The sequence below is a fragment of the Trichomycterus rosablanca genome, chromosome 20 (assembly GCF_030014385.1).
Source record: "Trichomycterus rosablanca isolate fTriRos1 chromosome 20, fTriRos1.hap1, whole genome shotgun sequence".
NCBI lineage: Eukaryota > Metazoa > Chordata > Actinopteri > Siluriformes > Trichomycteridae > Trichomycterus > Trichomycterus rosablanca.
The window spans coordinates 9,648,857-9,793,035 of record NC_086007.1 but is presented as its reverse complement, the minus strand read 5'-3'; the positions used below and the strand labels follow the sequence as shown (position 1 = coordinate 9,793,035).

At 39.7% G+C, this 144,179-nt stretch overlaps 3 protein-coding genes across 13 annotated transcripts; all 3 read right to left on the bottom strand.

The window, feature by feature from the left end:
- Positions 1–179: 179 nt before the first annotated feature.
- On the bottom strand, positions 180–11,825 carry LOC134334492 (TPA-induced transmembrane protein). Of its 5 annotated transcripts, none has more exons than XM_063016820.1 (7): positions 11,722–11,825; positions 10,997–11,074; positions 9,514–9,582; positions 8,850–8,982; positions 6,232–6,380; positions 5,862–5,932; positions 180–1,911 (listed from the first exon to the last, which is right to left on the bottom strand). In XM_063016820.1, exons 1-7 carry the CDS (start codon positions 11,803–11,805, stop codon positions 1,728–1,730), a joined length of 768 nt encoding a protein of 255 aa, XP_062872890.1. In that variant the 5' UTR covers positions 11,806–11,825; the 3' UTR covers positions 180–1,727. The 5 variants fall into 5 exon arrangements, with proteins under 5 accessions (XP_062872890.1, XP_062872891.1, XP_062872892.1 ...); XM_063016821.1 differs by having other exon boundaries at positions 11,003–11,074; XM_063016822.1 differs by having other exon boundaries at positions 11,009–11,074.
- A 4,628-nt stretch (positions 11,826–16,453) lies between these two features.
- On the bottom strand, positions 16,454–45,867 carry zgc:153184 (uncharacterized protein LOC751652 homolog). 4 transcript variants are annotated; one of them, XM_063016727.1, is made up of 6 exons: positions 45,736–45,867; positions 24,529–24,612; positions 22,950–23,021; positions 19,852–20,055; positions 19,231–19,668; positions 16,454–17,163 (listed from the first exon to the last, which is right to left on the bottom strand). In XM_063016727.1, the coding sequence occupies exons 1-6, from the start codon at positions 45,763–45,765 to the stop codon at positions 17,143–17,145; spliced, it is 849 nt and encodes a 282-aa protein (XP_062872797.1). In that variant the 5' UTR covers positions 45,766–45,867; the 3' UTR covers positions 16,454–17,142. The 4 variants fall into 4 exon arrangements, with proteins under 4 accessions (XP_062872797.1, XP_062872795.1, XP_062872796.1 ...); XM_063016725.1 differs by lacking the exon at positions 45,736–45,867 and adding an exon at positions 40,161–40,254; XM_063016726.1 differs by lacking the exon at positions 45,736–45,867 and adding an exon at positions 40,161–40,254 and having other exon boundaries at positions 19,237–19,668.
- A 3,514-nt stretch (positions 45,868–49,381) lies between these two features.
- fndc3a (fibronectin type III domain containing 3A) lies at positions 49,382–143,550 on the bottom strand. 4 transcript variants are annotated; one of them, XM_063016291.1, is made up of 26 exons: positions 143,479–143,550; positions 132,945–133,074; positions 103,193–103,268; positions 83,156–83,232; positions 82,811–83,063; positions 78,309–78,611; positions 74,890–74,948; positions 69,702–69,871; positions 68,309–68,368; positions 68,066–68,204; positions 64,856–64,909; positions 64,578–64,702; positions 64,281–64,455; positions 63,956–64,042; positions 62,649–62,787; positions 62,492–62,560; positions 61,242–61,360; positions 58,821–58,926; positions 58,550–58,725; positions 56,939–57,052; positions 56,198–56,347; positions 54,860–55,209; positions 53,761–53,973; positions 52,833–52,999; positions 52,606–52,727; positions 49,382–51,717 (listed from the first exon to the last, which is right to left on the bottom strand). In XM_063016291.1, the coding sequence occupies exons 2-26, from the start codon at positions 133,056–133,058 to the stop codon at positions 51,403–51,405; spliced, it is 3,732 nt and encodes a 1,243-aa protein (XP_062872361.1). In that variant the 5' UTR covers positions 133,059–133,074; positions 143,479–143,550; the 3' UTR covers positions 49,382–51,402. The 4 variants fall into 4 exon arrangements, with proteins under 4 accessions (XP_062872361.1, XP_062872360.1, XP_062872362.1 ...); XM_063016290.1 differs by having other exon boundaries at positions 143,190–143,547; XM_063016292.1 differs by lacking the exons at positions 132,945–133,074; positions 143,479–143,550 and adding an exon at positions 109,315–109,394.
- Between the last annotated feature and the right edge of the window lie 629 nt (positions 143,551–144,179).

The following is a 144,179-nucleotide window of genomic DNA, read 5'->3' as shown; positions in this document are numbered from 1 at the left end:
CCAGTTAATGAAACTCAACTGGGTCACTATCCACACCTAGGCATGATTACTGCTAAACACTTAAATAGAACCTGTCTGACCATGTAAAGTGGGCAAAAGGTCTTAAAAAAGGCACATGATGCCACATTTTACTGAAAGTTAGCTATATGTTGTTGTAAATAAGCTAGCATTATACAAAGTAAGAAACATGGTAATTTATTTATTACAAAGCAAACAACTTAAAACCTTATATAGAAACAGAAATGCTTATAATAAACTACATCCCAAACCACATACAATTCCACTAAACAATTCATTAGATTAGTTCCCCAACAATGGTGTCATTCACTTCCTATGCAGTAAGTAGTACAAGTACTTGGCTCAAGTTAGTTACCTAACTATTCATAAACATGTTCACAGGTACAGTGGATTTTAAATAAGTGTCTCATTTTAAAATATAATATTTGGCCATTATTTTAAAACTAGAATCTGTCAACCACTGTTTTATGCACCAACATTAACAGTCAGCTAGCTTAGCATACAGGTTCAGCAGCTAATTTTCTCTAAAATTCATGAAATTGTTTAAATGTCTGTCACTGTAACCCTTGATAGCAAATTGAATAATAAATATATCTTATAAAAACCACAATAAAGCATATAAATAGAAAGAAACATAAAACTTACATCCTATGAAATGTGGTGTGTGCACCGGTAATTAATTACTTGGTTCAATGTTTAGGGTTTCTATATGTAACCAATGCATTTCCTGTATTTTTCTGGTATGTCCTATATCAGGAGACCAAACCCACCAAACACATACTTTGTTGAGGCTTATTTGGTGACATCTCTGAAGCATAAATCATCAGGTCTTTTAAAACTGCATCTTTTTGACGAACAGGGTAGACATAACAGACATAAAAGTAAAAGTTTAAACCTGTTTAACAGGTCTGTGTTTGAGAGAGGTTCATTTTAAATGACCAAGTACTGTAGATGCAGACAAACCAACGATATAAACAAAGGAAATAAAGCCATGTGAAGCAACAGCACCACCCTGTGACTTGGTAAAAAGATATTACTGTATTTGGTACAAGTCCTTAAAAGTTGATATGCACTGACTAGAAAAAGTCCAAGAAAATTCCTCAAAATATACCAATACTGTCTGTAAACAATGAAAGTCAAGACTGGCTTCAAGGGCAATGTCCCCTGGTTAATATACTGCCAACCTCCCAACTTTCTCAATTAAATATTTAGAGTTGAGTTTTCCTACACAGCCTTTAAAAATCCAATTTTCTCCCTACTGACAAAAGTAGGTAGGATTATTACCTGACTTGAGTTATGTACACCTGAAAAGTACATAAACAGCTCACATGGGTGATAAGCCTTAATGTGCTTAAGTTGGCACTGAGGTTCAAAGTGTGTAAAGGCTAGGAACAGCAGATGAAGCGAAAGTTAAAGATAAACTTGATCCTTTTAAAAGACTGTCTGAACACGTTCAGTAAAAGTAGACATCGTAGTCAAGGTCCATAAAGTCCATGAAATAATGTGGAACAAATAAAGCAATGCAGCAAAAGGCACCTATCACATGACCATATCTGTTGAAGTCAAATGCTCTCCTTAAACAGATTTGATAAGAAGAATTGTCACTTTAAATGTATTTCACTATTTCAGTTCCCAACTGCAAAGAAGAAGAAATCAAACAATATGTATGTAACAATCACAGGTAATTTGCTTTTTCCTTGTTATTGACTTTACAAAGGTTTACAGTCCATGTGGAGCGATGTAATGTAAAATGCGTCCTCTGTGTCCTGGTCAACCAGGTTTTGTAGAAACACATGGTACACCACCTCTCTGCTCAGAGTGAAGCGCACTAGCTGCGTATGCTCTTCAGGCATCCGAAATGTCAGCTCATACTCAACAGTAGTACTGTCAGTTCTAAAAAATAGTAAGGAAAGCTTGTTAATTATACTTTTTGAGCCATTGTCCGGCAAAACTAAGACATAGATAATTTAACATTATTTAAAAAAATGTTACATAGTACAACAATGACATTTTCTTGATTGCATTTTACTTCTTATGTCCAAGCAACCAAAGGCTTTTAGGTGGTGCAGTGGTTTGAATCCCCAGTGGTGCTAGTGACCAGCTGGGCGTCTACAAACAGACATGACTGGTTATGTTGGAGAAGTGTGTAAGGTCCCACATAGCGCTTTTCCACCAAAAGAACCATGGTTCTTGAACCGGTTCTGTTCAGGTTTCTTTGATCCTTGGTGTTTTGTAGAGAACCGACCCGCGTTTCCACCAGTTTTTGGGAACCAAGCCTGCGTCATCAACGGTGGGCGTTACACAACGAAAGTAAAGAGTAGTATCATTATGGTGGAGCGTGTAGATTACCTGCAAGCATTTGTGCTGTTGTTACAGATGTTCGTTTTTATGCAAAAAGCATCGCTCAACTATTGGTGATAAGAAGATTTAGAGGTGTTTGTCGCAGTTGTTGTTTTCTTTAGTTCATTGACGTGAGAAGAGTTTTGCGCAAAAAGCTTCACCTAAAAAAAGCATAACGTGGCTGAATGTACTAAAAGTACGACACAGAAACACTAAATTTCTCTCCGTTATTACTGGTTATAAGTAATATAACGTATGTACTGCCCAAATTAATCGGTCATTGTTTTAGTACAACAAGCCACGTTACGCATTATTTTTCACGTTACGCGTTTATATTGTCCGGGTCACTTTTACCACATCATATCACACAGTTCATTGCTTTGAAAATATCAGCGGCAAACTGGCTCAAAATTTAATCAGGTTAACTTTAAAAGATGAAAGTGGTTTAAATTCTATATAATGTTATAATGTCTTGTGAAAGCGTCCAAACCTCCACACTGTGACACGCCCACAGATGACGTCACGGTTCGCGCTGAAAAACCAAATATTCTGTGGTGCCAGATTAGAACGCTAGTTCGCGGAACTGGTTCGAAATCAAGTCCGCGTCGGTGAAAAAGGGGTAAGAGTGGATTTAAGTCATGTCAGGGCTGTATAACTAATGAATTGCACCCACTAATTCTATGGAAAGTCAAACCCACAGCATACCTGACCTAGATACAGCTTGGGTAAAACATGAAAATAAAGTGAATTAAAAATGTCCAGGCAAACACCAAATAACCTAGAACTGTACATCTTTACCCTTTCTTAAAATAGCAGTACCTATTAATATACATAAATGAGCAAATTGGAAACACTTCAGAATGCAGGTTGTCTTAGCATTTCTGTTCTGACGTGATTCAAATCTTAGTGAATAAATGGTGTTTAAGCATAAGCATCATGCTCTTATAAGGTCATTTTATTTCAATGAATTGTATTTATAGTTTACAGAGTTTTACAAAGCAGCTTTATGAAGATATGAGCAAGCCAAATGCAAGAGTCTTTCTGCTGCAACATCCTTAAAAGAAAATGGTCCATGCCAGAGCCGTAGAGAGAGAGAGTTGCGACACTCCTTGATCTCGCCGCTACGCGGTCACGTGGTTCATGTAACCCTCCAATAGTTCCAAACAAACCCGGCGCTGTCATGTTCTCATATGGGACAGGCAGCAGTAAATGAAATATTAAACGGCAAATAATAAACATTTGTACAATTTCTGGGTATTTTTAACTGCGTTTACATTTACTGCATCTGCTTTAATGTCAATTTGGTATATAAAGTGGAAGATTGATGTATATAATGACTTGTTAATAGGTCGTTCTTGTTAACACACAGTACATTATATTAGCATACATTACATAATGCGATATCATTAAGTAGTAGAGACAATATACAGTACAGAGATTAAAGTTTTTTTATGTTTTGTTTTTTACATAAACTAATCTCCCTTCACTTTCCTGAGGATTCATAATAATAATCATTTTGGCTAAACACTAAGCCATGTGGCTGGATTCATAAGGTTTACCTGCACTGAATGAACAGATTGATAAACACACTACCGTACCTTTAACATTATAGTGCAGGTACAGGAAATAGCATTCATTCATCTCTTATTTCATGAGTGATTAATAATTGATTCCTACATGTAATACATTAATGAATTCATTATGAATATGCACTAGTTCATTTTGTCTAATGTAAGTGGTGGACAAGGTACACAAACCATGCAGTTGAGTTAAAGTAGAGATATCCAAGGTAACATATTACTCCAGTAAAAGTAGTAGTAAAAGTAAAAATACTCTTTACCTCCACTAAAGTACTAAACTAAATTTACCTTCAAATGTACTTAAGTATGAAAGTAAAAGTATAATGATTTATTGTGGTTCTAATGTTTTATGATCATTTCTGTAACAAGACTCTTGATTAATCACCTCATTTTAGGTGAAAAGACTCGTGTGTCATTAATTAAGCTTAACTGACTGAGCTAAATTCAGTTATACCTATTAATTAAGATAAACATGTAACATTTAGTGCTGAGCAAATGCTAAACAATAACAGTATTAAGTATATTAATGACATTAAATTCATTATTTTTTTTAAAACAAAGCAACATACAGCTAAAAATGCTTGATAAGTAGTGGAAATGAATGGGGCTCTATGGGTTGTTTGGAACTATACAGAGCTCCACAACCCGGAAGCTGCGCAGAAAAAATGTCCCGCCCCCTTTCCAACGGTTTTCAATGGGAGTGTCGCCACTCTGTTCTCTCTACCGCTCTGGTCCTTGCTATCCCTACAGCAGATAACCCAAGTGCTTAAAATATCAACATTCATTATTTTAGCCCACTTTTAAAAAACATACAACTGTACTAAACAATACTTCAAATAAGCACACTAGCCAAAATGTTTTGAGTAGCAATTCACAATGCAGTCAGATAAAGGCTTTTAGCCTTACTTTACAACTTAGTCTTAGTCTGTAGTACCATAATAACTGTGTGTTTTATGTAGATAACATAGGCAAACAGTAGAGACTGAAAGCTTTATGTCCTTAATATAGCACACCCAAGCAAAAAAGGAAGTTACATTTTCAGTATAACTTTAATAGTACCCAATCATTTTATAAGACACCATATTTGTTGTAGATGTTGTTAGCACACAGCTGTCAATCTAAAATCTATTTGCATGTTTTTGCAGCTTCCACAGGGCATAATCATTTTTCTTTAATGATTAGCCTGTAAGATAAGACACAGATACAGCTACGTACCTCAAGATGTTTTAGCTCTCTGATTTGGTTTAAGTTAAAAGCTCTCATAAGACTATGAATTATTACAAATATTATTACAGCCTAATAGAAATAATACATGATACATCTGCGGTGATGTGATGGTTCATTTGATTGTTTAGTAAAGGGGTTCTTTGATGGGGAAAATTGATTTCATCCAGACCTGTAAGGCCTGTTTTTTAAAAGCACCTGTTTTTTAAACACACATTAAGATTAAGACAATTATCTACATGCAATGTTCTTTATATATTTTTTTAATGAGGCCCATACCACAATTTAAAAACAAGCACTTGACTTCATGGCCAAAAAGGGAACAATAAACTGACAAAGCAGAATATAATTTATTGGTGTTAAGTTAAATGTACAGTAAGTATGAGGTGCCATAACACTACAGATGACAGGAAGCATACAGCAAGTGCAAGAGCTGTAGTTTCAGGTCAGTGACTCAGTAGTTCATGTTTTCCAGTAATAACTTGTGCCTTATGGGTAAAAAAAAAAATTTCAAAAGAAATGATGAAATGTTTTTAGATTTCTATATACAATACTCAGTGAGATATTACATGAATTACTTGCATAGCTTTGCCATGAACTGCTGTTTTCAGATTTTATGTACCCTGTATTTGCACTACTATATAATCCTGAGAAAACTACATACATCAAATAAAAGCTGAATAAAAGGCTTTTGGTTACCTTGCTGGTTGTATTTTGACAGCAGAAAAATATCTCTCCAAAGCGTAGGAGGATCTGTAGATGTTGGACAGCTTGAAAGGAAGAGAAAGCAAAAGTAAAAAAAAAAACACACACATTACAAAGAGCAGCATCAAGTCTGACTCGCCCGAAGTGTAAATAATCCAAAACACTTAAAGTATGTCCTTGTTAGAACACAGCTTTCATTAAACACACTTACTAAAACTTAGTTTATAAATACAAACACAGAAAACCATTATTTCTGTGCAGTGTTTAAAACAGCAGATTATGCAACACTCAAATCAGCCTACTGCTATCCAAAATGGCTAGATGCAAATCAAAACCCTTGGATAAAAGGGAACAGTATCTGTACCTTTTGTTGAAGATGACTCAGCAGATCTGAGGAGTTTGAATGAGGGTCTGGTGTTAAGTTGAAGTTTTTAAGTGTAAAATTTCCCCTGAACAGACGTAGCACACCAAATTCTTCAACATTGTACTGCTCATCCACATCCACTCTTGGAACTGAATTAACAAAATGCACAAAAGTAATGTTAATAAGCAGCAGAGGGCAGTTCAGCTACATTCAGTCAGGTCCATAGTTGGACATTGTTTTGACAGGTTTGGGTTTTTGCAAGTGTGAGGCATTCGGTCAAAACACACAGCAAAGGCTACCACACTTTTCTAAAATCAAAGAAGTGTGTTTTTTATGACCAAGTTAATCTCATGACCTGAATGCAATTGAATTTCACCTGGTGAAGACAAATGAAAGTAGAGAACCTCAAAAACCAGCAGAAATTGATGGCTACAGTAAAGGCCTGACAGGGCATCAGCAAGGAGCATCAGCATATTCCAACATAATTTGTACAATATTTTTCATATTTCATATTCATTATTTTATTTTTCCACTAGCATATGATAGCTTACATTCCAACAACATAACATAAATAAGTCCAAATATTTACAGACCTGAATGTATAAGCATGTGATAAAATTATATTGCTGTTTATTACACATATAGACAAAACAGCAAGTCATATGGTGTTAAGAGTAATTAGGAACTTGTGGCAATGTTCTGTGAAGTCAGAAAACATTTATTCATTAATTTATATTCATTAACAGTTTGATCCAAATCAATATCGCTATGGAGTAGCAGCACCTGAACACAAGGTAGAAATATACCCTGGACAGAGTATCAATCAATAAAATGGTCAACCTGCTGACAAGGAGAAAATGCAAAACTCGTCATCAAGACCCATGTTGCTGTTCGGCACCTACTTCACCATAAATATAACATGACAGCAATATCATACGAAAAGCATGCACTTCTATTTAGATGTCTTTAAAATGTACAGTGTATCACAAAAGTGAGTACACCCCTCACATTTCTGCAGATATTTAAGTATATCTTTTCATGGGACAACACTGACAAAATGACACTTTGACACAATGAAAAGTAGTCTGTGTGCAGCTTATATAACAGTGTAAATTTATTCTTCCCTCAAAATAACTCAATATACAGCCATTAATGTCTAAACCACCGGCAGCAAAAGTGAGTACACCCCTTAGTGAAAGTTCCTGAAGTGTCAATATTTTGTGTGGCCACCATTATTTCCCAGAACTGCCTTAACTCTCCTGGGCATGGAGTTTACCAGAGCTTCACAGGTTGCCACTGGAATGCTTTTCCACTCCTCCATGACGACATCACGGAGCTGGCGGATATTCGAGACTTTGCGCTCCTCCACCTTCCGCTTGAGGATGCCCCAAAGATGTTCTATTGGGTTTAGGTCTGGAGACATGCTTGGCCAGTCCATCACCTTTACCCTCAGCCTCTTCAATAAAGCAGTGGTCGTCTTAGAGGTGTGTTTGGGGTCATTATCATGCTGGAACACTGCCCTGCGACCCAGTTTCCGGAGGGAGGGGATCATGCTCTGCTTCAGTATTTCACAGTACATATTGGAGTTCATGTGTCCCTCAATGAAATGTAACTCCCCAACACCTGCTGCACTCATGCAGCCCCAGACCATGGCATTCCCACCACCATGCTTGACTGTAGGCATGACACACTTATCTTTGTACTCCTCACCTGATTGCCGCCACACATGCTTGAGACCATCTGAACCAAACAAATTAATCTTGGTCTCATCAGACCATAGGACATGGTTCCAGTAATCCATGTCCTTTGTTGACATGTCTTCAGCAAACTGTTTGCGGGCTTTCTTGTGTAGAGACTTCTGAAGAGGCTTCCTTCTGGGGTGACAGCCATGCAGACCAATTTGATGTAGTGTGCGGCGTATGGTCTGAGCACTGACAGGCTGACCCCACACCTTTTCAATCTCTGCAGCAATGCTGACAGCACTCCTGCGCCTATCTTTCAAAGACAGCAGTTGGATGTGACGCTGAGCACGTGCACTCAGCTTCTTTGGACGACCAACGCGAGGTCTGTTCTGAGTGGACCCTGCTCTTTTAAAACGCTGGATGATCTTGGCCACTGTGCTGCAGCTCAGTTTCAGGGTGTTGGCAATCTTCTTGTAGCGCAACAATTCGTCTTTTAAGATCCTCAGAGAGTTCTTTGCCATGAGGTGCCATGTTGGAACTTTCAGTGACCAGTATGAGAGAGTGTGAGAGCTGTACTACTAAATTGAACACACCTGCTCCCTATGCACACCTGAGACCTAGTAACACTAACAAATCACATGACATTTTGGAGGGAAAATGACAAGCAGTGCTCAATTTGGACATTTAGGGGTGTAGTCTCTTAGGGGTGTACTCACTTTTGTTGCCGGTGGTTTAGACATTAATGGCTGTATATTGAGTTATTTTGAGGGAAGAATAAATTTACACTGTTATATAAGCTGCACACAGACTACTTTTCATTGTGTCAAAGTGTCATTTTGTCAGTGTTGTCCCATGAAAAGATATACTTAAATATCTGCAGAAATGTGAGGGGTGTACTCACTTTTGTGATACACTGTATGTTTTGTAGGTATGTACCTCTGCAGACCAAAACAGAGATTAAGATGATAAGTGCGATGAGAGCCAAGATGAGAAGAATGATCATCCATAGTCTGAGCTTGCCAACTGGTTCATTCAGCTTATTTTTGATGGTGTCACATGTCCTCCTTGTCTGCACACAAGAGTTATATGGATATAATATTTCAGGATCAGTACAGCATAGGAAGAAGCTCTCAGAAAAAAAAGCATTTCATTTAAGAATCAGTTGAACATTAAAGTGAGTATTATCTGGGCTACAATTTGTAAGATATATTTAATACATTTTTGTGAGGGGTTTCATAAGGCTTTGTAATCCTTAAAGGTCATGCCAAACTTAATTTTTAGATCTAGTTTTGATGCTATGATTATCTCACAATGTTTTATCATTCTTTTAAAAAGAACTAATGGGGAGTGTCCCTTCTGTCACACAATGTGGTTCTAACAAAAAATTAGAAAAATCAATAATTTAATACAATGGGTGTTTTTATTTACCATGAACCTTCAGTGTTTACACCCACTATCATTAGGTCCCCTTTGGTAGTCCACATTTGTGGTTTGCTTTAGCATAATTACATAACTTAATCAGGCTGAGAATGGCTGTTGAACACTGGGGCCTAAGTTCTAAAAGATTATGACCAAACACATTTGTTGTTGTTATTTATACCGTATTATTTCTTCTCGCCGATGTGTCACTGTGGCTCCTGTTATGGTGTTCACCATTGCTCTCTGGCACCTTAATATGCAAATAGGAATCCACAACACACCATTAAACACACACGAAATACATTTAATTACACAATGAATGACAAGAAATGTACTAGGTAAGTGAAAACCATGTTAAATACACTTGAAGTATGTGCAAATATATGAACCCTATAAACTAGGAAGACATTCATCAATTGTGAAAGTAACCCAGCAATACACACAGTGTTCACTGGTGTGTTATTTAATCCAGGATGCCATGAGGCCATTGGGAAAAGTTTCTGTTATGCAGCTATGCAAACACTCATGCTGTCAGACCTGTTTTTCTTTTACAGAGAATTGTGTGCTGCTATGTAAAACATCACACCGTTGCATAAACTGAGTGGCATAAAACAGTCAAAGTGAAAGAACTACAAGTGTCCGTACAAAAACTTTCATTTAACTACATAATGTGTCTGAATTTTAGCTGTAATGCCATACCATCAAAAAAAATTCTTATATTATTATATAACCTACAATGTAATAATATACTACTTCAGATAAAATAAAATAAAAAATAATAATGTCAGACTATCAAACAGGTCATTTTAAGGGCAGGAAGGGTGAAGATGAGAAAAACTTTATCAGGAACACTATACTAAAACTAGGTAGATGATTACATGCTTTGTAATATGACACATTATTATGCACTAGCCATTATACACTAATAATCTGAAACCACCCACCTAGTACGCTGTCCAAACAGCTCTGACCTGCCTGGAGTCCATCGGAACATATCGGAAAGAATACTATGGTATTTGTTACCAGGACATTACCAGCAGGTTCTACAACTTATGTACCTTGCAGGGTGGATCGCCCAACAGTACATCCTGGGATTTCTTCCATGGGTAAACTATGTACACACACCTGGCCATTCATGTGGTGAGACCTTTAAACCCAACACCGCTGTGACTACTACCAAGCATTGTGCAGGTGGTATTATACAGTGAAGCTATTTTGGTTCCAGTAGAACTGTTGAATTGCAGAAAGCAGACAGAATAATAAAGAGAAGTGATTCTTGACCTTTTTACCCCTTACATGGTGTTTCAGTAGTACAATGACCTAAAACGTGTCGAAACTGCTTTTGAAATAGCTCATTTATACTTTTGGAATGAATGTGAAATGTACAGAGAAGTTAAATCTACACCAGAAAACAACAAATATGATTGAACTAACTGACAAGCTAAGTTGTCGAAGATCCAACCAGTTTTGCTATTAGCTTGTTGCTATTTACGCAAGATGCAAAAAGCGAAACAACAAAACAAAATATATAAACTTTAAATGAAAAGAAAATAGGGATGTTTGGGTGTGGACAAAAAGCGTGTTTTAATTATTTTCACAGAATATGAAAATTCTTACAAATATATGTAAACTGACTGTAACTGTATTATATAGCTGTAGCTTACCTGTACCTGTACCTGTATGAAAGGGGTCTGTTCACTAGCGCTTCGTGTTTTGTGGTTGGAACAGTTTCCTGCGCTCGCCTGTAAAAAAAAAAACGTCGATAAATTGCAACAATAACAATGCTATTTGATCTTATATGTCCCCAAAAATACAACTTTAAACTATGTACACATCCTCCTGGCGTCCTGTTTACTTACAACTACTATATACAATCACTATAAGTCTGTGACTAGTAAACACTGTGAGACGCAAAGTCAATCTTACCTACCTTTACAACCTTAGCAAAGTACAATAAACCTAAGATGTTAAACGCAGTTTACTAATAATTGTGTGATTAGGAAACACTTCGGGGACTAAATACCTATTACGACTGAATATTATTTTTTAAAACACACGAATAACCTGCTAATTAGAAATACAAGACTGAAATTGACAGATAAATAAATACTTTAAATGAGAAGACAGCGCTCCATACCAGACGTGTGTGCACTTGCCCACGAATACACGTAGCTACAATATTCATTTTACCCCAAATATCTGTCGGTAATACTTCTCCTTTAATAAAACACTGTTTTATGTTTCAAAATAAGCACATCGTAATAAATATTTGTTACATAATTAACACCGTCATTTGTAGTTTTGTACGTATAGATGACGCCAAGTTTCAAGTATCAAAGCCTAAAGTTCCAACTCAACTCAAACTAATACCAACATGGTAAAATCTTACCCCGTCTTTTCTGTCTCCTCCGTCGTTATTATTATCCAAAACCGGGTTTAGTGTGTCTAATTCCAGGCCCGCCTCGCTATCCATGTTTACAACTTTATTCAGGTATTTCTTACCCGGAAATTAAAGACATGTCTCCCGACTAGCGCAAGAATCCTGCAAAGCCACTTTATTAAAAGCGACAACAATACAGCACCTCACCCACCAGCCACTATGACTTCAGATCATGATCATACATCCAGGCTGAATGTGCTCTCACATGGGTGGTGGCGTTCTAGTGTAAAGTCAGAAACGGTACAGAGTGAGTGACTAGTGTTTTCCATTTTGCGGTTTGCTTTGACATTTATACTCAACAAAGTCTCATGTCAATATGTATAATAAAAATTATATACATGTATTTTTTTTCTTTTTTGATCCTGGTTAAAGTCGCAGTGGGTCTGGTTTCCTGGGGCTCATGTTTTAACAGAAATGTATCCTGGTCAGGATCGTGGTGGGGTAGGTTTCCCTAGAATCATTGGGCTCAATGTAGTATCACACTGGACAGAACATTAATCCATCGCAGGGCTTTGGCCATCCCTCCTCAGACATAGCCACCCGTACACCCGGGGGTGTAACTAGGAGGAAAAAAACAATTATGGGCCCCTCAACAAATGTCATATATATATATTATTCAACAAATATCGGTGTTTGCTACATATTTTCTGTTTGGCTTGTCATAATACATGCCTAATACGTGCAGCCAATGGGGGGGGGGGGATCATCTGTTATTATTATTATTAAAAAAAAAAAAAAAAAACAGTGGCAACATGGCAGTGGTGGGACTTGAACCAGTGACCTTTTGATTACTAGTCCAGTACCTTACTACATTACTCACTGCAGTGGTTACTGAACCGTGTTTACTCCATTACTCAGTGCAGTAACACACCAGACAGAACATCAATCCATAACAGGGCTCTGGCCATCCCTCCTCAGACATAGCCACTCATGTCTGTATTTAGACACCCAACCCTGGATCATCTGTTATTATTATTATTATTATAATTTTTTTTAAACAGTGGCAACATGGCAGTGGTGGGACTTGAACCTGTGACCTTTTGATTACTAGTCCAGTACCTTACTACATTACTCACTGCAGTGGTTACTGAACCATGGTTACTCCATTACTCAATGCAGTAACACACCACACAGAACATCAATCCATCGCAGGGCTTTGGCCATCGCCACTCATGTCTGTATTTAGACATCCGACCCTGGATCATCTGTTATTATTATTATTGATAATATAACAGTGGCAACCTGGCAGTAGTGGGGCTTGAACCAGCAACCTTTTGAGGCGGTTAAGGTACTGGACTAGTAATCAAAAGGTTGCTGGTTCAAGCCGCACCACTGCCATTACTAGTCCAGGCGGTTAAGGTACTGGACTAGTAATCCTAGCGGTTAAGGTCCTGGACTAGTAATCAAAAGGTTGTTGGTTCAAGCCCCACCACTGCCATTACTAATCCAGGCGGTTAAGGCACTGGACTAGTAATCAAAAGGTCACTGGTTCAAGCCCCACCACTGCCATTACTATTCCAGGCGGTTAAGGCACTGGACTAGTAATCAAAAGGTCACTGGTTCAAGCCCCACCACTGCCATTACTAGTCCATGCGGTTAAGGTACTGGACTAGTAATCAAAAGGTTGCTGGTTCAAGCCCCACCACTGCCAGGTTGCCACTTTTGGGCCCTTTAGAAAGGCCCTTAACCCTCAATTGCTTAGACAGTACACTGCCATAGCACTTTGTCACTTTGGATAAAAGCGACTGCTAAATGCTGTAAATGTAAATTATTATTAATATTAGTATTAGTAGTATTTACAATAAATAAAATAAATAAATAATCATTGATGCTTCATTTACAGGTCAGTAATGTGCATTTAGCTGTGCCCAAATGCTGGTAAAGTAATTGCGGAGCTTTTTTGCTGCCACTTATTACAGAGTTGTCACACAGCTGGCCCGTATATTACAACTGGTTTTCATTTTCTCTCTACTTGAATGGCACAGTGGTAAATCACATTAGCCCACTACTGCTGGAATCCAAGTTTCAAATCCCCAGTGGTGCCAGACATGATTGGATGGCGATCCCCTGCAATGGATTGGCGTCTTGTCCAGGGTGTGATACTGCATTGTGCCCAGTGATTCCAGGGAAGACAGACCCACTGTGACCCTGACCAGAATAAAGTGGTGTTAAAAGGTAAAAATGAATAAATGAATACTTTTTAAATACTTTGACCATTTTGTATTTTGTTATTAGGTCTTATTTTGGGGCTGCAATGGTTAAGCATCTTGCAAACTGGGTTCATGTTCAGAATCTCACTGTAAACAGTGAGAGTGAAAAATATTTATTTTGAAAACTGGAATGTTAAAGGTTTTGGGCTACTATCGCCACTCTGTAGATCCCCGGCCTTACCACACCCACAGTGACTCATTGTTAGTCACCACAGAGTAAAATAATTGTGTCCTAAGAAAGAAGTGAAGCATTTCAGTTCTTTTTGTGAAAGAATTTAACACTGTTTTTCCATTTGAGCATTATTACACATATTAATCATATGTTAAGTATGTAGTAGACCTCCCTCATGGACTAGGACTTATGATTGTAAGAAATTGAAATCAGATAAGCGTCAGATGAAGGAAATCTGAGAGAGGTGCAGTAACGTTTTTGAGAAACCGGTGACATTTAAAACCACCAAAACACTATTATGCAGAGTTTAGTACAGACAGTCAAGCTGCTTATTTTGTAAACATTCAAATTATTAGGTGTCTGAGCTTTGAAAATGAATGCCAGCACCTAATGCTTGACAAGTGGCATATGGTGTGTTAGATTAGGCTCATAGTTTTGATTTGCAGGTAGGTAGGTCTTCAGGAGCAGTCTTACACAGTTACTTAAAGCAACAATGATAGGATCCAAAACAACTGATCTCATATACTCTCCAAGGAGAAATATAAAAACATATCAAGGCATTTGGCATACCAGTAGCAACCGTGAAGACCGTAACCCAGAAATGCAAAAAAACATGGACACATAAATGGAACAACATGAACTCCCAGGAAAATTGTTCAAGAACTTTGCAAGAATCCCAAGCAAACAGCAGGCCTCGAGTGCTATAAAGATCCCCATCTCCACAGTCTACACCAGTCTGGAGTGTTTGAGGGGGAAAAGCACACAAGAAGTCATTTTCTTCTTTGTTTGGTGATAAAAGTAACATGGATATACTACAAACCGGTTAAAGTCCAACTGTAAAAGGGAATCAATCATGTTAGAAGTTTCATTTACATTTTTTTACATTTACAGCATTTAGCAGACGCCTTTATCCAAAGCGACTTACAGTACTATTACAGTATACAATCTGAGCAATTGAGGGTTAAGGGCCTTGCTCAAGGGCCCAACAGCAGCAATCTGGCAGTGGTGGGGCTTGAACCAGCAACCTTCTGATTACTAGTCCTGTACCTTAACCACTAGGCTACTGCTTGCCTTTCAAAAGTTTCAAAAGTCAAACTGGTGTTTGATTAATTCAGAGCTGTTAAAACACTTATTATTTATCCTGAATCTATTATTATTATTGTCTATTACTATTTTGTTTCTGATTATTTGGCAATGCTGTATTATATACAGGCATGATAATAAGGCTTGCTGACTGATTATTTGACTGTCATTGTGTCTGTATTTGCAACAAAAAAGAAAAAACTCCAAAGAACGAAGATGGCTAAATAATTTAGGAGTTCATCGGTGCAAGAGCGCTATGGGAAATCACAAGACTTCTTGTATGACCGCTCCTCTTTAATTATGTACGAGTCAAATTATCACCATGCCCCTCTGTGCGGAAACTCGTTTTACAGCCCTAGAGAATCTCCTAATTGTATCACTTACCACAATTATAAAAGACAGCAATCTTCCAGTAAGCATTGAAGCCGAGAACACACCAGTTACTGAACGTGCAGGCTGGGGCTGAAAACATGTTTTGCCAGAGATGGTCTGTCATTGTGGTTTACTTAGCAGTTTAGCTATGATTTAGCATTTGAGCTATGGCTAACTTGCAATCTAAGAATTCATTCTGGTTTTGCAAGCCACATGTATGCGAGCCAATGTTCTAAAATTAATTTGAGGGAACAAATCAGGTCCTACATGAACACCAAGTCCTTATACATTGGGATGTTTGTTAGCAATCTGTGTTGTATAGGAAAGAAATAAAAAAACACAACCATTAAAGACATTTACGAGTTGTGGTTGGTTAGGTAATATTGTATATTATTAATTGGTTGCGAATGTGAATTTGTGGGTCAAAGTTTAACACATTTGTCCTTTGTTTCCCTTGCCAACATATATACACCAGAAGTAGATGTGAAATCATTGATTGCAATAAATCCCAAATTGAATGAATCTGATTTAGCATGCAGAATTCAATATACATTTTACATTTTCAGCATTTAGCAGACGCCTTTATCCAAAGCGACTTACATTACAGTTACAGTATACAGTCTGAGCAATTGTGGGTTACAGGCCTTGCTCAAGGGCCCAACAGCAGCAACCTGGCAGTGGTGGGGCTTGAACCAGCAACCTTCTGGTTACTTTGTCCAGTACCTTAACCACTAGGCTACGGCTAGCCTAAAGTAAGGGTGTAGCAGACTATGATTAAAAATAACGAACTGGCATTAATTTTTGCATAGGTTTTTATTCAGGGACAAGAATTCATTGAGCTAAGTAGTTGAGCAGGGCTTTAACTTTATTTCTGGGATCTTTTGCACAGAAACATCAACTTTCATTTCTAAGCCATAATACAAATATATAATAGCTAAATATATAATTCAATCCAAAACATCCCAATTTCCCCAAGTTAAATATATATTTGTAATAAATTTGTCTTTAAATGAAATCAAGCTTCAGTATATAATCAATCATCTACAGCAAGTTATCAATTATAGCATGTTAGCTATAAAAAAAAAAAAAAAAATAATAATAATAATCATAATAATAATGAATTTACTCTATTACAGTGGCACAGTTGAGGACTCTCCGTAACAGTATCAGCACCACGCTGATGCCACACAAAAACCTGATTGCATTATTTGAACAGCACAAACATGACAGTGGCAAGTTATGCAAGTTCAGAATTTGACATTTGATTAAAAAAAACTCTATTTATAATCATTTATGTGAAAATATTCCTAGATCATGTGGCTCTATGGTCAGTCATGTATGTCATGTGATGGTTGCAGCTACATGGTGGACTTTATTTTGTAGATTTATTGGTATGATTGTTCTGGTCATCTCATCAGAGCAGATATGCAGGTCCATCCTGACAAAACAAGTCTCTGTATTCAGCCAGTGTTATTCATCTGGAGAGTGTCCTGCACCAACTGTCCACCTTTTGCAGCAATAATTTAATCCTTTTCAGTCTTCAGGCGCTTCCTCCTAAAAAACAAATTAAAAATAAGTTAAAATCATATTTTATCACATTATAACCATAATTTAATTAGAATTAATATAATTAAGAAAATAATGGCACTCAGATTGCCTTCCAATTATACAGCATTAGCTAGGATTAAGTGTAGTAAAGCACAGCCACATGATCCAAACCCAAAAAAAACTTTTTGTTGTGAGTTTTATTAAGCTGGATTTTAATGGAAAGGGTGCTAAATAAAACCTTGGATGACAAACAGTGGCATGGTACACTGAACAAATTTAAAATGTGAGAGCAGACTTTAACAAGCGCTTTCAAGACTTTAGTTTGCTTGAGCTGATTGTAACATTCATGTGCTTTCCATTTGGTGGTACAGCTAAAGCTGATGTGCTGGCTTTAAAAAACTGTATATTTGCCGCTCAGGTGGCGCAGCGGTAAAGTACGCTAGCTCACCAGAGTTGGGGTTTCGAATACATCGTATCGAATCTCAGCTCTGCCTTTCCGACTAGGCTGGGCGGCAGCATGAACAACGATTGGCTGTTGTTCAGGGTTAGAGGGTAAGAAAGTCGGATCATGGGTCCTCATAACTGGTGCGACTGTGGCCCCTGCTGGCTGACTGATGGCGCCTGTACAGGGCTGAGGAATAATGCTGATGGGGGTGTGGCCCTCCGTACACAGTGCCCGTTAAGTATATGAACTCGACTCATGCAGGTGAAAAATGCACTATCTGTACTGACTGTGTGTACCGGAGGGGGCGTATGTCACCTTGAGAGGTGTCCTCAGTCAGCGGTGAAGAGTCGAATCGGTATAGAGGACGCAATCAGGGTAATTGGACACGACTAGACTGGGGGATAAAAATTGGGGGAAAAATATAAATAATTAAATTATAAAAATAATAATAAAAAAAAAAACTGCATCGTTGTTCCACATGCACCCATCTGCTCTTAAAGATTACATTTTAACCCTACAATCTGACATTCATATGAAGTTAAGGACTTCTGCTGGACAATTTTGGAACTCGCGGGCATCCAAACATAAAATGTGCCACATATTTGACAGCATTTTTGGATCAACCTACTTGTGTGAATCAGCCTTTTCCCACATTAAAATAATTAAGTCTAAATATCAGTCCACCCTCACTGATGAACACTTTGAAGCCTGCTTGAGAATTGGCATCAGCAGCTACTATATATGTACTCCTGACTACATAAACCTGGCTGACACCATTCAGAGCAAATCATTAGAATAAGGTTAGTGTGATTCTTCAGTTACCTGCCCTGTAAAGCTGAATATCAATATAGGTAACTACAGGGCATTTAAAAATGCTTTAAAGCTTTTTTAAAAAATGATAAGGCCAACCTTTTTAAAAAGTAGATTGAGATGACCTGTCGACAGAAAATAGTAGATCTCAAGCCACAAAAGTATGGGCACCCCTGATCTAGACCTTCTCATCCAACATTAAATTCTGACCTTTCCAGTGCTCTTTTAGCTGAACGGGAGCAGACACACAGTAAAATCTTTTAAAAGCCTTTGCAAAAAAATAGAGGCTGATATAGCTGTTGGAAAGACTCCATATTAATGCTGATGGTTTTTGAAAATGTGAAGTCTAACAAGCTCATGATCCACATAGTATAGTGTATGTTATACATACACAAAAGTACCCATATTAAAGTTGGGGAGTTAAAAAAGTTTGCAAATTGTTTTACGAAAAAAAGGAGGCAGAAGTATTTACTCTAATGCAAAACCTGTAAATTCACCCGTTCAAATCTGTTCTACATTTAGGTTACAGTACAAGGCTTTACAGGCATCTTAACATTGACTTTTTGTGTTTTTCTTGTCCAGAGCATGCTTACATTTGCATTTTCGGCATTTAGAAGATGCCTTAATCCAAAGTGACTTACAGTACTGTGACAGTATACAGTCTAAGCAATTAAGGCAAAGGGTCTTGCACAAGGGCCCAACAGCAGCAACCTGGCAGTGGTGGGGCTTGAACCAGCGATGTTCTGATGACTAGTTCAGTACCTTAACCGCTAGGCTACAACGTCCCCTACAATGTGTTGTATGTGTAAAATATTTACCTGTACCTCCCCATTCTCCTCCGTTGGTGTTTCTTCTCCTTGTTCTTCTAATCCCTCCATTTCCTCCGAGCTCTCATCATCCTCATCTGCTTTTTCCTCTAGTGTTTTCACAGTTTCAGATCCCTCTTCAGTTACCTTTTCATTTATTTTGCTGTCTTTACTCCCCCCATTGTCCTGAATCACATCCTTGTGGGCATTTTGCTGTTCTGTTTCTTGTTCAGTGACGGGGTCAGTGGGGTCTGTCAGGCGCTCCTTTGTTTCGTTCAGTGGGGTACTCAACACCTCCTCTATATGACAGTCCTTGTCAGGACTGTTATCTACACTGTGCTGATCACATGGGGACGAGTTTCCCTCCGTGTCTGAGAGCACCTCCTCGCCCGCGGACTTCCTGTGTTGCCGAGTTGGTGGTCGGCGGTTGAAGGAAAGACGGACTCGACTCTGAAAGGAATGAGCAAAAAGGACCCAGATTACACTCAGTTGATAGTTTAGTGGTTACACACTTCCTGTGCTTATACTTAGTGGCCAGTTTATCAGACACTCCTGCACACTGTATGGCCAAAAGTAAAATCTTGATTTTATTTTATTCTAAAGCCATGGACATTAGAGTAGAGGTAATCAAACCTTGTTAAAGCTGGGCAGTAGGGTGCCTTCAGCTGGTTGCTCGAAGCTGATGGGCACCTCATCGGTACCAGACTGCTGAAGAGGCCGCAGGGTGGGACTCTGGGTTTGACAGGGGCTGACTAGACAGAATGGCACAGCCTGTTGTCTCACTTCTGGACTTTTAGTTGAGGTAAGCAGCACTGTGGGTGTCAAAGTGAGGTTGGCCTACAAGGAACATAATCAGATGATCAGTTGTATAACTCAAGATTAAACATGTATCAGGTGACTGTATGTTGTAAATGCGGGTCTGCTTCAGCAAGCAGAGAGTATAAACAGCTTTGCAAGTAGAGCGCCACTATATGGCCTAAAGTGTACACCTTCCCAGTAGCTTGTTGAGCACCCTATTCCAAAACCATTGTATTACCTCCCGGGTTATTACAGCCCAAGTATAATTTCCATAAAATTTGTTGTGTGTTGGTTAGATTTTTTACCAATTCAGTCAAAAGAATGGTTGTGTAGACAAGCACTAATATTGGACGAGAAGGTCTAGCTTCTCAATTGCAATTAATGTTCCAACTGAGGTTGAGGTCAGGCCAGTGTTGTTCCTTCAGACCAAAATGCCACAAAGCTAGAACTCTGGAACTAACCCTAGATATCATTTATTTTATATAATTGCTTTTACACACTAGATTTCATTACATGTGGCTTTAACATCCAAACTTATATTCCAAACATCCAAAATCATTAGGATGGGTATCCACACACTAGGCAACATCTCATACCAACTTTACATTAAGTGAGTAACTACTAATACCATTGTTTTCCTAGTTTCAATATCAGATTCCATACAGTGTGTCCAAATACACTGCTGTGAAGAATAACTGCCCCTTTGGTGTGATATAACGCCTGATATAAGATCTTGGGTAAGTAGGGCAGTTGTAGCCTGGTGGTTAAGGTACTGGACTAGTAATCAAAAGGTCGCTGGTTCAAGCCCCACCTCGGCCAGGTTGCTGCTGCTGGGCCCTTGAGCAAGGCCCTTAACCCTCAATTGCTCAGACTGTATACTGTCGCTTTGTATAAAGGCGTCTGCTAAATGCTGAAAATGTAAATGGGTAAAAACAAACCATTTTCTATATCAGCAGTAAGCAGTGGTTTCCTCTTTGCTACCCTCCCATGAATCCAATTTTTGCCTTATCTTGTTCATAAGTCATAAACACTGACCTTAGCTGATGCCACAGATGTCTACATATTATGTAATGTCTTTTCTGTGATAGTTTTGTAAGTGTCACTTGTAATAGATTGATCACTGAGTCAAGTTTACTTCTTCTAAAGATAATGGGTCTCATTGTGGTACGATAGATTGAATGGGTAAATGAGTACGTTTTGAGAACTTTATAAATGTTAATAAATCTCAGCTGTTCTGGGGTTTTCTTGACCGTGGCATTGTGTTACTATTGAAACAACTTGATATTGATGGTACGGTCTCATATTAATAAGAATTATATTTAACTCAAGTCTGGCTCTATTAACTAAACAAGCTTATGAATTTAATTTGTTGAACTGGTTGATTAACCAAGAGGGAGATATATTTGAAATTTAATGATCCAAAGCTGTCCAATATATATCCAGTACATCTCGAGTATTTGTTAAAAACTTATACTATTACTATTACTATTAGGATTTTGTTGTTGCTGTTTTTAATACAGAGAAATACTTAAAGTCCTTCCTCATTTACAATAATGCTGAGTCACAAAATACTGAATATCCAACCTAAACCAAGTCAAGATTATCATATAAAATAATAGTAACTGGATAAACTAATAAGGTTTTACCTGAAGAGGAGAAAGAGGAGTAGAGGAAAGTGACATCCTTTCTGTCCCATGACTGCTAAATTGAGAACAGGACGACTCAGCACCTGGGGGGTATGGCTAAGACCTGATCTGATTATCACACAAACCTGTTCTAACCCAGGCTAAAGGAGCAGCCCTTCCCCCATTAATTACACTGCTACATCTGCCTACTTTAACACTGTCTTTACAAAACCTAAAACATAAAGGCTTAAGTTCATCCTCAAACACCAAATTGTATATTTACTAATTACTTTAGGTTCAGGATAAAATGCCCGTATTGAACACTATGTGGCAGCAAAGCTCCATAAAGTGAAACCAATGTGGGTGTAAAATCATTTTGAAACGTTTGGGGGAATCTGTTGTAAATCCCCAAATACTCCTACATAAGCACTCATTAACTGTCCATCCTATCAAGAACGACATAATAATATTGGGTACAACCCTTCTTAGCACTTAGATTTCAGATCATTGTGGTATGAATTCTACAAATTGTTAGAAATATTTCTTTATTACTTGACGTAACTGCTTAACAGATTTGTCAGCTGCACGTACATGTTGTGAATCTTATATTCTATCACATCCCAAAAGTATGTGGTGACTGGGGGCTACACTGAAGTACACTACAGCCATTGTCATGATTATAAACCAGATTTATAGAGTTACACCATTGCACCAACAGTAGCCTGAACTGCTAACACAGGACAGAATGGATCGGATCCATGGCCAGATTTCATTCCTACCAACCGCCCGTCGCACCTGAAATCAATATTTATCAGAACCAGAAATAAGTAAACCTGGGCCCACTGTAGTCTCAAGAGTCCTATTCTTACTTAACAAGAATGTATTAAATACCTTTATTTGTCATATATAAATATATGTGTGTAGAGTACAATTAAATTATTTGCTTGTGCATCCCAGCTTGCTTGGAAACTGGGGACAGAGCGCAGAGCCATTTTACGCTGCCCCTGGAGCCGAGAGCATTAAGGGCCTTGCTCAAGGGCCCAACAGTGGCTGCATGGCAAAGCCAAGATTTGAACCCACCATCTTCTGATTGATAGCGTAAAGCTCTATGTACTAGGCTACCACTTTTTTGGTTAAGGCCATGTTACAACCCTTACTCATTTTTACCAACTGCTTTACTCTGTACAAGGTAGCTGAAAGTCTGGTGCCAAAGAGATAACAAAGGCCTTAAATGCAAGTGTCATTTGTCTTAAATTAGTAGTAGTTTGGTGGTTTAGTAGAATAAAGAAATAACAAAAGAGGGCTTACCTGAAGCTTTTCTATTAAGGGAGAATTCTTCAGCTTAGGTTTGGGTGCAGGTGGAGGTGCAATAACCGGTTTCTTTAACAGAAAGCAAACAAGTAAACACAATACCAAGTGAATGAATTATTTTAGAATCAGTGCAAAAGCAAAAAACATTTGTTACTTGTAGTATTTCTGTAAATCAGTTCTCAGCTTAGTATACACATTATAGTATATTACATCAGTGGTGTTCACACTTTACCGCTATATGTTAAAAAAAATTCCATTATCACCTCCTTTTCACAATCATATTCCATCAGATTATGTAATTGAGAAAAGGGAGAGCTACATCAAAAAGATTTTCTCTCAGACAGTAACAGATGGAGTAAAGCTGATGAATTTGCATTACCCATTTAGACAGCATATGCAAACCACTATGCTGATAAACCCCATGATCATTTTTTTATATTGTTGGTAAACAAATGTATTGTGCACAAGAGTGATTTGGAATTATGCAAATTCATGCTCTGAAAAATAATCTTTTAAGGTTTTAATAATTCTGGTCAATTTAGATGTCTAGAAGTAGACATTATAAACACCAATAGTGGCTTTATATGCTGCATTAGTATTGGACCAGTTTTTATTTTGTTCTTTGATCTTGGTGGACATCCTATTCTAAAATTATGGGCAATAATATAAAGCTGGCCCTCCTTTAGCTATAACAGCCTCCACTCTTTGAAAAGGCTTGCCAGGACTTTGGTGTGTGTTTGTAGAGATTTGTGCAAATTCGATCACAGGAACATTGTTAGACCAGTAATTGATGTTGGATGAGAAGGTCTGGCTTGCTAAAACTGCTCCAATTAATCCCAAAGGGGTTCAACAGGTCAAGGCTCTGTGTAGACAATTGGTGTTGCTCCACCACAAACTCATATCATTACGTCTCTATGGACATCAAAATCCTTCCAAAAAAGATCTAGATTCTACTTCAAATCTTCAAACCAGTTTTACTTGGACCTCAAGTTAGAGCTTTGGTATTAGTATGATTAGGAAAATAAAAAGAATTAGTGCATCTCTAATTAAAAATAAGAAAGCTCTGGCGCTCAGGGAGCACAGCGGTAAAACACCCTAGCCCACCAGTGCTGAGATCTCGAATCTCGATTTGAGAGTTCGAATCTCAGTTTTGCTATCATCCGATGGGGTGCCTACACAGACACACGGATGGCTTTGTGTCTGTAGGGAAGGGACAATGGCTGAAACAGGATTCCTTGGCACTGGTGTAAGTGTGGCCTATGCTGACTATGATCATGTATGGCAATGTGTGGCTCTCCGCACATGATACTGCTCTTTGTGAGACCCCGCTCCTGGCAGTTAAAAAGAAGCATGTGACAGCTGCCAGGCTCTCCTCGATCGGTGGTAAAGGTGGCAACAGAGACGAGAGAGAGATAAAGTTCCAATTGACCACAACTGAATTGAGTGCAAAAAGGGGAAAAAAACTAGAAAACTCTAAAGACAAGTGGATGAAATGTCTTTTACATGTATTGAATTGAAAACAATACAAAGAAGTGTGAAAAGAGGGAGAATAGTGTAAAATACCCTAAAGTTTTACCTCCTCGTTCCTTGGCATTGGTTGTGCATGATCTTTCAACTTCCCAGCCAGTTCCGCCACTATGGATTTGACTGGAGATGCTTCCTAAAATGATAAATGTGATAATAAAACTAATGAATACACACAGGTTTGTAATGCAAATGTTTGTAATGTGAAGTACATGTGTTGAATGCAGCAGACAAGGGACAAGACCTGAGATTTGATATAGGCTAATTCTGTTCATTTCACTGTACGCAGAAATAAACCAGCAAATGTGTTTACAAAAATTCACTTCTAATAGAAAAATGGTTATGGAGTAATCAGTAAACAGTTGTGTTTATGTTAGATGACAAACCCATAATACAAAATGACTTGATGTAGTGCCTTTACATTTATTCAGCTGTATTATAAAGTGCAAGGCAAAAATCCAGAATGATCTAACTTTAAGCTAATCAAGTCTGTAATGCCTATAGCTAAATTGCTAAATATAGCACAGTGAAATAATTATTTCTGTTGCCAATCGTTCTGTCTAAACATGAACATTCTGCAAGCACCTACGTTTCTGATGTGAGCACAGATTTAAATTTGACTTTTTGTACAGTAATATAAGTAATAAAATAAATATTTATACTTTTCATGTAGCCATAGTTTACTAAATGCAGACATAATATACAACTACACATAATATACAAAACTACTTTTTTGGAAAGCCACAGTTACATCCATTAACACATCGATAGATAGATAGATAGATACTTTATTGATCCCGAAGGAAATTAAAGTAAGTAAATCAACTCTATATATGTACACATTTACATTTCTGCCATTTAGCAGACACCTTTATCCAAAGTGACTTGTATAACAGTTACAGTATACAGTTTAAGCAACTGAGAGTTAAGGGCCCTGTTTAAGGGCCCAACAGCAGCAGTGGTGGGGCTTGAAAAAGCAAACTTCTGATTACTAGTCCAGTACCTTAACCACTAGGCTATGGCTTGCCCTGTAAAATGTATAAAACAATAAAAGGATGGCACAATAGCACAGTATATAGCACTGTCACCTCACAGCAAAAATGCCCTGGGTTCGATTACCTGGCTCGAACATGCATGTTCTCCGTGTCCATGTGGGTTTCCTCCGGGTGCTCCGGTTTCCTCCCACAAGTCCAAAGACTAATTTGATCAACTAAAATTGCTGTGTGTGTCTGTGATGTAATAGTCACCTGCCTTATTTAAAGACCTCATTTTTTGAAATAATTACATTTTAAACATCAAACAAAAAAATAAATAGAATGTTATTGTAAAGCACTCAACATTAAAAAAAAAAGAAAACATTCTTTATGTAAGCTTTGAAGTTTTACCTCCTTGTTCCTTGGCATTAGTAGTGCATGATCCTTCAACTTTTAGTCTATAAAGTAAGCTTACTTTTAATGCCAGACAGTTTTTCTATTGTAATTTTGGGAGGTTTACAATAACATTCCATTACAACATTCTATTATATTTCATTTGTTTCCTATTAGAACGTGTTAAGATTTGTTTATCCAGTTTCAGGTGGAAAAAGAAGTTAAATTCTTACTTTAATTTGTACATTTTTTTAATTCCACAAATGCCTGGATGTTTTAAAAACTGACAAAATCCCCCTGCAAGTGAAGTTGATTTGATTTATAAGCTTTAGCCACAAGTCCTACTGCTGGGCGGCACAGTGGCTAAGTGGGTAGCACTGTCGCCTCACAGCAAGAAGGTCCTGGGTTCGATCCCTCTGTGCGGAGTTTGCATGTTCTCCCTGTGTCCTCCGGGTGCTCCGATTTCCAGATTTAGTGAGAGTGCAGACAGTTGCTGCTGGATGTTCCCTGACCCATGTATTTCTGAAGCAGTTCAGACTTATATATCTAATTCTTCTGTTGACACAGGGTTTCCACAGACCACCAAAAGAGCACAAGAATTACAAGCCTACAAGAGAGAGAACATGCCCGCCTGGTAGTTTAACACACCTTGTGTTTTTTCTGCCTCACTGCATAAACCATCATGCAAAAATTAGCCTAATTCTTAACCAACATTTGCTTTATGAGGACGATCGGAGGGGCTTTTATGAAAATTGTGTAGATACTAGTTCAGGGAAATGGTGACATCAGGCCTGGAAATTACCAGCAACGGAGAGCGAGGCTGAGAAAGGTGGGTGTTTCCTAGAACATTTAAACACAGCTGACTAACATCACACAAAGCGCCTGGGGGATTCGAGACAATGCTGTGGTTTCCAGCACAGGTTTACTCTCTAACTCTCACTTCCTATATTCCACAGTGTTATGAAGTCATTGTAATAGTATTTGGATTGAAGCGTCATACAGCAACAATGATGCCCTCTGTTATTCTATTACTGGTTCATGTTTCTGTATCTCAAGTGTTTGTGTTTTTGTAACCATCCATTAATCAAGGCAGGATAGTGAACATGCAGCAGTAATAAATTAATGCACACGTTATGTATTCTTTGACTTTTAGACATAGTGTGCTAGAGCAGGGTTTTTCAAACCAAGCCAAAAAAAGGGGTCTCAGAGAAAAATAATAATAATTAAATAAACTTGTACATGAACGCGCCCTTGTGGAGGCCACAGTGGGACCAGATTGTACAGAGCAGAGCAGAGAGAGTAAGATACATTGTTTGGGTTCCTTGGATCGCATGAAGAATCATGGACAAAATGTTTGTTGCTTGAAAAAAAGTTGAAAAACCCTGTCCTAGAGCAACATAGGTCATGAGGAAATGGGTTCAATCCTCACCACCAATCAGTGTCTGTAGCGAGCTTTATGTGTTCCTCCTGTGTCCACATAGATATTCATTCATTCATTCATTCACTGTCTGTTTTACCACCGATACATCCTATTTAGGGTTGTGGTGGGTCCCATTTACTGGCCCGGACAGGTCACCAGTCCATCACAGGGCAAACACACACATTCTCAGTCAGGGCAATTTTAGTAGCTTTAATTAACCTGACTGTGGGACTGTGGGAGGAAACCTGAGCACTCTGAGAAAACCCACACAGACACAGGCAGTATATGCAAACTGGGAATCAAACCCAGGACCTTCTTGCTGTGAGGCAACAGCAATACCTGTTGCACCACCGTGCCACCCCCAACATAGAAAGGTGTGAGCATTTACATAAGTGTGCATTGTTTTGCAATGTACTGGAGCCCTATCCAAAGTGTATTTCTACTTTGCGTCCAGCGTTTCAAGTGTGAAATATCAACTGCAATCCTAACTAATCTCAGCACAGTCCACCAGCGGTTAGCATGTGCTTCCTCTATAACATTTTTTTCAAACTGCAGCTCGACTAAAGCAACTGGTCAAGTCAACATGATTAAGTAGGGTGCTAATGATCAAGGATGTTATTAGAAACAGCCCAACAGCTTTGGCTTATTATAAAGGGCCTTAAAATAATATAACTGATGGACATTCCATTACAAAATCATTAGCATTAATATGGAGTTGTCCTTTCTTCTGGCTATAACAGCCTCATCTGTGAATTTTGGAGTGTACCTGTGGAAATCTGTGTCCATTTAGTCACAAGAGCATTTGTCAGGTCAGGCACTAAAGCAAAGAAAAAGCAAAGAAAAAAAGCACGTATACAATACACATACAATTTAGAGTAAAGGCCTTTGCTTTGCTAAAGAACCCAACAGCCCAACAGAGGCAGTCTGGTAGTGGTAAGACTTAAAGCAGCAACCTTCTAATAACTAGTCCAGTACCCTAACCATTGAACTACCACTGCTCATATTCTGTAGTATCACCACTAACAGCAATTCCTTAGCTCTAAATCTTGGGAAATAACAATAACATTGGGAAACATCTTTTTTAGAACAAGACTCTCTTTACACACACAGGTCCTCCTTTTAACCCCTGGCTTTGGGTGTCTCCACTATCTGAGCCAAACACTTAGGAAACATCAACACACTTCTCTCACAAACATTCTTCCTCAGTCCTACATATATAAACACATTCTCCATTTGACCAGCTCATTTTTATTTTCACTGGTTTTCCACACACTCAGTGATCTCACCCACCTTACACCCTCCACCCTAAACACATGTACTCAGTGCACACCCTTAACCTCAGAGCCTAAATACTCCAACACACACAACTACCAAAAACAGTTCCCTGTGATTAGCTTTCCTCCAAATTCCAACAGTTCCTTTTTTCATCCTTGATAAGCACAAGCCCCAAGAGACCACCCACCCTCGTCCCATTATTTGGCGCCCATGATTGTTAACTCCTTCCTGTCTCCTAAAAACAAAGCCTATGTTCATATGCTTACAGAAAAAACTACCAAGAAGACAATGCATCCAAGTGTTTTAATAAATGTCAAAGCTTTTGTTTTATTGGTTGAAGGTTGATGTTTCCTAGTATAAAACATTTGGACTGCATTTAGACTTCCCTCTTCTAAATTATGACCCTTAAGCATATAACAACAAAGGCTGTAAAAATAACTTACAATATCTGTGCGGCCTTCAAGCACTCAAGCTGAGCAATTCCAGCTGCTGTATAATACAATGGTTTAGTATATTAAATAGTTAGACATTTTAAGAGGTCTATACTAGGTTGGATATGGTATGTTTTCTGATTTTGATTCAAGATCCTGATGTTTTATGCAGTGAAAGCATGTTTTGTTTGACACTCATATTGCATTTCTACAGAAGAAAACCTTTGTTTTAAAACCACCTTACCAACATAACTAAGATTTTACATAACTGGGCCAAACGTTTGTGCAATTATTTGTATATAAAACCGTGAGTAAGCCCAAGATACAACATTGAATAAATACTGGCTTTAATTAGAATTCTGCTCTCTACCAAAAAATCCTAAAGGAGAACATGCAGTTTATTGAGCCTTAAGAGAGTACTGTTGCATTACTTTACTTTACTACCTTAACCGTTAGGCTACAACTGCCCAACACCTTTGGTTATCCTTGCTGAAAGCATTACAATAATATCATAATCTGTGTCAAGGGGGTCCCAGAAAATCTTTTTAAACACAGTGGGGTCTAGGAGAAAAAAGGTTGAGAACTGCTGATCTAAAGCTCAAGCACAATTAGGCTAAGTAACAAAACAGCAATCCAAACAACTGAGCAGAGGGTAAATATTTACATTTACATTTTCGGCATTTAGCAGACGCCTTTATCCAAAGCAACTTACATTACAGTTACAGTATACAGTCTGAGCAATTGAGGGTTAAGGGCCTTGCTCAATGGCCCAACAGCAGCAACCTGTCAGCTGTGAGGCTTGAACCAGCAACCTTCTGATTACTAGTTCAGTACCTTAACCACTAGGCTACAACTTGCCCTTGGTACTGCAAGTAAAACAGTAATTAAAAAAAAAAAAACATCAAAACTTTTAGGGGTTCTGCATGTTCTTTCTGTGTCAACATGAGCTGTCTGGGCACTTCAGTCTCCCACCACCTTCCAAAAACATGTGGGTGAACTGGCTACTCTAACAATCCCTAGGTTTGACTAAATGATTAAGTGTGTTGGCCTGTAATAAACTGGCGCCCAGTCCAAGGCGTATTCCTGCCTTGCAACCTGTGTTTACTGGAGGCACTGGAGCAATCATGGACCTAAGGATTAATAAAGATGTATAAATGGGTTGGGAAATAAATACTTTGTAAACAATGTGTGATGTTTAAAATATTGCCAGATTTAAAAAAAAATCATATACTATTTATGCATTTTCCCCATTATCCCTGATTCCAGTCATATCCATTTACCCGGATTTATCGCTTGTCAATGATGCAGACCTCTATCCTGATCAAGGAAGGCCGTACCTAACACACACCCCTTCCAACATGTGTGTAGTAGCCAACCACTTCTTTTCACGTGCCACAGAGACTCTCTACAAAGAGTCACACACTGCTATCCATTATTCTCCATCTCTGCGCAGACACCTCCAACCAGTCAGCAGACTGCTACATAATTGTAGCAGTAATGAGGAACTCCTTTAGCCCTCCCACCCTCAGCCGGCAGCAATCATGTCTGTGTAGGTACCTGGCCAGCCAATAGCAGAGCTGAGATTTGAGTTTTTTAAGTATTAACATCTGTCATAAATCCACAAGTAATTAAATTCACATCCCTAATTTGCTTTCTATTAATACAAGCAAGTGTGGTCATTAGCTGTGAAGTTCTAGACCAAGCTAGACCATATATGGGAAAACTTGTAAACCACCCAAGAGTAGGATTTGCACTGGACTCGAGTTTATGATTTTGGGAAAGCCAGAAGGGTCCTCTGTGGGAGAGAGAACCCAGCCAGCTCTATTTAAGGGTCTTTGGGCCTGAGAAAAACCCCCACAGTACTGCAGACTTAGGTCATTTGTCTCTTGATGATTTTGAAGTAAAACCATGTCCAGGGAAAGGAAATGCCTTCCATCTGAGAATTTTAAGCCACAGTTTTGAATGATTTTGGAAGCTTTATGATCAACAGGAAATATTTCCACTTTTGTTAATTTATTATGGTCGCAATATCAAAGGCCCATACAAAAAGTAATCATATCAAAATACAGTAATCATATCACTGTGAGTGAACTGTAGTTACTCAGCAGATACAAGTACTTACTTGTTTTGTTTTGTTTTATTTCCATTGACTTTATGACTTATGTCTGCTCAGCCTTTCTAGGACTTTTTCTAAATGAAAAAGGGTAATTCATCTAGGATATCTTTCTTTTTTCTATTATTATATAACATGATATATCCCATTACAAGCATAACAATGAAAGATAACAGCTATTCTTCCATTGCTCCATTTTCAAGTTCTGATGCCTGCATGCCCATTGTAGCTACTTTCCATAGTGGACAGGAGTTAGAATGGACTTTGAATGGTTTTGTGTTGTGACACATTCACCTCATCATCAGTATTAAAACTGTCTGTAATTTGAGCTACCATAGCCTTACTCTTGGTCTGTACCAGACGGCATAGCCTTTATGTACTCTGGAATCAATCCCTCTGGAGTCTTGACCGCTTGTCTTGGTACTCATGTAAGCACCCTTTGCTGTTTTGGAGATACTTTCAGCCAATCATATGGTCAATACAACTTGGTACTTACTAAATTCAGTCAGGTGTTCATGCTGCCCATAGCAGCTGCATTTAACACATGTAGCTACCATCAGCCCAAGATTTAATATGTTTAATGTAAACATCACTAGCCTGCTACAGCAGGGATCCAGGGTTCTAATCCCCCAGTGGTGCTATCGAAGAGTTGAGCATTTACATACTGACATAAATGGCTATGTATAGGGGTTCGGGTTGGGGCTGCCGAAGACCTGCTATGGATTGGCCGGTGTGGGGGTGATGCAAGCGGCAAAAGAACTGCATTTGAGATTTTAAATTATAAACTGTTTAAGAAACTAAACAACTCTGCTTCACCCTGGGAACAGCTTTACATGTTTACGCTCATGGAAAAATCACAGAGTACAAATATTTACAATAGCTAGTGTTCGATCCCTGCCCTTATCTGTGCAGAGTTTGGCATTTTTTATCTCTTTATCTGTGTATTACTTCTGCAGTTACTCCAGCCTAAACCCACCTCCCAGAAGCATGCCAGTATGTAAACTAAACTGGCTGCTCTAAATTGTGTCTAGGTTGGAACAAAAGAGTAATTTATGCTGTTTTAGGAACAGGCAGCATTTAAGGTGAATGCCTTTCCAGGATACTGGGCACTGGACCCACTAAAACAATGACCAGGATAAAGTCGTGACATAAGATAAATTTATAAAAGAAATGTCATGTTATTTATTCATACATAAGGAATAAAATAAAGTACTGTTATCAGTCCCGTATTGCAACAGTCTGAGATATCACACAGATCAGATGACCAGTCCACAACAAAGAGAACAAACATAGCATCTCCCAGGCAGCCTGCATCATCACGCTGTGATTATCGTCAGTACATCACATGATGCTGTGCCACACAAACCATGTACAAACCACATCTTAAAACTTAACTCCTCTAGATGAACTCCATGGATGAATACAGGTACAAAGAAAAGGTACTAAATGTTCCTGCACACAAAACAAGGTCCATAGGGACATGGTTTGATGAGCTTGGTGTACAAAAAACTCCAGGGGCTTTCACAAAGCCTTGACTTCAACCTTATTACACAACTTTAAGACGTAGTCATACATCAGCTGCAAATAAGTGCCTGAATGGGCACATAATCCCTCAAGAACACTTTGAAATTTGGTGGAAAGCTTTACCAGAAAACAAGAGGCTGTTGTAGTCGCAAAGGGGTACTAGCACCATAGTAATGACCATGGTTTTGGAATGGGATGTCCGACAAGTTCATGGTTAGGTGTCCACATAAATTTGGTATTACAGTGTAAGCAGCTGAGAAAAGAAAGAATGTAAAAAGGCAGAGTGAAGTGCGAAAATAAACATTTCTGCATGAACAGAAATTAAATGTAGTGAAGTTTACACACACTTAAGTGTACTGCATCAAAGTTGGAAACCACTGGGTTGGGGATGCCAGAAATGACCGTATAAAAGAGAAGCCAAGTCTCGTTAATGCTAGAAAAACTGGTGCAGACCTGCAACTATTCACAGTCCCTCCAGGTTTCCATGGTGGCATGATGTATTTGAATCACATCACTTTTCCACTGGAAGCACAAGGCTTGTATTCATTTGGTTGCTTGTGTACTTCACAGAACATGTTTTCTTGCATATCTGTTTATTTATTATTTATTTACTAGGATTTTACCGTCATGTTTACACACTTTGGTTACATTCATGACAGAAATGGTAGTTATTTGTTACACAAGATTCATCAGTTCACAAGTTTAATGTCAAACACAGACATGGACAATTCTGTATCTCCAATTCCCCTCACTTGCATGTCTTTGGACTGTGGAAGGAAACCGGAAGAAACCCAGAAGAAACCCACGCAGACACAGGGAGAACATGCAAACTCCACACAGAAAGGATCCCTGACCGCCCCACCTGGGGATCGAACTTGCTGTGAGACGACAGTGCTACCCACTGAGCCACTGTGCTGTCTCCTTGCATATCTGTGATAGTAATAAAAAAATGGTGCTTCTGGTACTGGCCAGCAGGGTGCCTGTATGGACATTAATTGATTTGCCTGGGGGAGGGCAGACTTAAGGGTTTCCTCATAACAGCTGCAGTTACAACATCTGGGGAAGGGGGAAATGGAGACTAGTGTGTGACTCTCCGTGCACGATACGGATCTCTGTATGAACCCGCATGGTGCAGGTGAAACGAAGCAGTCGGCTACTACACACGTGTCAGAGGGGCGTGTTTTAGTTATGGCCCTTTCTTGCTCAGCAGTAGAGGTGAAATACGTTCGGGTAAATGGATAGGACTAGATTGGGAGAAAAATTGGGGGGTTGGGGGCATGTGGATTTTCACCAACTATCTACTTCTTGTTTACATACACTGTATAACCAAAAGTATGTAGACATCCATCCTAATTATCGAGATCATGTGTTTCAGTCACATCAGTGACACATAATAAATAAAATCCTTCTAATGTATTGAATGTGGGGGAACTACGCTGACCTGCATTGGGCCCTGACTGAACCCCACTGAATACACAAGATAAGATAACATTCCTTTATTGGTCCCCATGGGGGAAATGCAAGTGTTACAGCAGCTTCAGCACAGTGTAAGTACAGTAAGTACAGTAAATAGAATAAATAAATAATAATAAATATTAAATAAAATAGAGTAGAATAAAATAAGGGGCCAGCGATAGCTCAGTGGTTAAGGTACTGGACTAGTAAACAGAAGGTTGCCGGTTCAAGTCCCACCACCACCAAGTTGCCACTGTTGGGTCCTTGAGCAAGGCCCTTAACCCTCAATTGCTCATCGTGTTCAGCTCATTGTGTAAGTCACTTTGGATAAAAGCGTCTGCTAAATGCTGAAAATGAAATGAAATGACATAAAACAATTATGCACTTATTATCATACAGCAGTAAGACAATTGCAACCATATAGGAAAAACACTATATACACCATATCTATGTGTGTGTGTGTGTGTGTGTGTGTGCAGTAGGCAAAGCCTATTGAAACCAACATCAGGGCCCAACCTTAAAAATGTTCTTTTAACTAGATAGGAACAAATTCCAACAAACACACCACAATAAATCTTGTGGTAAACCTTCCTAGAAGAGTAAAGGCTGTTATAGCCACAAAAATAGACATAGACATAGAGATTGTCTCAAAGCAGCTTTACAGATTTCAGGTCCATTTAGTCCATATTAATAGTTTTATAATGGGATGTCTCACAAGCTCATGGTGAGGTGTCCACATAGCTTAGGCTATATAGGCTATATAGTGTACTTTTCTTTATCACTCTATGAAATATGGAATCTTATTTTTTACGACAAGTTCTGGCAAATCCACTGGAATGCCTAAAGATCATAAACTGCTCAGAAAGCCATAAAGTTCTTTTTTCTGGTTATTAAAGCATTCAAACATGCTGAGATTGAGCACCAACAGCCCAGACATGCAGTCATGAACCACAGTGAACAATATATACAGAAATATTATAATCGTGACAAGACCGAACGCTTTTTCACTTCCTCTTAAAGCTGAAAACTGTTGACACACAGTTTTTAAATAATATATCAACACTTATGTTATTTATAATTATGTTACCAATATGTAAAAGACAAACAAGTCTGTAAAGAAGCAATGAGCCTGGCATCAGATAACACTGAAAGATTTGGCAACATATAAAAAGTACACCAAGAAACAGTCATTTTAATACAAGTTTATGAGGTCAAACAAACTGTGGACTGTTTTCAGTGGATACCAACTATTAAATCGTAGTTGCAGTCAGCATATAACAACTTTCTAGCTAAGATGTAATGATGCAATAGATGCAATATAACTGCCGTGATGTGTGATTCACACCTATCCAGCTTGTTTTTTAATGCATTTTCTCTCCCCTTTTCCTCCAATTTTTACCCAGTTGCATTATGCTTCCTCTCCACTGGAGCTGACCCTGCACCGATTGAAGACAGCAAGACTGTCACACGCCCCCTCCGAAACATGTGCAGTAGCCGTCTGCATCTTTTCACCTGCATGAGGCGAGTTCATAGGCGGATCAGCTTTGTGCATGGAGAGCCACACCCTGATCAGCATTATTCCTCGACTCTATGAACAACAACCAATCATTGTTCATGTAGCCATCCAGCCCAGCCAGATGGCAGAGCTGAGATTCGATACGATGTATTCGAAATCCCAGGTCTGTTGTGCAAGCGTGTTTTTTACTGCTGCTGTTTGGATTTTTTTTTTTTTTTTTAATTCCATTTGCTGTAAGAATCTCTAGTGCTGTGTAATAAAACTGATACAACAATGTCGTTTTTCTGAGAACTAGTTTTGTGTTTACATATGAATTTAAAAAAAAAGCTTTGGCATTTTACATTTTTCACTAATAAAATAGACATAGTCATGATTTCTCTTTTAAAGAGGATTTTAATAGAATAAAGCTGATAGGGGGATCAATCCATATTAGTGCCCATGGTTTTTGAAGTGGTGACCAACATTCTTATAGTGTCCACTTACTTTTGGCAATATAGTGTATGCGTGTAGAGGGTAGGTGCTGGAATTTATCTCCCAATTTAGTCAGCGCCAATTCGCACCCAATAGGTGTCTATTTTATAATAAAGTCTCCTATATTATAAAATAGGCACCTATTTCGGATGGTGAGAGCCAAGTGTTGGTAAGGGCTAAGTGTTGATAAGGAGGAGTGATGAGGGGTCTCATATTTCTATACAATCGCCCAGTTTAACATTTTTCTGTAATAACAAATCAACAGATAATCATAATCAGGTCAGGAGGATTACTAAATTAAACACTTATTTTGTGACTAACCACCACACTGTATCTACCTTAAATACCACTCAAGCTATACAAGTTAGGTTCATGATATGAAGCATAAGGTCTATCTGTTTTGTCAGTCTTTAAGTGGAGTAGAAATTCATTGTATAAGCTACTTTGAAACATCATATGACTTGCATGACCTTGGGTCAAAAATATGCGGTCTTGCACAGTCTTGCACAAACTAGACAAATGACAAACTGCATTTCGATTCATTTTTAAAGTGTGATGTAATAAATCATAGCAATAAAAAATTGCATATTACTAAATTCGAAGTATTAGTATCAGGTCAAAGATCAGTCTAGAATGCTGCATTAGAAGTGGGTCAAAAATCCTAACTTCCCATGTGAGATCGCCTGAGATATAAAAGAGATGTAAAACAAACAGATATTATGTTTTAACCAGATAAAATTCATATAAATCAAGGTTGTTAAATATTTTAAAAAATGGAAAATTTGAAAGCATTAAGAATGCAAATATGCGATTATGTACTTTTGTGGCTACTCCTGTATTTAGGGGTTCGCATACGAGACCTGGGACCCTACTGGGTGTCATTTTTCATGCAAACCTGCTGTCACGTCACCCAATGTAATGTGTATTTTTAGGTGGAACATATCATGTTAGGTAAAATATATTGAAATTTGATTGGGGACCATTTGCTAAAACCTGCCTTGGGGCCTACAGGCCTTAGGGTGTGTGTCTTAATGTTACATCCAAAACTGTGTGTGACTGTACTTCCAAAGCTGTGTGTTAGGGACTTCCTTAAAACAACCCTGAAAAAAGAGGTTTCCTCATTCGCTTTTACAATCAAAGGACACAAAAAGCTTTCATCCTATAGTTCAGTCTTATATTATTAGCTGTATGTCCGGATCTGGTAAATCCATTAGCAGCGTCGCCTTGATTGTTCAGACGGGAATAAATTAGCGTTTAATGTTAATATTAATTCCCACCTTTTTTTCATATCAGCTCAGTATCACTTATAATGGTGTTAATAGTGTTTACTGATGCCACTGCACATTGGCACTGCACATTACAAAATAAATGTGCAGTCCATATGTTTGGCAAATCCAGCCTATTTTCTCACATCTGCAGTTACACTCTGTTCCTTACTGCTAGTTCTACTCTGTCTAACTATATATGGGTCTCAGCCCACACCCAACCCACCCACACACGCATGTCCAACACACAAGGGACTCCCAAGTGTTCAGTAAAGGGGTAAATGGCCAGAGGATGTTGTGAATCCACCCCACCCCCCTTACTCAATCTCCTGGAAGTCAGTCACACAAGTGTGCTGTGAGAACAATGTGTCTGCTTCTTCTCATTCTTCCTCTTTCACATTTTGCATTTGTATCTAACTTAAGAACATATAAGCTGAGAATCACACATTTACTTTTAAATCAGTTTGTCAGCATCAGAAAAAAAACAGTAAAGGAACTAGCAGCATGTGCCATGTGAGGAAGTGTTCCAAAACACAGACAATAAGCAAAATCATACAATTGGCACACATATGCAGCAGAATCAGCACTTTTGTGTGGCATAACCTCCTAATTTCATGATAGTCATTAGGATTTACTTTATCTGGGAACTTCTCTGTGCCCATATTAATAAGGCTGGTTTGATGACACTCATTCAAAAATCCAGAAAACAGAAATCCAGTGTTTTACGCTGAGGTTGGAAAGAAATCCTCTAAGAAAAACTGTAACCACAAAGTAATTTTGCTTATCACATGGAAAGAAAAAAAAACAGAACCAGGGACTTGAGAGTTGACAACTGACAGCTGACCTTTAGTATTGTAAGAAACTAATGTAAAAACCAAATTCTATGTATTGTATAATAGGTGCAATCAAACTAGCCCTATTTATATGGGCACACAGTTCAATTGTTCAAAGAGTTCAATTGTTGAACTTTTTGAAATCCCCCAACTACTGTTGAATCCCATAACTACTATGAGACAAATGTTCCTTATAAATGCAAAAAATGTTTTAACTCAAGTGTATATGGTACAATAAGTGAAATATACAAGTCTGGCTAACACTGTAAAGAAACCTCACAAATCAAATGCTTAGTTAGCTTGCAAGTTAGATATTCTAACTGGAGATGCCAAAATACTTTCTATTTTGTTTCCATATACATTAAACTTTTATTTATATACACTCAATGAGCACTTTATTAGGTAGAGACCTATCTGGTATGTATATTTATTTATTATTTGATAAACTTTACCTACAACACAGATTAACTTTGTTGGTATACAACTGCTGATTATAACCCATCTGCTGCTCTTTAGACCCCTCTGTACTTCCAAGCCAAAAATATAAAACCAACAGAATCCTGTAATCAGAACGTGTCCACTGATAAAACACTAGTTAAAAAAAGTTAGCAGGGTATGCTTTTTATAAAATGTCACTAAGTTTAAGTAGTATCTAAAATCCCAACAACACTACTGCATCTGATACACTCATACCAGTACAACATAGTAACATCAGACTAACAGGGTATGTATTTCTAAAATGTCACTAAGTTCAAATAGTATTTCAAAATTCCAACAACACTGCTGCATCTGATACACTCATACCAGTACAACACAGTACCATGTCATTACCATGTTAACATCTTTGCAGTGCTTAGAATGATCCATATTCCAAACATCATTTGGGCAGTTGGGGTTCCCTACTTATTGATAAGTAGAATACATGGGCTGTTTATTTATTTATTAGGATTTTAACATCATGTATTACACACTAGATTCATCATTTCACAAGTTTAATGTCAAACACAGTCATGGACAATTTTGTATCTCCAGTTCACCTCACTTACAGGTCTTTAGACTGTGGGAGGAAACCCACGCAGACACGGGGAGAACATGCAAACTCCACACAGAAAGGACCCGGACAGCCTGCCTGGGGAACGAACACAGGACTTTTTTGCTGTGAGACAACAGTGCTACTCACTGAGCCACCACGCTGCCCCTACAGGGGCTGAAAAAGTGTACATAACAATAGATGGGCTACAAAGTCTATGAATTCAAAGAGCACTGGTGCTAGAACAACCTGCCTGCAGTCCAGAGCGGACAACGCATTAAAAAAAAAAAAAAAACACTTAAATAAGCAGACGGGTCTGGCGTAATTGCACGAAGAATGACAAGAACTCACTACAGACTTTATTGAAGACTAGACCGAATAATAACTCTATTATTATTATTTATTTATTTATTGCCAGTTATAACTTTTAGTTCATTTATTTCTGTGTTTGTATGATTTGATGATATGATTTGTGTAAATCCTACTTATTTAAAGTATCCTCCAGGCCACCCAAGAAGGATGGGCCCTGCTGAGTCTGGTTCCTCTCAAGGTTTCTTCCTGTAATTTTCAGGGACTTTTTCCTTGCCACAGTCGCCCTCGGCTTGCTCAACAGGGGTTTTTGTATCTGTTGGTCCTGGATTTTGTAAAGTTGCTTTGAGACAATGTCTATTGTAAAAAGCGCTATATAAATAAAGTTGACTTGACTTGACTTAAATACTGGTGCGTCTGGTGTTTGGTAATGTAACATTAAGAAACATGTATCACCTGTACGTCTTTGGAGCATGTTGCAAGCATATATACACAGTTTAAAAAATAAGACACGTAAAGTTGTTTGTTAATACTATTTCTAATTTAATAGTCATATAGAGTCAATAGAGTTATACTCCTGTTATTTTAGCATGTCACTTACTGTCTCAGATTTGTTTGAAATTAATTTGTATCTAAATGTAACAGGATGTATAGAAAGTACAAAAATTACGCTACCTCCATCCTTCCAGTAGCGCACTCAGACGTGCCAGAGTAGATGATCTGTCCTAGTAAAAGTTTCCTCGTGTATCCAAATGACATCGGTTACATTTCCACCAAACAAACTCTTCAGTCAGAATGAAATACAGCCACTGCAGTGATGTGATTGAGAACATAGCAGGAGGAGGAGGAGGAGGAGGAGAAGAAGGAGGGTTTAGGGTTTAGGACTGATGTGTACTGAGCTGTGGTGAAGTGAGTCTCTGCTCTGTGTATTTAGAGTTCAGGGCAGGATGTGAACGTGAAAACAGAAGGAAACTCCGCGCTCTGTCCACTCTTATTCAACTAGTACAACTACTACTAATGTACTGTACATCCCAAAAGAAACCAGATACATCCTGAGAGAAATGAAATACAACCACTAATTACGCCCATTTCTCTCATACTCCCATAACAATGTCATACCGAGCAGTACAAAACTAAACCATACCAAAACAAACCATGCTAAACTATAATATACCATACCATATCATACAATATCATATGATACCATACTAAATCAAACCATGCTAAACTATACCATACCATATCAAACACCACCATACTACACAATATTAAATCAAATCATACCATATCAAACTATGACAAGTCAAACCAAAGTCTATCAAACTATACCGTACCATACCCTATACAATATCATATCAAACCATGCCATATCAAACTAAACAGATTATGCCATACTGAACACCATACTATACAATATCAGACCATACCAATTCAAACCATGCCAAACTATAACATTCCATGCCAAATTATACCATATCAAACAATATCATATCAAACAATACCACACAATATCATATCAAACAATACCACACAATATCATATCAAACCATACCAAATTATCTCAAACCTATAAAATCATACCATATCAAGCCATACCAAAATATAAAAACCATACCGAATCCTATGAAACCATATTAAATCATTCCTCAAATCAATCAAGCAAAACCAAACCATACCATACAATACACTATGCCATACAATATCATACTATACCATACAACACATTTATAATAGCATACCATGCCTGGCCATACACCCTTCCAGTGATAAAAGGTTTTTAGTATTAGTAATTGTCTTAATTATAAGGTTGCTGGTTCAAGCACCACCACTGCCAGGCCCTTAACTCTTAATTGCCTGGATTGTATTTAGAATTATAAGATGCTCTGGATTAAAGCATCTACTTTACTAAATGGCAAAGATGGAGATTTATTTATTTGGATTTTAACACTTTGGTTTTCAGATTTTAATGTCAAACACAGTCATGGACAATCTCCAATTCACCTTACTTGCATGTCTGTACTATAGGAGGAAACCGGAGAAAAACTGTTTTTTACAATTGCTTTTATGCAATGGAATGTGCATCTTGTGACTAGAAACCTACACCAGAGGTTGTCCCTCATGGCCACAAAACCTATGTATAGGTAGCTGTAGTTGAAAAGCTCCCATTTGAAACATAGCCAGCCAGTGCACCGAGACATTACAAGCAGATCAGTCAAATCTTTACTGAACCAACTCTGAAAGTCATATGACAAGAGTGTTAAGGAAGATCAAGAACACCAAAACCACTAAATTTAAAAATCTTTATACCAAGAAAGTAGTCAGTGTGGGCAGTATGCTGGTGGAGGCAGGTAGAGATAAAATGTCTGCTTGCTGTCCCTTTTATACTGTTATTTATAAACAGGGCTACAGCTGAGTGAGCTCACATCCTGTAGACAGGGTTGAGATTAGCTACCACATTAAAGACTATGCTGAACTCACATGTAGATGTGCTTTTGGGAAACATACAGAACTTAAAGACATTGCCTTGGGGATCAGCTACACAAACTGTTTTGATGACATTTCTGTCTGTGTACAGGTCATGCTCTTGCTATTCAGTTTGAATTTGGGCAACACTTAAGGGGTAAATTATAGCATCTTTAGCCAACTGTTTAAAAGATGGTACCACTGGGAACATAGAAGAAGAAGATGGTAAGAACTGCAGGTACTGAGTAGCGTTCAAACGAGTTTAAAAAATGAGGAATTTTAATGGATTGGGAGTACTGGTGTTCTGTGTTATGTAAGAGTGTTGGTTAAGAATACGATGCCAAGATGAGGCCTGTGGGCAACCGGGTATTTGATATAGCAAGGAGAATTTTATCAGCCAGCAACAGAGGTGTTTTAATGTAACATTTTCACTTGCCAGATAAATGTACAAATATTTGAGAAATTTGCAGAGAGAATTTGATTGTGGTTGATGATTTTTTTTCCTTTTTGTTTTAATAACACAAGTCACCTTAAATCAGTTACAAAAACAACAAACAACTCCTGCTTTCTGCTTTTAATCAGCCCAAACTCTTGAAATCATAATAGTAATATGCAAAACAATTACAATTTAACTGTTAGAATTGCTTTGGTATAGGCACTATCTGGTACACATGCCCATCCCAGCTTAGTACGAGAAAAATTGGAAACTCAGGCTTCAGCTTTGTAGGGAAAAATTGAAGTGTTTAACAGTAACTTGTTGGCTAGCCAGTACAATCATAAGTTAAAACCTGAGAGAAGAAAAAGAACAATAAAACCTTTTCAAACTTTCTATCATATATGCATTTTTGAAATTTGTAGATCTTTATGAAGCTCTTGTCTTTTTTCATTTAAAATTAAGAAATATGTGCATGTAAAACTTATGTGCTAGTGCAGCTAAATCAATCTTAGTTTACTAGTACATTCACTAGTTAATTTTTTAATTAATTAGTAAAGCAACTAGGAGTGATGGGATTGTGCAATGTGCCAAAAACCTTTCTTTTTTAATAGCAATTGAATCAGATTTGAAAGAAACAAGACAGAAGAACAATCAACGCCTTCGAAATGTGGTGCTGGAGAAGGATGTTATCAATACCATGGATGGTCAGAAGAACGAACAAATCAAGCCAGACATGTCACTTGAATCAAGGATCACTAAGCTACGACTCTGACACACTTTGATCACTAAGCCTACTTTGGACACATCATACGAAGAGAGCGATCACTGGAGAAGGACATCATGGTCGGAAGAATAGAAGGAACAAGGCGAAGAGGAAGACCAGCAACTCGATGGCTCGACACAATCACAATAACGGCAGAGAAGACCCTGGCGGACCTATCTAGACTAGCATGGAATCGATATTCCTACAGATCGTTCATCCATCAAGTCGCCATGGATCGAGATCGAGCCGAAGGCCAATAATAATATAATCAGATTTGTCACAAACACCATTTAATAACGTGCCACAATGGCTTTACTGACATAGCTGAATGGCATTACCATTTTTACTGATAGCCAAATGGCATTACCATTAAAACTCACCTGCATCTTCATGTTTAGAAGGTAGCTGACCAGACATTTTAACTTAGTCAAATGAATTAAAAAATGACACCCGATCAGGTCTGGTCCAAACAGTATTTGATTTATTGAAATTTAACATAATATTAAATCTAATTAAGGACCACTGCTCTGAAGTTGGAGGTAGCATGGTGGGTCTTCAGGACTTCTGTTTTCTCTGTGGTACCTGCTAATGCTCAATGTTTGGGAGAAGTTATCAATACAATGTGTTCAAATGGGTTTCCTTCCTAATGTGTACTTCTGTTTCCATCTACTACCTCACAAAAACATGCCAGTAGGTGGCTTTAAATTATTGTGTAATGTGTGTAATATTCTGTCATAGACTAGCATTACACCGAAGCTGTTTTCCAGCCTTGTGCCCAGTGTTTGTAGCACCAGAATCATGGCGGACCTGACTAAGATAAAGCAGTTAGCAAAGTTAGTTTGAATTAAAAGCAGTGTATGTCACTAGCCAGGCCTGTTTGGAGTAGATTTCGATAATAATATGATAATAGTTTTAACAAGTTTTATTGATAAACGTTACTGTTGTATGCTCTTTTTGTTGTCTATGACAATAATGCTGTTAGCGTTTCAGGAAATACAACAATTGGCTCCATCTAGTGTTGAAACATACTGCTGTCACATAAACAAACCAAATGCGTGCCACACAATACCAAAGTTGGTATTTGAATCAGATCAATGCTAGTGTGATGGGATCGATACTTTAGTTTGACTTTTTCTCTGTAACATTCAGTACATTTCTCCTGTTTCATCAGAAAGTAAAGACCATGTTGTACACACACCGGCTCCTCTCACATCTTACATGCACATCTCACTCCTCCCCTCCTGCTCTGCTGTGTTTTGTTGTGGTACCATCACGTTGTTATGTTGTTAAAATCCTAACAGACATCAGTACGTTGGTAGGAATTGGAAGATTGTAAGTTTTTGAATACTTTGCTTTTCACATACAGAAATAAGGGCAATTTATGGAACTAATAATGTAAAGTATACGTACGTAAAGTACGGACGCACCTTACGCACTTTGCGCATCCTACGCAAATGAATCGGAGCATGCGTAGTGAGGTCTTATTCAGTGTGTTTGTGTTTTGGTGAATGAGAGCTCTTTTCTTTTGACGTTGTACTTATAAATGTAAACAGAATAGCATCTATTTTTATTTTAAATTAACAAGGACGCATGTATTCGGTCACTATTAAAAATTTACAAATGTATTCACCCAGTAAACACAACTACGAGGTATGAGTTAGCCGCTTGGTGGTGATACGCCATGATGGTGATGTGAGAAAGTAAAGCACCCAAAAACAAGAAATCTAACCGCTTTAAACAACTGTATTTATTTACAACCCTACTGAGAGCAGCTACTTATTACAATATTAACATGATGAAGAGTTATAAATACAGAGTGCTTATAGAAACAGAAATCACTGCAATTAGCTTAGCAGCTAACACTAGCGACTAAGCTAACAAGTACCTGTTTTGTTGTTGGGTATTAACTCACAGCTGTAATGTCTTTCGTATAGTTAGTGTACTGTACACAGTGCACAAGTCTTTATTTTATATCTTTCATAATAATAATAGTTATGGTGTGTGAGTTATTTGGGTTTAATCAGTATCTCAGCTGTGAACTAGTTGGCTAGGCTAGGTATTGACACCTTCACACGGCTATTCTAACCTTATTACTAGGGATGGGCGGATCGATCCAAATATCGATAGTATTGATACTTCAGTTTTACTTTTTCTCAGGTACATTCAGCACGTTACTCCCGTTTGATCAGAAAGTAGAAACCGTGATTATACAGACGCCGCTCTTCTCATATTTTACATGCACACCTTAATCCTACTCTGCTGTGTTTTGTTGTCGTACAGCACACAGGGTTGCCATGTTGCAACAGTAGTTTCCAGCCAACCGCCCAAAACAACACAGGATAAGCAGATATTTAGCATTTCAAAAAGAATGAACCAGTTAAACCTTCAAATTAATATCTTAAAATGTACAGATCAGTAATTATACATCATAAAGGACAAATTACTTTTGCTTGCATGTCTTTGAAGTAGCCTACCAAGTTTTTAAAGTGCATTATTTATGATAGGACACGCAATCGTTTGCAATAAATAAGAATAAACTTTCAAGCAATGAAGGAGTTTAACCTCTCGTACACATAAAACTTGCTCACCTTCATATTCAACTCAGCATCACTTGACATTCCAGTTTCCAACAGGGTAACTATGTACAGGTGATATCCAATGCTTTAATTCAGGGTCACTTTCCCATTTTTTTCGGTTATTTCTTTTGTTTTGGCATTGTGAGAGCTAAACAAGCCAAAACCGTTGGCCTAGAAACGAGTCAAAAAAAAACATAGCCTGTGCCGTCTAACATATCACTGTAACAATCAGTGTATTGATGGGCGTGGCAACAATTTGGAAAACCGCACAATCTGGCAACACTGACGGCAGAGAACCTGCACCTGTAGCAGAGAGAGAGGACCTGTGTACTGTATTTTACGGCAGTAAATGAAAAAAAAAGAAGTGCAGTGAAATTTAGTTTTATTATATTATTGTATATGATTGTATGAAAAAACCCTAACTGAAAATGAATTTAAGTTATTTAATAATTTTGTGTATTTTGTTTATTTTACAAAAAAAAGAAAAAGTGGAACTTCGGTCTATAATAAAGGCACTTGTTTATAATTCATGTACGAGTATTTTAGCACTGCACTCTCTACTGTTTCTATCAAAAGAAGAAAACAGCCACATTGTGCTCAATGTGTGATTTATACATCGCATTTTAAGAAGTAAAAACACGTTCAGCTCGTATAAAACCACCCGGTTTCTTGTGCTCACCTTCATTGTTCAGTTTGACAGTAAAATGCTGCTTTTTCTTCTTGTGAATCAATATGCCTCAGTGCTTAAAACACAACATGGAAACGGTTTAAGATCCACATGATGGCGCAGAAACACCACAAAACATTCTGAAAACGCTTCATTTAGTCACATTTCCGTTTATTATCAAAACTGTCATAAATAACGAGTACAAATTATTATTTTCATATATGGAACTGCAATAAAATATTTATTATAAAACGGATAGTTCCGGTCCTAAAATCTGATTGGCTGAGCCGCGTTCGAAGCCGTTGTAAAATCCCCGATAAACGCACACCTAGGACCGCCTCACATCATTCCATATTAATACACCACTGAATAGAAAAAGTTAATGTTATTTTCGCCCTCATGTTGCCTAGCAACACTGTTAATCGAACTATTTTGCGTCGCGGAAGAATGCTTTATTGTAAGTTTATACACAATAAATACATTTATGAATTAAACATTGTTGTATTTATTATATTTTATGTTGACCGCCGTTTTATAAAAGCAATAAGCCACTCGAGACTCCGCTCCGCTTCGCGTCGTGCCAAAAACGTCATCCCCGTGCTAAAATCACAGTAATGCACAGCCTCTCGTGGCTTATTGCTTTAATTTAAATGTAAATAAGCAATATTATAATACGCATTAAAATGAATGATGTGTCGGTTTAGTGATTCAGTAGTTCAGTACTAGTTGCTCTCAGAGCTTTGTCAGTCACGTGTTTAGCGAGGTGACGTCACCGACGCGCCACTATGTAGTATGTTGTTTTTGTCAGCGGTTTAGTGAAAGTAGCTGCAAAAACAATTACATTACTGTTCTATTCTTTTGAAGCAGTGAAAGCTGGAGAAGCAGACGCGAAATGAGAGGAAACTACACCGAGGCAAACTCAGAACCGGTGTTTGGATAAATGATCATTTGTTAACAGCATTGATAAGCTAAGTTGGTTGTGAGCGGGTGGAACAGTGACTATGTTGCGGTTGTAGCGGTAAATGTTTGTATCGTTCATGCTGCTTATTTTGCACAAAGAGTGTTTAGTTTTTGTCTGTGTCTATTTACAAGTACAAATAAAGTACATACGTTGAAATGTTACATAACTGTACTTGATTACTGTCCTGATTTGCACACACTCTTAAAAACAATGTTCTTTAGTCGAGACGATGGTTCATTTGTGTACTTAAAGGCTTCTGTGCAGGGGCGGAGCTAGAAAAATATTTATGGGGTGGCAAGAGTGGGGCAGGAATTTTTGAGGGGTGGCAACATATGGCAGACGTATTTATACTGAATTTAATCACAGTTATCACAGTTTGATGAGAAATAGTATGTACACACTACAAAAGGGCACGGGCTGCCATTTACAAACTCATACAGACAAACTTAATCTCATGCAATCAATGTCTTGCATTTAAGGTTTCATGTGAAACAGTTCATATTAGGAATTAGTGACCATACAATGTAATCTCAATAATAGGAGATAAAAGTATGGTAGCACTACTGTAGGTGGGGCATTATCAAAGGAAAGGCATTAAGGTAAGACACAGGTGATGAGTGGCAGATGTATGAGAGGGAAAGCAAACAGTTTTTGACTGTCAGAGTGGCAGCGTTGCAAATTGGCCATAACTTTTCTTTTAATTTGTTGCTGCCAACTGGGGTGGCAGCAGGGGTGGCAAGGCTTTCTTTTAGGGTGGCATTTGCCACCCTATGCCACCCCGGTAGATCCGCCCATGCTTCTGTGCATTATGAAATGTAGGCCTAATTACCATCAGAAAAACAATAATGCAAACTACATTTAATGTTAGTCTTTTATAATGTTAGGTTTTGTTTTGTGTCCTTGATGCCACTTTTAAAGCTAACAGAAGCATATATCAATCTCCCTGCTAAAACTCTTGGATCTAATTAATATTTTTTCGTTCTTCTTTTGTTTCTGACAGAAGATTGTACGTTTTTGAATTCTCTTCTTTGCACATACAGAAATAGGGGCAATTTCATGGAAATTATAGTGTAAATTATACTATAGGTAACGTACAAGCGCACCTTACGCAAATTCACGAAACCACCCTGATACGTAGGTCAGTTGTGTGAATCGGAGCATGCGTAGTGAGGCTCTCATTCCGTGTTTGTGTTTTGATGAATAAGTGTTCCTTTTTTTTACTTTGTGCTTATAAATGTAAACAGAATAGCATCTATTTTTATTTTAAATTAACAAGGACACATATATTCGGTCACTATTAAAAATGTACATAATTATTCACCCAGCAAAACACAACTATGTGGCATGAGTTAGCCGCTTGGTGGTGATAGATATTGTACATAGCCCAAAGAAAATTAAGCCATAATGGTAACAAAGCAAAACACCCAGAAACAAAAAATCTGACAAAAATGTATGTATTACAATAATAATATGATAGAGTTAAAACACAGAGTGCTTCTAGAAACATAAATCACTGCAATTAGCTTAGCAGCTAACACTAGCGACTAAACTAACAAGTACTACTAGTGCTGGTTACCTTGGGTATTAACTCACAGCTGTAATGTCTTTCGTATAGTTTGTGTACTGCACACAATGCACAAGTCTTTATTTTATATCTTTCATGATAATAGTTATGGTGTGCAAGTTATTTCGGTTTTAGTCAGTATCTCAGCTATGAACTAGTTGGCTAGGCTAGGTATTGACACATTCACACGGCTGTTCTAACCTTATTACTAGGGATGGGTGGATTGATCCAAATATCAATAGTATAAATACTTCAGTTTTACTTTTTCAGAAATGTGCAATTAAAGGGATGAATTATGTTTTGTTATTATATAATTGGTTCTGAACAAAAACCTCAGTTTATTATAGTAATAAATACCCATAAATTATAACACACTGCTTTTATAAGTAAAAAGTATCAGTATTGATAGTGGCCCCACTGCTTATCATAATGATAAACTAATCATAAAGAAATGATAAAAAGACAATTAAGAATTATAAACTTTTTATTGTGCATGGATCTTTCTGTAGATATCATGACTTTACAGATACACTTTAAATACATATTTATGATTATACATTTTGTGATATGTCTGATATTATGTAAAGTATAACAAATTTTTCATTTTGGAATGTACGGGTGTATGAGGTAACTGCAACCATTAAAATTACATAAAAATGGTCTCATTTTTGTGCATATTTCATTCTTATAGTTTTTTTTTGTTTGTTTTGTCCCATGTACCAATGGTAGAGTCCTACTTTGGTGTGGGAGACGTTAAAATGGCACATTTTGCAATTACAGTTTTTCACTATCAAAAATAGGAATTTTGTATGTTTTTCCCTTTGATGACAGAGAAGACATTTGCAATCCAGCTAGACCAAATCATGTAATTCACCGAAGACTTGCAAGGTACCTGTAGTTCTCGAACGGTCAAGAAGGCATCATTGCCATAACCATGCACGACACTGGACCTCACAGCCAGATTGTCACACTGAGACCATTCAGCATTACACAACAACTTTACACAGAGAAAAGGCAAACGATTCTGGTTCACGGGAAGTACATGTAGACTCAACGTTGTATAACTGCTTTTTTTCTTAGTTTCTCTGGAGATGATTAACGTTTAATTGAAATATAAAAAAAAAAGAAAGGAAAAATCAAATATGTGATTTAAATGAGAACATAACATGAGCGATTACATGAATTAATAAATTTCTATATTCTGTTTTCATAGAATTAAGCAAATATTAGAAATTAATATTGCTAAAAGTAAACACTAAATAGTTTTTTTTCCTAAACCTAAAGGGAAAAAAATAGAGAAATTAAGAAAATACTATGCAGAACAAATTGTTGATTCATATCACAAATCTGAAATCATTATTCTTGAAATAAAACGTTTTCAATAACTAGTTTTGTGGTACTACAATTAAACACCCAAAACACAAAAGGGCTCGCACAATCAGAACATGTTCCATAAAACGCATCACAAGATCAAGACAAAGTCAGTACTGTTTTTTAAATCTTCTCACTAAGGTGCAAAAATAACGACTTAAGGAAAGTTTCCAATAAGCATACTTTTTTTTTTGTGCTGGACAATATTTTGGAGCAAAGCAGCTGCATGTAAAATCAAGCTACAGTATACTTACATGATAGTAAAAATAACTCTGTGTTGGGTTTCTTTTTTTTCCCCCATAGTCATTGTTCTAACCCTATACCAAACCCCCAGTTCAAATGAGCAGGTCCTTGCATCACACTACAAAAATATACTACCATTTCTCTTGTCATTTTTTTTGCATCCCTACACATTCTGCACATGAAACAAGTGTTTAAGGAAAGTGCTAAATAAAGGTTCTACAATGTGAACAAGTGAATCTATCTTCCTTCTCTCTGCGATGGTATAAGCTAATTTCCCAATGAGAGCTCGGTCCCTTTCGGCTTTCACATACATCCCTTCGCCATCTCCCCCATGTGACGACGGGAGAGTGACGCCCCTCTAAATACACTGGCCCTCTGAGTTCTAGGCCCAAATCAGCACACCAGTGAACAGTACCAACATGCTGGCTTTGGAACACTGATCACAGAAGTCGCATACTGGACAAATGAAGGATACATCTAAAAATATAAATAATACAAAACTTCAGCTACACATACATGAAGAATAAAAAGAAAAAAAAAACAAGGAGCAGCAAGCTTCATTCCTAATCCTTCAATAATCCGCTCCGAGCAAATGCCCGAGGAATACCGTTCTCTCTAACCGTGCTGCAGAGATACGAGATATCTCTCGTATCTCTGCAGCACGGTTAGAGAGAACGGTATTCCTGGGGCACAGAGAAGAGAAAAAAGAAGAGCATCAGTAAGAAGAATCGGCCAAATTGATAAACAGCCTCAGCTTCCTTTTCTCATCGTTTTCCCTTCACAAGCCTCCTTTAACCCATGCTGGTGCCGAGAAAGAATATAATGATAAAATAAAGACAGAAATAAACAAAATGAAAAGGACAGAGGCAGAGATCACTCAATGACGAAGTACTGGATGGCGACAGCGATCAGGATGGATGTGAGGGCGAGCAGGGCGATGATGAGGAGGGAGAACTGCTCGTCTGTCAGGCTGCGTCTCTGCTGTTGAGTTTCGGACACTTTAGGCCCGGCGCTGCTGGATGAGCTGGGAGACTCGGTGCGAGGGGGCAGCAGAGTGATGCTGGAACTGTACGGCCCCATGATCTCTGGGGCGTCCTGGCACTGCCGAATTGCACACACGCGGAAGCGGTACTCGGAGGAAGAGCTCAGGGAGGCGAGGCGGAATACGGTTTCTGAGCCCTTGTAGATCTAAGAGGCAGAAGAAAGGTTGAGATTACACAAAAGTTCAGTGATTAATAAGGTTGTGAGTGGGTTAATATATCAAATAGACTTCACATACTCAACATGGCCAAAAATATCTGGACACTCCTCATAACTGTTAAGTATGGTGTTTTAACTACAGTACAATAGTTACTATAAAAGGTTTATACAATTAAGTATATTTAACAAATAAAATGCTTCCAACTGTGGCAACAGTTAGGGGAAGGCCCATTCCTGTTCCAACATGATTGTGCCCCTGTGCTCAAAGCAAGGTGCTTATATCCACTAGAAGCCAGGCCTACTCATACAAGTCACAAAAGCCCTTTTGACTAAATATTGCCAGACACACCCTCCAAAATCTTGTAAAAAGCCATTGCAGATTATGGTCTATATGGTCTATGCTCTATATTAATGCCCATGGTTTTAAAATTGGATGTTCAACAAGCTCAGTATCAGGTTTCTACACACTTCTGGCCATACAGTGTAAATCCTGCTATTCACCCAAGAAAAAAATATGCCATTGTTGTGAAGAGCAAATACTTTTGCCAAATACCATAAACAGAAACGGCTAAGATTTTTTTTTAATAAGAAATGGCATGCTGGCCTGACCTAAAAATGCTAGAATGGGCCTATGTGGAAAATATTGAGGACATGTGGAAAGACAATGAGCTTGTTTGACCTCCCATTTCAAAATCATGGGCATTAATTACATTTAATTACATTTTTATCAACAGCTTTATCCTGGCCAGGGTCACGGCAGGGTGTACCAGGAAACACTAAGCACATCTCTGATCTAAAGAATTATTATATATATATATATATATATATATATAAATATATATTAATAAAGAGAATTCCAGTAAGCTTTCTAAGTACCTGCTTAAACTCGGAATTTCCCTGCATGCACTGCAGGCAGTAAATGATTGGATCTCCCTTCATAGGTTGTAGGGATTCCCAACTAATCTCACAGGACTCATCCAGTCGTTCCACACGTGGTGCTAAAGAAAGAAGGAGCACATTAAATACGTAATGCACAAAAACACAGTCCATGATTTCCAGTGGCTTCTTAGAGATCATATTGTGATAAGAGTTGGAAGCCTTACCTTTGAGTGGAGCTGGGGGTGAGCGGGGGGTGGTGAAGGTGTAAACTGAGGAAAAGGGCCCTTCGCCCGCCTCATTAAAGGCTTGGATGCGAAACGAATACGAGGTAGACTCATTTAGCCTCTGCACTTTGTGAGTGTGGCAAGGTCCTTTATACAAGAATATAAACCTACCAAGAGAGGAAGAGAAAGTGACACCATTGAACTGAATTGAATTGAGATATTATAGTCATCTGTATAGACAGAGAAAGAATATTTATTGATACGCAAATGCAAAATTGATTACATCTAGTCCACCTAACAAATGATCATGTGCAATATTATTCAAACCCCAGCCTTTGTACTTGGTGAAACATTCTTTTGCCATGATCCTCTAATAAGCAATTTCGGTAGATGCTAAAAAGCTTCTGACACCTCTCTTATGGAATCTTCACCCATTCTTCTTGTGCAAAAGCTTCCAGTTAATTGAGGTTTGATAGCTTTTGTGCTTCAACTGCTTTCTTTAAACCCCATCACAGATCTGGAGACTGAAAAGGCCACTCCGGTATATTCCAGCATCCCTTAACCAAGCCTGAAAGAGTGCTCGACTTAGCAAGTGGTTGACTTCGAAGTGTGCTTGGGATAATTGTTTTAATAATGTGGTTGCATTTAATAAAGTGTGCACACGCTCTTACAGTGTGGGTTCTTATAATTATTTAATTGAATAATAGTGACATGGCAGTATTAACAAAATATTCTAATATTCTCAGTGGTACCCCCTGCTACTCTCACCTACCACTATAGGGAGCAGGACAGTAGTCTAAACTCCTTTTATTGGTACTCCAGTACCCAGAGAAGACTCATTAATAACACTACGTTTGTGCAGTAGAACTCTGCTTCGTCATATCTTACAGAGAAACTGAAGGTCACACTCGAGAGATGTATGCCTCACCTGCCATTTTTGTCCTCCATTTGGAGCTGGTACTGCAGCGAGTCAGTGGGCAAGTTTTTGCTTTGGCCTTCACCCCACTTCAGCCTGAGCGTCTGGTGACTGAATGCAGTGCACTCCAGTCGTGGAGGCAGAGGGGGCAATGGCTTGGTCTTTAGTTTAAAAGTGTGGCTAAAGGGACCAGCACCAAGAGTATTTAGAGCCTGGATCCTTATCCTGCAAAACACACACACACACTCCCCCTTTAGACTAGCATACTGCTATATAACAACAAGCAAATAACTTTATTCACTCAGAAACAAAATAAGAATAGACAGAACAATTAAAACTGACTTGCATCAATTTAAACTGGGTTCAAATAATAAAAGCAAGCAAGGCCAAATGTGAGAGCGAGTTTCTCTGTCATGTCTATGCATTGTTGACTACGGCATATAATCAGTTTGTCTCACTGGAAGCCATTTAAAAAGGTCAGCGCCAAACTGGGTGAAATTTAAATGACATTGACCTTTGAGCACAGTGGCAAGTGGTAAAAATCGAGCATCAAAGCAGCAAATCTGGCGCAGCGGTAAAACACGCAAGCACACCAGAGCTGACGTTTCAAACTCATCAGTTCAAAACTCAGCTCTGCCATCTGGCTGGCCTGGGCAGTCGACTACTGCACACGTGTCGGAGGGCACGTGTGTCAGTCTTACTCTCCTCAATCAGGACGGGGATCGGCATTAGTAGAGAGGAAACATAATGCAATTGGGTTATTGGATATGCTATAAGTCGGGAGAAAAGGGGGAGAAAATGCATAAACAAAAATGTAATAAAAGAAAAAGCAGCAATTCTGTGTGGTGCTTGACTCTTGGCGTAGAGAAGAAACAAGGGCACAGGAAACTCAACAGCCATTCTTTCATGTATCATGTAAACGCAGCCATAGCATGGCTATATGTGTTATACATATTTTAAATAATATCAATTAGTGCAGCCAATTTGTTCCACTGACCAATTTCTGCAACTGTTATGCGTCTCTAGCATGGCTTTATTACTATATCTGATGTTAATAAACAAAAGTTGAAACCAAGAGCAGTGAGCCAGATATTGTAACTCATAATCATACCTGTAGGTGGTGTCAGGCTGCAGGTTCTGTATAATATATTTGGTTACAGGGCCAGTGGAGATGGGTTGCCTCTCTCCTGTATCAATCAGGTAAGATGTAATCTCTGCTCCGTGATCACATGGTGCCTCCCAGCGCAGCCCCAGGCAAGTGGAAGGGGAGTAGAGAGGGGGGTCGGGCCTAACTCCGTCGTCTTCCTCATCCGATTCCTCTTCTCTGTCAGAACCTGTCTCGTTAACCTTCATCTCGCTCTCGCAGAGAGCATGAACAACACTCACGGCAGCAGGCACGGAGCAGGGCGTCTGGCACAGTACAACATCGCTAAAGGGTCCCACGCCCGCCACGTTCACTGCCTGAACACACAGAGTTAAAGCTTACAAACAGGTACGAATACACAGTCTAGGGTGGATGATGATACAGTCAAATGTCACAGTGCAATAGCTGATGACAATAATAAGCACAGATTTTTTTTTTAAACAAAACCAGTGGAAACAGGTAAGCATGTAAGCAAGAGTTAGTTTTATATGTTTTATTGCCACATCTACAGCTACATAGGTTCTCTTCATGGCATACACTTAAGCAAACACCTATTCATCTGCAATGTTTATATCAGATGTTTGATGGTGTGGTGTAAAAAGATTTTTCCTGGTAGAGTCTTAGCAAAAATTTGTAAGCATAAGGATGTACGCCTACAGTTAGTTATTTATCAGTTAGTTATTTAATTTATTATTAGTTATTTATTAGTTATTTAACGGCATGTTTTACACACTTTGGTTACATTCATGACAGGACAGGTAATTACTGATTACACAAGATTCATCAGTTCAAATCTTTAATGTCAAACAGTTATGGACAATTTTGTATTTTCAATTCCCCTCACTTGTATGTCTTTGGACTGTGGGAGGAAACCCATGCAAAAACTGGGAGAAGAAGCAAACTCTACACAGAAAGGACCTGGACCGCTCCACCTGGGAATCAAAGCCAGGACCTTCTTGCTGAGAGGCAACAGTGCTACCCACTGAGCCACTGTACCGCCCGATTTAGGCCTATAAATTAAGAATTTAGCAAAGGCAAACAGGGCCTTGCTCAAGGGCCCAACAGTGACAACCTGGCAGTGGTGGGGCTTGAACCAGTAACCTATTGATTACTAGTTCAGTACCCTAACCGCTAGGCTACAACTAAACTGCCCTTTTTACATGCCAGTCACAAGCATACCAGTTACACCCATAAAGAAAATAGCCCTCAAACTAATGAGTACAATTCTAAACACAGGTGCTACATATAGAAGTGTAGATTTTTTAAAGACTTATAATCAGGAGTAGGCTTTTTTTTGGTACTCACCTGCACTCTGCAAAAGTAGCTGGTAGCAGGTAGCAGGCCCTTCAGCTCATGGCTCATTGCAGCACCACTGTAGATGACCTGCATGCTTCCTTCAGCAGCTCCCCACTCCAGCCGGAATTCAGTCACCGCTGCTCCATTACAAGACGGAGCCTATGGCATAGTGGGAGAGGATTTAAGTACAGTTGACTAAAACCTATGACTTAAAAATAAATCATGGTACCACTCTGACTGTACAAGATTAATGACTGGTGTTCATTTGAGTAAGAGGTAGTGCACGCTGATTAGGGTCTTTCATACATTTTTTATTAAGTACCCTCCCTTCCACCAGACATTTAGGGTTAATGTTGAAGCAGCAAGGTTCCTCAGACACTGCCAACTGTGCCTTTAGAGCACCCGGCCAGGCCAGTGGCATGACCAAGACCCAAACCCTGATCATCTCAGTGGTGGGCTAGCAGACTGCTGTACCATTTTAGTGTCTAGTGATGATATTCACATGAAAAGCTGTCTCTACCAGTACAAACTGAAACACAATAAACAATTTTTCAATTTTACTGAGGTTTTTACTGCACTGTGTATATCCAACAATGTATTTTTTACAGAACAATAGTCTAAGGCTGCACTTCATGTCTAGCTTGGTACAGAAGGTCATCGTGCTCTAAATGTCGCATAATTTTAATAATGTGCATTGAAATCAAGTGTAACGCAATACAAAGTAGGTGTACCCAAATGTTTCCTACTTACTTCCCAGCTAACCACAGCACATGAAGGTGATTTGCAGACGATATGAGGAGGTCGACAAGCCTCAGGTGCTCCTGGTCCCGTAGTCACCTCTGCCCGATCAGAGTATGGCCCATACTGTCAATAAAACCAATGCACAAATAAAATCATTTAAAGATGCAAGAAATACCATACTCCATTCAGTAAAGGCACATTCACATGAGAAGCAGCAAAATCGCTTTTGCGCCGGCTGTGCTGTTATTTCCTATGGAGACAAAGCTTAACGTGACTTATTGTACTAAAACGAGCGAGGATTTTTTTTCAGTGGAGAGAACCTATAAGCAGGAATAATTAATAGAGAATTAGTGTTTCTATGTCATTCTTTTAATACATTAAGTCACGTTAGCACGTTTTAGACCATCTTAAAAAAGCTGATTCTCACCATTATTTAGAATCCGAGCTATAACACAAGCTTAAAAGTGAAACAGGAGAAAAATCCAGCTAAACACAGATACATGTGAATGCTTACAGAGTGAATTTGACGGTTATTCCACACAAATAAAGTGGCAGTCACACCCACATCGGGTTTAAGGTAAACCTGGAGTTTAATGGCGGATGAAGGGCGCAGAGTTTAAAAGATTTGAAGTTTAGGGGATGTTGAGTTACAAGGTACCACTGTATAATAATTTAGTGGTGCACAGGAGGCACGGCAGTCTATTATGCCAGCAACTACTGCTGAGTTTTGAGTTAGAATCTTAGCGGTGCTATCAACCGCAAAAAGCCAATGCCCTGCGATGGATTGGTGCCCTGTTCTGTCCCAGAGCTTCCCAGTGAAGCTGGACCGGTTGTGTAATGTAATGTTAAAGACATTGAGTATGTATGCTAATTATATTTTTCTTTTGATGCTTTGTAGTACATAAGTACTTAGTAGTACTGTTCTTTTCATGTGAAGTTTTGCCTTGTTCAGCAGGTGGTAGTTTCCTGATTAGAGACAGATGTTAGTACTTCATATCATTGACAGCGTACTTTTCAATTCGACTTCAACAGTAGGTTATTTTAAATCTTAATTAGTTAACACTGTATTTCAGCTCTAAATTTCATGTAATGGTAAGGACGTGTATGGTAACTAATAGCATTCAGAGCTCAGTGTGCTACAGTGGTTTGATATTAAAAAAGTTAACGTGGGGGCAATCAGGTGGCACAGTATGTATGTAATGCACTAGTGTGCTACAGTGGAGTGTCTCAGCAGAGCCCCAGACACTGATTTGTTTTAAATGTTTAAGAAAATAAATAGGACAGGTCGTAGTGTCTTGGTTCTGCTTAAGAGAAATGCTTTCATATTTAAAAGCACTATCTTAATAGCACAATATAACTTCATACACAGCAACCAAGCAAACCTCACACAGTCTTCTCTACATTAAACCACATCACTGAGTTTTCGCCTACACATTTAAATCTCTTCAGAGTTTGCTCTGACACATGTCATCTCCTCGACCTCAAATCTTTTTCATGAGTCATGTTAAGCTGGGAAGTGCAGTCAGAGGTAGCCTACCATGTCATCTTCTGTAAAACAATTTTATCTCTAGGTTTTCATCTCTGCGTGGTGTGTAGGCGCTTTTGAAGTGTAGTGCTCACCCCAGCTTTGTTGGCAGCTCTCAGACGGAAGCCGTAATTTCTTCCAGGCAGTAAACTGTGCACAGTGAATTCAAGCTCAGAGCCTTGATACATCTCTTTGGCCTCTTCAGCCTGGGGGGCAAACATCTCCAGACTGTATGAACACACGGTGCTCCCACCATCTACCTGAGGTGGGCCTGGAATATAACAACAGGCAAGCAGGTGTTAGACATGTATAAAAAGACATGGAGAAAAAAAACAAACAAACATAGAGAACACTTGGCATGATTACCCCAGCGAAGCTGCACCTCTCTGGCTTTGGGCTTGCCTACTACTCGGGGTGGCTGACAGGGGCCTGGAGGGACAGCTGGAGTCTGAACCTGTAGGGGCTCTGAAAGCTAAACGGCAGATACAAACAGGAACATGATTAAAGGTCATTGCCTAGCAGCAATATACAACCTAATTTCACAGTATGTATAATGGTAGGGGTCACCTGAAATGACATAAATAAGCAGATTTTAACAGGCACATAAACTAAAACGAACACCCCCTTGTGGAGGGAATAGGATGCATTTTTTGTGTTGCCTGGGTGGCATAAAAAATCATGGACAAAATGTGGGTTGCTTGAAAAACCCTGGTATAAAGCACAAAAACATTGGGCTTTTAAGCAGCAAAAATAAAGAGAACACTACTTGTCCAAATGCAAAATGCCAAATGACAGGTTTTGGTGGATGAGAAATAGTCTAACCATTGAGAGGTGCACTTGTCAGTGCAATCTCAGTACTGGACCAAAAATAAGGCATTGCATTAAAAAGGGCATTGGGTGTAAAATCTGTGCCAAATTAGATATGCGGACCAGAATGATCCACTGTGGCAATCCCTAAGTATATAGGAGCAGCCAAAAAGTGGACAAAGTATTGCTCTCAATGTGGGGTAAAGCTGATCCTATGGATATAACCACTAATGTAAGGTCACTGTATTTCACCCAATTTTATAAGTAATTCTGTTTTTAGTAAAACTGTTCGATTCTTGCATGTTACATAATGCCTCAAACAGCATTCAAAAAGAGAGTCTGGAACAGGTCTTTTGCAGGCTGGTATGAAATGAGCCAATGTTTCCAGGCAGCAGCAGACGTTGCCGACATCTGCCAGCACAGACCAGCATCAGCAGCCCCTTATTGCAGGGATTGAAAACACCACCTCTGCACATTTACAGTTTAGTAATTCTGTGAGCCAAAGGGGTTACACTAGAACATGAATGTTTTTAATGCTCATAATTTCCTGTTGTTGTATTTTTTTTTCGTCCTAATTTCAGCTGTTTTGAACTGTTATTCAGGAAATGACGGTTTTAAATCAATGAATGACATGCAGCCTTCACTATCAGTAGAGCTAATGTGCAATGTGACTCAACAGGTAATGAATGCATCGATACTTTGATGCAATTTGTGTTGTTTTGTAATTAATTGCAGAGTCCACGACAATAAAAATAAGAATACATACTGTACTCTGAAAGCATTAATTGTTACTGGTCTTTTCCCTTCCTTTACTTAACCCCAGATTTCTGCTAGTTTCCCCAATCACAGATCATCTACCAATCAGAGACAACGGCTACTTACAAAAAAAAAAAACTATAAAAACTAGAGTGATTAGCATAGCCTCAATCTATTCTAATGTGGTTAGCTCAGTGGCACAGTGAAGGACAGGAAGTATGGTTGATGGCCTCTCTTGCTCAGACACATTTACTGCTTTAATAAATTTGAGCCTATAACTGATTTACAGATGTCATGTGACTCATCTCTATAGAAACAGACTGATTGCAGGAAAATATAAACTACCCCTCCTCGGACACACACATACAAAGACCACCACCTAATGCCTCTTTGAAAGGGCAGGTGAACATGCCTGGTGAGGACGCTCATTACCCCACAGACACCCGTGAATGTCAACTGCTGCTTTAACCAGTAAGGGAAGCAGTACTGCCACCACACCCAGACCGAGGGACAAATTACTCTCTCAGTCTCTTTGACATACAGAGCTATGCTATCTTTCTCTTAAATTAGCAAGCTCCTGATTATAGGGCGGATGCTTTATTGATGCACCGCATGAGAATGACAGTACTGTAGTCAGAATACTCTGAAATGATCTAGTTGTGTGTTTGTTTGATACTTAACTGCTATGGCTATTATCATGGCTGAATACAAGGTTCCAACTTTAAAAAGTCAATACGGGCTCGATACATTTCTTTATGGGAATTCATGAAAAGACTTTATATGGATTAGGGTGTTGACTGAGTAACTGTGAGGGTGTAGAGTTTCTTGTATAGAATAAATTGGAGACAGCTGAAATGAAGATCTAGATGAATGGAGCCCCTATTGGGACACATGCTTCTTTTCACGCTTACTTTTACTCGCTGCTCAGATTGGGCAAGGCCCACACAGAAAAAAATCAAAGATGCATGGGCAATGCATTAGTACAAGGATTATGAGACTAATAATATAAATGAACATGACCATGCCAAACGACTTCACTTTAAAGAACTGACAAGAATCAGAGTCACATTTGAAAGAATCAGACTACGTATGAACAAAGAAGACAGTGTGTGTTCGCGTGTGTTTGTTTACTTATGTGTGTCTGAACGGTTTTCTCAGCTCTGCTAGTGACGCAGTAAACTCTGGTTTGATTAGATGTGTTTATATACATGTTGATGTGTTTACCGGGCTTTGACCTCCTTTGCTCAAGCACCACGCTCTAGCTTGGTATGACCCACCAGGCTTCAGGCTATCACACACACACTCCAGAGCTGAGCCCCTGTATACTTGCTCCCAGGATGAACCTGAAAACAAGAACACACATACAGCAGTGGCATGATGATCATTAATAGAGGTTAACGGTGACTGAACACTTTCTCTGTACTGCCTGCTTCAAGGTGAACTGTGACCTTGTTGAATCCTGAGCGTTCAGCTTTACCAATGGTAGCTCAACTGTTAGGATACTGGACTAGTTCTCAGAAGGTTGCTGATTACAGTCCCTTGAGGATGGCGCGTATCCCTTACTTGCTTGGAGTGTGGTTAGTCAAAATTGTAAGCTGCTTTGGATAAACATCTCTAAATGCCGTAAATGGGGTGGTACGGTGGCTCGGATGGTAGCACTGCAAAAAGGTCCCGAGTTCGATTGCTAGGTGGAGCGGTCCGGGTCCTTTCTGTGTGAAGTTTGCATGTTCTCCCCGTGTCTGTGTGGGTTTCCCCCGGGAGCTCCGGTTTCCTCCCACAGTCCAAAGACATCTTTTAACCTGCCATAGGTCTTACAGAGAGGCACACACTGCCATCTGTGATCAGCCAACCCCCTTGCAGGCGACTCGACCAGACGACGATCATAATTACAGCAGCGACGAGAAACCCTGCTTCAATCATTGTCCCAACCACCTAAAGATGCACAGCCAATCATTGAACAGTCAGTGAACAATAAGAGAGAGCCAATAGAGAAATTGAGAGCCCAGCGGTGGTGGGCTGGGGTGTTAGATTGCTGTGCCACCCAAGCATCCTGTGTGAGGCATTTTTAACTTACAATGTAAGTGTAGTTGTGTTTGTTTTTTCCAGTTTTCCCCCCAGGCTTCTGATCTTCTGTTATTGATTTCTACTTTCTTTCAACCTTTTGCTCTGCAAACCCTGCTACCGTACATTCCTCCCAAACTGTGAGCTCTCTCTACACAATACAAACTGAGGTTACAATCCATGGCATGCTTTTCTTCTTATTTCTGTTCAGAGCTGCAATAGCAAAATGTGACTGCGGATCTAATGTCACTGGTATTCATGCTCATTATAATGGTTACATTCAAGGCAACGTCTGACCTGTTATAAGAAATGAATGCATACCTGCCAGCCAATCAGAAACAAAGACTTTTTGCACCCACTGTACATAATGTATTATGCATCATAATTAATAAAAAAAAAACAATCCAATGTACCACTTAGTCCTTCAGATAGTTCCACCACATATTCAGTTACTTCTGAACCACCAGTATCTTTGGGAGCATCTGTGGGAAGAAAAATAGCCAGTGTGAGCACACAGTACACACAATAGTGTAACACAATACAAGCTTGTGTGTACAGTGCTGAACTTGCCCCAGGACATTCGGAAGCTGGTGGGATGTGGTTTGCCCTTAACAGAGAGTTTGCAGGGGCAGTTGGGTCTGTCTGGGGTCGTGGTAAACTCTGATGCAGGACCCGGGTTACTTTTGCCTTCTGTATTATATGCAGCAACCTGAATATAAACAAAGAAAATCACCACATTAGATATGAAGTTATAAAGTTCCTTTTAAAAGTCTGGTAGCTCACCAGAATATGCACTACATGGAATGGTATGTTGACATCCGTGTTTCAAATCCGAACTGCATTTTAAATGTCTCTATTCTGAACTCTATAGACACCCACCCAGATCCTGGACAAAATTAGTACTGGAGATCCTAAAGATGGCTTCTGTTCTATTGCACATTTGTAATATGTAAAATGTAAAATGATCCAAGTCATCATTATAATCAATACTTAGTGGAGCTCCATGATCTCTCCTGTGATGGAATGTAATTGGAGCCATTAGAGAAGAGTTTCTCAGCAGGTAATAAGAGCCTCATCAGCAAACTACCAGCAGGTCTGATCACATTAATAAACTGCCTGTCTTAGGAAACATGATTGCAATCGGGTCTATCCCTAACAACACCACAGTGGTGTCTGATACTTTGTAGAGTTAGATGTATGTAAAATAAATGTAACTTGAGGATTTACAAATAAGGAAAACCAAAATGTGACTATTTCATTTTTCTTACTGCTTCTGCTATCATCTACTAGCCTACTTGATGGTGTCAAGAACTGGTATCCAAATGTATAATTTTTTTTAGGATTTTAACATCATGCTTTACATGGTTACATTCATCCAATAATCATCTAGTAATCACTGGTTACAACAGATTCATCAGTTTAAGTTCAATGTCAAACACAGTCATGGACAATTTTGTATCTCCAATTCACCTCACTTGCATGTCTTTGGACTGTGAGAGGAAACCGGAGCTTCCAGGAGAAGCCCACATAGACATAGGGAGAACATGCAAACTCCACACAGAAAGGACCAGGGCCTGCCTGCTGTGAGGCTACAGTACTACCCATCGAGCGACCGTGACCCTTGAATGTGAAGTAGGACAGATCATACACAAGACTACAATTTACTTACACATCTGCCCTATCAGGATCCATACTCATAAGTGCTTCTAACTTTCAATATGTTTGGAAATTTTGTAATAATCACAACAATGTCATGTTTATATCTAAAACTAGTTATATCGGCTCACTGAATCTGTTAGTGTTCTCCCCATTATGGAAATGAAAGGGTTAGAATTTCCTACACAAATATACATATGCATAGAGAAAGAGACTCATACCCTAAACTTGTACTTGGTGCTTCTTTGAAGATTCCTCACTGTGTGTGTGAGCTCGTTACCATCATAGCTGGGCTGGAACCCATAACCCTGCACATTCAGAAGAAAGAAAAGCAAACACCGGTCACATGATGAGACAACTGATGAATGAATTTGCATTCTGTGTGATAAGGTACCTAGCCCACCCAAGTAGAGATGCCCCACACTAAACAGGTGCCTGATTCAATGTGCTTGCATACAATTATGTACTAAAATACATCATTGAGTTTTTATATCAAGTATAAGTCTGAATTCAGGAATCATTTTCCATTTCAGACCAAACTCTCACCGAGCCCTCTTCCTCCATCTCCAGCACATAACCAATTTCGTCTTCTTTGGGTGAGCCGACAGGCCTTTTCCACTGCAGGCAGAGCCAGGTGACGCCAGTCTGGACCAACTCGGGGCTGGGAGGGGGTGCAGGAACACTGCATGACGTCAGCATGTCCACGGGTTCACTGAACTCACTACACAAAAAAAAAGGATCATTTAATGAGGACACACTTCATTTCACATAATCCACAAATAAGAAGTCAGCGTGCACACACACACACAGCTTTGCAGAGGCCCAGGCAGATAAATCACACACCTGACACCCATGTCGTTTTTGGCTGCTAGGCGGAATGAGTATTTGGATGCTGGCGAGAGCTTGGGCACTCTGTACTGCTTCTGAGGACCGTAATAGCACTGCTCAAACACTCCGGTGCCCTTACCCTAATCAGATATGACAAATAAAATACAGAGAGAGAAACATGATGACTTTCCACACAACATGGAGCTGTTGGTACACGGTTAATTAAATGTCAAAATGAAAGAAAAGGCATATAACATAAAATCAAGAAAAATAATAGTAAAACATAGCAGTACCTCGTCCCACTGAAGAATGTAGTTTTGGATTTTGGAACCGTTGTCACATGGAGCCTGGAAAAAAACATTGGTTTTAAGATTAGATGATTTAATGTTATTTATTATTAAATATTATGTTCAAGTATGGATTGGAAATTCTTTAAAAGTTAAAGTTATATCTTTACAAATATATAGAACTTAAACACAAAATTAAGTTGGCAATTAATGTGGCAATTTTTAAAGTTCACCGACAGTTAAAAAGTGGACAAAATTAAGTAAGTAGCCAAACAAGCATATATAAGGCCTTATGATCGGTGTGTTCTCCTAGACTGAATCCTAACTGGCTTTCAACATACTACAACCCCTGGCAAAAATTATGGAATCACCACTCTGGGAAGACGTTCTGTCAATTGTTTAATTTTGTAGAAAAAAAATAAATCACAGACATGCCACAAAACTATCATTTTTCAAAATGTCAACCTTCTGGCATTAAGAAACAATAAAAAAAAGAAACAAATATAATAGTTGTGGTCAGTCACAATTGCTTTTTTTAGATCAAGTAGAGGAAAAAAATATGGAATCACTCAAATCTGAGGAAAAAATTATGGAATCAGTCTGTAATTTGCAGTTATAAAACAAAACATCTGCAGCAGATTAGATTTGCTAATTATTCTTCAGTTTAAAAAGAGTGCTTACACCTCGGAGAGCTGTTGCACAAAGCAGATTGTCATGAATCATGGTTCCAACACAAGATATGTCAGTTGAAACAAATGAGAGGATTATAAAACTCCTTCAAGAAGATAAATCATTGTGGAATGTCGCAAAAGATGTTGGTTGTTCCCAGTAAGCTGTGTTTAAAATCTGGACCAAGTACAAACAAAATGGGAAGGTTGTAAAAGGGAAGCATACTGGTAGACCAAGTAAGACATCAAAGCATCAAGATAGAAAACTTAAAGCAATATGTCTTGAAAACAGAAAATGCACAACAAAACAAATGAGAAACAAGTGGCCGGAAAGTGGAGTCAATGTCTGTGACTGAACTGTAAGAAATCACCTAAAAGAAATGGGATTTACATACAGAAAAGCCAAACAAAAGCCATCATTAACACCTAAAAAGAAAAGAACAAGGTTAAAGTAGGCTAAAGAAAAGCAATCGTGGACTGTGGGTGACTGGATAAAAGTGATCTTCAGTGATGAATCGCGAATCTGCATTGGGCAAGGTGATGATGCTGGAACTTTTGTTTGGTGTCTGTCCAATGAAATTTATGAAGATAACTGCCTAAAGAAAACATGTTAATTTCCACAGTTGTTGATGATATGGGCCTGCATGTCGGGTAAAGGCACAGGGGAGATGGTCTTCAATAAATGCCAAAGTCCACATTGAAATTTTGGTTGAAAGGATGTTTGGTGATGATGACTTCATTTTTCAAGATGATAATGCATCTTGCCATAGGGCAAAGGACGTGAAAACTTTCCTTCAAGAAAACATATAATGTCAATGGCATGGCCTGCAAATAGTCCGGATCTCAATCCATTTGAAAATCTCTGGTGGAAATTGAAGAAAATGGTCAATGACAAGGTTCCAACCTGCAAAGCTGATCTGGCAACAGCAAGAGACAGTTGAAGGCAGATTGATGAAGAATACTGTTTGTCATTAGTTAACTCCATGCCTCAGAGAGTTTAAACCATTATAAAAGCCAGAGGTGGTGCAACAAAGTAATAATGGTGCAGTGTTTTCTAATGATTCCATAATTTTTTCCTCAGATTTGAGTGATTCCGTATTTTTTTCCTCTACTTGATCTAAAAAAAAAAGCAATTGTGACTGACCACAACTATTATATTTGTTTCTTTTTTTATTGTTTCTTAATGCCAGAGGGTTGACAGTTTGAGAAATGATAGTTTTGTGGCATGTCTGTGATTTATTTTTTTTCTACAAAATTAAACAATTGAAAGAACATCTTCCAAGAGTGGTGATTCCATAATTTTTGCCAGGGGTTGTACATACCCTCACTACATGAAACATGACATAGTGAACCTACTGTATGTAGTGCAGTGTGTGGTAAATGCTATTTAACCACAGACATCTTTTTGATGCTGTAATGAGGCTTTATGTAGATCTGTGGTTTAACCATTTAACCAGCTGGGTTACAACAGTGACCAAAATTCTCGGTTGAACTGATATTCGGTGGGGGGACAGAAATAGCTCAGTGGTAAAGGTACTGGACTAATGAGTGTTCGGGTGGAGCAGTTGTCTGGCTAGCCCTCCACCGCTGACTTTTCAAGCGGTGGTTTAAATCTCAGCTCTGCTATTAACAGACTGGGTGCCTACACAGGCCTGACTGGCCATTTATGGGAGTGGGGCACCAAGAGGAATCATTATTACTGTGTCTGCTGGCTGATTAAAGATGCCAGTACAAAGATGGCAAATAATGAAGAGCAGTGCATGACTCTCCATACACAAACCAGCCTTAGGCAGGTGAAAAGAAGTGGTTTACGTGTTGGAGGGTTGAGCAGTGATGAATCCAATTTACTGGATATGTATTTCGGACTCGTATTTTGTGACTTGTGAACATCTGTGATGACTAGATTAGGGGATAAAGCAAAATACATGCATAAATATAATATGTAAATGATACATTTTTAAAAAAAAGGCACTGTGTATTGCTGGTTGAAGCCCTACATCCACAAGGTTGTCACTGCCATACACCTTCAATTGCTTAGATTGAAACTGGTCACAATTTTAGTCGCTTTGAGTAAAAGCATTTGCTAAAAGCTGTAAATGTCAAAATGCTTGCTAACAGGCTTCCCATGTAGTGTGGGCTGCAATTGAAGAACTGCTGTAGACACATTAAACACATTTAATCCAGATGTGTCAGAAAAGCAGAAATATTGCTTTGCTAAGCAACTGTCTTGAAGTGGAAACTTATATTTCTGTGTGATGTTAACATTATACGTTATAACCCGAGAATGTTGAGAGCAACACTCGCCTGGCTTGGATTTGTTTCACTGAGCTTAACACTATTCAGGCTCATACATTTTCTGCCTCATGCTCAATCAGGACTTACATTTCAAAGAAAATAAATCACGATCTATGAGTGGTATTTCACTAACTGTTCAAATAGTAACAGTGAAGAAAAGGGCAGCTTTGTGTGCAGGCAGATTTTCCTACTGCATGACCTCATTTGTTGAAACTGGCGTTGCGTATGTGCAGGTGTATGTGTGTTTATGTACCTTCCACTGCAGGCTGAGGCTGTTTTTTGTGCCGCTGACTTTGCGAGGCTGGGCGGGTGTGTCGGGCTCACAGCACAGAGTTGTAAAACTTGCAGGCTCAGAGGGGTTTCCTTGTAAACAGTTATACATGGCCTGAACCCTGCAGGTGCAAAAGTAAATGAATAAACACATTAACGTTAATGATGGAACATTTTAGTAAACAGGACGGCTAACACTGTATGAAGTTTAATTGAGATTACAAACCTGACATGGTAGTCAGTTGCTGGTCTTAGGTTTTCTAGAGTTGCACTTAGCTCCTCACCACTGAGGAGGGAAAGAGAAAAGGATAAAACGAGTGACGTATATTACTTGTTTCTACCGACTGTACTACGGTTAAGAGGGTTGGGTTTAAAATAATTAGGGCCCTACTAAATTCACAGGAAAATGTGCTTAATTTCAAAGACCTCGTTTTTGCTAAAATCACAAATTTTATGGTTTTAAAGAAAACACCACTCATAAATGGATTGATAGAATAAAGGAAAGCTACAATACACAGCACAGCCCAGCTTAATAGTTGAAATATGAAAATACTTGTCCGTGTTTTGACACCCCCCGGCGTCCACGGAACTGGTTGGGAGTTTTCCAAACTTAGTTACCAGAGTCGTGTTTTTATAGCCGTTTTAGACTTTCACATCTTGGACATTTTGACTAACCGATTGCTAACAGAAGTGCTGTAGGATTTCTAGTGTAACAGACTTTTCTGTGGTGTAGTGTGCTGACATTTATGAGTTTATGTATTAAGTGCATTTTGTCTCTTTGGGGATTCTATAATCAATGGAAAAGTGTGATTCTCTACACACGTGATCATCTCAGCCAGTAAAGCATTATGCTCCCGATAATTTGTCTATGTACAGTTTATTTCTAAACTCAGCAAACTCTGTTACACTGCACAAAACACGGTGCTCGGTTACACTAGGACCGCCTGATAGTGTAAATTACCCAGTGAACATGAAAAAAAAAAAAAAAAAAATGTAAACTCACTAAGCACAAACTCGCGTTGAATTAGGTAGGGTCTTAATCATAATATATTAATTTGAGATTTAGCTAACTTCTTGTAAAACCCATAATATAACGTGAACACCAGACTGCATTCTCTCCTACTGGCTCATGTTGTGCAGATTCAAGACACCTAAAAGACCTTCAAACATTTCCATCCCTTCCAAACACTGCATTATGTCTCATCAAATAACACGCAAGCTAGGTTCCAAACACTGACAGAAAATCATGCCTTTCTTTACTTTAGTTTGACAGCAACTAAGCAAATTTTTACAAACAAAGCCTCGTCACCCTCTAATGTGTGTGTACTGTTTATTACCAACATTTTGGATCAAAGCTAAGTTGTTGAAATGCACTGTGCTGTTGTCATTGCGTGTCTCATTGGTAATGGAATTGTTAAATAGATTGCAGCCAAGTTTGCCAGCACGGCGCACTGCACCAAACATGTTAAACCTAGGCTGGGATCAGAACTGTCCACATATGTTCTCAAACTTCCATTTGTCAAGGTCCAAACAAACATTTAGAATATTTTGATGACTTGTTGTGCTTGTGCAGCATGCAGACTGCCTGATTAGTTGCTGTATTTCCAGAGCAGGTTTACCTGTAGGCAGTGTTATATTTGCCATCTTTGCCGTTGAAAGAGACAAACACCTCGTAGCTGAAAACGGGCTCTTCGGATTTCTCTTCACTCTTTTTATGCTCTTCGTTCCCAGTTTTTTTTACAGGAGCTGACCAGCACAGAGAAGCTTCCCTCGCCTGGATCTGCGTCACCTGAAGAAATGACAAGTCGGTAACCTTCATTAGCCAAACTTGTATCACTGTAGGTTATGTGTCCTAATGCCCCATTTTCACGATTTACAGACGTAGACAAATTTGTTGATACCCTTACTGCTCAAGAACGCTTCGTTCCTCTGAAAAGTGATGAAATTAAAAGCAATATTATGCATTACTGCAAGCTTTTGGTGTATCATAGAATAAAGCAAAGCAAGTAAGATAAATGTATTTAGATGTTTTATGACGTGTTTACACAGTGGTTATATATTCATGGCAGGAAAGATTGGTAATTCTCATATTTCATTTGTCAAGTGTTGTTCCTTAGATGTGCTCTTTTAGACCAATTTTTTCCACTTTTACATTTCAGTTTGATTAAAGATTTTTCTCTTAGTCTTTGGTATTGCAATAGATTGTTAATGCTTTAAGTATTTAGAACATTCAGTTAGTGTAAGTTGGACTGAAATGGGTATATCAAAGCGAAGAGATAAATCATTGCTTATTCTAGAAAGATATTCTACACCAGACTGGATAGATTCCCGGCCTATTTCAAAGGAGAAAAGTAGTCTCCCTACTGTTTACAATCATTGTGTGCACCACATTGAACATATACCAGAGAAAGCAAAAACAGAGCTGTCTGAGGAGTTCCAAAATAAAATTCTAGACAAGCATGTTAAAGGTAAAGGCTATAAGACCACCTCCAAACAGCTTGATGTTCCTAAAACTACAGTTGCAAACAATATTAAGAAGGTTTAAGGTCTCTGGGACTGTAGCCAACGTCCCTAGATGCAGCCACAAGATGTAAATGAACCCACGATTGAACAAAAAGAAAGTACACATGGTAGACAAAGAAGATCTAAACTCCAAGGCCAAGGTACATCAGTGTTGGATGGTGCGAGTAACAATGAGCTCTACAGAGGAAGAGTGGAATTTGCTAAAATTCATACTGACACGCCATAACCCTTCTGGGAGAATGTTCTTTGGACAGATGGAGAAAAAACTAAAGCTTTCTGGCAAGTCACATCAGCTCTATGTTCACAGACTCAAAAAATAAATCTGTGCAGGGCACAATGACATCTCCAGGCTGTCAAGGCATTCTGGAGCAAAATGTACTGCCAAGTGTCAGAAAGCTCTGTCTCAGTTGCAGGTCATGGGCCCTCCAGCAGGGTAATGACTCCAAAACACCCAGCTAAAAGCACTCAAGAACAAAACACTGGACTATTCTGACATGTCATACTATGAGCCTATCGAACATCTATGGACAGAGCTGAAACATGCAGTCTGGAAAAGAAACCCTTTAAACCTGAGACAGCTAGAGCAGTTTGTTTAGGAAGTGGGGTCCAAACTACCTTCTGACAGGCACTGAAGACTTATTCAGAGCTACAAATATACACCGATCAGCCATAACATTAAAACCACCTCCTTGTTTCTACACTTAATGTCCATTTTATCGGCTTCACTTACCATATAGAAGCACTTTGTAGTTCTACACTTTCTGACTGTAGTCCATCTGTTTCTCTACATGCTTTGTTAGCCACAGAGTAGGTATTATTTGGGTGGTGGATCATTCTCAGCACTGCAGTGACACTGACATGGTGGTGGTGTGTTAGTGTGTGTTGTGCTGGTATGAGTGGATCAGACACAGCAGCGCTGCTGGAGTTTTAAAACACCTCACTGTAACTGCTGAACTGAGAATAGTCCACCAACCAAAAATATCCAGCCAACAGCGCCCCATAGGCAGCGTCCTGTGACCAAGGATGAAGGTCTAGAAGATGACCAACTCAAACAGCAGCAATAGATGAGCGATCGTCTCTGACTTTACATCTACAAGGTGGACCAACTAGGTAGGAGTGTCTAATAGAGTGGACAGTGAGTGGACACGGTATTTAAAAACTCCAGCAGTGCTGCTGTGTCTGATCCACTCATACCAGCACAACACACACTAACTCACCACCATGTCATTGTTACTGCAGTGCTGAGAATGACCCACCACCTAAATAATACCTGCTCTGTGGTGGTCCTGTGGGGGTCCTGACCAGGGTGAAAGCAGGCTAAAAAGGTATGCAGAGAAACAGATGGACTACAGTCAGTAATTGTAGAACTTCAAAGTGCTTCTATATGGGAGCCGATAAAATGGACAGTGAGTGTAGAAACAAGGAGGTGGTTTTAATGTTATGGCTGATCGGTGTAGATTATTTTTAGTGATTGCCTCCAAAGGTTGTGCAACAAAATATTAACATTTTTGTCCATGCCATTTTCATTCTGTTAAATCAAAAACCAAAAGAATTGTGATTGTGATTTTTATTAACAATGATGAATGCAAATTAATTTAATCACTTTCGAGGCATTTCTGAGAAAATCCTGAGGTCTTTTTTCATGCAAAGGTACCAACAAATTTGTCCACGTCTGTAAATGACATTTTAAGGCTTTAAAATAAAATTGGTTCTCACAGTAGGACGATCATGGTAACTGCAGGTAATTGGTTGAGACATAATTTAGTAATAACTGTTGGTGAGGCATTTTATTTTACCGGCCATTTAATTAGTAATGTACTTACATGCATACTCATGAACAAACACTCTCTTTCACACACAAACACACACACATTTTGATGTCATGGCAAGACTTAAGACTCCAGCTTAATTCTGACAACCTTGGAGATTCAGCTCCTGAATAGGCTGATATAATCGTAACATTGTTCTGCAAAAACCTCAAGGCTGTCTGGATCCATTGTATTTCTGAAATGTCTCATGCAAGTTAAATTTAGTCACCGTACCATCATACCGTACCAAAAATAAGACAAAGGATTGCACTATACAAGTAAGGAGAAGTAAGATAAAATAATTCTTATTTTTAGCTGTGAACAACTATCATTTAGTTACAGCTGCATGACTCAGACTTTCTCAAGAGCCCTTGATTCACTACAGACCCTATTTCCCTCTGCTGCCTAATTTAGCCTTCAAGGGCTTTTGTAGAAAGAGTGTTGACAAATCTGGATAGTTCTAGTCATTGCAGTGAATTACTCAAGTTATGGCTGAAATTGATTTCTGCAGACACTTGTAATCCAAAGCAACACACAGCTAGCAATTCAGGATTCAGGTCTTGTTTAGGGGCCCAACAGTGGCAATTAGTTTAAGTGGCTTAAACTAGTGACTTAGTGATCTGTAGTCCAGTACCTTGATTTAGGGCTGGGCGATTTTCACGATTAATTCGGTTAATTCGAGTGACCGTTTTCATGCGATGTTAGAAATGTGACAATCGCGATTGTTTACATACTTTATATTTTCATTGAAATACTAACATGTCACAAGGCAGAAACTGAGCAGACGCTCGCGGAATATATATCAAGGAAAGTTTAATATAAAAAATGCAAAAACAGTGTACAAAATCAGCGAAAACTAATACAGTGAACGGAAGACAACAAGTGTCATGCACGGTAACGGTTAGATTCAGTAATAAGGAGCGCAAACACGATCGACAAAACGAGACACACGAACAGAAGAGTTTAATTAAGATTCACTGAATCGAACACAGCTGAAATTAATCAAAACTCCGGAGCCGACGAGCGCGATCAGGATTGGCTGACCGGGGACATGTGATAATCACGTGACAGTCCGTGGGAGCATGGGAATTGTAGTCTATATTGTTAGAAGCAGATCTTAAGACCTCCATCCACCCCCCAATCACAAGAGGACAAAATCAAAGCTGAGCGATTACTTGATGCCCCCCCAGTGTAGATACTGATACAGTCTCACTCAGAGGTGGAAACAGTAAACAGGCTTGTGTTCCTTTTAAGAAACCTGTAAAGAACTTATATGGTTTTGCAGTTTTCTTAATGTAAGGAGGTTATGCTGCACATTATTTAAAGTGAGTTGTTTGTGAGTTATTCTTATAAAGGTTATAGCTTATTAAGATTTCTATTTTGTTTTAATTATTGTTAATTAATGTTATACGGTTATTGTTATAAAGTTTGAGTTCCTTGAAAGGATAATTATCGGTGGTGCTGTTACTATTTTTGCACTTCTGCAGTAGTTTAAAAAAAAAATTGAGAAATCGTAATCGAGAATCGGTAATAATTTAAAAATAATCTAAATATAATTTTAATACAATTATTAAAAAGTAATAATAACATTTTTTTTTTTTTTTGGCAAAATTGCCCAGCCCTACCTTGATTCCTGAGCCATCATTGCACTGCCTAAAACAATAGTCCCATGGCATGGTGTTAATACAAAATATTAAGAGTAGCCAATTCACTTGGTGTCACTTAGCAAACCAAACTCGACATAGGTGCAACCAAGGTTGGCAGAGCCATGTAGCTGTACAGCTTTTAGACCAGCGGTCCCCAACTTTCTTTGAACCACGGACCAGTTTCATATAAGATATAATTTCACGGACCGACAGGGGAGGGAGGATTTAATAATATTGCTCACAAATATTGTAAAACGAGCTTTTTTTCATTGCAACGAGACACTGCTCCCACCTAGGAGTGATATTAGACAATAACACCTGAAATAGAAGTAGTGAAAACTGCTTTTCTAGCAATCTGTAATTATTTATTCTTTCTGTGCGGCCCGGTAATAAATGACCCACATACCGGGACCACTGTTTTAGACTACATGCTGCGCCACGTTTCAAAAAACAATGGCTAAAAACAATGATTAAACATTAACTTGCTTTAAATGACTAACAACTGAATAGTAAAAAAAAAAAAGACAGAATCATTCCTTGTGTTTAACATAAACCATAAACACTGGAGCACATGTACATGAGGACAGATCCGAACAAACAAGAATATGGCAATTTTGTTACTGTTAACGAAATTACATGCCATTTTAATGATCCATTAGCATCAGCTCTTACTCATATCCTCCAGGGCAAGGACTCATGGATGTATGCATTTTGTAATTCTTGCAAATGCATAATTGTCATTGACACACATTATGAAATCATAACCAGCAAGCATCCAGACGACCAGAGATTCTTCCATATGAACAAATGTACACAAAAATCTTACTCACCACTGGCTTGCTGATATTGTTTAACCACTCCAGAAGAGCCTGCGTCTTTTCATTCGATTCTGAGAACAAAGAGATAACATTCATGTTGAAAACAATATGAGGACATATCATTCAATACATTAGTCATTTCGAGTATTTCTCCACAAATGCAGGGTTGTTTTGACACCCCCTTGTGTGTCAGACAAAAAATTATAAACTGGCCCAAACCTGTTAATTAAACCATTAAACATATACACACAGTCCAATTAATTAACCAAACCAATACTGGAAGCTGTTTCAGCATTGTCAGCATTTGCAAAGACATTCCCGGGACATAATCTCATAAGATTTTATAGCTAGCCCTGTAACACCTCGTACAATTTTCTATAAAATGCTGCATCAGTGCTGGAAGCAAATCCTTCATGTTACCAATGACGCACTAACATGTCCCTTATGTTTGTTTGTTTGTTTATTAGGATTTTAATGTCATGTTTTACACTTTTGAATACATTCATGACAGGAAACAATAGTTTATCTTCACACAAGTTTCATCAGTTCACAAGGTCATATCGAACACAGTCATGGACAATTTAGTATCTCCAGTTTACCTCATTTGCATGTTTTTGGACTGTGGGAGGAAACCCGAGTAAACCCACGCAGACACGGGGAGAACATGCAAACTCCACACAGAAAGGACCCGGACCGCCCTACCTGGGGATCGAACTCAGGACCTTCTTGCTCTGAGGCGACAGTGCTACCCACTTAGCCACCGTGCAGACCCATGTCCTTATGTAAATGGTTAGAATCCTACAGCTTTACTCTCTCTGATTATTTCATCCCCAATACATATCTATAAAAACTATTCAATATTACTACACCAATTAGTTGCATCTGTAATACACACGTGTGTGAGCCTGTTATTACTACTGATTACACCATAGTTATGAGAAACATTGATTTCTGATTGGCTGGCTGGTGTTTACTTGTTTATAATCAGACAACCTGTGATAAGTGTGTATATATACATTGTGGGTCAAAAAAGGACCTCTGTAACTTTGTCCATAATTTTTGATTGTGATTATTGTAATTATATTGAGATTTTCTACTGGGTGGAAAGATTTCTAAAAAAAAAACTGACATGGATTTCATATCATGTTGAAAACATTTAAGATTCGTGCTAGGTGTTCTGTTGGACTCAAAACTTGTAGAACAAAACTACCCCCCCCTGAACAGCATCCGCCTGAACAACTGACACAAGGCAGGTTGGTTTCATAGCCAAATTCTGAACCTACTGTCTTCATATCACAAGTAAGGTCATTATTAATCACAAATATTTATTTTAATATTATTTTTAATTAAAGTGTCCAGTTTTGGCATTAACTGTATAACCACAAAGGTAATCTGTATAGTGGATGTAGCTTAAAATAGGTAATGAACGTATGTGCCACATAGGTTTACCTAATAAAGTGCTTGGTGAGTGTATAATTATAATCAACCCTCCAATAAATCAATCAAAATCTCACTAAACAGTGGCTCTGACTTGGTTGTACCAGGCACAGCTTGAGAGCTACAGATGTTAGCTCCATTCGCTGTTAGGGCTAATGAGGCTAGAGATGCATTGCTCAGCCTAGCTCCACTCAGCTCTGTGAGAAGCTCTGCCCTTAAAACCCATTCACACCATTTAGAGGCTGCAGCACTATATTCTACGCTAGACTGGAGATCTGACAGGACTAACTGGGGTTCAGGAATAGAGCTATATTTGAAAAAATGAACTGCTGTTCAAAGCGATTACAATCAAAAGGGGAGAAAAGCCAGGCTTCCTAATGAGCTCTGCTACAAGGTTTAAAGCCCTTTTGTGGGGTCTTGTCTCTGTCTGCAGTCTGGCTATAAAATGTTTAGCTCACAAGATTTTATGAACTATTAAAAGATGCCCTTTGCGAGCAATATGCTCTTTATCTGACTTTATCAGACTGAACACCAAGAACCATGTCCAATACCGTACCATAAATATTATCCAATTAACTATTTTGGAGGTCTGCTATCTTTTATTGGAACTGTGGCTGTTGGTTTTCAAGCCAACCAGGCAGGAGATACGTCTATTACTGACCAGCAGTTTAAAGACCAAGACCAACTGATTAGATATGGCAAATTAGAAATAACTTATGTTTGGTTGGAATGGAAACATTTGGCCAAACAGATCCTTTAAAACATGTATGTATAGCATAATGTAATGTAACAAATATCTTTATCTCTTTATTTTTTTACTTATATTTCTTTGGTCATTTTACGCCGTGCTTACACCATGGTTATATTGCAACCAATATTATATTATTAAAAGATATTCTATAAATGTTTGCATAGAAGCCCTACTAATAGGATCATGCACATACACTGATCAGCCATAACATTAAAACCACCTCCTTGTTTCTTTCTATACTCACTGTCCATTTTATCAGCTCAACTTACCATATAGACTTAGACAAACTTTATTGTCATTCATTATACATAAGTGTATGCAGAACGAAATATAGAAGCACTTTGTAGTTCTACAATTACTGACTGTAGTCCATCTATTTCTCTACATATATTTTTAGCCTGCTTTCACCCTGTTCTTCAATGGTCAGGACCCTCACAGGACCATCACAGAGCAGGTATTATTTAGGTGGTGGATCATTCTCAGCACTGCAGTGACAATGACATGGTGGTGGTGTGTTAGTGTGTGTTGTGCTGGTATGAGTGAATCAGACACAGCAGCGCTGCTGGAGTTTTTAAATACTGTGTCCACTCACTGTCCACTTTATTAAGACACTCCTACCTAGTTGGTCCACCTTGTAGATGTAGAGTCAGAGACGATCGCTCATCTATTGCTGCTGTTTGAGTTGGTCATCTTCAGACCTTCATCAGTGGTCACAGGACGATACCCATGGGGTGCTGTTGGCTGAATGTTTTTAGTTGGTGGACTATTCTCAGTTCAGCAGTAACAGTGAGGTGTTTAAAAACTCCACTTATACCAGTACAACACACACTAACACACCACCACCATGTCAGTATCACTGCAGTGCTGAGAATGACCCACCACCCAAATAATACCTACTCTGTAGTGGTCCTGGGAGAGTCCTGACTATTACAGAACAGCATGAAAGGGGGATAACACAGCATGCAGGGAAACAGATGGACTTACAGTCAGTAATTGTAGAACTACAAAATGCTCCTATATGGTAAGTGGAGCTGATAAAATGAACAATGTGTTTAGAAACAAGGAGGTGGTTTTAATGTTATGGCTGATCGGTGTACATATGACAAATAAAGGTTAACTATTATATTACATTATATTATATAGACTTCACAAAGAGATTTACAGTGATTTATTTATAACTGAAAAGTACTAGAAAACAGCTGATCCAGAAGTGATCACAGGCAGCCTGAACAGAACTCTGTACCTGGGGCCTCCATGTCTCTTCCTCTCCCAGGACACTCCTTTCCCAGGTTTGTAAGCGTAGCAGCCCGGCTTTGCTCATCCACCCCTTTAAAGAGGCCGTTCTGAAGGTCTCCTCCTGCTGCTGGTAAAATTCCACTGTTCTTCTGTGGAGAGAGAGGGGGACTGTCTTTGGTAGGAGCCTGACTTCCCCCTCCTCCTGACTGGCCACCCTGACGCTCCTTCAGTCTTTTCTGCAGCCGTTCATGCGCTTTGTTAGCCCTTTCGTCTCTGTGAAACACCGTGCGTACGTGTGCTGGATGAGTGTCTGTGGAAACGGCAAACAGTTAAAAATTGGAAATTATTGTGCTAATTATTTTATGCATCAAATACTGATCATTTGAAATGGATCGGGACATCCAAAATGAATAGCAATACTGAACAGTCTGTGTTCCAGTATGTTTTTTTTTATGGTTTCTGGATAACATCTGACAATTTGGACAGCTTTACATCAAGCATAAGATAGCAGTTTGCACTTGTCCTTGGCAGAAAGAACACTGTTTCATATACAAACCCAATGCTATGAGTTGGGAATAAAAAGCAGGGACTATTAAAAGCACAATTTGTGACAGATGCATTCTAAGACTTGGAAGTTTGTGGACTGACCAAAAACACCTGGCAAACCTCTGTTAAGTGATCCTGTTATGACTGGGTATAAAAGAAGAATTAATATACACCTCAGTCATTTATGAACAAGGATAGTTCAAGGATTGCCAGTTTGCAAAAAAGTATACATGGTACCAAGGACGGATTAAGGATAGTCTGGGCCCCTGGGCAAACTGCTTGAAATTGCTTGTCTTAAATTTAAATAATTGCAAAATTGCTAAATTAATTTGTGTCTCTGCGCTTAAGAGAAATTGAACATAATAATTTTGAAACAATACAAATTCAGAAACATTAAGTAAGGGCCTGAATCGCATATTTGCAACAAAACGTCTGTTATGAAATATGGTAGCTTGCCTGGCAATCTGTAGGTCCCTAGAAAGTCAAGAAGCCATGGTAAACGACTTCTATGGAAGTCAAGGGCCCCATAGCAGGGGCCCTCGTGATCAAGGGCCCTCTAATGGTATGCCCTGCTCTTCTCTAGGGCCCCCTGGTAGGGGCTCTCATAACCAGGGCCCTCTAAAAATATGCCCCCCTCTTTCCTAGGACCCCTAATAGCCAGAAGTCGAAGTCAGAGCAGTGCCACAACGCCTCATCCATTTTCATAAGGGGCCCAAAAGCATGGCTAGGGCCCCCAAAAGCATGGCTAGGGCCCAAAAGCATGGCTAGGGGCCCCAAAAGCATGGCTAGGGCCCCCAAGAGGCCCTGGGGTCAAAGTCCCTAATAGTCAGAGAACCCTTAAAATGGAGGGCCCTCGGAAATAAAAATATATTGTATCATAAATGTTGATGGGCCGGGGCCCCCTGACCTCAAGGGCCCCTGGGCGCTGGCCCAGTCAGTAATCCAGCCATGCATGGTACAACAATTTAAGAATCACAAAATTGCAAGAAATTTTAGGATTTCACCATTTACAGTCCATAATATTATTGAAAGATTCAAAAAAGAATCTGTGTAAAGTCCAAGGCCAAAAACAAATATTGCATAACAGTGACATTCAAATGACACTGCATTAACGAACACAGCATGCATCTGTAATTAATCTAACAACATGGGCTCTGGAACCCTTCTGACAATCACTGCCAGCAAATACAGCTCATCTCTGCATCGCTATATCTACAACCTCCAGAGTCACCACAAACTCATTGGAACCCAAGGTTATTCAAAATGGATTGACAGAAATTGCAAATGTGCCGAATCTGACCAGTCAATTTTTCATATTATTGTAGAAAATAATAGACACTATGTTCTAGGTCAATGAAAAGTTGAAGGAGTGTGTTAGTGCTAATGGGATAGGTAACTTGTACATCTTTGAAGGCATCATGCATGCTGAGGATTACATACTCATTTTGAGCACCATACTGTAACTGATTACAATACAATGTAATCTTTAGGCACTGTTAACATTTTTACTTATAAGGGGTTGAAATACAACATGTTTAATGATAGCCAATTAGTTTATCACATATCATTATTCCTAAATATGGCAGTACAGATTCTTGTGCAGTCACTTGTAATCTCACGGTTGGACTACTGCAACTCCCTGCTGGCAGGTGCTCCCATGTCCACTATTAAACCTTTGCAGCTCATTCAAAATGCAGCTGCCCGTCTGGTTTTTAACCAACCCAAACACTGCCACATCACCCCACTGCTGCGTTCTCTTCACTGGCTTCCTGTAGCTGCACGCATTCAGTTTAAAACACTGATGCTCGCCTACAAAGCCAAAAATGGACCGGCCCCAAGCTACCTTCGAGGTCTAATCAAAGCCCGCTCTGTACCGCGCAACCTCCGAGCCACTAGTCTCGCTCGACTTGATCCTCCACCCAGAACTCAAGGAAGACAAGCATCAAGGCTCTTCTCTGTACTGGCACCCAAGTGGTGGAACGAACTTCTCCTGTCTGTCCAAACATCTGAATCTCTTCGTTTTCTGAATCATCTGAATCGTTTTTAAAACTATTAAAAACCCACCTTTTTACTAAGCACTTAAGCTAACTTGTACTTACTTACTTACTAACACTCATTCATTTCTTTTTCATTTGGGGGGGGGGACGACACTTTTGTTCTAACAGGTTTTAGCAGATTTGTGTTATTGGACTGTTGTTTACTTAGACTAGAGTAATGAAATGTTTACTATGGAAGCACTTCTGTAAGTCGCTTTGGATAAGAGCGTCTGCTAAATGCCGAAAATGTAAATGTAAATGTACTTGAGAGAAACAAACAAAAAAAGTAATTACTTTAAAATGTAAATAAATCAAGCAGCACTAAGTCAGTTTTAAAAAAAAAATGATAATTTTAGGGGGGGAAAAAACTGAAGTGTAGACATCAAAGAGCAAATGTGTCTTTTGTTGACTTGCCTGCAGGCAGCTTTGTAAATTAATTGGTGACTCACACTTTCAAGCAATAAACTATTTACACTCATGCTAATAATTTGTTTATTCATTAGCGCAGTTGTTCATTATTAAGCTCAACTACGCGTGTCCATGATGATGACTGATGATAACGTACAACTGCCTGAGGACATACGAGTCACTACGCAGCTGTTAAAATGGATGTGCAATTTACTGCTAAACCAATCTTAACTGTAAATTTGTCAGAGGTCAATTTTGAGGAAATAAGTGGTAAAAATATAAGTGTAAAAAAGTCAGCTGTCTCTTACACACATTTAATTGAAACCAGCACATAATAATATTCAAGGTTTTCATTTTTTTGTAAATACACACAAGTTTCAGAACAATGTTTCTTCTGATTGACTGGTGCAAAGTGGAAATACGTTTTGTGGTCTGACCATAGTGTCCATAGTGTGGGGGAATTAAAACCACCTCCTTGTTTCTACACTCACTGTCCATCAGCTCCACTTACCATATAGAAGCACTTTGTAGTTCTACAATTACTGACTGTAGTCCACCTGTTTCTCTACATACCTTTGAAGCCTGCTTGCACCCTGTTCTTTAATGGTCAGGACCCCCACAGGACCACCACAGAGCAGGTATTATTTAGGTGGTGGATGATTCTCAGCACTGCAGTGACACTGACATGGTGATGGTGTGTTAGTGTGTGTTGTGCTGGTATGAGTGGATCAGACACAGCAGCACTGCTGGAGTTTTTAAATACCGTGTCCACTCACTGTCCACTCTATTAGACACTCCTACCTAGTTGGTCCACCTTGTAGATGTAAAGTCAGAGACGATCGCTCATCTATTGCTGCTGTTTAAGTTGGTCATCTTCTAGATCTTCATCAGTGGTCACAGGACGCTGCCCACGGGGCGCTGTTGATCGGATATATTTTTGGACTATTCTCAGTCTAATAGTGACAGTGAGGTGTTTAAAACTCCAGCAGCGCTGCTGTGTCTTATCCACTTATACCAGCACAACACACATTAACACACCACCACAATGTCAGTGTCACTGCAGTGCTGAGAATGATCCACCACCCAAATAATACCTACTCTGTGGTGGTCCTGGGAGAGTCCTGACCATTGAAGAACAGCAAGAAAGAGGGCTAACAAAGCATGCAGAGAAACAGATGGACTACAGTCAGTAATTTTAGAACTACAAAGTGCTTCTATATGGTAAGTGGAGCTGATAAAATGGACTGTGAGTGTAGAAACAAGGAGGTGGTTTTAATGTTATGGCTGATCAGTGTATATATTATCACTGTTTTCAAATGAATGTGTGTCAAAAAAGGATTTGCTGTATTGCTGTATGTACATTTCTGTACTTTCCCAACCTTTTGGAATTCGAGTTGCTCAAAAAAGAAAAAAAAGAAAGAAAAGAAACAAAGAGTCTGTTAACTGACTCAAGGTAGTTTAAGCATGAGGCAGGGTGGTACTGGGTACTGGGTGTGTATGAGTGTGTGTGTGTGCTTACCCTGCTCTGAGTAGATGTGGGCTGGGTGGTACTGGGAGATGTACTGGGCATTCATGTCTCCAGTTCCGCCGGCCATGCCTGAGAACAGGTGAGGAGGCGGAGGAGGCATGATGGCATGCGGATGGGGGATAAAGGCCTGCAGGTGGGCATGGGGTGGTGGAGGGGGAGGGTGGTGCAACGGAGAGTGGCCCCCCGGGTGGAACTCCGCCTGAGGCAACACCAACACCCGCCTCACTCCGTTCTCCTCTATAATCTTAGGACGAATCAGACAAACCCAGAGAGAGAGTGACCAGGGTGAACCGAAACAGTATCGAATTATAGGTGCATCAGTGTGTACGAACTTACTTGTTGAACGTATCCAGGAGGCACATAGATTGGAGGCACTGAACCATTTGGGGACATCATGGGAACCTGAGCAGGACCTGCAAAAACATAGTAATCATATTTCAACATGGTGTACAGTCTGTATAGTTTAAAATTAAAACCATGACACTCTACTTGGTCAGAAAGTTTTTAGTAACAACACAGCTCTGACGTGAATGCTGAAATTCTGCCCGGGTTAATTCCAGCTGTATATCAAGGCCTTGCTGCTAATCCATTACTTATTTACAGTTTCTATAGCAACAGGTCATTTTCAGGGACTTGTTTCCAGGCGCTTTATACTGTATCATTAACTACAGCCCGACAACATGCAAATTGAAATGATCTAGTTGTAACAGATTGCCAGGCTTGAACTTGAATTGATGCATGTAGCTTGGTGTGAGGCCAAAAAGGTGCTCTTTGGGGGTATTCAGTGATCAGAGTTCCCTGGCATAGAATGGCAAGCATGTGTTCCTTACCTATTTCAGTAAGTTTATCAAGCAAAGGTTTAAAAATGCTTAACATTTGTGCCATCCATGCATCTTTTCGTTTAATGTAGATACTACTTACAACAATAAAACAAATATTTTGACATTTCAAATCCTATTTCAGATCATTTCAACATTCGACACCGCTTTATCAGCTTCAATAAAAGCCAGGAGGTTCTTTTAAAAGTAAAGGCTTGTCGGCTCTTTAGAATGACAGACAAGCCATTATCTCTTTACTTTGATGTGGAGTGCAGAGGGACCTTTTGAAGACTGATTTTGAGAGACTGAACCAGCTTAATTAATTTGAAGTGAGTCAGTCTGGTATAACACATGAGTGGACCTGAAGAAGAAGTCTGAGCGTAGGGCACACGTAGGGTAACTGAACTGCCAGGGGAAAAAGACATTCCAGTGTTTCAACAGTAATTGTTGGGCTGATGAGTAAGTACAGGCTGCTACAATGCGATTCACCATTGGTTCATAATTATACAATAACCAGCTATGAAATCCTGCCTCCTATAAGCTCTTACTGTTGACTAATAAAATAAATACACATGTATTGTAAATGTAATACACTTCAGGTGCTTCATATATTTTATGGTGGGGTGATGCAGCAGGAATGAGTCGTAAGTTAGTGTTACGCAGGCATTGTGCATTACAGACATCAATCTTTTCATTTAAACTGGATGAGGACATTTTTAGTTGACTAATAAATAACATCAGCACTCTGGGTGTGATAAGCTATTACTGCCGACCTGTCAAACTTACATAAAGAGCAGAAACAGATAACATTACAAATTACAACTGCTACAAATAACAATAATCCTACCATTACTACTACTAACAATAACAATAATAACAATTATAATATAAATAATAACAAACTATTGATAATAATAATGCTACCACTATTACTACTAATACTATCACTACTAACAATATAATTAATAAGAAGAGAAATAAACTACTAATAATAATAATAATAGTAATAATAAAACTACTACAACTACTACAACTACTACTACCAACAGCAATAATAATAATAATAGTAATAAACCACTACTAATAATACTACCAATACTACTACTACTACTAACAACAATAATAATAATAATAGTAATAAACCACTACTAATAATAATACTACCAATACTACTACTACTACTAACAACAATAATAATAATAATAGTAATAAACCACTACTAATAATAATACTACCAATACTACTACTACTACTAACAACAATAATAATAATAAACTACTACTAATAATACTACAAATACTAATACTACTAACAATAATAATAACAATAATAAACTACTACTAATAATAATACTACCACTACTACTACTACTACTACTACTACTACCACTACTACTACTACTACTACTACCACTAACAATAACAGTAATAATAATAATAATAAACTACTACTAATAATACTACTACCAATACTACTACTACTAACAATAATAATAATAATAAACTACTACTAATAATAATACTACCACTACTACTACTACTACCACTAACAATAGCAGTAATAATAATAATAAAAAACCACTAACAATAATAATAATACTACACATACTAATACTACTAACAATAACAATAATAATAATAAACTACTACTAATAATAATACTACCAGTACTACTACTACTACCACTAACAATAACAGTAATACAAATAATAATAATAAACTGCTACTAATAATAATACTACCAGTACTACTACTACCACTAATAACAGTAATACAAATAATAATAATAAACTTCTACTAATAATAATACTACCAATACTACTACTACCACTAACAATAACAGTAATACAAATAATAATAATCAACTACTACTAATAATAATACCACCAATACTACTACTACTGACAATAACAATAATAATAAACTACTAATAATAATAATACTACCAGTACTACTACTACTACCACTAACAATAACAGTAATACAAATAATAATAATAAACTGCTACTAATAATAATACTACCAGTACTACTACAACCACTAACAATAACAGTAATACAAATAATAATAATAAACTTCTACTAATAATAATACTACCAATACTACTACTACCACTAACAATAACAGTAATACAAATAATAATAATCAACTACTACTAATAATAATACCACCAATACTACTACTACTGACAATAATAATAATAATAATAATAAACTACTACTAATAATAATACTACCAATACTACTACTACTACTAATAATAATAATAATAATAAACTACTACTACTTCTAATAATACTACCAGTACTACTACCACTAACAATAACAATAATAATCATAATAATAATAAACTACTACTACAAATAATATTACCAGTACTACTACCACTAACAATAACAATAATCATAATAATAATAATAATAATAACAACATTAACAATAATAATAATAATAATAATAATAATAATAAAAATCTACTACTAATAATAATACTACCAGTACTACTACTACTAATAACAATATTAATAACAATAATAATAATAAACTACTACTAATAATAATAATACTACTACTACTACCACTAACAAGAACAATAAACTAGTAGTACTACTACTAATCAAACTGCCACTACTACTTGTGATTTTATATGATTACTGTCCTAGCTTCATGTGTACAATACTTAGGGTTCTCTAGTTTATTCTCTAAAAGCATTACTGACATTTTTCTATCAGCTGGGATGTAAATCTTGCTAGGATGTATATCAACTAGAATGTAAATCAACACCCTGGACAGCTTGAAATTTTAACCAGAAACCCCTGGTGCAGCTAATCAAATTACCTGCCATACAAGGCAAGCAAAGTAAAGCATTGTGGGCTCGCTAATACATTTATGATAAGTCCACATCTGACTAATAATAATAATACAGAACAGTAAAACATGGCTGAATCAAGTCTGCAGTGACACAGGATGAACAGTTCTGCTCTGTCTGGGAAATTAAAATGTCAGCGCTGCATCTGTTTACTGCCAGGGTTTATAGACGAGGTAAACAAATAGGTAACAAGTGCATGCATTCAAATCTCTTGATGGCAAGTTGAAAAGACATTTCTACCAGCTGATGTGGAGCTACAGATTTCTCACCGGTGCAGAGAGCAGGAGCAGTGCAGATTTAACACCCTTACTGGGCGCTTGGGTGGTAGCCCAACACCACTATTATCTCGGCTTGAATCTTAGCTGTGCTAATGGGTTGTGCCTGAGAGAGGAGAGTCAACTGGGTTCCTCATTGTTTTTGCTAATATGGTCTCTGCTTCTGAGCCATAAGCAACACAGCTCTCGGTCAGTCACATTCACTGGCAAATATAAAAAAAAGTGGCTTTCAACTGCCTGTGTGTTGGAAGGGGTGTGTGCTAGTCTATCGCGCTCCTTGGACTTGGAAATGACTTGGAAATGACTAGACTGTGAGAAGGGAGGGACATATGCCAAAATGGTCACAAAAGCGATGTGTAAGTACAGTAGACCCTTGTCTAATGAACCGTTTACCATATGAACATTTTGGGTTACGAGCGTTTGTTTTCAACTTAACGTACAAACAAATTTCGGATTACGAACCGAAATCCGCACGCAAACGAAACGGCGTGACGTCTCGAACAAGTTGACTCCGATCGTCTCTCGCTCTCTCTCTCTCTCTCTCTATATATATATCTATATATACAGATATATATATATATATATATATATATATATACAGTGTATCACAAAAGTGAGTACACCCCTCACATTTCTGCAGATATTTAAGTATATCTTTTCATGGGACAACACTGACAAAATGACACTTTGACACAATGAAAAGTAGTCTGTGTGCAGCTTATATAACAGTGTAAATTTATTCTTCCCTCAAAATAACTCAATATACAGCCATTAATGTCTAAACCACCGGCAACAAAAGTGAGTACACCCCTAAGAGACTACACCCCTAAATGTCCAAATTGAGCACTGCTTGTCATTTTCCCTCCAAAATGTCATGTGATTTGTTAGTGTTACTAGGTCTCAGGTGTGCATAGGGAGCAGGTGTGTTCAATTTAGTAGTACAGCTCTCACACTCTCTCATACTGGTCACTAAAAGTTCCAACATGGCACCTCATGGCAAAGAACTCTCTGAGGATCTTAAAAGACGAATTGTTGCGCTACATGAAGATGGCCAAGGCTACAAGAAGATTGCCAACACCCTGAAACTGAGCTGCAGCACAGTGGCCAAGATCATCCAGCGTTTTAAAAGAGCAGGGTCCACTCAGAACAGACCTCGCGTTGGTCGTCCAAAGAAGCTGAGTGCACGTGCTCATCATCCAACTGCTGTCTTTGAAAGATAGGCGCAGGAGTGCTGTCAGCATTGCTGCAGAGATTGAAAAGGTGGGGGGTCAGCCTGTCAGTGCTCAGACCATACGCCGCACACTACATCAAATTGGTCTGCATGGCTGTCACCCCAGAAGGAAGCCTCTTCTGAAGTCTCTACACAAGAAAGCCCGCAAACAGTTTGCTGAAGACATGTCAACAAAGGACATGGATTACTGGAACCATGTCCTATGGTCTGATGAGACCAAGATCAATTTGTTTGGTTCAGACGGTCTCAAGCATGTGTGGCGGCAATCAGGTGAGGTGTACAAAGATAAGTGTGTCATGCCTACAGTCAAGCATGGTGGTGGGAATGCCATGGTCTGGGGCTGCATGAGTGCAGCAGGTGTTGGGGAGTTACATTTCATTGAGGGACACATGAACTCCAATATGTACTGTGAAATACTGAAGCAGAGCATGATCCCCTCCCTCCGGAAACTGGGTCGCAGGGCAGTGTTCCAGCATGATAATGACCCCAAACACGCCTCTAAGACGACCACTGCTTTATTGAAGAGGCTGAGGGTAAAGGTGATGGACTGGCCAAGCATGTCTCCAGACCTAAACCCAATAGAACATCTTTGGGGCATCCTCAAGCGGAAGGTGGAGGAGCGCAAAGTCTCGAATATCCGCCAGCTCCGTGATGTCGTCATGGAGGAGTGGAAAAGCATTGCAGTGGCAACCTGTGAAGCTCTGGTAAACTCCATGTCCAGGAGAGTTAAGGCAGTTCTGGGAAATAATGGTGGCTACACAAAATATTGACACTTCAGGAACTTTCACTAAGGGGTGTACTCACTTTTGTTGCCGGTGGTTTTGACATTAATGGCTGTATATTGAGTTATTTTGAGGGAAGAATAAATTTACACTGTTATATAAGCTGCACACAGACTACTTTTCATTGTGTCAAAGTGTCATTTTGTCAGTGTTGTCCCATGAAAAGATATACTTAAATATCTGCAGAAATGTGAGGGGTGTACTCACTTTTGTGATACACTGTATATATATATATATATATTTTTTTTTTTTTTTTTTTTTTTTTTTTTGGGAACATTTGGACAGCGGACAGTGCTTTTCCGGTGTTTTCTTTATATTTTGTAAAATTCAATATTAAAATGGCCCCAAAGAAGGTGCAGAGAGCGTAGAGTTGAGAAAATGAAAAAATCTAATACTATTATTAGTACAGTATGAAAGTTATTGTTGTTTCTTGGTAGATACATTTTTTTAAAATAAAGAAAGACATTTATTATGGTGTATGGTACAGCACACATACTGTACTGAAATGTGATGTGTTTTTTTATGTACAGTACAGTAGTACTGTGTATTGTTGTTTATTACAGGAATGTCTATTCTATAATTTAAGATTTAAGGGAAAATATACTTGTATCTATAACAAAAAAGACATAAGAAAGGTTAGGTAAGGGGGTGGTTTGGGAGGTCTGGCACTGATTAATTCTATTTACATTATTTCTTATGGGACAAATAGGTTTAACTTATGAATTTAATTGATTCCGAAGGGCTGTTCTTAAGTCAAAATGTTCATAAGTCAAGGGTCTACTGTATAACAGATCACAGGTTGGTATGGGCTTAGAAGCGAACAGAAGAGCAGGAATTGTGACAAGGCTCTCATACACAGACAGTGAAAATGTGTATAATAATGTAGAATAATATTAAAATTAACAAAACAAAAAATGAGAAAACATTTTTAGAGAAAACTAGAGCGAAATGGAAGGAGGGATGGAAAAAGACAAAATGTGCAAATAAGAAAAAAAGAACACCCACACTTTTGCATCAGACTGACGCAAAAGCACGGGCAGATGAGACACAAAAGGCCACATCCTCCTCTCTTCACCCCTCTTTCATTCATACACACACCTACCCCTCCCTATACGAAAGAGTCAGGCTGCTGCTTTGCTGACGTGGACTTTAGAGCTAGCCTTCCAGAAGCATCAACAAACACAGAGTGAGAAAAACACACATGGGGAAAAAAATAACTCCCCGAAAAAACAGAGACAGAGCCAGGAATAGGCCAAAGTCCAAAACAGCAGGCAAGCCTGTTCAGTGAGTGAGACAAATTCCCTTTCCGTGATAGACAAGCACAAAGCTGTGTGTGTGTGGAGGACTGACTGAAAGATGTTGAGTGAAGCTCTTGGTTTTAAGCTTGTTTGTCATCTCTCGTTCTACAGTCGGCATGAAGAGAAGCTGAACATATATTAGCGCTGTGATTTGCTAATTAGCCATGAAAGGAAACAAAGTGTTCTCTGGATTTGTAGAAAGAAGTCAAAGAAGTCGGGTAGCCGGTAGTGAAGGGAAACGGTGTGTTTTGTGATCGTAGAAAATAGTGATGTGTCTGTTGTGGCTGGGATTTGCTCTTAATTAGAGCTAATCCAGAATAAAATACTGGTCGAGAGGACCCCCTGCCTGTGTGTAATTACAAATCCTCTTAAATAATTACAACAAACACTTGCTTTTGCCAATCCATCCTGTCACTGCTTTTTGTTGTGTATTTTTCTCCTATTTCCCGGCCTATCTAATAGTTTATATTCCCCTACTGCATTTTAGTTTTGTTGTCTCTCGCTACAAGCAGCAGAGCAGCACTAATGCAGACGCCTTAACCAGACAGCAGAGGTTGCACCTGTATGAAGATATTGAAACCCGTTTGATCCCCCTTTTCTGAACGCCTGGCCAGATTTTGAGCTCTGAGCTTTAAGATCTGAAGTCAAAATCTCTAGATCTCACAGAGGGTGGGCTAGCACATTGGACCACTGCACCACCTAAGCATTTGGTCTTCAAAAGATTGAACTAATATACTTCTCTTTATGCATTAATGATCTAGAAGTCTTAAAAATCATTAATTTGAGACATTCATTGGCAGCCAACATTTGTTTCTTTTTCATATGCATTTTCTCCCCATTTACTTCCGGTTTAGCGCACTCAATTTTGTCTTCCGCTGCTGAGAGATACCAGATTACATCCAAGGAGAGCACGTCGCTGTACACGCCTCTTCTGACACGTGTACAGTGTGTATTCTGCACAGGCGTCTCTTCCACCAATCAGGGTCCCTACACAGCGTAATGAAGACCCACTCACACACACATAGTCCGGCCCCCACCCTGCAGATATGGTGGCCAATTAGTATCTGCCGCAGGCACTGCCAATTATGCCCGCTAGATGGAGCCCAGCCGACCGGTGGCAACACTGAGTTTCGAGTTTTAGTTTACTCATCTGTCATTGGCAAGTTGGTGTACGGTATTTTTATTCCATTGTGCCTAGTGCCTACTATGTCAGGTCTAGACACCTTCCAAATTTTTCAATGACTGTAATATTGGTTGTAATATTGCAGAGGTCAGCAGCTAAACTTAGTGTGTCCACAGTAAGTATTATAAGTAATACAAGTGGTTAGGCAGTGTTATTTGATCAGTAAAGTCACCACACAACCCTTCCGACGTGTCTATGTAGTGGCCGCTTCTAATCACCTGCCAGCGTTGGGTTCGCACACAGAGCCTTACTGCGAATGTGGTCCAAAATCTCACGCAGGCACCCAGATCATGGCAGAAGAAAGACACCCTGTTCAACCTTCCCTCCCACTCAAACACGGCCACAGTTTGTGTTTGTGTGGACGTCCAGTCAGGATGGTGACTCTGCTGACATTTAAACTTGCATGCAATTAAGTAAAGAGAAAACACAGCCTAGTTTATTTACTTTATTTATTCCAGCTTTTGCTATCCAGAAATATTCAATATTATAGAATTTTAAACCAACAGATTAACTGTCAAGTGTTCCTTATTTTAAAGTATAATTGTTCTCTCCGGGTGCGAGGTGTTCCTTTATCAAATTCTACTTAAGCATACTTTGCCCAACTGATTCACTCCACCCCTTTTGTCCAAGCTTTGTCTTCAAGAATTAAAACATAAGACACAAACATTAAGGATCCTAAGGGAGATAATTTGGCTACTTTCTTGGACAGTGTTCAATCAGTGGGGAATGCGGCGCAACTAATTCTGCCAGCCCACACAGATAAATTAGTGACTATAACAAGCTGTTAAGCTACGCAACAGCAAGCAATTAAGCAAAGCCGTGTAGAGGTGATGTGAGAGGAAGAACTGTCAAACACGAATCTCTTCATAAAGCATTGCAGAAATATTATGGCTACATGATAAACGGACAGACGGATGTACGCTTCACTAGCTTCGATGTTCAGTCCTTTTTTCCACTCTCATTCTCACATTCCCTCCCTGCAGGCAGCAAAGGCAGAGAATGATGAGTCACCGACAGGTTTGTTCTCAAAGCTACGGACTGCAGATGCTATGAACGAACGTGGTGTGTTGTGTGGCTGAGATTTAACAGGAACGGAGTCGACTCGGAACACACATGAAAGGCTGAATGTAATCAGATCGCATGGCCTTGTTTTGACTAATGTGACTTGGACGCCAAAGCGCTGTATTTGATGTTATATTAAACACTGTGTTGCTGTAGGTCTGGGTTGTTTGGCTCATTCACTGCAAGAGACATGCTCGCTCTGGTATGAGGAAGTCAGCTGTGTTGGTGTGTGGGAGAGTTGGCTCATTTGTTTAGTGGTCAGTGTCTGAAGCTTAGACTTGTTGACCTCTGCGGAAGGAGTGTGTAATGACAGTGCTGAGGACCGGAGGTTTGCTTTAGTCATAACCAGAACACACTGTTTGAGCCTTATAAAAACCACCTACTCCAAAGAAAGCCACTGTTTGCCTTACTGTCTCACCCACTCACTGACTACAATACACCAACCAGGCATAACATTATGACCACTGACTGGTGAAGTGAATAACACTGATTATCTCTTCATCACGGCACCTGTTAGTGGGGGGAATATATTAGGCAGCAAGTGAACATTTAATCCTCAAAGTTGATGTGTTAGAAGCAGGAAAAATGGGCAAGCGTAAGGATTTGAGCGAGTTTGACGAGGGCCAAATTGTGGTTTGAGGAGCACAACAACCAGTTTGAGGTGTTGACTTGGCCACCAAATTCCATAGATCTCAATCCAATCGAGCATCCGTGGTATGTGCTGGACAAACAAGTCCGATCCATGGAGGCCCCACCTCACAACTTACAGGAGTTAAAGGATCTGCTGCTAATATCTTTGTGCCAGATACCACAGCACACCTTTAGGGGTCTAGTGGAGTCCATGCCTCGATGGGTCAGGGCTGTTTTGGCAGCAAAAGGGGGACCAACACAAATAGGAAGGTGGTCATAATGTTATGTCTAATCGGTGTATGTTACTACACATTTGCACCCCCTCATAAAAAAGTTAAAAACTTCACTGCAGAGCTAGAATTTGCTTTAAATGTCTTTAAAAGTCTTTATTAACTGATAAAGCAAATTAAAGGAAAAAAAAACTATTTAGTGTTTGAGAGAGGAAGGATATTTTGTAAAGTCTGCCGATTCTACATAATACTGCTGATCCTAAAATCTACCGCTAGTCTGTATAACCTACATACAGTTGGGTTACCACATGATCAAACCATTAGGACTCAATTATGACTCTTAACCAGTGATGGCATAGTTACCTTTAAAAAGTACTTTATTGATTACTTGATTTTAAAAGTAACTAAGTTAGATTACAAGTTACTTTATTAGTTACCTTCAGCAGCTGCCGTAATGCAACTGGAGCTGCGTAGGCGATTGAAGCGGAATAAGAAACAAGAAAGACGTGGAAAACGGAGTCCTCTGTTCACAAGTGTAAGTAAGATAAATAAAATAAAATTTTTAGAGACAAATAAATAACAAAAACACGATAAATATCCAAAATTTTGGCGAGTGGGGTTTGTAATGAGTCTGTAACTATGGTGATATTACGTCATCACGTCCCCACGTGTAGTACGTAGCGGTGTTGTGTGCATACTGCACACTTCTGTACTGAAAGTATGTACTTCTTTACCGGCCGAGTGGTGCAAACTTCCTCCATTCTAGTGCATACTCTGTAAGTATGCGATTTCGGACGCAGCTCGTGACTTAATTGTCGCATAGGCCAGACGTCACTCTCCAAGACGCAAAAATAGTAACGCACAGTAACTTGGATAAGTAACTTTAATCTGATTACTGGATTGGAAATAGTAACGCGTTAGATTACTTGTTACTGAAAAATGCGGTCAGATTAGAGTAACACGTTACTAAGTAACGCGTTACTGACATCAGTGCTCTTAACTTGCTTTAGCTGTGATGTGTTATAAAAACACCACCCAGAGATTTAAGTGTTCAAGGCGTATTGTAACCATGGTGACAACTAAGAGGCTGTCACAAAAGATGAGAGGGGGGATCATTTCCCTGCACCAAAAGGGCAATGGGTATAAAATGATTTTTAAGACCAAGAGATAATTCCTCCTGGGTCTTAGCAATCTCACCAGAACAACAAAGAAATACCCAGTGTTACTGCAAATGGCAACCATGGTTGGACTCCAAGATGCCCACCATTCCTGTTAAAGAAGCACAGGAAGGGTTGACTGGCATACGACAAACAAGGAATTTGGATAGGCCTGCAGAGCTCTGGGACACAGCTGTATGGAGTCATGAATCAAAACCGAAACTGTTGGACCTATAGATAAGTGGTGTGTCGCAAAAAGACCAGAATAACACTATCCTCACGGTCAAGAATCAAAATGGGTCAGTGATGCTGTGGGAATGTTTTTCTGCTGCAGGAACTCACAATCTTGACCATGTGACTGGCTTCATGAATTCACTGAAATACAAAGTCATATTGAGAAAGAATGTCGTGGTGAAATTAGACTCTAGCAAGACAACAATCCCAAGCACACCTCCAAGTGAACCAAATATATCTTGGGAGTGGCCTTCTCAGTCTCCAGATTTAAATCCCATAATAAAACTGTGGTAAGATTTAAAGGAAACGTTTGCAGCATAAAAGCCATCAAATCACAATAAGCTGGAAGCTTTTGAACCAAGAGAAAGGGCAAAGATTCCACAAGAGAGGTGTCAGAGGCTTGTTAGCACTAACCAAAAATCAATTATTAAAGGTTATCAAGGCAAAGGATGTTCAACAAAGTCTTGGAGCTGGGGGTTGATTAAAAAGTGCACATGGACATTTGTCAAGAGAGCTAAATGTTATCCCAATCACTCATCTGTAATAAGAAATATTCTCTCTCTGTTTACTGAGACTTCTTATATATTTTTATTAAATTCTATATGTGTTAAAATAATACTTTTTGAGGTGAAGGGTTGAATGACTGACTGTGACTGTACACACAACCACATAGAAAAACCACACCAGTCTGGGAACTGTTTAACCTAAAAACACCTTTAAGCACCTTTCATGTGGTTTATGGTTTCTGCTTCACTAAGCAAGCACAATATGTCAGGTAATGCCTAGTTCACACTACACGATTTTTGACCTGATTTTCGCTCGCCGACTGGTTGGCGCTAGATTTGCCGGCTCGGGAGCAACTCTGTGTTTGCTTGGCGATCGAAACTTGGCTCTCAATCGCTATGTGTGAACTACTCAACAACTCAATCCGAGTGGCTCGACTGGCAATGAGTGCTATGTCGAACAGCCAATAAGAACGTAAGATACGGTGTGAGGGGAAACACAGGGGAGGAGTGTAAAAAGGTGGGACAGGGGCATAATATAGTTTATATCAGAATACATCGGCACACACAAGTTTTACAGTATTTCTGTAAAACTACCTCCAACTCACTACAGAACAATACATGCTGTTCAAGTAGCCAAATCCACTCAGATTCATTTATTTTTTCTCTGTGATTTTACGCTGCACATTAGCGCACAAACTTTGATCGCTCGCTACTTGTTGACGTGCATTTTTAGACGTAGTATCATTAAACCCCTCGTCACTTTCCTGCGTGTGTTTTCGTGACAAAACGCAGTTTGGGAGACCAGAGAAGCTCGCCTGCGATTCCAGTTGGTGATAGATCGTGTAGTGTGAAACCCCCTATCGCCAATCGGTCCTGTAGTGTGAAATACACACCGACTTGAAAGACTCCCGATTACAAGAGATCCAGTTGTGTAGTGTGAACTGTACAGCGACCTGACGACTTGGAATGTCGTGTAGTGTGAACTTGGAAAACATTCAGTCTTGTTTAAAAACAAGTGTTGCCACCATATTAAAATTTTTCACAATTATAACACGATTACACAGCAAGAAAAAAGCCAACCAAATCTACACATCAATTTTTAAAAACTGTAGTAACTCTATAAAGATTATATTTCAACGACACTGTTCGAAAAGGGGTGTGTTCGAAAACCTAGTGAGCTGCCTTGCAATCTACTGCCCACCTAGGCAGCTTCCTAAGTAGAGAGGATTCTAATAAGTCATCGTCTTATAAGTCAGGTTATTTAGACACACTAGAGAGCTCACTACGTTTTCGAATAGATTCTTCATTTCCCAGGCTCCCTTGTGCTACTATGCTTATCCTTCACAAGATAGCAAAGCTCCATCCCTAACAACACTGCAGAACCAACGCTACAATGTAAAGTACTGTCATAATGTTAAGTTTTTGTCTTTTTTAATTATTGACTAACACATTTGAATAATAAAATGTGATTTTACATTGCTGAAAAGATTGCACTGGAGTAACCTGAACACTAGACTTGAACGGGGCTGGCAGTAATCCAGCATGGGTCTGGCTAACATTCCTGACCTCAATCATTTATATTTGGTTAACTGATTGATTAAGTGGGCAGTAATGGGAGATGCAATAAAAAAAAAAACATAGTTAAGACAGTAGACCTCATCTTCATCTCAATAAAGCAAACATCACTGACTAGAAGAAGAAGAAGGTCTTTATTTGTCATATATACATACACTGATCAGCCATAACATTAAAACCACCTCCACTTACCATATAGAAGCACTTTGTAGTTCTACAATTACTGACTGTAGTCCATCTGTTTCTCTGCATGCTTTTTTAACCTGCTTTCACCCTGTTCTTCAATGATCAGGACCCCCACAGGACCACCACAGAGCAGGTATTATTTAGGTGGTGGATCATTCTTAGTGGTGTGTTGGTGTGTGTTGTGCTAGTATGAGTGGATCAGACACAGCAGCGCTGCTGGAGTTTTTAAAAACCGTGTCCACTCACTGTCCACTCTATTAGACACTCCTACCTAGTTGGTCCGTAAAGTCAGAGACGATCGCTCATCTATTGCTGCTGTTTGAGTTGGTCATCTTCTAGACCTTCATCAGTGGTCACAGGCTGCTGCCCATGGGGAACTGTTGGCTGGATATATTTTTGGTTTGTGGACTATTCTCAGTCCAGCAGTGACAGTGAGGTGTTTAAAAACTCCAGCAGCGCTGTTGTGTCTTATCCACTCATACCAGCACAACACACACTAACACACCACCATGTCAGTGTCACTGCAGTGCTGAGAAAGACCCACCACCCAAATAATACCTGCTCTGTAGTGGTCCTGGGAGAGTCCTGACCATTGAAGAACAGCATGAAAGGGGGCTAACAAAGCATGCAGAGAAACAGATGGACAACAGTCAGTAATTGTAGAACTACAAAGTGCTGCTATATAGTAAGTGGAGCTGATAAAATGGACAGTGAGTGTAGAAACAAGGAGGTGGTTGTAATCAGGTGCTTCAGAAATCCTTCCACCACCCAGGACATAGCCAATAACATTTCTGTAGGAGTCTAGCTGGCTGATGGAACTAATGAGATTCATATTGAATATAATAGACCGCTGTGCCACCCAAGTGCCATGTTAAATCTGTTTATTAACAAACCCCTACTTCTATAAACATGAAATCAGTCCACATGTAAGACTTTTCAGTCTGTTTTCAGTCAGCCGATGAGAGTTGTGCTGAAAGTTTCCAAGCAAAGTTTAAAATCACTTAATTCTGTACACACCACCTCCACAGTGAGATAAACGAGATACTTTTTCCACCTCTCATCTTTCCACAGTCCTGCCTGTTCAAAATAAGCAGGTGGATAAGCAGCCTCTTGTTTGTGAGCAGCATTAACATACTGCCCCTACTAAAAATACATGAATGAATTCCTAAATAATCCTGGCGTGGAAATAAGGAGGAGGTGTTAGTAGTTAAAACCGGAGGCCATACTCAAATCTGAGCTGTTAACCCAAGAACAAATAAGGTCAATGACCGAATAAAGCATAGCCACCACCCTACCGGGGCACATGATGAGCGGTGAGTCATCAATCTGCCAGCGTCACTGACAGACATCCACTCCCAGCAACATGCCGGTTAGCCCCAGTCTTCTACGTGCTACACGTTCTCACACTTTCCTAAAAGAGGGATGCTGATAAATTTAGAACATTTGCATCCTTTTAGTCAGGAAGGGGTGATCTATCTATAGCAAGTGCTTAATGGAAAAAGCCAGAGGTTAAGGAAGTGAGGAAGTGATCCATCCTAAGCCCACTGTGCCACATCCTGGTGCACAAAGTGCTACATGTCAACTATCAAGTGTGACTAGACTGTGAGATATCTGAGGTACGCATATCATGTGTCGCTGCCCGGCATGTAAAGACAGAGAGGGAATGCAAAGCAATCCACAGCCCACTTGATTAAAAACAAAGTACCACTGGATTTAAATCCAATTATAATTAACAAGTTACACTCGCCGAATCCCATTATAAACACATATTTACATTCTGGCTACGATTACAAATAGAGTCAAATAGAAGTGGTCACCAATTTGAATAGTGTTCATGCCAGTGCTTCTTAAACTGTGGTACAAATACCCCGATCAGCCATAACATTAAAACCACCTCATTGTTTCTACACACATTGTCCATTTTATCAGCTCCACTTACCATATAGAAGCACTTTGTAGTTCTACAATTACTGACTGTAGTCCATCTGTTACTCTGCATGCTTTGTTAGCCCTCTTTCATGGTCAGGACCACCACAGAGCAGGTATTATTTGGGTGGTGGGTCATTCTCAGCACTGCAGTGATACTGACATGGTGGTGGTGTGTTAGTGTGTGTTGTACTGGTATGAGTGGATAAGACAGAGCAGCGCTGATGGAGTTTTTAAACACCTCACTGTCACTGCTGGACTGAGAATAGTCCACAAACCAAAAATATCCAGCCAACGGCGCCCTGTGGGCAGCATCCTGTGACCATTGATGAAGGTCTAGAAGATGACCAACTCAAACAGCAGTTTCTGACTTTACATCTACAAGGTGGACCAACTAGGTAGGAGGGTCTAATAGAGTGGACAGTGAGTGGACACGATATTTTAAAACTCCAGCAGTGCTGCTGTGTCTGATCCACTCATACCAGCACAACACACACTAACACACCACCACCATGTCAGTGTCACTGCAGTGCTGAGAATGATCCACCACCTAAATAATACCTGCTCTATGGTGGTCCTGACCATTGAAGAACAGTGTGAAAGCAGGTTAAAAAAGCATGCAGAGAAACAGATGGACTACAGTCAGTAATTGTAGAACTACAAAGTGCTTCTATATGGTAAGTGGCGCTGATAAAATGGACAGTGAGTGTAGAAACAAGGAGGTGGTTTTAACGTTATGACTGATCGGTGTAAATAAGGTACAGGTATATAAGCCGAACCCCAGTGGTACTCCAGATGACCAGGGGAATGTGCTGTGTGGATTAAAATAAAGTAATAATTAAAAATGGTTATTCACTTTTCCACATACTTAAACATAAAAAAGAAAGCACAAGAAAGGTTTCATTGTTTTATTTAAATACCTTTAACGTGGGTTTATTATTTAATGTTGTAATCTGTGTTATATACATACTGTAGACTCACACTGAGTTAAATAAAGGGACCTCTGTACCTTTGCCCAATTTCCAAAATTCTTTTAATAGTGCATTAAAAATAACAGTTGCAACAAAGTGATTATTATGTTTGTTTGTTTATTGGGATTTTAACGTCATGTTTTATACTTTGGTTACATTCATGACAGGAACGGTAGTTCCTCATTACACAAGGTTCATCAGTTCACAAGGTTATATCAAACACAGTCATGGAAATTTTGTATCTCCAATTCACCTCACTTGCATGTCTTTCGACTGTGGGAGGACATCAGAGCACTCTGAGGAAACCCACACAGACATGGGGAGAACATGCAAACTCCACACAGAAAGGACCCGGACCGCCCTACCTGGGGATCGAACCCAGGACCTTCTTGCTGTGAGGCGACAGTGCTACCTACCGAGCCACCGTGCCACCTCATATATATAATCCCTTGTGCAACTAGTGCAATATATCCATATGTAATGACAAAGGCCCTACCTAACTCACAAACGTGAAAATCACACCACCGTAAATTGAGCCGTTCCCCACTCTGTAGGATATATGCAATTTGCTGTGAAATTCAAACTTTAATGTTTGCGTTTAGGAATTTAACGTTTTTCATTGGCAATATGAGGCAGTCCAAGCAATCCTACGGCAATTCAGTTAGCAATCGTTTAGTCAAAATGTCCAAGATGTTGAAGTGTAAAGCAGTTAAAAACACTGACTGAGGACGCTTCTCAACTGACACACGCCCCCTCCAACACGTGCTCAGTACAGACTGCATTTTTCACCTGCACGAGTCAAGTTCATAAATAGCGATCGGCGCTGTGCACGGAGAGCCACATCCTGATCAGCATTATTCCTCAGTCCTGTACAGGCGCCATCAATCAGCCAAGCAGGGGTCGTAATTGCACCAGTTATGAGGACCCATGATCCGGCTTGCCCCTAACCCTACGAACAACAGCCAATCGTTGTTCATGCGGCCGCCCAGCCGGATGGCAGAGCTAAGATTCGATACGATGTATTCGAAAACCCAGCTCTGGTGTGCTAGCGTATTTTACCGCTGCGCCACCAGAGCGGCTCGCAAAGGGGCACTTCTTAAAATCTCTTCTGCCTGTCACTTTATACACCTGCCACTTAAATCCCTTTGCCATCGATTACTGCTCTAACCTATTAGCAGGACAGACTTATTCTGAAACCTCTAGCACATAGAAATACTACAGCTGTCAAACAAACACAGGTCTGTAAAGAAAACTAACTGATAACGTGTAAGGAGAGGACACACAGAAGTCCAGGGTGTAACTGCTAAAAGTAACTGGATACTTACACAGGTTTCAATAATAAAGTGGCTCTAAATACTTCAGCTGAAGCCATAACAAGCAGAAGGAAAGTCCAGCTTTCAGCCGAAAATAAAGTTACTGGCAGCCAGTGTAGGATCTGAGACATGGGGCTTGTGTTAACGTGCATTACAGATAAGCATCCAGGTAAAAAGTAACCAGTTCCTACAACCACAGTGTTACTAAAAGCCACTTTAACAGTTCTGGTGAACATTCGGCTGAATTAACATTTACATTTTGTGCACAACTGTACACAACTGAGACTGTATACATTGCAAGCATGAGGTTCAAGGGCCTTGCTCAAGGGCCCAACAGTGGCAAGCTGGCGAATGTGGGGCTTGAACCAGTGACCTACCAATTACTAGCTTTCCAATAATAGGTTTCCAAAGATTCAACTGTAAAAGGTGTCAAACTTTACAACAATAGCCCAACAATAAAGCTTTTTTTCTCTCATCACTTGCTCACCAGCACAACAGAGTAATCTTTCTATTACAGTCACACTTTTCATCACACTGCGGCCCCAAGTGCCAATCACCGAGCCTGGCATAGCAAGTCTTCTTTTGAACTCGTCACAGTTCCTAATGTTTTCACACATCCCACACAATGGCTGAACACAAAAAGCCATTCGGAGACTGGGAACGTGTAAGACATCTCATTGCAATCCCACAGAGAGCTGACAAACACTGACTCCTGTGACTGAGCATCCACCGAGCAGAACCCTGATTAATGACAGGATTCTTGATCAGAATGATTTCAATAAACTGATGTCAAGTCACACAGTACTGCTGAGAGCCACATCATGGCAAGCAGTTAAAAAAAAACACATTCAGCAGTGAATAACGCAGTAAGAGACAGGCAGGAAAATACTTTTTTTGCTTTCAATTAATACTCCAATAACACAAGTTTACTCAAACTCAAATAAAAGAGCAAATGTGTCATGCAAAGGCAGAGTCATGCCGTTGTCTCTCTTTTAAGGCCTATTCACACCGAATATTACATGACTAAACCTTCTAAACCTTGACATTTTCAAAAGGGATTTTTGCATTATAGCCCTGCGCACTGAGAGTAATTCACTTCTCATAATCTGAGAAGAAAAAAAAGTGTGCATTATACACTGATCAGCCATAACATTAAAACCACCTCTTGTTTCTACACTCACTGTCCATTTTATCAGCTCCACTTACCATATAGAAGCACTTTGAAGTTCAACAATTACTGACTGTAGTCCTTCTGTTTCTCTACATACTTTTTTAGCCTGCTTTCACCCTGTTCTTCAATGGTCAGGACCCCCACAGGACCCACAGAGTAGGTATTATTTATGTGGTGGGTCATTCTCAGCACTACAGTGACAATGACATGGTGGTGGTGTGTTAGTGTGTGTTGTGCTGGTATGAGTGGATCAGACACAGCAGTGCTGCTGGAGTTTTTAAATACCGTGTCCACTCACTGTCCACTCTATTAGACACTCCTACCTAGTTGGTCCACCTTGTAGATGTAAAGTCAGAGACGATCGCTCATCTATTGCTGCCGTTTGAGTTGGTCATCTTCTAGACCTCCATTAGTGGTCACAGGATGCTGCCGGCTGGATATTTTGGGTTGGTGGACTATTCTCAGTCCAGCAGTGACAGTGAGGTGTTTAAAAACTCCATCAGCGCTGCTGTGTCTGATCCACTCATACCAGCACAACACACACTAACACACCACCACCATGTCAGTATCACTGCAGTGCTGAGAATGATCCACCACCCAAATAATACCTGCTCTGTAGTGGTCCTGGGAGAGTCCTGACCATTGAAGAAAAGCATAAAAGGGGGCTAACAAAGCATGCAGAGAAACAGACGAACAACAGTCAGTAATTGTAGAACTACAAAGTGCTTCTATATAGTAAGTGGAGCTGATAAAATGGGCAGTGAGTATAGAAACAAGGAGGTGGTTGTAATCAGGTGCTTCAGAAATCCTTCCACCACCCATGACATAGCCAATAACATTTCTGTAGGAGTCTAGCTGGCTGATGGCACTAATGAGATTCATATTGAATATAATAGACAGCTGTGCCACCCAAGTGCCAAGTTCTTTATAAACAAATAGCCAAAAAAGTCAAGTCGTACCTGTGATACACTGAAACTGACCATCCTCTCGCTGGATTGTAAAGGCCTCACCTGGGTTTACTTGCACCAGAATTACCTGTGAAGAAGAATTTTAAAAAAGAGAGAAAGAATTTAGAAATTTTGCCTCCATGCATCAAATAATTGAATAATATTTAACTTTGAAAATAGCTTATCCGAGTGTGTTTGCACTTAAATAAGATAATAGAAAAAAATCTCTTTGTTAGTTATGTTTTCTGCTAATTTTATTGCATTTAGCAGAGCAGCACTGATTAAACACTATGGTTAAATATTCATAACAGTAATTACAGTAAACAAAACATTGCTGGCGTAATGATTTTGTCAGAATTAGACAACAATATGCGGTTTATGGCAGCCTATAAACGTATGATTCGGCTTATTTCTTGGCAATTAAAAACAATATTGACAAGGTGTGTTGGATGATATTTTTATGCCATAGTAATGATACAGGCTTTATGAACAAAGAGTGTCAGATCAATATGAAATCGTTTTAACTGATCTCTACACATTTACATTTGCTAGCAGACGCTTTTATCCAGAGCGACTTACAGAAGTGCTTCCATAACACAAATGAACTGATACGTACACCTGACAAACTTTGATCAAGTCCTGCATGAATGAACTCTCTCTTACACCATGGTTTATCCTCACTCTCAGACGGAAATGATCGAAAGAAGTCCTGTGAAAACAGATTTGCTCTGTTTCATACAGGGAAGTTTGGGGTGGCACGATGGAGCAGTGGGTTATGCTATCGCCTCACATCAAGAAGGGCCTGGGTTCGATTTCCTGCCCAGGTGACCAGGTTCCTTATTGTGTGGGTTTCATCTGGGTCTGCTTGGCAGCTACTTGGAGCTACTAAACTGCCTAGCTATTGAGAGATGCACTTGTCAGTACCAGTCCCAAGCCCGGATAGAAATAAGGAGGGCTGCATCAGAAATGGTTGAAACAAATACTGTTCCAAAGCAGGTATGTGAACCAGAATGATTTGGTTTGGTGTGGATTTGGTAAACCTCCAAAATACAAGAGCAAATAATCTTATTTGACATATTTATTGTAGGTTAGGAATATAGTATAACACAGTGGTCCCCAACCTTTTTTGCACCATGGACTAGTTTCATATAAGATATAATTTCACTGACCCGCAGGGGCGAGGGGATTTAAAATAGAATAACTATAGAATGGAAAATCTGTGTGAATCCTGAGCTTTTTTCGCTGCAATGAGATGCTGCTCCCACCTAGTGGTAATTGGGGACAATAACACCCGAATAGTTTTGGAAATTTAATTGCTCTTGTAGCGATCTCTAATTATTTCTTCTTCCTGGGCGGCCCCGTAATAAATGACCCCCAGACCGGTACCCAGTGGTTGGGGACCACTGGTATAACGATGTAGTTGGGTTTATCCACAGACCAAGATGTGTACAATGCAATTCTGTGCACATGTGAAATTTACCCCAGTATACACACTGAACAAAAGAGACGCAATGCTGCTGTGCCAAAACGCTACCCAGCAAAAAACAAGTTATTTACTTTTGCACCAGTGTCTTGCATAAAAGTGGTGAAATATTGATGGCACTATGTTTAACTTTATAGTACGTAGGTGCTTGCTGTCCTTCTATCTACTTTCATTTTTAATCATACAGAGTGAATCAGGCTCTGGCAAAAGATCAAAGCTCTTTCATATATGAGGTGATTCTTTCGGCTTGTTTTGAAGCACCTGACACTGTTGAACCGATGTGTAGCACCGGCATACCAACCAGCCCTAACAACAGCACAATAATGCGGATATTTGCAGTGGTTCCTTTTTTAGTGATTTTATTTACGTAAGCAAACAACTTTCATGTTGTACAGTGACATCAGTTAGTGTATAAGTGATGTAAGTTCTAGGAAAAACAATTCTAATCAGCCCAACTATAAGAGGTCTGAGCTGCCTCAGCTGTTATTGTTGGATTGATTAGTACTGTTTTTTCCTAGAACCTAAGTCACGTATCCACTAAATGACGTCACTATACATACACATGCACACACACATATACTGATCAGCCATAACATTAAAACCACCTCCTTGTTTCTACACTCACTGTCCATTTTATAAGCTCCACTTACCATATAGAAGCACTTTGTAGTTCTACAATTACTGACTGTAGTCCATCTGTTTCTCTGTATGCTGTGTTAGCCCTCTTTCATGCTGTTCTTCAACCCTCTACAAGGTGGACCAACTAGGTAGGAGTGTCTAATAGAGTGGATAGTGAGTGGACACGGTATTTAAAAACTCCAGCAGTGCTGCTGTGTCTGATCCACTCATACCAGCACAACACACACTAACACACCACCACCATGTCAGTGTCACTGCAGTGCTGAGAATGATCCACCACCTAAATAATACCTGCTCTGTGGTGGTCCTGACCATTGAAGAACAGGGTGAAAGCAGGTTAAAAAGTATGTAGAGAAACAGATGGACTACAGTCGGTAATTGTGCTTCTATATGGTAAGTGGAGCTGATAAAATGGACAGTGTGTGTAGAAACAAGAGGTGGTTTTAATGTTATGGCTGATCGGTGTATGTATGTGATGCTTAGAGTTCTGTGTTCCTGCATGTAGCAAAACAACTTCCCTCAATATTAATAAAGTTCTGTCGAGCGGCAGGCTCACAACCTTGCAAAAAGCTTGTTTTAAAGCAAATGAAACACAACTGAACTGCAGCAGAACATGCTGGTTAATGAAGCTTAATCAAGACTCTATAAAAGTCATTAAAATAAATTGAAGAGTAAATACTCGGCATGCTGTTACATTTATAATGAAGCCCTTCTTCATAAATCAGGTGTTTTGGCTCATCCTAAACTGCCCTTGAAGTTCCAGGCTATGCCTTCCGAAATTCACGTCACCATGGAGGCACTAACGGTGCTCATCACAGGGACACTTGTTCCATGAAATCAGTCTGACTCAGTCCTTCACTGAGCTTTTGTTGAGGACCATTCATGAGACATCTGGCTTAACAGAGACTAGCAGCACTGATCTGTTTGAGCACAGCAGGAGTCCTGATCCACAAACCTTCACCAGGAAGTCCTTTGATTCTGTCGTTCGGAAAAAACTTGCACTTTAAGTAGTGCGAAATAGGCTCACAGCCTGGAGTCATGTCTGATGAGGTCATTATGTGAACGGAAAAGCATGCTGGCTACATCGTGGGTTCAGGTAAACTTACTGAGAATGACATGCAATGCAACTAATGCTTAGCCTTGTTGTCATCGTCAACACAAGACCATCATGGATCTGTGTGTTACAGGACCAGATTGTGGTCCATCATTTGAGCCAAAACCAGTTTTGGAATGTGTTTTATTCATTGAGATATTATAAAAAATATCTAGAAAGTTCTTAGACACAAGAACATAATGTATTTATTTAAAAAAAGTTTGTTCAATGGCAAACTACCAAGAATTACCAAGAATGTGAGTAACACATGCCATGTGACTCATCACACATCAACAGGTAAGCACTACACTCACTGTCCATTTTATCAGCTCCACTTACCATATAGAAGCACTGTATTTCTACAATTACTGACTGTAATCCATCTGTTTCTCTACATGCTTTGTTAGACTGCTTTCACGCTGTTCTTCAATGGTCAGGACCCCCACAGGACCACCACAGAGTAGGTATTATTTGGGTGGTGGATCATTCTCAGCACTGCAGTGACACTGACATGGTGGTGGTGTGTTAGTGTGTGTTGTGCTGGTATGAGTGGATCAGACACAGCAGCGCTGATGGAGTTTTTAAACACCTCACTGTCACTGCTGGACTGAGAACAGTCCACCAACCAAAAATATCCAGCCAACAGCGCCCCGTGGGCAGCGTCCTGTGACCACTGATGAAGGTCTAGAAGATGACCAACTTAAACAGCAGCAATAGATGAGCGATCGTCTCTGACTTTACATCTACAAGGTGGACCAACTAGGTAGGAGTGTCTAATAGAGTGGACAGTGAGTGGACACGGTATTTAAAAACTCCAGCAGCGCTGCTGTGTCTGATCCACTCATACCAGCACAACACACACTAACACACCACCACCATGTCAGTGTCACTGCAGTGCTGAGAATGATCCACCACCTAAATAATACCTGCTCTGTGGTGGTCCTGTGGGGGTCCTGACTATTAAAGAACAGGGTGAAAGCAGGTTCAAAAAGCATGTAGAGAAACAGATGGACTACAGTCAGTAATTGTAGAACTACAAAGTGCTTCTATATGATAAGTGGAGCTGATAAAATGGACAGTGAGTGTAGAAACAAGGAGGTGGTTTTAATGTTATGGCTGATCGGTGTATATATGATTGGCACTTCCAGAAAACCATTTGGATCAAGATTAGTTGAATGGGTCTCATTGCCTCTGTGCAAATGCAATCAGTGTTGCGCTAGTGCACTAGAGGTGGAATATTAGTAGCTTATAGTGTAGCTCTCCATGTGCGGTATGGTTCTGTGACCCTTCAACACTCACAGGATAAAAAAATGTGACCAGCGACTGTGCGCATGTCGGGGGGAGCATGACTGTCTTAGTCCTCTTCAGACAGTGCAGGGTTTGTACAAGTGGCAGTAGAATTGAACAGGCGAGCCAGCAATGATCAGAGTTGGTGAAATTTGTGGAGCCCAGCGGTGATGTTGGCCTGTCAGGCATCTACATACAGACACGACCCATGCAGACAGAATGCTCTGACCCAGTCATTTTTCCTGCTTCTAACACATCGACTTTGAGGATTAAATGTTCACTTGCTGCCTAATATATCCCACCCACTAACAGGTGCCGTGATGAAGAGATAATCGGTCTTACTCACTTCACCTGTCAGTGGTCATAATGTTATGCCTCGTCAGTTCATTTTCATTTTAGCACCGATTTATCCTGCTCAGACTCACGTTGGGTCAGGCAACACAGTAATACAACCTGAACAAGAAGCCAATCCATTGCCAACCATGTCTGTACATAGACGCTCAACCGGCTGGATATTAGAACCCCGGATCCAAGCAACAGGGCTAACAAAATGTATTAGTATGCCACCTGAGCGCCTCCCATACGTACAAAACTAACAGGGAAAAACAAAAAACAAACAAAAATACTGAAAAAGCAACAAAAGGGACTGGTTACCGTCTGTAGCAATAAACCACAAACATGCTTTATTTGCTGTGTGCAGGAAACAAGGTCTTTGGCAAACACAAGACCTGGTTGAGGTGCATTAAGGGTGTGAAAAAAATGTTTTTATGTAAACAAACTGACTGGCCTAAAAACTATAACCAACCTGAAGATGCTTATGGCTCACAACGAATCAAGGTTCACTCTGTACTAGCTCAAAGAACCAAATCAAGGGAAAAAACTAGTGCACAGATGCATAGGATGAACATGTACAATTTTAAATACTCGGAAATATAAGCACTACCAGGCAACTAAGTGGTAATGATATCCTCATTTTTGGGTACAACAATAATGAAATACAAATAATAAAAAATAATAATTTCCCCACTAAGTGCATCCTGTAATAAACAAACATCCGACAAGCTGATTATGTTCTCTTTACCTCAGTCTTGTTGCTGTCATACTGCCTATATTCCCACGGCATGGGGTTTCGGCTGCAGGTCTCCCCCAGCACAGCCATCCTCCGCACTTCCTTTTCACTCGCTCTTCCCATTCATGAATGCCACGGAGACACGGGCGTGCGCGCACCAGCCGTCCGCGCACGCACGTATGTGCGCGTCCGCCCACGTATGCGATGGTAAACTGTGATGCATGAGCGAGACAGGGGTGGGTGGGGGTGGCTCAGGGAGGTCTTACTGAATTAGATTCGAGATGCTAAAGTCGTCCGACTGCTCGCACATGCAACAGTGCGCCTTCGCTCACTCTCGCCTCATCTTTGTTGTGCGAAATGCAGCCTATCCATCACTGAATGACAACTCTTCATGTCCATCTGACATGAACACAATCGACTGATTCCCAATTCCCGGGCAGCATGCACAGATTAGACACAACATTGTGTGTGTGGAGAGAGAAAGAAAGAGCGAGACAGAGCGAGAGAGAGAGAGAGAGAGAGAGGGTGAGAGAGTGGGAGAAAAGAAACAAACTGGCACTTACGGTTGCCCGCATCTTTTCTTTTCATTCAAGCGTGGTTGCTTCAGCAGGGCTGGCCACGATGTATGGAACCTAGTACACCCCCACCCCCCACAGTGCTCCAGGGGGTTGGAGTCACCTTCCCTTTCTTTCACCCGCCGCTCATAAGAGTGGCGAGCAAGAGCGGTGCTATCGACACATGGAGGGCCTGCCTGGACTCCCGACACCCCCCGCCCCCGCCCCCGCGACGAACGAAGAGAAACGACTCGCCTCTGGCTGCTGGCTGGAATCTGTTTACTGGATACAGGGAGCATAGCCCTGTATTTCCTCTCTCTTTTTCGCTTTATCTCCTCGCCTGCACTCCCTGCAGCAGATGGATGGCTCTCTCTCCCGCTCGCTTGCTCTCCCTCGCTGCCATCGCCGGTCTCCACAGCAACCCCTTCAACAAATAAGCCATGCCAATGTCTGCGGCGTTCGCTGCTGGTAGAGGCCAGAACAGCTAATCACCTGTGCTCTGACTGCAAGAGAACACTGGCAGTCAGGCAGAATGACCCAGCTCTATACAAGAAGACACAGCTCTATACCACCAAACCCACACTCCAGACTCTAGGTCAGCAGAAAGCAACATAGGTCCAATGCATTTTTGCATTTTTCTCCCAATCTAGTCATATCCAATTACCCAATTGCATTACACTTCCTCTATACTGATGCTGATCCCCACTTCTGATAGAGGTGAGCGAGACTGACACACGCCCCCTCCGACACGCCAACTGCATCTTTTCACCCGCACGAGGCGAGTTCACATGCGGATCAGCTTTGTGTAGGAGAGCCACACCCTGACCACATTATTCCTCGACTCTGTGCAGGCGCCATCAACCAGCCAGCAGAGGTCGTAATTGCATCAATTGAACCCTGTATGAGCAACAACCCAATCGTTGTTCATATAGTCGCCCAGGCCAGCCAGATGGCAGAGCTGAGTTACGAACCGACGAGTTTTATGGCTGCACCACCTGAGCGGCCCAGCAACACAGTTTAACAAAAATTCATTTGAATGGAAGCATAGTGGTCAGCTTTCAGATGATTAGCATTTTATGCTTCGTTCACCACAAAACTGGGCGCATATTGCCTCTTATTCAGCATTAGAGACTCGCATGATATGCGGCAAAACCACTTTCTGCTGGCTGTGCCAGTGAGCACCAAGCTTGAAATATTAAACAGAAAGTTATTAAATATTATTCAGATGTAGTTTTGTATTAAATGTATTTCAGTTTGTACAAGAACACTTTGCACTGTCGTCATTTAGAGACGGGAGAAGATTAAAAATCAGCAAACGAATAAAGTGATTTTATGAAAATGTAATGCTTTGTTAATCTTATTAAATCTTATTAAAGAGCGCCATAGCCATGGCAAGCTATTCCAGGATTAATAAATGTGGGATTACTATCTGTAATGCAAACCCAGTCTCTATGTTTCACAGCTCACTAGTCATCATGCTGTATTTTTCTCACAAAGTCATGGTTCTAATTTAAAGTGGAACACAGCACTTCAGGGTTTTGTGAAACAGTGAGAATCAGTTTGTCTGTGCTGTGTTTCTGACTACGTCATATAAACACTGTCAGCTCTTTGAAAAGGTCAACAGCAGGGCGCAGCAGTAAAACCCACTAGCACACCAGAGCTGACATCTCCAACTTGTGAGTTCGAAACTTAGCTCTACCGGCAGGCTGGGCGCTTACAATGATTGGCTTGTTGTTCGGGGAGGGTGCCGGATGCAATTACGACCTCTGCTGGCTGATTCATGGCGCCTGCACAGAGGCGAGGGATAATGTGATCGGGGTATGACTCTCCGTACACAAAAGCTGATCTGCATGTGAACTGGCCTTGTGCAGGTAAAAAGATGCAGTCGGCTACTGCACACGTCGGAGGGGGCGTGTGTTAGTCACGGCTCTCCTCAATCAGGAGCGGAGGTCAGCATCAGTACAGAGGAATACAATGATTGGCTTGTTGTTCAGGGAGGATACCGAAAGGGATTCCTCAAAGCTGATGCAATTACGACCTCTGCTGGCTGATTGATGGTGCCTGCACAGAGACGAGGGATAATGTGATCAGGGTGTGACTCTCCGTACACAAAATCTGATCCGCATATGAACTTGTCTTGTGCAGATGAAAAAATGCAGTGGGCTACTGAACACGTGTTAGGTCACGGCTCTCCTCAGTCAGGAGTGGAGGTCGGCATCAGTACAGAGGAAGCTTAATGCAATCAGGTAATTGGAAACGACTAGACTGGGAGGAAAATGCAAAGACAAAGTTCATGTGTTGTAGTACATAGCAAGGTAGCTAGCTATCGGTTTAGCTAACTTACACTGAATAAACAATAACACCTAAAATAAAATTGTGAGGTTATGTGATTCAGTCCTAATGTGAAGCAGGTGTTGACCATCCCAAGTTGATTATTAACATCATTAACATCATCCCTAAAAGCTTTACAGTGCTTTTACCATGACAGAATGCTAAATCATAAATTTCTTTGTTAAATAAGAACATGCAGTAACATTCACTGTTTATAGTCACACTGATGTGGAATTATGTTGCATTAAAATGGCAATGGTTGCATTAGTTGCATCACTTTGAGGTATGATTCTGGCATGCCGCCCATAGCGTGTGGCAGGGACATGATGGCTGGGCTGTGCAACCCCAGCGCAACACAAAGCATTGCAAAACAAGCCAGCACAGAACATTTTGGGTAGTCAAAATTCTGGGTAGGCTTATTGATTCAAATTACAGGATCTAAATTACAATTTAGGATTACATTAACTAACAGAGAAATGTTCTAATATAAGCTGACCAGCTTCCGATTTCCCAAATCCGGACTACTGCCTAGCCAACACCAACCCCTGCCCTAAACACTCTAGTAATCTGGCTACAAGACAGCGACATTTGTCCACCAGTTGGCGAGATCTCATTTTTTTGCCAATTCTCACTAACCAAACGAGCCCTCGGAGCATCCGCAATTATCAGGCAGTCCAGCACGGTCCAGACTCATTTACTGCCTGCCATGCATGTATGAATGCTCATTGATAAAATCCCACAGCAGACCATCTCTCATCCTCCCCCACACTTTTCTGCCCTTTCTTCAGAAAGACCTGCTGCACAGCTTCTATTAATACCCTGACTGATGAGACAGGAAATGAGTTTGGGGGCTTCTGCTGTATTAAAGGACTGCCTCATCAGTGGCTGTATTTCAGCACCATCCCACTGGCTTAAGGAAGATCTGGTGATTGAGTGTTTGGAGAGAAATCAACACACAGGATTGGAACTGCAGGCAATACTTTCGTCTTATCAAAATGAATGTCTGATATGAGTAGGGCCCGACTAAATTCACGGGAAAATGTGCTTAATTTTACACACAAAAGTGCCACATTTCACTCGAGTCATTAAATATTTATTTATTTATTTATTAGGATTTTAACGTCATGTTTTACACACTTTGGTTACATTCATGACAGAAACGGTATAGTTACTCATTACTCAAGATTTATCAGTTCACAAGTTTAATGCCAAACACAGCCATAGACCATTTTGTATCTCCAATTCACCTCACTTGCATGTCTTTGGACTGTGGGAAGAAACCGGAGCTCCCAGAGGAAACCTACGCAGACACTGGGAGAACATGCTAACTCCACACAGAAAGGACCCAGACCGTCCCACCTGGGGATTGAACCCAGGACCACTAATAAATGAAATGATAGAATCAATGGAAGCTACAATACACAGCACAGCCCACCTTAATAGTTAAAAGACGAAAAATACTCCACATAATTGGTTGGGAGTTTTCCAAACTCAGTTACGCGAGTTGTGTTTAGCTGCTTTAGACTTCGACATCTTCGACATTTTGTCTAACCGATTGCTAATGTAACCGAGCGTCTTTGGAGTTTGCTAAGTTTATAAAGAAAGAAATAAACTGTACATAGACAAATCATCGGGAGCATAGTACTTAACTGGCTTGTTGTTTTGAGCACAGACTACAGAAAGATGATCATATGTGTAGAGAAGCACATTTTTTAATTGACTATGGAATCCCCAAAGGGACAAAAAGCACTTACAGAGGTGGGGCTTAAACCAGCAACCTTTCGATTACTAGTCCAGTACCGTAACCACTAGGCTACAACTTTTATCTAAAGTGACTTACAGTTCTGTGACAGTATATTATCTAAGCAATTAAGGGTTAAGGGCCTTGCTCAAGGGCCCAACAGTGGCAACCTGGCAGTGGTGGGGCTTGAACCAGCAACCTTTCGATTATTGATCCAGTACCTTAACCACTACATACATCAAACATAGTCAGCACACCACACCACAGAAAAGTCTGTTACACTACCGCAGTTATGATGGCGTATGATTGCTAGGACCGCTTCATTTTGCGCCTCATATTTCATACGCTACACGAATGAAAAACATTAAATCGCTAAACACAAACCTTAAATTTTGAATTTCACAGCAAATTACATGGGAAATTTCATGGGGAACGACTCATTTCATGGTCTTTGACACGATTTTCACAGCCGTAAATGAGGTAAACCTTACTAATATTACAATTAGATATATAGATAAGACATCGCAGGGCAACAAAAACACACAAAGCTTCTAAAGCGCTCCATTACGGTGCATTGCATTTGAGATTACACGATTCCCTTCAGATGTCTATGATCAAAGAAAAGAAGTGTTTAGATTAAAACCTGTGTAACATTACAGAAACAAACTGAAACATTTCAAGTCTGCCAACCATGTTTCTTCCAAGAAATTCAACAACCCTGACAGTTCTTTTGCTAAAGAACCTGATTCACTACAGAAAAAAACATCTGTTCCATCACTGCCACAAAGAAGGAAAAACAAAATACAAAAAAAAATGAATGTAATTAGTAGGGCTGGCTCGATACCACTTTTTTATGTCTGATACTGATACTGCAAATTGAGTATCTGCTGATACCGATACCGATACCATCATTTCTCCTCTCAAACAACTAAGCAGTAATAATACATTTCTCAATGCACCATGGTTAAACTAGCTATCTAAATAACAATGCTCAGACTGTGAAACAAATATTCTAAAGGAATAAATTCAGAACCTACAACATCACACTTATACAAAACTGCTGTTTTTATTTTCACTTTTACACACAGAACATTTAGCAGCATTTTTGGCTTGTTTAGCAAAAGTGTCTACAATTGGAAGATGTGGATGTCAATCAAATGCGATGGACCAATTAGAATTGACGCAGAATTGAGATTTTCCGTTAAAGTTCTGTCACGTTTTTAGATTATTAAACCCTGCTGGATTTTGAAGAGGACATCTGTGGCTAAATGGGAAACGGTGTAGTTTGTTTTATTTCATGACACTAATGGATTAATCGTTGAGGATGTGAGAGATCTCCAAGAGATCTCAGGTAAGTGATTTATCATTTTAATCATTTATAAAGCAATTTTTATTGTGTTTAAACAGTGTTTTTAGATTATTTTTTAAAATGCTAAAAGTTTAAGTAGATCAGTGTGTTTTAATTTTTTTTTTTTTTTTTTGTGGGGTTTTAAAAAAATATTTTTTTTATGCATTTTCTCCCCTTTTTCTCCCTTTTTACCACGTCCAATATCCCAATTACGTCATGCTTCTTCTCCATCAATGCCTGATCCCTGCTCTGATTAAGGAGAACGAAGCTAACCCACGCCCCCTCTGACACGTGGGCAGCATGCCGTATGCATTTTATCACCTGCACTTTGACGAGTGCAATGCAGCTCAGCGTTGTGTACGGAGAGACACACCCTGACAGCACTCTTTTCTCATCTCTGTGAAGGCACCATCAATCAGCCAACAGAGGTCGTAACTGCACCAGTCATGGGAGAGAAATCCCATCCGGCTTAGTCCCGCCCATATCTGAACAACAGGCCAATCGTTGTTCTTGTGGCCGCTCAGCCTTAGACGGCAGGCAGAGCTAAAATTCGATACGATGTATTCGAGATCCCAGCTCTGGTTCCAGCGTGTGTTTCTACCGCTGCACCACCTGAGCAGCCCGTGTGTTTTAATTTCTGAATGGCTGTTGTGGATGAGTTGTAGATCGGTGGCACATGTTAATGATGTCATCAAGATGCACCTTGATACGGCAGTTGCAGAGTGAGTGGCAATAAATGACACTCCGCTGAAACGTATCTTCGTGTGTTATTTGCTTCACACACAAACAATGGCCTTATTTACATTAAGTGCTTTTTACATTAAGTGTTTTTTACATTAAGCAACAGTATCGGATCGGATTACATGTTTTTTTCCTTCCGATATCCGAGCCAGTGATTTGGGCCAATATCGGACCGATACCGATATAGAGTATCGGATCGTGCCAGCCCAAGTAATATCTTTGGACGATGAAATTAGGAGATTAAAATGCTGAAGAAAGAAGTTTTCCGAGCATTCGGTGACATGATTGATGAATGATTTGCTTGAAGAGATTACATCGGGATAAGCAATTTGTTCTGTGGCGTCATGGGCACGCTGAACTTGCAGGAAAAAAGCACAAGGCTGTCAAGAAGGGAGGAAGCCAGAGTGATTAGCAAACATGACTACAGCAGTTAGCACTGGCTTTATTGCCCTGGAGATGGGCAAGTGCTGGTGTTGCGTTCATGACCGTTAGCAAATGACGTCTCTTTCCTTTGGTAAGTCAAGGCTCAGGTTACCCAGTACTTTGTTCCTCTTTAATTGCTGACCATATAACACTTTGACAAAGCAGCTAAGTGACCATGAAACTGCAGCCCAGAACAGTTTTAGCAGAGTTTGAAATGTTGAAGTACAGGCATATTTGCTCACATTTATTTATCAGTTTTGTTGGCTTCATTTCTTCACCCCCTCCACATATTTCTCCTAATATAATATACCATATAAAAAATTATCTACCACTTGTGCAGGCACCTCAACCAGCCAGCAGAGGTAGCAACTGTACAGCTGCAACAAAGAATAGTTAACCTCCACCCTCCCTCAGGCACAGCCAAATGTGTCTGTTTGGACACTCCATGTCAAAAGCACCACTTGGGATTCAAACCTGTGAGCTCTAGATCTCAGCTGTGATGAGCTGTGCATTGGAAATATGTTCAAACCCAATTACTATGTTTTTTATTCTGTAATGCATTTTCTCCCTTTTTCTCCCAATTTTTAGCGCGTCCAGTTTTTACCCAATTGCATTATGCTTCCTCTCTACTGGAGCTGACCCCCACCCCAATTGACGAGAGGGTGACGGTCACACACCCCCTCCGACACGAGTGCAGTAGCCGACTGCATTTTTTCACCTGCACGAGGCGAGTTCATATGCCAGTCAGCTCTTGTGCACAGAGAGACATACCCTGATCAGCATTATTTCTCGATTCTGTGCAGATGCTATCAACCAGCCAGCAGAGGTCGTAATTCGCTCAGTTATGAGAAAGCCAGTCCAGCTCATCCTGCCCTATGAACCACAGCCAATCGTTGTTCATGCAGCCGCCCAGCTGTACGATGTATTCGAAATCCCAGCTCTGGTGTGCTAGCGTGTTTTGCTAGCATAAACTATATTTATATATTTTTCTATTGCTGACAAGTGTAAAAAATGGCAATAAATTTGGTGCAGATCCTTTTTCTCATTTATTCCTGTTTTAGCGTGCCTAGGGGGACTAAAGCAGCCAATATTAATGACCATGATTTGGAATGAAATATCCAATAAGCTCCTGGTTAGGTTTGCACATACTTTTAGCCATATACAGTATATGCAAAGCACTTTATACCTATGTGCATAAAGCATTAGCATAGAGCTTATTCCTAGCATTTGCAGCTTGGTGCCTTAGAATTAACTCCAGCATCACTAAAGGGAAATTCATCCTCTATGGCTGAAAGAAAACAATTAAAAATAAACCAAAAAATAAGGAACAAGACAACTGGGGCGATTTAGTGCTGCTGTGGAAAACGTTCTGGCAGCATAAAATAATCAACACTGCTAAGAGGATCATCTAAAAACCACCAACAGAAGGATGGCACGAGGGACAAAACTGTGACTACTTATAGAGTCTGAACAAGGAATTTGTGTACTAGCAGCACATGGGCACATGTGGAAACTCATAACGAATGCATGACAAATGCTCACGGTACATTAACAAAGATTTATTGTTTTTGGAGGGGGTGGCGGTGCAATTGGATGAAGAAAAACTAACATAATCACCAACCTAAATCCACCCACTGCACTGATGTAACAATGTCAAGCGGTTTGACTAAAATTATTGCCCTGCTTTATATCATGCAAACAGCTTCAGTCATTAAAACACCCACAGTACAATCACCCATAACATCTGAAACAATTCACACACTGTTAGGGAGCATTCACATGCGAAGTGTTTTGCGCTTCGCTCACCACAAGCCTCGGCGTAAACTGCCGCTTTGCTCAGCGCTTGGCTTGAGCGGTGCGGTAAAACATCATCAAAGTGCCCCACGACACGAACATCCATTAGTGTGAAAGAACTGTCAAATCCACTCTAAAAGCGTCCACATATATCCATGTTTATATGTATTCTCCTCACCGTTTCACTTATGAACTTGTGTTATAGCTCGGGATGCTGAGAAATTGTGAGAATCAGCTTTTCCGAGAGAGTCTAAAATGCTTATCGTTAAAAAGGAAGAAAACATAACCTGGTTTAATGTATTAAAAGAATTGGCACAGGAACACTAAATCTCTCTTAATTATTACTGCTCACAAGTTCTCTCCACTACTGAAATTTCTCGATTGCTTTAATACAATAAGTCACGTTAAGTTTTGTTCAGGTTAAGCGTTGTTCATACTGTCTGAGATGCTTTTACCGCGTCAAATCAAACGGTTTGTCTGGGCTGGGCGGTTAGATGAACAACGATTGTTGTTCATACAGGGCGGGAAGCCGGATACAGACCTTATAACTGATGCAATTACATTCTCTGCTGGCTGGTTGATGGTGCCTGCACAGAATCGAGGAAAAATGTGGACCGGGTGTGGGGCTCTGTACACAAAGCTGATCCGCATATGAACTCGCCTCGTGCAGGTGAAAAGATGCAGTCGGCTACTGCACACATGTTGGAGGGGGCGTGTATCAGTCTTGCTCACCTCAATCAGAAGAGGGGAACAGCATCAGTAGAGAGGAAGCGTAATGCAAACGGGTAATTGGATATGACTAAATTGCGAGAAAAATTGGAAGACGCATTGAAAAGGTCAGCGGCAAACCGGGTCAAAGTTCAATCAGGTGAACCGTGTGAGTCCCATTCCAGCAAAAGTACCACACACTATAGGAAATAACTGCACAGCCAGCGCAAAAGCAGTTTTGCCGCTTCCCATGTGAATGTGCCCTTTATTTAACTGCAGCGCAGTTAACAACGTATTACAAAGCTACAGACTGTGGCCTGCATTATGTTCAACACTCTTTGCATATTTATCTTAATTCGAATACTATCCAAACAGAAACCTTTCTTTCACCTGAGAAAACGTTCTCTTCTAGCATTGGGCTGGACCCAGCTCAGCTCTGTGAGTAACGGCAGTCAGGTGCATCCAACTGAGCTCTGGCACAAATAGAGTGATAAGCAACTTGGCCCACTGGGTGCCAGCGGTGAGAAGAGTGGTAAGGTGAGGGAGCTTATCAGTGAATACCGGGCTCTACAGGAGTGTCACTGTGGGGAGTATTGACTTACAAGGCAACGGGTCCATGAAATCAATCTGACTAGAGGCAACCACGAATGACCGTTCTGTAGACTGGGCTCTCTGGTGCGTCTGCTAAAGCGGAGACAGAAGGACAGGGTGGGTGGTGGTGAAAGACCAATAAAACTGGATGCAGTTAGGGGCTGCATTTCCAGAATGACTCACTCCTTAAACAAATTCAGATCACCTTTAGTAAATCAACTCACTGAGACATTTATTGAAGATGTACATGTCATGGGAAACATGCTGATGTAAAAAGCCTATTTACAGAGCATGGTCAGAAAACAAGAGACGGAAAAAGAAAACAGATGGATGAGAAAGATGGGGCGGTGCGAACAATCAACATTGCTTTAATGACCAAGATTATTACTGCTGCCAGTACTAGTAAAATAGAGTTAAATGTGCTCAAAATATTTCAAAACACTGAAACACAATAATCATATTTATCTAGAAATATTAAATAATTAATTTTTTAAGAGACATGAAAGTGTAGCCCTTACTTTGTATATTAGGCCAATCATAACCATAAATTAATTTGTGGGTGATGGCCATTTTATCAGCTCCACTTACCATATAGAAGCACTTTGTAGTTCTACAATCACTGACTGTAGACTGTAGTTTGTCTGCCCCATTTCATGCTGTTCTTTAATGGTCAGGACTCTCCCAGGACCACCACAGAGCAGGTATTATTTAGGTGGTGGATGATTCTCAGCACTGCAGTGACACTGACATGGTGGTGGTGTGTTAGTGTGTGTTGTGCTGGTATGAGTGGATCAGATACAGCAGCGCTGCTGTAGTTTATAAACACCTCACTGTCACTGCTGGACTGAGAACAGTCCACCAACCAAAAATATATCCAGCCAACAGCACCCAGTGGGCAGCATCCTGTGACCACTGATGAAAGTCTAGAAGATGACCAACTCAATCAGCAGCAATAGCTGAGCGATCGTCTCTGACTCTACATCTACAAGGTGGACCAACTAGGTAGGAGGGTCTAATAGAGTGGACAGTGAGTGGACACGGTATTAAAAAACTCCAGCAGTGCTGCTGTGTCTGATCCACTCATACCAGCACAACACACACTAACACACCACCACCATGTCATTGTCACTCTAGTGCTGAGAATGATCCACCACCCAAGAGTCCTGACCATTGAAGAACAGCATGAAAGGGGGCTAACAAAGCATGCAGAGAAACAGCTGGACTACAGTCAGTAATTGTAGAACTACAAAGTGCTTCTATATGGTAAGTGGAGCTGATAAAATGGACTGTGAGTGTAGAAACAAGGAGGTGGTTTTAATGTTATGGCTGATCGGTGTATACAGACTTGTTGTCCCAATTGGAATCAAGCCTCAGCTGTCGGAAATTAATTAAAATGATGTTTTAACTAACAGCATTAATCACACAGCTACTTGTTTGTTAGTTATTGGTAAAAAACTTACATCCAATTATATAAAAACTGCAAATTACACCAGTAAATAAGGGTGCACCAATACCATACATGTATAAAAACCAATGATGGCACGTAAGAGCAGTATCAGTATTGGCCAAAAGAGCAGCAATTGATGTAATTTCTGACACAAACACTTAATGTTTCCTTACAGAAACCCTTTCATGCTAAATAATCACATTACTTTAAAATGAGCCTTAATTCAGCAGCTGGTATTTTATTACCAAACAATATACCAACAATCAATTTCCACCTCACAAGAATGTATCAGAAACACAATATACACTCTAAGGCTGCTTCCTCATGATGCATGACAAAACCGGTGTGCTCTTGCTGCGCCACTATTTCCTAGGAAATGGGGCGTCGCTGCTTAACTTGCCACTGCGCTACCTTGAACGTCACGCTTTGACGCTGGGTTTTTACAGCATGTTGCCTCACTCAAAGTTCAATCTAATTGAACTTTGACCCTGTTTGCAGCAGACCTTTTCAAAACGCTGCCAGTGAGACAAATTGTTTATATGACGCAGTCAGAAGTGGAGCACAGACATGGCAGAGAGAAACAGATTCTGACTGCTTCACAAAACCCTGAAGTGCTGTGTTCCACTTTAAATTACAACCATGACATTGTGAGAAAAATACAGCATAATGATTAGTGAGCTGTAAAAGGTAAAGACTGGCTTTGCATTATAAATAGGAATCAAACGTTTACTAAGCCTGGAATTACTTGTTGTAGCTTTGTAGCTCTTTAATTTGATTTAATTTGCCCTTCGTTTAACAAAACTAAGTTTTATGGAGCCACTCCTGTCTCTGAGAATTGTAAATGTTTGACTTCTAAAATGACAGAAAAGCAAACTAAAACTGTCTGAAGAATTCAAGACCTCGGAAAATTCTTTCAAGAACAACAGGTTCTTCTAGATTGTCAGTCTAATGCCTAGTTCACACTACACGATTGTCGCTCGCCGACTGGTCGGCGCTAGATTTGCCGGCTCGGGAGCAACTCGGCGTCCGAAGAGAGATATCTAGCATGTCAAATATCTGGATCTGAGTCACACAACTGGCAATGAGTGCTATGTCGAACAGCCAATGAAAACGCAAGATACGGTGTGAGGGGAAACGCAGGGTAGGAGTGTAAAAAGGTGGGACGGGCATAATGTAGTTTACATCAGAATACATCGGCACACACACGTTTTACAGTATTTCTGACCTTATCGTTCTCTACATAACATAACACCAACGAACGTAGCATTGCAAAAAAATATTTATTAACCTCCAACTCACTATAGAACAATCCATGCTGTTCGCATAGCCCCATCCACTCATTCATTTATTTTTTCTCTTTGATTTAACTTTGATCACTCGCTACTTGTTGACGTGCATTTTTGGACGTGGTATCATTAAACCCCTCGTCACTTCTCGTGTTTGTTTTCGTGACAAAACGTAGTTTGGGAGACCAGAGAAGCTCGCCTGCAACTCCAGTTGGTGATAGATGGTGTAGTGTGAAACCCCCTATCGCCGATCAGTCGTGTAGTGTGAAAGCCACACCGACTTGAAAGACTCCCGATTACAAGAGATCCAGTCGTGTAGTGTGAACTGTACAGCGACCTGATGACTTGGAAAGTCGTGTAGTGTGAACTTGGCATAAGCAGAAATGCTGAAAGGCTTTTGCTGTCTAAATAACAGAGTTTTGTTTTTGTTTTAGAGTGGTTCAGCAGAGTTGTGTTGATAATAAATCAGGATTTGAGCTGTATGGAGACACTCCAGAGAGGTAACTTTGAGGACCTGGTGAGAAATACAACAGTGTCTGCATCTTCACTATGATTACGCATGTAGGAAACGGTATCATGGTGTGAAAAGTCTTTTCATCTGCTGGTACTGGCGAGATACCTCACTGAAGGGGAAAAGCTCTCTCATACTTCCAAGTTCATCTTTTTGTTTGGTTCTTGCTTATTTCTTGCTATGATTTTGGCGTGAAGATTATAAGCTTTATAAAAATTGTAACAAAAACACCAGAACAATCTTAAAACCAAACTACAGAAGAATTCATTATTTTGGACAATATTGGCCTCGCTATGTCCTGCCAATGAAACAAATGCGCTATTTCATAATAAGTAGCGGATTACCAACAGTCAAACATAGTGGTGGAAGTGTGGTTATGTGGGTGTGATTTGCTGCGCCAGGAACCCGACGACTCGCCATTACGGAGGAACAGATAAATTCTACTCCATGTTTTATGTCTTCGAACTATAGCTGTGGAGTAAATGGGTTATGTAGTTAGAAAATAACCATAAACAGTAGCCAGCTTTCATCTAAATGAAAATTCAGATATTTGGATTTTAACATCATGTTTTACACACTTTGGTTACATTGAGGACAGGACAGGTAGTTACTGGTTACACAAGATTCATCAGGTCAAGTCTTTCAAACACAGTCCAAATTCATGTCTTTGGACTATAGAAGGAAACTGGAGCTCCTGAAGAAAACCCACGCAAACACGAGGAGAACATGATGCAAACCACACAGAAAGGACCACTTGGGAATCCAGCCCAGGACCCTCTTGCTGTGAGGCGATAGTGCTACCCACAGAGCCACCGTGCTGCCCTATCTAAATGTAAACCCATTAGAGGTGCTATCACAAGGCCAAAAACTAGCAGTTCATGCCTGAATACCTAGCAACACTTCTTATTTGAAGCAGTTCTGCAAAGATACTAGGCTAAAATACAACATTTAATTTTGATCATTGCTGCTAAAACAATACAACTACTGTAGTTATAAAATAAAGAGGGCAATACAAGAGTAACGTAGGTGTTGAAAAACTGGTCCTAAATAAAAAGAGCAATATCTTTTTGTTCAAAGATCTAGAACAGGATTAGGATTTTAACATCATATTTTCACACTTTGGTTACATTCATGACAACAAGAAGTAGTTACTCGTTACACAAGATTCATCAGTTTAAGTCTTTAATGTCAAACACAGTCATGGACAATTTTATATCTCCAATTCACCTCACTTGCAGGTCTTTGAACTGTGGGAGGAAACCGGAGCTTCTTGAGGAAACCCACACAGACATGGGGGGAACATGCAAAACGAACACATAAAGGACCTGGACCGCTCCACCTGGGAATAGAACCCAGGACCTTCTTGCAGTGAGGCTGCCCACCAACCCACCCAAGATCTAAAACAACTTACTGTGATGAATATTAGATTTAAAATTGGGGAGTTGCAAGTGGTCGAATGTCATGTCAACTCATGACGACCATATGGATTTGTGTCCCCAGAACATTTTGTGTTCTGTTTCCACCTGTAGGTTTCTGTTCATTCTTCCCTTAAATGTATCCATCTTGTTGCTGGCCATCCTCTTCCTTATTTACCTTCCACTCTTCCAAGTATACATTTATTTTCCAATGAAGTGGCTCTTCTCATAATGTGTCCAAAATAACAGAGCTGTCATTTGGTTATCTAGGCTTAGGTTTAAGGTTAAGTTTTTTTGTTCCTTTGGATCCACCAAAGCAGCAGTAAAATAAGACAAACTCATCATGATTTAAACATACTGTACATGAAGCTAGAAAACACAATCATGTCATACCAACCACAAAGCCAATTTTTCTTCTGCAAGTTGCAGGAGATCATAGGAGCTAAACAGGAGCAGGTCAGGCTAGTGAAACCTCTCATGCAAATGCAACCTTATCCTTTCTGTGTTATCAACATGTTCGTGGTGACAAGAGTAAGAACTCGGCTTCAGTGCGGTGAATAGAAAGCACTGTTATCTGAGACACTTTGCTGGCCCTACAGAGAATATACTAAGCCATTAGCCATTTTCTTTTCTTTTAGATGAAACACACACACACACACACACACACACACACACACACACACAGACACACACACACACACACACACACACACACACAGACACACACAGACACACACACACACACACACACACACACACAAAGAGAGACTGAATCAGAAGAGAGAACACATTGCTATGGAAACATTGCTTAGTTCAGCAGTGACCAGAAAGAGCAATGGCACCAGGTTGGGGAGAAAGCAGAGGAAGCAGAATAATGTTTGGTTCTGCTGTTTTATGGTTTCAGCAGGCACATGTCTAGTCATTACTCAGCTGCTGAGGCAAGATGTGAAGCTTGTATCTAGTGCCAACCCTTGAGGCATAGCATGCCTGTTCTTTATCCGGAGGCTAAAGATGTTCACAGCTACAAAGATGCAGCATCAGGGCTTACAAGTACAACTGTGTCTAAACCATTCTAGTAGGATTGAGCAAGTGTTTTACTGTTTTGGATTCGAACCCATCATGGCCTACTATAATAGACTGATGCATCACCAGTCATTTCAATTAACAGGCACTTATAGAGAATCAGCTGTATTGTAACTGATAATCAGTTCGTATTGTAAGCATGACGTGAAATACTCACATCATACTGATCACCACCATAAAAATTCAGCTGGTGATTTACTGTCATACGAATAATGATATAATAAGACATTCAGGACACCAAAGGGCACTGTACAATCAAAGTAAAAATAAAAATAAGAACAAACAATACACATTTCACATATCTGGGTCACCCAAAAGCCAGATGGACAAGATGGGTTTTAAGACATGTTTTGAACATGGCTGCAGACGAACAAACACGCGACTCAAAAGGGAGACTATTTTACAGCTTGGAGCCAATGATACTTAATGCCCCGTCACCAAGAGTACACAGCTTAGAGAGGAACTTTGAACAAATGCAAGTTGGAAGAGCAAGTTGACCGGGTTGGACAATATGATTAAAGCAGAACACCAAGATAAGAGGGTGCGTGGCCATGTAAAGATTTAAAAACCAGCACAGGCAATTTATACTGTACACAATACTGTACTGGGAGCCAGTAAACATGTTTTAAAGTTGAATTGATGTGCTCCCTGGATCTAGCAAATGGTATTTGGCTTTTTGGAGGACTTTATGCTGCTGCTACAATATAAGCCTGAATAAATGGCAACATTTCTTCACTTCCTAATAGTTTGTACCAGTGTTTCTCAACCTTCGCACCCTTTAAAAGGTATGCAAACCCTCAAGTTACTTCAGTTTAAAGTGTATTAAAAACACACAGTGTGCATCACTCTGAAGCCCTGCCACAACACATACATACATACATACATGCATGCATACATGCATACATGCATACATAAACTGTTTATCGTTTTGACGGCAGCCCAGTTAAGAAAGAGCTTGACTAAACTAAACATTACAGTACTGTGTAGTTATGTTCCTGTATTTTAAGAAAATACTATATACAGTAAAACTGTAGTTTAAAATTGGATTTAAACTGGGTGTTTGGGTTTTTTGTTCTTCTTTCATACTCTTACTCTTTCTGTGGTGGATGGGTCATTATCAGTGTCTCCAGATGAATGACATCGGCTCAGCTAAATTAAGCCCGAAGAAAAGATGAATGATGGGATGGGACGGGACAGGACATGATTAATGAATGTGATGAATGCGATGGACAGATGGGATGGATGAATGTAAAAAAAAGTAACCAGGCAAACACTTCTAACTGGACTAATTAGGACTTTGAGGAGATGGAGGAAATACTATGTACATGACTGAGCAAATCAAATATATACATAATAATTAGAACTTTTGATACTGCCAGTGTTTTCAGTGCAGATTGTCTACTTTTTTAAACAATTTTCACACGTGCATTCGCATAAAAGAAAGATGCAATTTTTTAAATCTTGCTATACTCTGATCAGCCATAACATTAAAACCACCTCCTTGTTTCTACACACACTGTCCATTTTATCAGCTCCACTTACCATACAGGAGCACTTTGTAGTTCTACAATTACTGACTGTAGTACATCTGTTTCTCTACATACTTTTTCAGCCTGCTTTCACCCTGTTCTTCAATGGTCAGGACCACCAAAGGACCACTACAGAGCAGGTATTATTTGGGTGGTGGATCATTCTCAGCACTGCAGTGACACTGACATGGTGGTGGTGTGTTAGTGTGTGTTGTGCTGGTATGAGTGGATCAGACACAGCAGCGCTGCTGGAGTTTTTAAACGCCTCACTGTCACTGCTGGACTGAGAATAGTCCACCAACCAAAAATATCCAGCCAACAGCGCCCCACGGGCAGGGTCTGTGACCACTGATGAAGGTCTAGAAGATGACCAACTCAAACAGCAGCAATAGATGAGCGATCGTCTCTGACTTTACGTCTACAAGGTGGACCAACTAGGTAGGAGTGTCTAATAGAGTGGACAGTGAGTGGACACGGTATTTAAAAACTCCAGCAGCGCTGCTGTGTCTGATCCACTCATACCAGCACAACACACACTAACACACCACCACCATGTCATTGTCACTGCAGTGCTGAGAATGATTCACCACCCAAATAATACCTACTCTGTGGTGGTCCTGTCCTGACCATTGAAGAACAGGGTGAAGGCAGGGTAAAAAAGTATGTAAGAGAAACAGATGGACTACAGTCAGTAATTGTAGAACTACAAAGTGCTCATGTATGGTAAGTGGAGCTGATAAAATGGACAGTAAGTGTAGAAACAAGGAGGTGGTTTTAAATGTTATGGCTGATCAGTGTATCTAAGTGTTTACTTTTAGTTCTGTTTCCTACACAGGTTTTTTCAGGATACGACCTGGTTGCACAAATAAACAAATAAATCAATAAATAAAGCAAAACACGTTCCCAGTATACAGTCTTCTGTCAAATTCACATATTTAACTGCCACTTTCTAAAACTGACTGGGTAGTCTATGCATTTATTCTAAGCTGAATGAAATGAGTCAATCAAACTTACCACCAAATCGCTTTTAATATAAAATTAATAATGTTACTTCATGAAGATGCCTGCTGCAACCGATGTGAGAAACACTTTCGCCAGCAATCAACCTTACAGTTTGCAAGAATGAAAACTTTTAACACACACATATTGCTTGGTTTCAGTATTGTTATTCTTGCATAAACCCCCCTTTCACACCAAGCGTTAATCTTTTTGCAAGGGAAATTGCACAGGCCTTCTACTGAACTCCCCTTCTCAACCACTGTCGGGTGTCAAAGTGAGGAGGGGGTAAAAAGGTTGCGCAGTAACCACCAACCACTATCTTTTGCCACCAGAAGCACTGAATCCACTATGCAAAAAAGAATAAATATTAGCCCAGAACATCCAGGCTCCTGGCCAAGAGAGCAGAGTACATTTTCAAAAGTGAATGTAGTATGAGCTCTAATCTAAGCTTCCAACTAAATCCAAAAGACACTCACAGTTCACTTGGGGACTACAGGGTTCTAGTGTGCTTTCGGAGGTGAAGTAGCAATTAAGACAGTCTCACTATTGAGGCAGTGAGTTTGTGCACTAGAAGATTTTGCATATAGGTTAACGGGCACAAAGAAGCAAACGTTTTATGTTTGCAGAGCAGCTACACATTTTGTGGATTCAGCTAACAACTGGGAGTTCTTAAAAAACAAAACAAAAAGAAAGAAAAATAAACAGATGTGCAGTATTTACTCCTACTACATGAAGAGCACACCTATCCAAAAACGGCATTTTTTATTCAAACCAGGCATGTGTTACACTTAATTCCACCTGCTTAATTAGATGGTCTTGAAACTAACGATTACTGGAATTAGGTGAAGCTCCACTATTATTACCAAGAAATCCTACAAGAAATTAAAGCATTTCAGTCTTGGCTTTCATGTCTGGTTGAAGTTTATTTGTTCTTTCATTGCCTGTTTTACCACTGCTTTATTCTGGTCAGGGTTGCGGTGACTCTGACTCGTTGGGCCAAAGGCAGGCAAACACACACCCACACACACCCACACACACCTATTTTAGCATCTTCAATTAACCTGACTGCATGTATTTGGACTGTGGGAGGAAACCGGAGCTCCCAGAAGAAACTACTGTTCAATACTGCATCTCATAGCTACTCAGACAAATGCTCTATCCCATAAAATACTAAACTAAGTATGATTCCAACTGCAATATTATTAAGTGAAATATTCTGTGATCTGGGTGCTCTTGTGGCACTATGGTAATCTACGTCAGCCTACTACAGACTACAGGGTTTAAATTCCCAGCGGTGCTAGCGGCCGGTCAGGCGTCTACAAAAATCTACAGGAGCCCAAGTTAAAACATCAAGATATATGAAAGAAATCAAAATTAAGAGCTATTAAAGGCTGGAAACAAACACAAACTAATACAAACAGTGTTGCAGTGACTCATTGGGCCAAGGGCAGGCACACACACCCACACACCTATTTTAGTATCTTCAATTCACCTCACTTGCAAGGCTTTGGACTGTGGGAGGAAACCGGAGCTCCCAGAGGAAACCCACATGGACATGTGGAGAACGTGCAAACTCCACACAGAAATGACCCAGACCGCTTCATCTGAGAATCAAACCCATGACTGTCCGGCTGTGATGAGACAGTGCTACCCACCGTGCTGCATGGTGCTACCCACCGTGCTGCATGTTTTAACAGCCTTTAAACACAACTCAGCACCCAAAACAGTGTTTTTCTGTTACTGACTATCTACTTGTGCCCCTACTCTGTAGGCACTAGAACAATTTCCCTAGCATACTATACCAATCCTACTGGCAGGATCTGTACACTGATGAATCACACAACCACAAACCCACCTATTTTAGTATCTCCAATTCACCTCACTTGCATGGCTTTGGACAGTGGGAGGAAACCGGAGCGCCCAGAGGAAACCCACATAAACACGTGGAGAACATGCAAATTCCACCACTCCACCTGAGAATCAAACCTATGACTTTCCTGCTGTGATGAGACAGTGCTACCCACTGTGCCACTTGGTCAACGTTTTAACAGCCTTTAAATACAACTCAACACCCAAAACAGTGTTTTTTTCCCCTGCAAATGCAACTTGTTTTAATCTCCCTTTGAAAGCTTTTATTTATTACAGTGGATTTGGATACACACACACAGACACACACACAAACTTTTACATTACAAAAGTGAAAGCCGTTCTTGCAAGTCATTAGGTTCGACTGCATTAGATGAGACAGCTAGTTTAATTGCATATTTGCTGGGCTTTACCTAAAGCTGCCTTCAGATGAAAAGCAACAAATTGTTTTGTGCCAATAAAATGTTGACCTGCAGAGATACTAGTGGTGCATTAACTCAGGGGTATCCAAACATGACACTGTTTCTGCATGGTCAGCGAAACCTGGATGAGGGTAGAGCGGGTGTTTTTTTGCAAATCTAAATAAACAAACCGACATTTGGTGGATGGATTTACAAATTTTACTTTTTATACCCCTTTTCCCACGCTTTCTCAGTCACATCACCCTCTCAAGAAAGTCTTATAAAAAGCCACGGAATACCCATGATCATAAGCTCTTGCACATTTAAAAGCCACAGCTCAAAAATATATTCATTCTAATTTTCCACAGCAGGTGATAAGAGTGGTACCTGAGCTTCTGCTTCCATATTGCACCAAATTTCATCAGCATAAGTACAAGTTACATACCCACAATTTCCTATTTCTGTGTGTTCAGTGTAGTAACAAAAGTTCTGCAGGTTACTCTGTACCATTTCCAACATACTGTTTGGAGCATAATTGATGTTTATTAAACGTAAGGTTTATTATTATTAAATGCATTATTACATTTGGGGTTATTACATTTGCATTACATGCATTTCCAGACCCACAGCGACAAGAATAAAGTGGTGGTAAAATCATTTGATGATGATTTGGTATGCTGTAAAACGCCCTGTGGTGGATCGGTGCCCTGTCCAGGGTACTCCAGCCTTGAGCCCAGTGTTTCCCGGTGGAACCGTATCCCCCGCGGCTCTTGCCAGGATGAAAATGAAATGAAAAGGACCACCAAAAAATGTATTACTGTTTAATACTGCATCTCATAGCTACTCAGACAAAGGCTCTGTCCCTAACCACCGAATACTGTACTAAATAGAATTCCAATTTCTACTTAATATGCCAGTTGCAACATTATTAAGTGCCGTATTGAGGTGCAGATGTGATTCGAGTGGTCTTGTGGCGCAGCAGTAATCTATGCTAGACTAATACAGACTACAGGGTTCTAATTCCCACTGGTTGGTCAGGTGTCTACAAAAATCTACCAAGAGCTCAAGGTAAAACATCAAGATATAGGAAAGGAATCAAAATTAAGAGCTATAAAAGGCTCGAAACAAACACAAACTAATGAAAGAAACAGACAATATAGACAGCCTTTAAAACAAAGCTGCAAAAATGGTTCCGACAGATCCTTACAAATGGCAGAAGCAGCTGTATAGCTTTACTATCAGGTAAAGTAATAGGCAGGAGGTCTGAATAATCTGGGTCGGGGTCTGCTTTGGACAAACAGGCATGCAACCAAGAGAAGTGAAGAGCAGAGAAACAAGGGAGAGGAATAAAAAATTAATTGAAAATAGGAATCATGTCATGCATAAACAGCTTGGTTTATGTAAAAGAGTAGTGAGCTATAGGTGTGATGGTTTGCCCTCCTATTTTCCACTTTGATCTGGGTGAAAATACCAAGTAGCACACTGAGCAATGAGTTGGCGTAGGGTGGTGGCTAAGTGAGTAGACAGCAGGAAAGGTCAGGGACAGCAATTTCCCTAGCTTACTATACCAATCCTACTGGCAGGATCTGTTCACAGATGATTCACACAACCATTAGCCCCAAATATGCTTCTGAAATCATTATGCATGACCCCACTTAACTATATTACACCCCGATTTTGCCTCGTCTTATTTCCTGCCCCCGACTTGGATCCGAAGCAGCGGCACAATGCCACCTAGGAAAATGCCAAAGCGGTAAGTTATGCATGTGCCCTACTTCACAAATATTCCATAATTAACACCAAGCCCTTCCTTTTCACATCAGCAAAGTGTAATTACTATTCTACTCTAATGTGAAGCTGTGAGGTGAAACCGCTCACAATAATGTTGCACGCTGCATCAGACAGTCGAGATCATGTCAACATAATTTTACATCCACATATAAGTAGGAAGGTAGAGATTCTGGTCCTACTGCATTATTTTTCTGAAATGAATTCACTACCCTTAACAAGAGGCAGGATTTCTGAATGAGTCAAGCAGGATGTGATAAAAATTAATAGAGAGGAAAAAAAGATGATGAGGCAGTGGTAATTAGAATATAAAGAGGACTGGCATGAATGGATTTGCATATTCTGGCTGCTTTAGTGGCTGGTGAACCAGCGAGCTGTCTGAACCTGACTGCAGGGGTTTAGAAGGGTAACTAAAACCTGCCATCTACAAGCACATTTCCTCTACAAATACATTTTGTACACACACACACACACACACACACACACACACACACACACACACACACACACACACACGGCTGGGCACCTAAATGAACAACAATTGGCAGAGACAAGGTATAATGCGTTGATCAGGGTGTGGCTCTCCGTACACAAAGCTGATCCGCTGATCCTTGCGGGGGCCTGTGTCAGTCTCGGCTCTCCTCAACCAGGGTGGAGATCAACATCAGTGGAGAGAAAGCATAATGCAATCGGGTAATTGGATACGACTAGATTGGGAGGGAAATTGGGGGAAAATGCAAAAAAAAGGACATGGAATTTCAAACTCTATTAATCCATGCTCAACAAAAGTTACCTAGACAATATCATCAACCAGTCTCCAGGAACAAGAATCAGAAATGTGCCCTGACTACTTTTAATGCAAGAATTCTCTAACATTGATGTAATTAGTGAAATACTAGAAATGTGACAAAAATATGACTTAAAATGTTAAAAATGTATTTAGCACTCTGGTGGTACAGTAATATAAGACGCTACCTCACCACCACTGATAACCGTTATCGAGTCTCAGCACTGCAATCAGCCGAGTGGGCATGTACACATATATGATTGGTTTAGAATTGGTAGCCCTTCATTCCGCCCAGTGTTTCCGGGTAGACCAGAGCCCACCACAACCCTGACATGGATAAAATGTTGATGAAAAATGAATAGTATATGAAATGCTATTCATTTTTATTCATGGTGGAATAAAATATAATGTTGTAACATTAGCATCTTTCACAAAAAAGGTTTTGAATCCACCTTACACAAAGTCATATGCCATAGCATCAGGGCACTACTCATTTTGATTAACGAGCTGTCAGGATGGCCCATTGCACACAAACACAATCTCCTGTCTGACGTTAACTAATAATATGATATCTCATTTCTAAGACATGGTTTCACTGAACAGCCTAGCATCTTTAGTCTTGAGAAGGAACTTGATAACTTTGCTTTTCTTCTCAATGCAATATTTCAACAGCAAAAAGAATGATGTCAGAATAAACTTTGAAGTACTTTTAAGTATAGAAACAGCTTGAGCATGTGCTGAACTATTGCATTGTGCCAATTAAACATTAAAACACCTGAGAACGAAAACATACTGAATGTACACAGAGTTGTATTAAAGCTTTTCCACAGTCAGACCCTGACATGCCTACTTGTTGGGCTCCGTCTCCGTTGACCATGTTGGGTGGAGGAGGTGGTGATGTGAGGAGTGGCAGATCTGGGCTAAGTAACTGGCCGGGCTCCAGCGGAGGGGTGTGTTCAGCCATGACTCCCTCATTCAAACTGGAAGAGACACAAACACAAATTACTCAGGTCAGACTGCATGTCAGCATGAAACTTTGCTACTGTATGTAAAGAACTTTCAAACTGTTACTTAGAAATTTGGTTTAAACTGTTAAATATTCTGAACTGTTAAAAGTTCTGAAAGGTACAGTGATGTAGATAATGCTATACAGTACTACAACTGATAAATACACTATGCACCTGGTCAATCTTCTCCACAAATCAGCAGAAATCAAACAGAAATAACCTTATATTTATCCCTAGCTTTGTTACAACTTTTGATTGTAATTTACCAAACCATCTCTAAACATTGGCATAATGGAAAAGAAAAGCACATGTGATCCAGTCAGCCTTTTAGAAAGATCTGATGCATAGGTTTAAGGATGAGTAGGAGGTTTTATTAAGAGGGTTTCGCTCATAAAAACGACACAATAATCTTTACTGAACAACCACTATACAGGGTGAGCTAATTATGCTGTAGAATCTTTAAGAACATTGTGTTATTGTGAATTGCTCTAACTGTGGTGTTTATGTTGCTATACTTTATTCTGCTTTTATAATGCTCAATCTACAGTCTGTTATACCATGTCAAAGTCATTAGGAATTTCAAAACAGCTAATAGTCTTTTACACATCACATAAAAGCAAGTGTTCTGTACAGTTGTTCTGGGCCTTTATAGTTGAGTTTTGTATTAAATGAAGTAAAAGTGTATTTGCATTTTAGAGAACCATGAGAAACAAGAGTGGGCTAAGTTTGCAGGGGTTATTGTTTATATAATCAATTGCAATATAATTACACAGCTTGATTTATTAATTTCTTAGGATTAAAGTGCTCTAAACAAGCAATTAAATAAGTTTGGATGCTTTACATGTTCTGCCAAAAACACAATGACTAATAATTTATTCAAATATCCTTTAGACAATTTCCTGATGAAAATAAAACACATTTTGCTTGCACGCAACCCACATTTAGTACAATGGTCCAACAGTGGATCTAAAAGCTAATGAGTATTTAGACCAGGGGTCTTAACATGGAACGGCACATGGAACTGTGGCAAATGTTAAAGCGTGTGTGTGTGGCTTTGGACTACTTTGGTTCATGAAGAAAAAAAAATGCACCTTTACCTTGCTGGGAATAACTAAGTATAATATTAAGTAAGAAGGAAGTAAATGGCATTCTTAAGCCTGTCAAACTACATGCGCTGTGTACAAAGTTTTTTTTTTCAGCCCTATACGCTGCATTTAGAAAGCAAGCAACCAGGTTCCACGCAACAGTGCAATAAAAGCTGTTTCATTTGCCTGTCACATCTGTACAACCAACCATATCCACCAGCGATATTCAAAATAATGCAAAACCTATCATATCTGTCACAGTACAGAGCCACATTTCATGCAAAACACAGGAATAAACCTGCTGTAAAATCATACATGAGCTAATGAGTAGGAAGCCGTACGTGTCCTTGAAACTAAGCAGAATTTGGCGCATGCGTGCATGGGGCAGATGATCGGCTTATTCGGCCAACCAGCCCCCTGTTTAAGCTCATACACAAAGTCAGGGGTAATGCCTATAAGGATGAATCCTACTAACACTCGGTATAACTAAGCACTTATGGAGACGCTGGCTTAAGAGGTCAGCTGAATCCACTCAAGGGTCATCATTTAACAGAGGATACAGGTCAATGGAATTGAATATTTTTTAATGTGAAGTAGTTACATCCACTATTCTGAGTCCAGCAGTGACAGTGAGGTGTTTAAAAACTCCATCAGCGCTGCTGTGTCTTATCCACTCATACCAGCACAACACACACTAACACACCAACACCATGTCATTGTCACTGCAGTGCTAAGAATGACCACCCACATAATACCTGCTCTGTAGTGGTCCTGGGAGAGTCCTGACCATTGAAGAACAGCATGAAAGGGGGCTAACAAAGCATGCAGAGAAACAGATGGACTACAGTCAGTAATTGTAGAACCACAAAGTGCTTTTATATGGTTTGTTTGTTTGTTTATTAGGATTTTAACGTCATGTTTTACACTTTTGGTTACATTCATGACAGGAAACGGTAGTTACTCATTACACAAGTTTCATCAGTTCTCAAGGTTATATCGAACACAGTCGTGGAGAAATTAGTGTCTCCAATTCACCTCACTTGCATGTCTTTGGACTGTGGGAGGAAACCAGAGCACCCGGAGGAAACCCACACAGACACAGGAGAACATGCAAACTCCACACAGAAAGGACCCGGATCGCCCCACCTGGGGATCGAACACAGGACCTTCTTGCTGTGAGGCGACAGTGCTACCCACTTAGCCACCGTGCCGCCCCGCTTCTATATGCTAAGTGGAGCTGATAAAATGGACGGTGAGTATAGAAACAATGAGGTGGTGTTAATGTTATAGCTGATCTCTGTATATACTTAATGGGTTAAAAGCTATTTAAAACGAAAACGGAATTAAAACATGGATAGAAAAAGAAGACAGTTGCACAAGTAGACCTGACACATTTATTGCATAAATCACAACTATTTAAACAAATTAATTTTACAGCCTCAGATCAGTTCAGAAATGCAAGCAGAAGCTACTGAAACGAACTTGACCTGCCAAAGTGACGTTGTTATTATGTACTAACTAGACACATGACACAGATACCTCAGTGCCCATCCCTAAAATACACAGCATGCCAACACAGGAAATATTTTATTTTTAAAATCATCTTTTCCTCTTATTGATGAAAAACGGGAAAGCAAAAACATATAATATCGACTAGTCAGTGCATCAGGTGCGGTCCTTCTCTTACTGTCCCTCTTACCGTCAAGTCCAGATGACGTAAGCACTAGTGCTGCTTCAATTTCCAAATCAGCTCTCTATGGGGGCACGAGGCCAGAATGAACATGACTTCTTATTAGGGAGTGAAGCAAAGGGGCAGGGGGGGTACAATGACAGCCCCGTGTCGACTGAGCCAGCTCGTGTGCTATGGCTCTGAGTCAGCTGCAATTATTTCGACTGGAGAGGACATGAGCGCTCTTCTAAGCTCCGGTTTGGTTGCACACAGGGTTTTCGTAATACCCTAACACCCCCCACATGATCTAACAGTTCCACAGTAATTACGGTAAGAAGAAGAAAAAGGAACACTGAAACAAAAAAAGATGGTTAATCGTGTACAGGTGTTATGAACCCAGTGCAACAAGTTGGCTGTGTGTAATCTGGACCTACAGGTTTGTTTGTTTGTATAAAGCCGCTAAATTGCTAACAGCACTGAGCTTACACATCAAAAGAAAATTCCAGCTCTGTACCACCTACGCTGGTACTGCAATTAGGGAGAGACTCAATATAGCAAATTAGCTACAAGCAGCTTAAGGTAACAATAAACGAGTTGTAATAATAAATATATTAAAGCATTACATTTGCAAAAGTCTCCTGTCAGGGATATGTACGCTTTATGGCCAAAAGTATGTGGACACCTGAACATGAGCTTATTGGGCATCCAATTCTAAAAGCATGAGCATTGATATGCTGGGGGCATGCCGTAGCCTAGTGGTTAAGGTACTTGACTAGTACCCAGAAGGTCACTGGTTCAAGCCCCACCACTGCCAGGTTGCTGCTGTTAGGCCTTTGAGAAAGGCCATTGACCCTCAGTTGCTTAGACTGTATACTGTAACTGTATTGTAAGTCAAAATGTAATATGGAGTGGCCCCACATCCCCTACTTTTTTTTTTGAAAAGCCTCCTAACAAGATTTTGGAGTGTGTCTGTAGGATTTTGTGCCCATTCAGTTAAAAGCATTTTTCCAGGAACTGTTTCCACTTAGCTATTTCCAAGTTCTGATTATAAATCCGCTGCTGCTTGCAGAACCCCCGATCTGACCAAGGAGAGTCGGATCACTGCACGGCCCCTCTAACACGTGTCCAATCTGCGGCCGCTTTTTATCACCTGCCAGTGTTGAATTCCCACACAGAGCTGTATCTCATAAGGAGAGCCACGCTAGACTCTATTTGAGTGCCCACCCCCCTCCACACGCACAGGTACCCGTCCCAGAGATCACATATTACAGGGGCAGTGGGAAAAGACCCCGTCCGAGCTTCCATCCCTTCAAAAAAAGCATTTGTGAGGTCAGGAACTGATGTTGTATGACAAGACCTGGCCCGCAATCAACCTTCCAGTTCATCCCAAAGGTTTTCATTGTGGATGAGGTCAGAGCTTTGTGCAGGCCACAGTTCCTCTTGGCCAAACATTACCAGATAGAAATAAGAAAACCTTTACATAATCAATATCTATAGTATAGTAAAGTTTTTACTCTCTGACAGAAACAGTAGTTACTCATTACACAAGATTCATCAGTTCACAAGGTTATATTGAACACAGTCATGGACAATTTAGTATCTCCAATTCACCTCACTTGTATGTCTTTGGACTGTGGGAGGAAACTGGAGCACCCAGAAGAAACCCACGCAGACATGGGGAGAACATGCAAACTACACAGAAAGGACCCGGACCGCCCCATCTGGGGATCAAACAAAGGACCTTCTTGCTGTGAGGCGACAGTGCTACCCACTTAGCCACCATGTCGTAAAGAAATTAAAGAAATTAAGGGACAAATTAGTTTAAATTGATGGAATTGTTTTTCTCAAATCAACCAACTTATCACTTAATAAAGAAAACTAAAATTTATTTCTTTTTAAATTAATGTATTCGTTGTCTGGTTTACAGTTCTGGACAGGTCAAAAGTCTATCACAGAAAAAACATGGGGAGAACACAAACTCCACACAGAAAGAACCTGGACAGCTACACCTGGGAATCAAAACCAGGACCTTCTTGCTGTGAGGTGGCAGTGCTACCCCTCAAGCTACCATGTTTTTCATATATTTAATATAATTAATGACACAGACACATTAGAAGTGAAATTTAAAAGATCCAAAATGACATAGAAAAATGTAGGTTTTTCCCACAAGGACAAAGCACTGCTTTCCCTGATACGTCACAACAAATGTGACAGCCTGCTCTAAATGCCAGTCTCTATGGAACCAAAACCAAAAGTTCACGAGATAAAGAAAAAAAAAAACTCCCATGACTTATAATATGCGGTTCCTTTAATTAGCAGTTTGATTAATAGTTCTGCAAACGATCAACACTCAAACATGCATAACTTCCTTCCCAGTTGCAACGAAAATTACACTGAAACCATGACTCTTGCAAAAAAAAAAAAAAAAAAAAAAAAAAAAACGGTAGGTGGGTGGAGAAATAAAACCACTGAAACAAAAGAGGTCACCTAAAACCACATCTGTCTTTCAGCTTACAAAGGGAAAATGACTAAAAAGGCTCTTGGGGCTCGAAAACACATTTATCACTAAAAAAAATGTCTATCCACCACTTCAGAAAAAACCTGGCCGAAACCTTATTTATATTTGTGCCTGCAGAGGCATTTTTTCAATAAAACTAATGCTGGTTAGGGACAATAGACAATAGTCTTTAGACAATAGTTAACTTCACAAAACTGCAGCACACCCAAGTAAAAATATATATGTCGTGTCTCACACAAACATACCCAATATCAAAAAAAAAAAATCTCAGGTGGCACAGCCCACCAGTGCTGAGATCTTGAGCTATGAAGTTTGAATCTCAGCTCTGCTATTAGCCAGAATTTTCATGTATTCAGTGCTGATATAAGCCTATACATTAATTCACCTAAAAAGTAATAGGATGGGAAAAATAGGTGTCTAGGACAAGCACATTTTGTGTTTGGGCAACCAGCTTTTTGTGCATTCCAGTTCCCTTTTGCTTACAGTGTAACTACTGCTTGTAATTATATCTGTCTTTTACATCAGACTCAGTTAACTGTTTTTCTAACCACACTACAACTTAGATAAATTTAGCTTTCTGTGGAAACTCAGGTGGAATAGCAGTCTATGTTGTATGCCTTACCACTGATGTAACCAAAGTCTTGGTGCCACTGGCCTGGCAGGGATGAGGGAGGTAAGCTTGAAGTATCACATCATTGCCAAGGCAAGAGCAACTAATATTGCCTAGTCAGAACATCAGCATTAGCGGAGGAGTAATGTCTTGAGTACAACATGGTCTCCATGTGTGTGAGTCTGCCATTGTTTGGTAACAAACAAAAGATGGGACTGGGCAAGCAAATTATAGAACATTAAGATGCATTGCCATATTAAAATGACAAACTTGAACACACAGTTATGTATGTATTTTAAGTTCTATTCTCTGTTTCACTTCTTAAACATCAGGGCTTTTCAGTTTTTGAGCACCCAGTTTCAGTAGCATTTTCAATCATTTAGCTTTGCACATCTGGCCAACCCTGCTGCTTACATAATCCAGCTGCTCCCATGCCTGTGATGTTTTTCAATAACCCGGCAAGAGAAGAGTGAACAGAGTTAACCGTTACTGTGTGAATGTCAGGTATTGTCAAATATGTGTTGATTTTGGATTTGTGCTGGAAGTAAAAAAATAAAATAAAAAATAAAAATACCATGACAACGACACTAAAAGCATGGTATGGTGCACACTATGGAAAATACCTTTATAAACATCTAGTTTGTGTAAAAAACATAACAGATAAAGTTCATTAAGCAGGTACTTAAGCAGCAGACAAGCAGATTTTACAAAAACAATTACTTTAAATGTTAAATGTGCCCAGTGCTTCCGGGTGAAACTAGACCTGCTGCGACCCTGACCAGGATCAAAAGGTTGATAATAATCAAAGGAAGTAAACTGTGTTGGAAAATAAGATCAGTGTAATAATAATAATCAGTGAGGAACGTAAGAAACCGAAGGGAAAATAATTACATTCTTTGCACACTGAACGTTTGTTTATTAATCCAGATCAATAAACATTTGTTTCATACATTTTAATATAACACATCATGTGAAGTCTAGTATCAAACATTAATTCTCTGTTTTTCCACCGCTTAATCCTGGTCAGTGTCGCAGCGCAATCCAACACAGGGCAGAAGTACACACTTAATTTTAGTAGCTTCAACTGTCCTGACTAAATGTCTTTGGAAATGAGGAGAACATGCAAAATGTACACAAAAAGAAACCTGGCTGACCAGAAGGGGAATCAAACCCAGGTACTTCTTGCTGCGAGGAGACAGCACAACCTACTGCGCCACCGTGCCACCCTAGTAAAAAACGTAAATTCAATAGTTTATGCTATTTACATAAAGGTTCAGTTAACAGTAGCTAATTTAAAAAACAGTATATGAAGTGCAGGATTTATATAAAATATAAATATCAAGTAAAGCAGAGATCACTGGTATGTCTCTCTTATGGCAAAATGGATTACGATGCTAGGGGAGCATAGATAACAGCTATTAGCTCAAATGTTAGCTGAGAAAAATTCTAATGTTTTTTTCCTCATTCCAAGTGCACTCTTTGTAACGTCAATATGTGCAAGCCTTTGTTTAAGCGGGACTAATTCTCTGAAGTCTCAAACTTCCAGCAACACCCGGGAGTACCTGAAAAGTTGCTTTGCCACACTAATACCTAAATAGCTGCTGAAATACCAAGCTAATACAGTGTTTAGCAAGGCATTGAGGAGATACAGTCATCTACTAAGTCATCACTAAGTCTAGAAATTACAAACTAAACAGTCTGAACATCAAGTCTTTGTCTCAGAGGTTCTGGTTTGTGATATGTCCACCCCGAGAAATCTGACTGTCAGTATCTAAGCTGATCCAATTGAATTTGGCTTACATTTCTGTTGATACACTGACATTTCATGCTGTGAACAGGTGATGTTGACCAAAAAGGCAATTCGAGGAAACAAATTGTTTGTACTAGAGGATTTGGTCAAATATTCATTTGAAGGTGCTCACAAAAGTCTTTGCCAGCACCAAAGTTCAAAGAAATTGATATTCTTCCTATTCTGCCATTTTTATTGTCCAGCTTTCACATCCTTAATGAACCACAACAAAAACCATAATCTGGTGAAAACAAATTTTGAAGATTTAATCTGAAGATCTTACTTGGGCCTGTATCAACAATTTTATGTTATATTGCTTGAGATTAATCATTTTAGCCTATAAATAACCATTTTAAGGCTTGATGCTTATTAGTGGTCAGTGGTCTACTAGCATTACATAGCAAAACCTATGCTGTCTGTATTTTCACCACTACTAATAAGCTGCACTCAAGAGTTCAAGTACCAGCACACCATGCAGGTACAACCCATGAGTTTTGTAATCATTAATCCAACTCCTGCAGACGTGGCAGTGCAGCTGAAGTTCTCATCAAAATTCGGCTGCGGGCCAAATCACGACCTGCTGATATTCACAAGGATTAAGTGCAACCCAATCTGCCACGCATACACAAAAGCCTAATACTCTGCTCACAATGTGGACACTCAGACAAGAAACAAATGGATACTGTGTTGGCTTGAAAAAAAAAAGTATGTGTCAAGGCAGTGCGGCATTAAACCAGCAGCAGAGCAGAACAGATACAAAAGGCTAGAATAGTGATTAGCTGCAATATATATATACCGATCAGCCATAACATTAAAACCACCTCCTTGTTTCTACACACACTGTACATTTTATCAGCTCCACTTACCATATAGAAGCACTTTGAAGTTCTACAATTACTGACTGTAGTCCATCTGTTTCTCTGCATGCTTTGTTAGCCCCCTTCATGCTGTTCTTCAATGGTCAGGACTCTCCCAGGACCACTACAGAGTAGGTATTATGTGGGTGGTGGATCATTCTCAGCACTGTAGTGACATTGCTATGGTGGTGGTGTGTTAGTGTGTGTTGTGCTGGTATGAGTGGATAAGACACAGCAATGCTGATGCTGCTGAACTGAGAATAGTCCAGCAACCAAAAATATCCAGCCAACAGCTCCCTGTGGGCAGCGTCCTGTAACCACTGATGAAGGTCTAGAAGTTGACCAAATAAAACAGCAGCAATAGATGAGCGATCGTCTCTGACTTTACATCTACAAGGTGGACCAACTAGGTAGGAGTGTCTAAAAGAGTGGACAGTAAGTGGACACGATCTTTAAAAACTCAATCCACTCATACCAGCACAACACACACTAGCATCTCAACTAAATGAACCTCATACATAAACATTACCTAAATGTAGGTATTGTAGCAACCTATTTAACCAGTCAGTGATTTCATGGCACTAAACGTGATGAGCACTGGTTCAAATTTGAACAATATTGATAGGTCAGTCGCCAGTGGGCTAAATCTGACAGGCTAAATTCAACAGGCCTTGGCCATTATTGGCAGAAATCAGATCTTCCAAGCTAACATAAGAAAACTTTAATAATGCTGACATGTGATCAAGTGTATTGTCTGATGATGGACTGGCGATGAGTTTAGGGAATAGTCCTGGTTAACAACCAGTATTTTCAGGTGCCAACAGACCACTGCAATTATGACTAGGATTCAGGCTGTACTAACATTTTACTTATGATTCTCATAAAAATGTAATTAAAATCTTTCATAAATTACATCAAAGCAATTCATGTATAACACTAAAGGGATTCCAGTGCTTACCCTGTGTATTTGCATGCTTTAGTTCTATAATTTAAGGCTCGTATAAGCTTGTATAATCTAATCGATCAACAAGGTGTCAATGCACAACATAATAATGGATCAATGTTACCTGACATGGTCAGGGTGGTCTAAAGAAAATGTTTAGATTATTAGCATGAAATGACACGTGATATGATTATTGCAAATACACTTTGCATGTTATAAGTAAGCAGTAATTCAACAAGCTAGCTGTCAGGATAGGATTTGTACAGTAAGTACATGTGATGTGCAGGATCTGCTATTCAGTTATGCAAGCTGAGTTAAAGAGACGCAGATAACGTTGACGTGTGCAAATCATGCCGTTTACTTGACGGATACATTTCATAGATAGTTTACACATAAACTGGGTTAACAGGACAGGACCAGGACAGGACCAGGACAGGACCAGGACCAGGACAGGACCAGGACAAGGACCAGGCCCAGGACAAGGACCAGGCCCAAGCACACTACAGAGATGAAGTTCGTGTTGCTAGTTTTAAAGTCGTTGAAATTATAACCTGCTAACACTTTCCACATGCTTAACACACTCTTGTGTAAACAAGCTAGCAGCTAATGTTACTCACTTTCTGCAGTTGTCTTCGTTCCTCCTCTTCACAAAACGGTAATTATTAGTAAGAACCGAGTCGAAATGTGAACTTTGTTTTCCTTTCTTTTAGAAGAAGAGCACAGCACAGCACACAGGCTCCGAGCTACGTGGCTCCACTATAAAATTAGTTCAACTAGCTAGCTAGCTCCGCGAGCTTTAAAAGCGCAACTCTCCAGAAACAAGACATGACAGACTTGCTCTTTTCCAACTAAAGAAGCTCGAAAAACACCTCGTTCTGTCCGAAACAGCCAGTTTGCAAACGTTACCTTCAGTTCCGTCCCTCAGCCTCTGTCTGTCTGTGAGCTGTGCTCTTTAACTGTTTGGACGGACGCCATCATACTCGCAGGTCAAGAATGTACACATCTCTTCGCGCATGCGCATCACGCGTACTCACTTCTGTATTAATCAGTTCTACTGTAGTTTAGAGGCAATTCGAAATTTATTCATTTATTGATTTGGATTTTAACGTCATGTTTTACTCACTTTGGTCACATCCAATTTACCTCACTGTAGCACTGTCGCCTCACAGCAAGAAGGTCCTAGGTTCGATCCCCAGGTTGTGCGGAGTTTGCATGTTCTCCCCGTGTCTGCGTGGGTTTCCTCCCACAGTCCAAAAACATGCAGTCAGGTTAATTGGAGACTCTGAATTGTCCTATAGGTGAATGGCTGTGTGTGTGTGTGTGTCTGCCCTGCGCTGGACTGGCGCCACGTCCAGGGTGTTATGGTGTGCCTTGCGCCCATTGAAAAGCTGGCATAGGCTCCAAAAATAACAAGATACTAAAAATAATAGATACTACAATAAAATAGTAGATTATTTTGCATTAACTAATGTGTCTTTATTTACTGCTTTATTCTGATTAGGGTCAATCCATCACATGGCAACACACACATAATCACTCACTCACTCACTCACTCACACCTAGGGGCAGCTTAGACTGTTCAATCCATCTACTTTAAGGAAACAGAC

Bases quoted from the DNA above. Each gene is read 5' to 3' on its own strand.
- LOC134334492 (XM_063016820.1), bottom strand. From the start codon at position 11,805: ATGGATAGCGAGGCGGGCCTGGAATTAGACACACTAAACCCGGTTTTG. The intron at 8,983-9,513 runs GTATAAATAACA...TCTTGTGTGCAG, and splicing joins CGGCGAGAAGAAATAATACG to ACAAGGAGGACATGTGACAC. The intron at 6,381-8,849 runs GTACATACCTAC...TTGTTAATTCAG, and splicing joins CTCTGTTTTGGTCTGCAGAG to TTCCAAGAGTGGATGTGGAT.
- zgc:153184 (XM_063016725.1), bottom strand. From the start codon at position 40,244: ATGTCATTTGGATACACGAGGAAACTTTTACTAGGACAGATCATCTAC. The intron at 23,022-24,528 runs GTAAAACTTTAG...TTTCTGTTAAAG, and splicing joins CAATGCCAAGGAACGAGGAG to AAACCGGTTATTGCACCTCC. The intron at 17,164-19,230 runs GTAAATATTTTA...TTTGTTTTTTAG, and splicing joins AGGAGAATGGGGAGGTACAG to GAGGAAGCGCCTGAAGACTG.
- fndc3a (XM_063016291.1), bottom strand. From the start codon at position 133,058: ATGGCTGAACACACCCCTCCGCTGGAGCCCGGCCAGTTACTTAGCCCA. The intron at 74,949-78,308 runs GTACAGAGTTCT...CTTTGTTCTCAG, and splicing joins AAGAGACATGGAGGCCCCAG to AATCGAATGAAAAGACGCAG. The intron at 61,361-62,491 runs GTACATTGGATT...TCTTGTTTTCAG, and splicing joins ACTATCTGAAGGACTAAGTG to GTTCATCCTGGGAGCAAGTA.